This window comes from Corvus hawaiiensis, chromosome 1 (genome assembly GCF_020740725.1).
Source record: "Corvus hawaiiensis isolate bCorHaw1 chromosome 1, bCorHaw1.pri.cur, whole genome shotgun sequence".
NCBI lineage: Eukaryota > Metazoa > Chordata > Aves > Passeriformes > Corvidae > Corvus > Corvus hawaiiensis.
The window spans coordinates 29,991,859-30,136,037 of record NC_063213.1 but is presented as its reverse complement, the minus strand read 5'-3'; the positions used below and the strand labels follow the sequence as shown (position 1 = coordinate 30,136,037).

At 39.0% G+C, this 144,179-nt stretch overlaps 2 protein-coding genes across 7 annotated transcripts; one reads left to right on the top strand and one right to left on the bottom strand.

The window, feature by feature from the left end:
• The first annotated feature begins 26,857 nt into the window (after positions 1 to 26,857).
• Positions 26,858 to 75,244, top strand: EZH2 (enhancer of zeste 2 polycomb repressive complex 2 subunit). 5 transcript variants are annotated; one of them, XM_048297899.1, is made up of 20 exons: positions 26,858 to 26,923; positions 46,154 to 46,277; positions 46,780 to 46,881; positions 49,869 to 49,985; positions 51,330 to 51,450; positions 53,623 to 53,766; positions 54,332 to 54,434; positions 54,999 to 55,162; positions 61,729 to 61,820; positions 62,777 to 63,017; positions 63,445 to 63,614; positions 63,982 to 64,076; positions 69,673 to 69,713; positions 70,867 to 70,992; positions 71,315 to 71,493; positions 72,324 to 72,419; positions 73,041 to 73,122; positions 73,915 to 73,995; positions 74,108 to 74,192; positions 74,909 to 75,244. In XM_048297899.1, the coding sequence occupies exons 1-20, from the start codon at positions 26,886 to 26,888 to the stop codon at positions 74,967 to 74,969; spliced, it is 2,262 nt and encodes a 753-aa protein (XP_048153856.1). In that variant the 5' UTR covers positions 26,858 to 26,885; the 3' UTR covers positions 74,970 to 75,244. The 5 variants fall into 5 exon arrangements, with proteins under 5 accessions (XP_048153856.1, XP_048153846.1, XP_048153839.1 ...); XM_048297889.1 differs by having other exon boundaries at positions 51,330 to 51,468; XM_048297882.1 differs by having other exon boundaries at positions 46,780 to 46,908.
• A 1,915-nt stretch (positions 75,245 to 77,159) lies between these two features.
• On the bottom strand, positions 77,160 to 130,656 carry CUL1 (cullin 1). Of its 2 annotated transcripts, XM_048297849.1 has the most exons (22): positions 130,575 to 130,656; positions 113,647 to 113,939; positions 101,845 to 102,019; positions 100,996 to 101,163; positions 99,882 to 99,932; positions 98,826 to 98,916; positions 97,947 to 98,110; positions 94,504 to 94,666; positions 90,779 to 90,909; positions 87,967 to 88,074; positions 87,761 to 87,867; positions 86,572 to 86,620; positions 85,910 to 86,041; positions 85,263 to 85,380; positions 84,222 to 84,298; positions 83,475 to 83,606; positions 82,549 to 82,641; positions 81,333 to 81,380; positions 81,160 to 81,242; positions 79,596 to 79,701; positions 78,717 to 78,830; positions 77,160 to 77,794 (listed from the first exon to the last, which is right to left on the bottom strand). In XM_048297849.1, exons 2-22 carry the CDS (start codon positions 113,784 to 113,786, stop codon positions 77,714 to 77,716), a joined length of 2,331 nt encoding a protein of 776 aa, XP_048153806.1. In that variant the 5' UTR covers positions 113,787 to 113,939; positions 130,575 to 130,656; the 3' UTR covers positions 77,160 to 77,713. The 2 variants fall into 2 exon arrangements, with proteins under 2 accessions (XP_048153806.1, XP_048153795.1); XM_048297838.1 differs by having other exon boundaries at positions 77,726 to 78,830.
• Positions 130,657 to 144,179: the final 13,523 nt, after the last annotated feature.

The window sequence follows — 144,179 nt, the reverse complement described above, 5'->3', positions numbered from 1 at the left end:
TGTTTTCCTGCAAAGGCTTTGGCATGTTGCGTATTTGTGCTACAAGTGGAAGCCAGTCCTCCTCTTGTTGTTTTCACAGCATCCCTTCCCGGAGGATTTTTTTCCTTGCTGTTCTCACAGCATCCCTCCCCAGAGGATTTTTTTCCCTCCGCAGAACCAGAGTGTTAGGAAAGGTCCAGGCTTAGAGACACAAGAAAATTAGGATAATTTAGTCCTCAGCAAGCAGATGTTGAGTACTTCCTAAATTTTATATGCCTAAATACCTCTGCAAAAGTGGGTCCCAATGAGTTCCTGAGAGGCTGTAATGTAAACAAAACAAAAATAGCTCTTATTTCTCCTTTCCTCTTATCTCACCTGCACCTTAGGTTTATTGTTGACATCAAAATTAAGACATCTGGTATTCTAGAAACCTAAATAACAGCTACTTTCTACACTTCAAGAAAGCACTATGGAATATGAAAGCAGTGTATTTTGACGGACTGCAGTGAACTAGCAAGGAAGGATTCAAATTTTACAAAGATACTACCGTGTTTTTGTATCAGGGGAAAAATATAATCAGTATGTTACCCTTAAAATAACAGCTTCATTTAAAAAGCTTTTATTCTAAGGAGTCAGTCAAGGCTAATGAGGAAATTTAACATTAGTTGAAGGTCCTTGAGAAAGATAAAGTTATGTGATCCTCAAGAATGTACTTTAATAAGGCATTGAATAGCATTGGGCAAGCACATACACACACACATTACTGCATATATTTGAGCACAAGTAATGTTTGTGTTGCTACAACACCCAGGAAAAACCCAAGGAGGCCTCATTTGGAGTTTACTTTTTATAGTAATGTAGACTGTTGCCCAAGTTTAAGCCAGAGATTCTTATTCTGAAGGTTTTCCTTCCAGACTTTCTTTCCTTGTATTGTAAATATTATTTTTTTTCCTGATCAGTTACATTAAATTAATGAGAAATTGAAGTTCCTTCTGAGTTTCAGGATTGTGATTTCTGCTGTCTTGCACCACTGTTGCAAGGGAAAAAAAAGTCCCCAAAACTTTGAGATATTTGATACGTTTTAGACTACTAACTACAAACAATTTTCCTTTATGTGTTTGTATTTCATTTCCCCCCCTACCTAGCAAATGCTACCTGACACTCAACTGCTGTGAGGACAACCAAGTTAATTAAATAATATACTCAGCTCATTCTACTGACATTTGGAAGTTTTCATTAATTTTGCATGGTGGTCCCTGGATCTTCCTGACTTCTGGAGAACAATGTAAGGAATTCTTACATTCTTAAATTCTTACAGTTTGAGGAATTCTCCAACTAAAAATCACTGGAAAAAATCAAAATGTGTCTGAGAAAACAAAGATATTGAGAAACAAGCAAAGTTTTTCTCAGAGATCTACAGAATATTTATCTGGTATGATAACTCCTAACCCAGGCAAATAACCTAGAGACCAGTTCCTACAGAGGCAGGCAAGAATCTCTAATCAATAAAAAGATATTTTTTTCCAATCCTCAGCTTTTTGTTGTTGTATTAAAAAAAATATCTTCTGTGCAAGATAATTACCCACACAAATGCCACATCAGTATTGTACCCTTGATTCTACTTTGGTCACAAAGCCAGATTTATCATCTCTATTTTTAGGTAGTCTCCTTTATTGAGTATTATGGCTCAAGTACCTAGAGGCATGGAGTTATTACTTCTGCCGAAGAACCATAGAAACTTGGAAATTCAGTGCTCCTTACACCATATGTGGAACTACTATGCATTTTTGTCGCAGAGGCAAATGCACCACACAGTGAATTTTTGCGTTCTGTAAATATCACAGCGGGTAGCGGGACTTGACAGTGGCAGCACAGAGTTCACCTGGGAAGCTACAACCTCACTTTAACTACAGATTGATGGACGTGACCGGCAGCTGCCAACCTGTTAGGAAGAGCAGGTATGTAAAAGGCTTTAAAAAGACCAGTCGAGGTTAGCAGTGAGGTGGAATAGAGATAGGGTAGTTTAACTGACAGTAATAATTTCTGTGTACCCACTACCATCGGACCAGCCGGGGCTGACAGTGCCCTGGCGTTTATATAACTCTCTCAAATCTCTGTTCCATTCTAGTTAGGATGATCTATTCAATTCAATATATACAAGCAAAGAAGATGATTAACGGAGAGTATGTACTTTGTGTCACGAACACCGGTAAACCACGTCCCTGTCCCCTCTGCAATTTCTTTGACAGTTCAGAGAGCAGACCTCGTTCTTGGCTTGCAACAAATTTGTATGATGGGAAATACAAGCAAATGACTGAGTTGTAAACCCTCCTGTGTGTGCTGTGAAAACATCGTTTGAGTTGGGCGAGTATCGAGAGAGAGGTTTAGTTACCGAATTAAAAAGAATACAGGCTGCTTTGAAACTGCTGCGGAGAGATGGATTTGTGGGGCTCGTTCTACTTTCTGAGCTCTTCCGCATATGATTAAGAAAAAAACTCACTCCACGAGCCTGCTGATGAAATGCAGCAGATGGCAGCAATGCACAAAGGAAACATGGCCCTGGGCTTATCTCGGGATCACTCTGAGCGCACAGACTTCGCCCTTCCTCACACCGCCTGCCTGGCCCAAAAGCTACTAAATGTCTCCATTTTATTGGTCTGGATTTCAACTCGCTCTAGTCTATTTGTCAGCAAGTGTTTTAAATCAAGAATCAGACAGGAAGATTAAAAGCTGAACGCCTTTACAAATTCAAAAGAACGTCACTGAGAAGTTATCATTATAAATAAATAACCTGAAAAGGAAGAGCTGCTGACATTAAGACACACCTACTCAGAAAAAGAATGTCATCTTGACTTCATTTTAGTAATATTTTTAAAGCCCCTGTGCCAGCAAAAGGGTGAAGCAGATAAATTCCGTTTTATGGCTTTTAAGAAACAGTACCTCATGGATTCACGTTTATTTGAAAAAGAGCAGTACAGCTCTCCTCAATGCCATCAGTTACAGAATTTCGTTATATATTTGCTGCAAAAAAGTATAATAATTTTCAGCAAAATAGGGTGAGACTTATAGAGAAACATAAAGTATTATTGACACGTGTTGGGAGATTATTACATAATTTTTAGAAATATTTGACTAAAAATGGAGGGAGAAAAAGAAATCCTCCTTTTGATGCCACTTAGAAGACCTTCAGCAGGTAGGTGTCCAAAGTCATTCCCACTCCCGGTTTCCATGCTGTTCCTGCTCATTCTGTATTCTGTCAGATTGATAACTCTGGGTTCCAACGCACAGCTGGAGCAGTGCATGACCCAGCTTTATGCTGCAGACAGATTTAGAAGAACTAGCTGAATGGTGCTGCATCTGATCTTCAGCCACTGCTGAAATACACATCAAACCTGAGATCAGTGATGCTCTGCGTTTAAAGGTTGGGCTGTGGCCTGTGACAAGAGGGTTGTGGCCACCCTGGTGATTTGGCTCTGGAGTGGAGAGAGCCAGCACTGGCAGGGGTGATGAGCTGCAAGGTGGCTTTGACATGAGTTGTCAGGAATCATGAATTACGGGCTTGTATCTGCTCAGATTTCAGCCACTCTGTAGCTGCCTTTTCAACTGCCCATGATTTACACCCTGGCAAATCTTACAGCACCACTATGATCTCATTGCACATGGAGGCAATTGCTTTCAGCACAGCAGTGCCTGAATTCCCCATAGAGGGATCCACGTGGCCAGTCCCAGAAATAAAACTATCACCAATCTGTCTCCAAAAAAAGCACAAGCATGGCTTTGAGATCAGGAGCTAGGAAGGAAATGGGTTAACAGTATATACTGCAGTTTTCTGACCTCTTTGGGCTCCTGATTTTGTCTGTGTTTAGGATGGAAACAAACTGTTGTGAGTTAGCAAAGCCCAGGCAGCACCTAATGGAGGATACTGAAGGTTCCTTGCTTCTCCCCAATAAATCTGTCCTTGATTTTAACCAAGAGGTCAAGAAATGAGGTTTAAAAGAAAAGGCAGATGAGGTTCACTGTTAATCACAGCTCTCATTAAAAAGCACCCACAAGGAGTTAATTTTCTCTCCCTGCCTCTCTTCGTTCCTGTGGCCCAACTGCAGGCTTGCTTTGACTTTCCTCTCTTTCAGGAATGCCATCAGTTTCCAGTGCTTGAGTAAAGTGCCTTAACACCTGGAAATGAAACCAGTTTTGGTTACTGTATTTCTTGAGATTTTTTTTTTCCTTAAGGAACAGTGATTCTTCTTTCTCTTTTTCAGTGGCCAGGAAAGTAAATTAATAGAAAACAAACGAACACTAAATAAAAGCTTAGTTTCTTTTTCTTTCTAAAATGACATCCAGATTTTTTTTGCCTCAGACAGCCAACTCCACTGCAAAATAGACAAACTAATTAAAATCACTGGATGATAACACTCATCTCCTGCAAGCCAGTGGCAACTAAGATATGACAACAGAAACTATGCTGCAGGTAAAACTTAGGAGTATAGAGCTGATTTTCATTAGGTCTATCAAATCTAGTAGGTACAATACTTAGAATTAAGTTTAGGCAAAAATATTTTGATAAAAGGAAGCTGATCTGGAATAGTTCTGCAGAATTCAGTCCCTTTCAGAAGGGAATCAAGCAGAGCCCAGTCCCAGAAACTTCAGCGCAGAAAACCGTGTGTCTTTTCTCTCTGTCTGGCATCAGCTCAACTCACTGATAGTTCAGCTCATTGTGGAGTACGACACTTTCCTTTTCACAATAAAAAAAAAAAAAAGGTGTTCTTACAATGAGTCTTACTTTTCATATATCTACATATTGGTTGCAGTTCATCAGAAAAGCAATTTCTGGAACAAACTAGTCAATGAAAATGAAAGTAATTATTTCATGACTCTAACAATAACCTGGAGGCCAGCCTGTTGGCATCCCATCTAATTACTTCATATAACATCTTTTATTCTTCGGGGCTTATTTGCTTAAAAATTTCACTGTAATGTTATTCACACTTAGAGAGAAGCAAAGCTCTAATTTCTGCCGCTATTGTGACGGATGTAAAGCAATACTACTGGCTGTGAAATAAATTAATTGAAATTATGTACAACCCTGTCTTGTTCAGATCTGCATTCAGAATGACTATCTAAGCATTTATGTAAAATCATCTACAGGCTTCACATTGAATAAAACAACAACTCTTTAACTTTTACAAAATGTATATCAAACAGACACAGAGAAGATACAAAGATTACTCACATAACCTCAGCTATCTTGGATATGTCCTTAACATAAAATTTAATCTTCCCATTTTTCCCAGCCAGCAAGGCATATAGAGTATGATCTGCTGCTGCTGGGCAGAATGCTGAGGTACATCTCTGTTAAGAGAAAGTGCTCTTCCCATATTTTGGGGATTTTAATTTCAAGTTATGACTGTCACTTAACCTTAGTGTCCTTTTATGGCCTATTTTTTATTTTTATGAGGAGCATTACACGATGTTTTCTCAAAACCCCAAACCAGTTATATTCAAAGAGGTATCTGAGACAAATTCATAGTCCAAATACTTTCAATTTTTTTTTTTTTTAAATAAAAAATTCTTAATTTTAGCTTTCCTTTGAATACGGTAAAGCAGAAACGATTTGCCAGTGATAAGCCATACTGCAGAGTAGTTTCTCTGGGTCATTCAGTGTGTAAAAAATAAGGCAGTGCTCAATTTCCTCTGCAGATGAATCCAGAGATATTAGAAAGGATAATTACAAGAAATGATGGCTCAAAGAGGAAGAATATATTCTCTTAAATACAGCAAAATACCAAAAGAACAATAAAAACCCCCAAACAATGAAACAAAAAATGTCAAGTTAAAAAAAAAAAAATAGGATCCTAGAGTATATAGTCTTCTTGTATTTAAAATTATTTACTCCTTCTCTGCAGGAAGCAGGGAAAGAAAATAAAAAACAGGAAATGCATTGGCTTGCAGGAGTTTGTTCTGTGGATGTAAAAGGTATGCGTCATATGGAAATTCTACCTGCTTATTTGATTACTGTTTTAACTGTTTTACTTTAAATCATAGCATGTACTATTTATACAGGCTTAAACAGAATATTAATTAGAAGTGACGGTTAAGCCTGAATATAAATCAAGATGTTAAGTGAGTAGTCTCAGTGGACATCTATAATTAGCATTCGAATGTGTAAGTAGATATTAATTGCAAGCGAAGAACCGTAGATAAATCTATAGTTGTGAGTATGCAGGGGGTTAGATTTTACATGACTGCGTTCACCCACGCAACACATTGGGATAAACATGGATTCTCTCGGCTCTCAGTCTCCCCGAACCCACAGCGAGCAGCTTTTCGTCGTGTTCGTCCAGACAATGACTGGGGGTTTTTTCTCAATCAAAAAAGAATCTGGCTGGGATTCCCTTGAGCCGGGGATGCTGGGTGGCCTTTTTGCAAGCCCCGCACTGAGCGCAGCTGTGCGTGTGCCGAGTGGCATTGGAGGGACACGTTTCAGCAGCGCCCAGCTCCGTGCGCCCCGAGCAGGACGTGGCACGGGGGCCCGAGCCTCGCCTCGCAGCGCCCCTGTCACCACACGGCCTTGCCTGCTGTGGCCTGACAGTGACGCCGGCACTCTCTCTGCTTCACCTATTGCCGCTGGTAGGGAGGGAATTGGGGATTTAAATGGTTATTTCATTAGGGATTCATAAGTCTCATTAAAGCCCAGCCGACTCTCCATCAGCTCTGCAGCTCTGTAAGTGCTAACAAGTAGTTAAGGGTACAGTTTTGTCAGCAGTATAAGGATGCAAAATTCAGGGAGAGATGAGATACCTCACGATGCAAAATAGCGTTCTTTAATATTTTGAAAACAAATACTTAAAATCCTTTATGTTGTCTAAATATCGATATTATAAATACAGTATTCTAAAAATAATGTTTTAGTTATTAATAGAAACATTTAAACTGCATTTTTTGGAAACTATTATTTTTCTAAGTAGAAACCTGCTTCCCAATCAATTTTTTAACACTATGTTTTTGTCTGCACTAACAGAACTCAAACCAGAAAATAACGCTATTATTAATTTAATCCCTTGTCATTATTACCACTGCGTAACTTGCAGTAATTCACCATATATGTGAAAAATTCCACTTTTTTAGAATATACTATAGAAGGAATAGATTATAAATTTCTGCTTAATTTCCCTGCATAAACCAGTAACTGAAATTTATATGAAGCCAGTCTGAGCATTTGCATTCTGACATATATCTAAATTTTACTTTCATTAAAAAGAGATTAAAAAAAATAGAAAAAAACTTAAGTGCAGTGAGCTGTGAATTTTCATCATCATCTTTGCTATTATTACTACTACTACTACTACTACTACTACTACTACTACTACTACTATTTTTGTAGGGAATATTTGGTATTAAAAATCATGTTGGAAAATTAAAACAATTTTTTAGCTAATAGTTATGCTAATTTTTAAGCTAATTATATTTCTGATGTTCTGCCAGCCAAGGTTTATGAGGTGTTTTACAAAAGTCTGCATTTCATCTGTATTTTCTGGTAAAAAAAATAAACAAAGAGGTGTAAAAACTGAATTTCCCCAAAAGCCAAATATGTCTGGGGAAGTGAAGAACAAACCCAAAGCCTCTGGACTTGCATCCATCTCCTTTGTTGTGTCAGCAATGAAACAGAGCACCAGTGAGAAATGAAAAGGATATGTACGCTTTACATTTCTATGACTGGATTTGAACAGGAGGTGATAGTGAAAGAGTGCTGGAACTTATTTTCTTTATGCTTGGTAGATAACCTTTTAATTTTCCTAAGGCCCATCAGCACAGACGTATTATCAACTAGAGAAAATGAGACCAAAAGCAAAGAGAAAATAATCAAGCAATGCTATACCCCACAAAGTAATCCCCCAAAGACTGAAGTGCTACTAAGATGCTATATTTAGGACAGAAGTCTTCAAGGTATTTTCTAGCTCATCAGGTCTTACAGTGGCTACCACAAGCACTACATCTTGCAATTTATATTTAAACCCTAGCTGACTCCATAACTCTTTCTCCTTTTGCCTATTTACAGCCTACTCAACATCTCAATGTCTTCTGCTCCCCTTTCTGTGCATACCCCCTTTTCTCTGTTTTTCACTGATTTACACTCAGATGTTTGTATTTCCTTCTTCTTTTCCACACTGACTTCCTGACAGGGGTGCAAAGAAATCCCTCCCTTCCTCCTGCTGCTTACTTCTCTCTTTTGTCGTTAGCCCTTTTCGGTTGCATCGGGGCAGCTCCATTTCAGGGAAAGCTCTGCATAACGTTTAACACTTCATTGTATTTGAGGAACACCAGAGCCACCTAAAAATGCTGAAACAAACTGAAACGCTGGAAATGCCCAGCTACATAATTAATTCTTAAATGTGTATTTGTACTAGACAAAACTTACCTCAGGTGGCTTTCCTCGCACACCTTGCAGCTGAAGTGACATCTCAGTTATCTATGGGATCACTAAAGTAGGGGTTACTTCACATTTGACACAGAATAGAATCTTATGATTTATTAAATGCATTCATTTACTGCTAAGTAGAGTTTTATTCCACCAGTTAAAGACAGACTTTATTTAAAATTTATTTGCATTTGTACTAAATTAGAAACTGGACTGCTAGTTTATCTACTAACTATAAAAACAGGGTCTGTAACAAATGTCCTTTTCTGTTTATACCTTCACTGATATATACAGGTACACAGAAGCATGGCTTCTGCTAAAAATAGCTTCTTTCTAACATTAAGACCCAAGTTTTGATATTGTTTCCTGATCCCCTAGAAGTATGCAACTTTCCTGTCTTCTCCTGATCAGCTGGGGACTAGCAGAGCTCTGGGCAGGTCTCAGCATCTGGAGCCCAAAGTCTGGGCATGTGACTAAGGTACTGGCTGGCTCTTCCAATAAAAGAGGTGAAGGCAAACAACCTCGATTCTGTAAATTAGAAAGCAAATCAAATGGTAAATACCTCTTTCATTTTCCAACAAAATCTGGCAGTCTATAACTGTTTTAAATCTGCTGCACAGCAAATGTGTGCTTCATACTGCAAATAACCTTTACAGTTTATGCACTTTGTAAAATATCAAAGTTGACCAGCTGTACTACAAACATCTTCAACCCTTTCTGGTCTATTATACATTTTATTGCATATTTTGAATGTGCGTGCAACATATGGAAACAAGTAACAGGTGTTGGTTCCTTGTTTCAGACCACAGTGTAATCACATCATTGTGGTCCTGAAGGCGTTGTTGACTTGCTAAGCCTGACCCACAGTGCTCAAGAGCTGACTGTGAGGATACTCAGGCAAGAGAGAAAAGATAAGGTGTGGATCCATCTATGCTTGGGTAAGCTTAAGTAAAACGCACCAGAAAAAAAAATCGGGGAGAAGTAACTGGAAACCAGTGATTAGAAAGGACAATAATTGAATAAAACAAGAAATCAGTGAAAAGCATGAGTAATTCTAAAACTGTATCTATCATCCTCATTTAACCATAGAACGAAATACTTCATGAGAGCACCATACAATCTGACAAAATCATAGCTTTCGACGTTTCAGACCACACTGGTTTTGTAAATTTTATCTTTAAAGATAAATGCTGTTCCTCTTGGCTCTTCTTCCAGTAGAAAACAGTGTGTGTGTGGTTTGCACAGGTGTGATAATCCTGCCAGGAAATGGGTCTAACAGTACAAAAGCACTTGAAGAGATTAGTATACAAAAAAAATTGTCAAATGGTAAATGCTACTAAAAATACTTTTATTCGTAACTTGGAAGACATTTTTGCTTGCTATCCAAAAAGCCTAAATTAGTTAATACTTATAAAACAGGTGTAGGTATTAGCACAAACCACTTAGCCAATAAAGCCACGAAACCCATGGATGAAGAGAAGTGTCATATTCTTACAAGATAAAAATTCCTATCAAATATCAAGGAAGACAAATCTTTTATATTGGACACAGTATGCTTGTAATTTTGCAAATTTTGACATTTCAGCTGGTTGATCTCATTCAAAAACTGAGGCATTTGGAAACAATCCAGAAAATTATTAGGATTGTTCCATTTACACAGCACTATGGTTTTATTGAAGCTAGGCAGATACCAATAATTAAATTAAATTTTGAAAGATGCTGAACTAAACTGCTACATCTATTACTGCTTTCCAGTAATAAGGAGATGCAAAGTCCTTTCCCGAGTTTGTCGTGATGTCTTTGGCTAACAAATATATTGCTTTCTTTTTTTTAATAGGTTCTGTAATTAGAAGTAAGCTGTCCCTTTTATTACAAAGATACTCATGATTACAGAAAATGTTATTGACCTCAAGGATAGAAAACATGCATTATTTTTGGTTATTCCCAGTGCTAACATTTTGGTCTAATCCATTTTAGATCACTGGCAGACATTATTTCTTAAATCAGGACACTAGCAGCTTATGAGGTACGATCGCATCTCACTGCCACATGTGATGCTGAAAGAATTTAAAATCAGACTGTGATTTCATGACAGCATAAACTTAAATTTAACACTTAGACCAGTGCTGTATGAACACCACAATGGCCATTGCAATTTGAAACACCAACCCAGTATAAACTCTCTCAATGTTTCAAGAATGTTGATGGCCTCGGATGAAGAAGTTTGCAGTGGCAGACTTTGGTGCCAGAGCAGGGAGTCCCTCTCTGTACTACTCTGACCTTGAGGTGTCTTATGGAGCCTCTGTTTCACCATGGCTGATGCAGAGCCTGCACAGAAAACAGTGTCAGAATAGGCACAGCTTCGCAGTAAGCCAAGAGCAATATGATCACGGGCCCTTTCACCTGGGTTGAACACGCACTCGTGGAGACAGCGCAGTGAACTGATGAGAGAGTGATGGCTGCTTTTGGGGAACCACTGCTTCACCAAAAAATATACTCAGTTCAACAGCTGCTCTTCTGAAAATAAGATTACAATCTTAAGTGGTTGCAAGTCTTTCTGCAGCCTCTGTCAAAAGATTGCAGCACTAGGGAAAAAATTAAATTGTTTAGGCTTTTTTACATAGAGGGAAAAAAATGAACGGCCAAATAACAGCAAGGTCTCCACTTGCTCCTGCAAGCTGCATTTTTTTTTAATCAGCACTCACAGCAGACTTACACAAGAAGCTTGGGACTAGCTGTTAATTTGAAACATTCACATTTTCGAGGCAGGCTTATTTGCAAGCTAGGCTGCAAATCCAGCTCTAACATACGACTTTTTCTTCTAAACAGATCAAAATGATGTGACTCTTGGCAGACTTGACCTCAACTAGAAGACAGGACTGTAAGCAGGTTTTGGGATCAGCAGAGCAGTGTTTATCCTAACGTAATTGGGGATTGTTTTACATGCTATTTCTATTGGTCCTTTCAGTCAAATGAAATATCCTCTCTCAAATTCAAAATAATAATAAATAGTAAAGGTTCAGATGTTTCCTCCCTTAAAAAAAGTAAACAAAACCAGGGACCACACTCCCCCCAGGGGCTACCCTTCCCCCAATACCTTCTTATAAACATACAATATACACTGGACTAAACCAGTTAAAGTCAAATTCTTCGTATATTTGGCATTGTAAGACATTGGTGATCAGTCACATTATAAACATGCTGTAGAAAGATTGTTAACCAGTTAACTCAGGTCTCAAACATTTATTTATACATTATTGTGTTTCAAAAATTGTTCAGATAATAAATTTCCAAATACTGTACATTTTTTAATGAAGAACATGCTAATTAATGAAGATATTTCAGCAGTCCTTAGAAGGATATATATTTTGAAGCTCCTTCAGCAGAGAGGTGCTGGAATTCCTCTCTTTGTTAGTAACTTGCTGGATGTTGTTCACTTTGGGCTAATGAGTAGAAGATAATTAAAAAACCCAAATCTGACAGCACAGAATTGTTCTCTAATTCACTAATGCAGGATGTTAGCAACCAGAAAATGCAAATATCAAGCTTCTACAACAATATTAATTTGGTCACAATATACATCTGCTTTCTTTTACAGCACACATTAAACAGCAGAAGTATAGCAATTAATGTATTAATTTTATTAGAGTTCTATTTTATTATTAAGCAAAGGCTTAATCACATTTTTCCAAACAAGTGTGGGCAGTTTACTTGGTTTGATCCAGATGTTAGTATTTTTTTCTCAAAAGCTGTGAAGTTTGTGCAGTTTGAAAGGGGCCACAATCTTGAATAAATGTAACAAGGAAAACAAGAGGAGAGAACTGCCTCCTTTCAGTGCAGCATTGCTGACACAAGAATATTAACTTTTGCATTTCCTGACTCCTTACATTTTAACTAGGTAACTGTATGTGTGTATGAATGTAGGGCTTCATTTATTTATTTTTGCATCCAATTACCTAAGTTTGATGTTTTTTTAAATAAGAAGGAAAGCGAATAAAACCACAAAGCCTTCTGTTTGTGCAGTCTAATGAAGCTGATTTAGTGTTTTTGATGTGGTATTCTCTGATTCTCTGGGTAAGGCACACAGGGATAAGTGTTTCTCAGCTGTGCAGTTTAGAAAAGCCGTCTGAACAGCCAGTATCCTTTGGATATAGCTTGAATCCCAGGATTAATAAAGCTTCTCTTTACCTGCCTTCATACAGTTTCTCAGGAAAACACTGTACATGCTATAAATAATTGAGCTGCAGCTCTGAGAACATGCAAAAAACATGGATCTGAAGCTGTTCATGCTGGACATTCCTGTAGCATTGTACAAACGGGTTTTAATGATGCAGCTTCTGTAGCAGTTTTCTTGTCCCTTGAGTCTATACACAGAGAATGGCAGCAAAAGCTGGTGAAATAAATTTGGATACTCATGTGTCAATGAGCAGCTGTCAAATGACAGCAGTTCTTTATTATTGATCCTCTCTATCTTCACAGTGATGTGAACTTCTCGACCTGTGAGAGGCACTTTGTGAAAGAGGGGCTGGGAGAGAGTATGTGACGTGCAAAGCCTACGCATTCAACTTCCACGCTCTGAGGGAGCACGAGGAGAATTCTGAATAGGTTACATGAAGTATGGGCTAAGAAGGTGGAAAAGTGCAGCACTTCCAGATGGTAGTCCATTATCTTTAGTAACCTCATGCACAAAAGTATTCATGAGGTTCTCCTTTTGTGCAGGAAATACTATAAGGCCAAATATAAAATACAGAATTAATAATTCAGATTTTGATTTAATTTTGTCTATTAGTCTAGTTTAAGAAACAGAGTGCAATCTGATAGCTTGTCACCAGAGGAGGAAGTAACATGTGCTGAAGAGGCCCCACCGCATAATAAATTATCAGAAAGAGAGAAGCAAAGTGCCCTGTTTACTGATGGGTCCTGTCATATTATAGGGAAGCATCAGAGATGGAAAGCAGTTGTAGAGAGTTCCCTGTGACAAGTCACAGAAACTGCTGAAGGAGAAGGCTTGCAGATGTGAAAGCTATCCAGCTGGCTTTAGGCATTGCTGAATGAGAGAAATGGCCAGCATTTTATCTCTACACTGACTCATGGATACTGAAAAATGCTCTGTGGGAGTGGTTGCAGTGATGGAAGCAGAATAACTGGCAGCACTGCCATTGTGGCATTGACACTGCTGTGGCAAGATACTGCTGCCTGGGTGGAGAACCCGGGTTTGAAAATACATCATGCAGATGCTCCAGTACCCAAGAGTAGGGTCACTGAAGAAAATCAGAATAACTAGAAGATGGATTAGGCCGCTGAGATTAAAGTGTCTGAAGTGGATCTGGGTTGCCAATGTAAGTGTGAATTATTTCTAACTCAGTGGGCCCATGACACCTTGGGCCATAAAGGAAGGGACGTTACACACAGATGGGCTCATCACAGAGGGGTGGAACTTATCCATGGACCCTCTCACAAAGGTTATCCATGGATGTGAAACATGAGCTGCAATGAAGCAGGACAAGCTTGTGTGGAGGATGGTGTCTGTGGTAAAACCTGGGAGGGCCTGGCAGATTGGCCATAACACACTCCTAAAACCCACCAGGGCCAGGGCCATGTGTTTGCAGTGATGGAAGCAGCCACTGGGTGGCCAGATAGAGATCCTGTGTCCCATGCCACTGCCCAGAACACTATCCTGGGCCTTGAAAAGCAAGGCTTATGGTGACATGATACCCCAGAAAAAAAAGTGAGACAGTGGGACTCGTTTCTGAAACAACTTCATAGACACCAAGCCTAAAGAACGTGGCATGGAGTAGGTGTGTCACATCCCCTATAATGCACCAGCCTTCAGGAAAATCTACTGATACAATGGACTGTTAAAGATGAAACAGAACAATGGGTGGTGGGACCTTCAAACGTTGGGGGACACTGATCCCTGCTGGGAGATGGGCTGGGCATCAAGCAACAGGAGGTGAGCAAATATGTTGTGCATCATTTGTTTCTCTTGGGCTTTATTCCCCACTCTCTCTCTCTCCTTTTCATCATCATCATTATTATTATTATTATTGTCATCACCATTATTATCAACTTTATTTCAATTATTTAATTGCTATTAGTTCATGGAGTTTATCCTTTTTTCCACTTCTCCTCCCCATCCCACCAGAGAGGCAGGGGAGAGTGAGCAAGCAGCTGTGTGGTATTTAGCTGCTGGCTGAGGTTAAACCATGACATAACTTCAAGAAGCAAATGCTCCTCAGTTAACCTCCATGATCCATGGTAGATGTCAAGCCACAGCCCAACTGTGACCTTTTGAAGATCTGCAAGAATTACATGCAGACAAGCATTTGCTTGCTCTATGGTGCAACATTGCCCTTTCTTATCTGAAAAGTTGACCCAGCTGTGGGCAGGGTTTCTCTCTCCATGTATTTGGTCACCCAAAATAAATATGGCATGATTTAACTCCTACTAACCTTCCAATACTGTATTTCAATATTGCATTCAAATTGTCCAATACAGAATTTATTTTGAAAATAATTTAAATGTAATTTTCCACTCTAACAATCAGATCCTGAGATCTAAAGCATCCCTTCCTCTTGGCATGAAAAGCACTTTATAAACATTCATTAATCCCATCCTCATCTTGAAAATGTGAGAAGTAGCACATGCAAATGTAGTTGCAAAAAAAACCACAAAGTAAACTAAAGGAAGAGTAAATCACATCTGTTCCCTGGACCATCTACTCCTCATACCTCAAGCTCCCAGCAATTAATCCTCAACTGAAGAACTAGACTGAAATAACCCACAAACCTTCTCCTTTGAAACACAGTACATTTCACAGAAATGTTGTTCAGCCTTCTCTATTCAGTAGCACTGTTTGGAATTGGTAGAAGGAGACTCAGAGTCTCAGAAGAACATCAGCCAATTTTCAGTTTTTAATAAAGTGGCTGCTAATGGTAGCCTTAGATAGCAATACATGTTTTGATTGAAGAAGATTTTCACCCTTTATTGCTCAGTTTAAAACATAGACTGATAATTCACTGTTTTCTATAAGACAGTTTTGCCATTTAAAACTTTTTCAATAATTTTAACCTTTGTTTGTTCCTGAGTTTGATCATTTTTGTCATGAGACCTGAATGAAATCCTACCCTCGTTTTACCATGGCCTGGAAAACCAGGACACTCTGCTTCCATCAGAGCGTAAGTCACAAATTTTTACCTTTGGCATTGGGCTTAAACACACATCAGTGACAACTTTGTTTGTAAAGTCAGGTAACTCTTTTGGCTAGGAAAACCCAAGAGAATCTGAAAACTGCTACTCTCTGTAAAGCTGGCCACATAGTCTAAGGCATTCAAATCAAGACCAAACACACTTGGAAAAAATGGCAGTATATGCAGATCATCAGCATTTTGCTTAATCACTTTGTTTGCCAAATCATGTCCATCTCTGGAGGACTGCCATCTGAACCTGGAGGATGAAAAAGCAAAGGATTCGTGCTTTTTAAAGAATGGCAAAATGTTGTCAGATCATAAGATATATGAAAAAATACTGCCAGATGCTCAGTTTACTGAAACATTCTGAGAGAGTGTAGTGCAGATGAGAGTGCAGAAATTGGCTTAGGATCAGGAAATATCTTGTACTAGAACAATCAGCCAACATACAAGAAAGACCCTGAAAAAACTGTAGGATTAATTACGTAATATACATATGTTTCCCATAAACTTGACTTTCAAATTCAGAATAATTTACAACAATTAAAAGCATTCTCCAACTCAGGTCAAGACATCAGAGTTGTTGAATTGCTGGTAACAACTAATGCTTGATATATTTTCTTTGACCGTTTCTACTACTGGAAGTTATGTTTCTTTTACTTTTTTTTCTTTTTTATTTTTTCTTTTTTTTCCTAATCTTTTTTTATCTTTTTTTTTTTTTTTTTTTGAGAGAAAAGGAAAGATAAGCAAGTCTTCAGAAAGAAAAAAAAACCTATAGGGGTAAAAAACTGTAAGTTTTTTCAAAATCCTAGACCATTTCTTTATATCCCCGCATCATACCTATGATTTGATTGGATTTTAGCATAGTGTTGACTCCTGTTTTCTTAATTGTATGCAGCTATTGAATGAGAAGTGACAACAGAATATGATTTATATGTGACATAATAGAACAAGGTTTTATTCTGCTTCTGTTTGTGCTATTTGAAGGAATAAGTTTTTAGGGTGCCAAAATTATTGCTAGCCTTGTTAACTACTTTGGAAGCAAAATAGTTGACATAAGGACAGCCAAATCTGTTCTTTTATGAAAGTGTAATAAGACAGAAAATCATTTCATTGTCAGATAATGCTTCGGTTTATATGACACAATTAGATTTGCAATAAACTACAAACAGATTTGATAATGTCACTTGCAACAACAATCCTGGAAGAAGCAATAGTGTAGCATTCAGCTCCCTGACGCAAATGAGCTGGAAGCAACCTGCCAAGGAGCAGCTGATTACCCAATCGAGAGTTACACATATGAAACCGAAAACAGACTTTGACAGGCTATAGATCATATTTTTTAAATTTGTCTCCCAACTACATAACAAGCTTAGCTCCAGTCTACATGCATTAATATTCCAAACACTCGGCTCATTAGTCTAATCAAGGGATGGGAAGACCACACAAATGTATGGATTGTTCAGCAACTCTGACCCCACTCATTCACACACATGTAATAGCCCTGCCATTCACTCATGCATAGAAATGATCACAAAAGCAAACAATGCCGTGCTCACTCATTCACTTAATTAGTTAGTCACTGTTTCACTCACTTGGTTGACTCAGTCCTTCATACTCACAGCCTTAGAATCTCATCTCACTTTCCCAGTGAGTAATGTCAATTAAAATTCACTTAAGGCCCACATAGATTGAGAAAATCAGAATGACACCCTCAGTCTGACAGATACTAAACTTCATGAAGCAATCCTTCAATGTGACTTGGAGTATTTTAAGATCTTAAGTAGAAATTTAGTGCTTCACAGGCCTTGCATAGCCTTCTCTTTTTCTCCTCTTTAACACTCCTGCTTTGAAAGCAAAAGATGGGTTTCTGCCCTCAGTATTATTTAAGCAAGCACTATTGAGAGCTAAATCAGACTTTTTGTATGCAAATTATAGACAAGGTTTCAACACTTATGCAATTGTCAGCCATCTATCCTTCAAAAAACATTTCCCAGCGTCAGTTTGCGCAGACATTCAGTTATTTCATAATTTACTTGGCTAAGGTCCAGCTCCCTTAATTTCTCTTAGCTGTGTGTTTTGTACCCAGCATGAAGACTTCAGAGAGAAAAGTGATATGTAACATTTTTAAATTGTTAAACCAATGACTTTTTTTTATTCTATGATACAAGTTGGATATAAATTCAGATTGGTCATTTTTTCCATTACATATCTGACCAGCATATTCAGCTGACACTTAAAATGTAATGTCTGTCAGTCTCTTGACCAAGTCTTGCATCCCTGCATAACAGAGTTTAATGTACAGGTCTGTCTGTATTTGTACATACACATAAATCACTGCAGCAGTGATCCTTTCATAAAGCATGGTCATAAAGCATGAAAAGCTTACCAACTTCTGGTTTTAGAAATAGATTATTTTCCCAGTAAAAGCTTTCTCAGACCAGCAGAAGAGTGTACTTTTTTTTACCATTTTGATCTTCAGAGGTGTGTATATTACAAAGACCTGCATATTTGGCAAAAAATAATTAGAAATAACTAGAAATCCTTTTACCTAGGAAGTAAACTCACTGACACAATGTCACACTAGTGAATGGGTCTGTGTAATCCCTTTTCTAAACCTGCATTGATTTGGATGTTTTTATTGGGGGCTAAGACTGGAAAAGAAAAAGTCTGGGGTGCAAAAGGGATAGACATTTTGTACTTTGTACATCTCCATAAACTTTTGTGAACATTTTATTTTCATGACTTGCATTAGACAGTTTATTTAATGGGTGGATGAGTATCATTATCCTTTTACTTTCACTGTGAAGTCTTTACTGTACATCTTCTTAAACTGATTTTTGATGATATCACTTATGAATCCTGGCTAGATATAACAGTTTATCAAATCCACTTTCAAATTATAGGTATTTCTAGTCTTATCCCATAAAGGCAAGAAGACTGGGTATTTTTCTTTCAGTTTAATCAAGTTTATGTTGATAAACATTATTTTCATTTTTACATTTATGAATTTACCAACCTTGAATATGTCAGATCTCATGTGTATATATATAACATAATATGCATTATTGTAAAACAGGCATGTAGGGTTGGCATAAGTGCAAATACCTCCTACTATTTTAGATGTCAGGATTAGGTGACTCTAGGACAGGACAGGACAGGACAGTACCTTTACAAAGTAGGATCTGAAAGTAGACATGACATAAACATCAAAGAGAGAATGGGGCGGGGGGTAAATGATGCTAAAAATGGAGGCATATGAATGGCAAATTCACACAGAGATGAAAGGGTGGTTACATTTGGAGGTAATCCTTTGGAGGCGAAATGATGAACAGAGGAAAGATTTCACGACTGCATTTGCTTTTGCAAACAGTCTGACTTATCCCCCCATGCATGTTGCATGTGGCTGTCTGAAGAAGTACCTTCTGCAGCCAAACATGATGATTTGATTCTAGTCCGTGAACCCTGTCCCTCTGCTAGGGTAATTTAGCCACTGCCACCAGAGAACTTTGACACATCAGAAACACAATATTCAAATAGAGATCAGGCTTTTAATCTTGGATGTGGTCTGATGGGAGACCATTATCCATCAACACTCATTGAATACCCACTCGAACCTTTAAATTTGCAGCAAAATTCTCACCTGTGAGTGGCACACTCAGCAGTATCATACAGCTACACTGCCAAAACCACCTGGAAATGAGGCCAGGGCTTTGCAATTTAAGTTCTCAGGCATATATCTTTGTGGCAATTTTGTGATATGATACCATTTAGACCTTTAAGTGGTTTGAATATAAGAGTAAATGCAGGTCAGGTAAGGAATAAAAAGAAAAGGAAAATGCAAGCAGACAAGGATGAGAAAGTACTTTTCTCACACAACTTAAGCAGCTTCTGTGACCGCTAAAAAATCAGAAGTAGATTCTTTGAGGTGGAAGAATTTCCTATAGATAGTCTTAAAGACAAGTTCATTCCCAGTTGAAGGCAGGGGAAGCCAATTAATCCCTTTCACAAATTGAAATGGATGATCACATGCAATAAGGTTCATCTCTGCGTGTTAAAGAAAATTAATGGAAAATCACTTACATTGCTTCAGTTGTTGTATAAAAACAGCACTGGAGCTTTTCTTCAGCAACATTTCTGCTTAGCCAAAAGGATACTGTCCTGCATTTAATATATAACCATAGTTTGTGTCAGTTGTTTGCATCACTCTTGCTCCCACCTTTATTTGTCTTGCATCCCCAGTAAACTCTCCTTGAACACAGTATGACAGAGCTGAGGTGGCCCAGCATACTGAAAACACTTAAACCCGGTATAAAATATATTACATACCTTTATCACAACGCACGAGGCAAACATTCAGTGAAAGGTCAGGTAGTTTTCTGTTACTTGGGGGTGAGTGTGAGGTGTAGGTGTGTGACTGATGCGTTTGCAGAGCTAGGAACCAGCTGCATGTTGTTACCATTCACAGCATCAAATGAGGGCAGCCCGTAAATGGCACAGAAATCTATGCATTTTCCTGTAACAGCACTGCATCAAATCCTGGCTAGGTTTAGCAACATACTCCCCATTAAACCTTTTTTTCATGCATGCAGTCTGTCTAACTGTCATGGTGCTCTGGTGTTAGACAATACACCCACACTTGCCGCTGAACACATTTTGCACCTAGACTGAGAACATCTCCTTTGGCTGGGTGAGTTTCCAGGTACTGGCTCTTGTGACAAGTGCATCAAGTGAATTGGCAGCGACTCCTTTAGTTGCACAGCAGGCAGAGAGTCCACAGCAGGAGTAACTTCTGCTAGCAGGGACCCTTAGAGCATGGCGTGGTGCTTCTTTTGGGGGCACACCTTTGGTGGTGGCTCTGCGCTGCGGTCCTTTCCAGGCCCCAGGCCCTGTGTCTTCAAGCCACAGCACTCTACTTTCAAATGTGAGGGAAGACAGAAAGGACAATGCAGGACCCTCAAGCACCATTCCTGAGACGTGGCAGGTCTGACAGACACTGGCGTATGTGTTTGCAGTGTTTGCATGTTTGCAGTGACTCGTGTCCTCCTCATTTACCCTAATGAGCACCATGCCCAAAGTTACGTTGGCCTATTTTCTGATTATTAAATTCAATTCTGCAGAGAAGCATATGGCAAACTGGGAAAAAAAAAGAGGTCAGAAAGGGTGTGCGAAACAGTTCATAAGGCTGCATTTCTTTCAGGGAAATTGGTCCATAAGTACCATTAAGATACTAACGGAAAAACCTTTTAAAACATAGCTGATCTCAAAGTGGCTAGTTACAAAACGTAGTCCTTAATTGCTTGTTAGAAAGTTAACACAAACCCCCTGCTTTTTTATAATAATGTTACAAGAGGTCAATTCTTAAAGAAGGATAGGGTAGACTGATTTCTGTGTAATCATTGCTGTGCATAAAAGATACATGTTATTACAGATTTAGACCGTACTTACTTCAGATTTTAGATTGTACTTACATTTCCATGTATGTAAACATTTTGTAAAATCTCATCAAATTCACATGGACCAAAATGCAGAATTTCAGACACACAACAAGCTGGGGTATCAGGAAAAGTACAGAGTTAGGAAATGAATGATTAGTGTATGGATGGCACTTTTGGAATAAATAAGATATATTAAAAAAACCCCGAAACACAAAGAAACAAAGATCATGCTCCTTAAACGTACTGCTGGATGAAATATTACTTGCAGTGCTATCGGCTTTGATTGTAGGGGTAGGTGTAGCCAGGACAGGTTGTGCATCCTCCTTCCCTCCCCTCCAACGGGAAGAGAGCTCAAACACAAGCAGACGGAACCTCTCGTGGCTGTGTGACTAACCCGTGGAGCCCACCAGCCCGCGCCACAGAGGAGACCCAGCTCAAAGCTGCACACAGCTTTGTTACGCTGCCATTCCGGAGCACAAAGAAAAGCGACGCTGCCATCAGCAAGTCACCAGCTTATCTACAAGAATTACGGATGCAGCTACCGGCGTGCCTGCTCCGGGCTGCTGGTGCTGGGGGCAGCCTTGCTGTGCCTCTCTTGAATGAAACCGGGTGGGCAAGGGCAAAACTGGCCAACATCTCTTGTTATTCCAGGCCAAGGTAGTTCCCAGACAGGTCTTGCTTGGTTCCCCCAGCCAGCTATATGAAAAAATACCATATGATTCTGACTACAAGGAAGTATTAGGATAATAGTGCATGAAGAATAACCTATGCTTAGGAAATACTGCCTTATTTGAGATATAAAAAATACCTAAAAGAAACCAGTTAACTGTTAATTTTGCTTTGCAGCAAAATTTTGTTCGTACCTTTTTTTGCCTGGACTCGAATTGCACTCTTTTAAAGGGTGAAAAGAGGCACATAAGTATCCCCCCATGGAAGCAATCATAGTTAGGAACATTCTCTGATGCTGTCAAACAATAATTTTTATGTCTAATTGATGCTGGTGATCTAGCACTGACAAATCCTTATTCTACTATTTAGTCATACATACAATATGAATGTACAGGTTACATTCATGAGTTGGGAATGTGGAAAAAGCTCTTCTACAGTGTGTTAGCTATAAAAAAAGGGCAAATGCTTTCAACAGTTCCAGAAGGGTCTAAAACTGATATTTTTTTCTTGAGCCTGATTTGATTTCATTGTCATGTAACACGTGTATATTTCTTCAATGTTAGTCACTTTTCTCAAAAGCACTGTCACCAGAATTCACTCCTTTCAGAAGGGCTCCTCAAAATACCAGGTTTTGTAATTCTTTCAAAAATTGTTGCACTATTTTTTCCTAAAGATCCAATCTGAATGTCTCTGCATAACACAGATCCTTGTTCAAATAGTCGTTCTTTAATCACAAAAATACAGCAGGAACAGAAAACCACTTGGGCGGTTTACTCTGTGAAAACAGAAAGTCTGTATGGAGCTCGTTGCAGCATTAAACCCCTGTGTAGAGAATCAAACAGTTGCTAAAATTCTCCTGGATTTTTGAGACAGCCTGAGCTATGGATCAGGAAACCAGCACCTCATGGAGTTTCTCGACTGGAGTGCATCAGTTTTAGCACCTAGATTGGAGCCTTGGTGGAGAGGTTGTTTTGCTACAGTGGAAGGGAGAAAGAGTAACTCAGTTCAAAACATGTTAAGTTTTCTAGTTTCGGGTATAGCAGATGAATAACCTTTTGTGCAGGAGAGGAAAAGGACGTGATCAGTGCTGAGGTCTAGTTCACAGGGTAGGTTCTACAACGCAGATTTTTCCACCTTATGACTGAGTGTACCTGTTACATTGTTACCTCATGCTTATTTAACAATTGTTATTTTTCTTGCTGACTACAACCAGATCACTTGAAGTGCAACTTGAAGGACCAAAATAAATTACAAAACCTAAGTTGTGAAGGTTGTGAATGACTGGGTAGCCATTTTGGTGGTGGCAGCCATCTTGGTGCAGAATAGATTCAAAATAGCTGAATTTCCAGAAATGACTAATATTTTTCAAATGTAATATTTTAAAGACAATCTTCCCAATTGTCAGCCACTCCACTAGAATTAGAGGAAGGATATAGCTATCTACTACACTATGACATGTAACAGTAACAGGAAATAATTTCTGCTGCATGGTTTTTTGCTCATAAGTCATGAAACCCCAGAGATTAAAAAAAAAAAAAAAAAAAAAGAAAAATGAGCTATTATTAGAAACCCTTTTCAAGGCCATGAGGTAAATCAAGAATGTACAGTGTAGGAATGCCCACACTTGAGATCTCACTCCAAGTTTAATACACAATGAAGTCTGGAAATCTTAAGTATTTACACTTAGAGATTACAAAAACACACGAGCACATTGCCTTTAAGCAGAGCACCAAGCCTCACTTGACATGTAAGCCAACTGCATTATTTGGGAATGAAGGTGCATTTGTGATTTATTTCCCCCGCAAGAGACTTTTATCACTCAGGACCTCATTACCGTGGCCGCTGCTCATTTTTGGAGCTTTGACCCTGTAGAAGCACTAAGGTATTCACACGAAAAAGGGGAGCTGATATTTGGTGAGGGGGCATGACGGAAGTAAGGATGTGTCCATTGCTCCAGAGCACATCGGAAGTGGCACTTGATGTGAGGACGCATCTGAAAGGGATCTAGTGACAAGGGAGGTGCAAGCACCCATTAGAAAATGTATCTTGGCATTTTTATTTTTCGCTGCTGAAGAGGAGTAAAGGCTGGAGCGACCAGAGAGCAGGACCTCACCAGAGTAAAGGTGCACGAATCCTCCAGGTTTAAATACAACCTCGGCAACAAGATTGATGAGCATGGTTCGCGGACTAGAAACGAGGGAAAACGACAGCAACCTTAGAGGCTGGAGACAGCACGTAGCGAGCAACAGGATCCGAGCCTGATGCGGAGCGAGCACTTCGCTGCTGCGATTTATGACATCCCCCCACGACAGGGGCAAACCGCGCTGGATGCGGAGCAGCGAGGGACAGGAAGCTGCCGGTGCGACCCACGAAAGGAGGGCTGGTGGCGGTAAAGTTTGGGCAGGCAAAGGTCAAACACGCGGACACGAGGCAGCAGAGCTGCAAAGTGACTCAGCCGGCCGAGACATCCGCCGGGGAGCGGCGGGGCTGCCCCGCAGGCGTGTGCGCGGGCTGTCCCCTGCCTCCAAGGCTGATACATCCTCGTTCTTCCTCGTTTCTAATCTGTGAGCCACGCTCGCAGATCTGACACGTAAGCCTACGGCGTGGTTTGGAAATGAGGGCGCGTTGGTGATTTATTTCCCCCGCAAGAGACTTTTACCAGTCAGAACCTCCTTACAGTGGCCGCTGCTCATTTCTGACCCTGAAGATGCTCTGAGGTAGCCACAAGGAAGCGGGGAGGCGATATTTGGTGAGGAAGGATGACGGCACTTGTGGAGGCATGGATGCGGCGATTACTCCAGGGCATCTCGGAAGTAGCAGTCGATGCAGGACGCATCGGAAAGGGATGCGGTCACAAGGGAAGGGCTAAGTACCCGCTAGGAAAACTTATCTTGGCAATTTTATTTCTCCCTGCTGAAGATGGAGAAAGGCTGGAGTGACCTCCAGGGGCTGAGCTCCCGCGCCAGGGGAGCAACAGGCGGAGCGGCGGCGGGGACGGAGGGCCCGCTCCGGGCATTCCCGCCCCCCGGGACCGTTACGGCCGTTACGCCTCTCCCGCTCTCGGACCGATTCAAACTCGGCAGCGGCGCCGAGCGGGAGCGGCAGCGCGGCCCCTCCCGGTGCCCGCCAATCCTCTCGCCTGCCTCCCTCCCCTTTCCCCTCCCTCTGCCCCCTTCTCCACGTGAGGCGGCCGGAGAGTTTCAAGCCTCCCCGGCGCAGCGCAGCCCCGGGCCCGGCCCCGCCGCGCGGCGCGGGGGGAGCGGGCGCGCGGGGGGCGGGGGGCCGCGGGAGCGGGGGGAGCGCGAGCCCCCCGTCCCCCCGCGCGGGCAGCGCGAGAACAAAGAGTTCTCCCCACCCCTCCCTGCCCCCCCCGCACGTGGGGAGCGAGGCCACGCCCCTCACCCCGCCCCTGCCGCGCCCGATTGGCTCGGCGGGGCCCCGGCCGCGTCCGTCCGTCCAATGGGGGCGGCGCTCGGCGCTCGCCAATGAGCGCGATGGCGATTGGGCCGGCGCGTTTGGCGCTCGGTCCGGGAGGGTGAATCCGGCAGCCGGAGGCGGAGGGAGGCAGAGCGGGAGCGCCGAGCGGAGCTGGCGGCGGCACCGGCGGGAGTGGCGGCGGCGCGGAGCCGGGGCGGCGGGGGGGCGGGTGAGTGAGCGGGCGAGCGAGCGACACCTCGCGGGCTTGAGGCGGCGGCGGTGGTGCCGGGAGCGGCTATTTATACCCGGGTCCTTTGTCATGGGGGAGGGGAGGAGGGGAGGGGGTGGCAGGGAAGGAGGGAGGATGGGGGCGGCGGCGGCGGCTCCCGAGGAGCAGCCGCCCCCCGCGTCCGCTTCCCGCGGGGCGCCGGCGGGGAGACACGCGCGCTCCCGGCCGGTGACAGCTGGAGGGGGGAGACATGGAGTCTGGAGTGCCCTTTGTCTAAGTTGGCTCCGTCCAGCCCGGCCGGCGGCTCCGATCCCCGCCTGGCGGGGCGCAGACCCGGGCTGGGGGCGAGCTCGCCGCCACTCCTCCGAAGGGCGGGGGGCGGCGGGCGGGTGGGGAGAGGGAGAACGGGGGGGAGACCCGGCGATTCCCCTTCCCCTCCTCTCCGCTCCAGCCGGCGGCACGCGGCGGCAGCTCCGGCGCGGGCAGAGGGAGGTGTGTGTGTGAGCCCGGCGCACGCCGGGCAGGGGAAATCCGTGCGCCCGCCGTGGGCAGCGCGGCACACAGTTCGTCCCTCTCCTCCCGGGAGGCTGGGACAGGTCCGCCCGGGCTCCCGGAAGCCGGGGCGAGCCGGGCGGGGAGGCTGAGCGCGCCCCGGGCCGCCCTCCCGCACCCGCGGGACGGCGGGGCTGGGCTGGGGGCTCCCGCCCCTGCCTTTGAGCTCCAGGCTCAGCAAGGGAGCTCAGGAGGGGCCAGGGGGTAACTCAGTCTGGCGGCTGCTCCGGCGAAGTTCCTAATCGTGAAGGACACCGTACGATCCCGATCTTCCAGAGCGCCGCAAGAAAGTTAATAAATAGCTGAAAATTTGGGGGGTTTGGGTCTAATGTCGCCAAGCATGGCGATACGGAGCGCTGTCTAAAACTAGGGTGTCTGAGGAGGTGCGAAGGAGGGCACTGGGCTGAGCCGTCCCTGAGCAACAAATGGTTGGCTAAAGAAATTGGTGTGTTGTGGCATCACGCACATGTATTTAACATTACCAGGTCTTCATGGTGATTCAAAAATTCTTACTCATACACAAAAGAAAAGGAGTGCGTGCATAGATGTGTGGCAGGAATGGGATAACAAACTTGTATATTACTCGAGATACTTATTTCTAACTTACAAAGCACCACACTGATTTTATTGGAGCAAGAGAAAAGTTTTTTTGCATTTTTAAAGCTGGAAATTCAGATTCTTGGTCTCTCTGATAAGAAGCATTTAACAGTTTGGAAAATGTAGTTTAATTCTAGCAGGATAGGTTTGTTTTTGCTTAAGTCTAGCAACTCTAGTTTCAGCTATTATGAGTTTGGTTCTTACTAACACAGATTTGAGTGGAGAGTTTTTACCAGCACATTTAGTGTAATCTTCACTTCTAAGTGGGGATTTTTCTCATAGATAGGTTAATATTTTTTTAGGGGTTGGCACATTCAGATTCTTTATGCAATTTATCAAAATTTAAAGGTCGTTCTTTGTTTGTCCCCAGTGTCTATATCAAATTGAGAGTCCGGGGAATGTTTATTTGTGGTAACAATAAAGCATCTTCAGAAGGGTGAGTATTACTTGTACATAGTGTACTACAACTAGTCTCACTAGTGACTATTAAAATGTGAATATTTGAAAGCTACAAAATCTTTCAGCAAACACGTGGAATTCCAGTATTTTAGGAGATGTGACTCAAAAGTTTTCTGTGATGTGTTGAATGTTTTTAAGAGCTAGTACTTTATGAAGTACTGGGTAAAAAACCATTACATTTATTGTTCTGGGGTTTCCTTTACAAGAAAAAAAAAAGGCAGAAAAAGAAAAATATTTTTTTCTTTCCTCCATCTCCATGAGAAATGAAAGTAACAATTAAAGTTAAAAAACCTGTGGAGAAATCTGTGACAGTATAATATTCCATGAGATGCCAACTGCTATTTTCGTTTGGAACTCTGGAAGGATTCAAGACTTTAATTTAAGAGAAAAACTGGGAAAAACTTTCAGGTTCTTTCATAGATTTTTTTGATATGTAATTTCACCTTGAAAAGTGGCAGACACTGGAAATCTGCACCTTCAAAAAGTCATAAAATGTCACTGCTCAGTTTAAAATGAGCTAAAGTGGTGGTGTGTAAACTTAGGCCAGAGATTTGAAATTCAAGCTCAATCTTTTTGCCCCCTGCTGTGTTTTTTTCCTTTCTTGCTAAAATTGCCAACAAGCTGAAATATGGTGATTTCTTTGAAGATATGCTTTCAAATTGGTTTTTGTTTGCTCTGTAACATTGCAACCTTTATAGGTGAAATGTAAATATTCCTGCACTACTTCTTACCTGCAAAGAAACTTTGGCTTTGGGAGAAGGGAATTTTTGTAGTGCATTATTAAATGCATGAGCTGTATTAGATATAGAGAGAATGCAAGCCCCTTTCTGTAAAGCAGCTTATGTCAGAATAACCTACATCTAGTATCCAGTGCAGGCCAACAGTGCTCCCAGGAAAGTTGGTGCACTCTAAAATTCCTCTTGCTATTAGTCAAAAGAAGTGTTCTGTCACCATTCACGAGACAGTTCAGCTTCCTTACCAGTATAGATCATTGATGCGTTTTAATAAGTTCACAGCTGTAATGTTAAAACTGAAGAACAATTTTAGATGACAGTTCTATATTTATGTGATTGAACAGTGAGAGTTATTTTTAAAAATGGCTGCAATACTGAGAGAAGGCACATTTAATAAATGTCTGCTTTATGTTGTGTTTGAGCAAAAGTGCTGTGGAAAAACTTTAGTGTTGGCTGTAATCTGGAAGTTCTGTAATTCTACTGTTAGTACTTACAGATGGATCTTAGCTGACTTGAGGAAAAATATCTGTGAAGCTTTAGGGGGAATAACATTTTCCCCAGCAGGGATGCTGAAGATCTCAGGAACAAAACCTGGCCTTTGCTAAGCAAGGAAGTTCACCGAGTCGAGAAAGTAATTTTGGCAGTATTACTTATCCAAGCAAAATTCACTTTACCAGATTTTTTAAAGAGTGAAGGAAATGGGCTGCATGCTGTAAATACAATTCTTAATGATTTGATGGAGGCGTTTGCGTAATACTTACATTAACAAACAAGACCACTGTTAACAGAAGCTGTAGGACAGTAACAGGAGGTTTATTTTAGTGTTAAAGCTGCTTCCAACCTTCTGTTCCTTCTGTCAGCAAGGACCATGGAGAGCTGTGCTGGGCCTGTTGAAGTGTTGTCTGATTGAAGACAGCATCTGTAAATGTATCTATCTATAAATGTATCTACACATTTAACACCTAAGTATATGACTTGTACAACTGCTCTGGAGTGGCTAAGTTAGTCTTTAAATGGATGAGTTAATCCTGCCCTGACATAGTTTAAGGAATAGTTTTAGTTAAAGTAGCTGTGTCCGTGAGGAGAACAGTGAGGCAAACTAAAATCTTGTATAAAATGTACCCAAATCAACAAAATCTTGTATAAAAGGTATGCAGAAGTGAGAAGGGTGCTTCACAGGGAGATGATGAAAATACTTGTTACAAGTTAGTCAAATGCTCAGGTTTGTTTTTTAGCTCTGAGTATATGCCCAAGGGTTTTGTTGAGCTAAAGATTAAAAGGAAAACAATGTACAGAATTACTAAGTAGCTATCCTATCTGTTCTCACAGAGATCAGTTAAAGACTTTGGGATAATGTTGTGTATGTCTATTTATGGATGAGGTGAAACTAAAAATGATGGTTCTATTGAGCTCCAAGCAAGAAACAGGGAAGTTTTCTAAAACATGCTGCTTTCTCTAACTGATAGTAGTAGGCAGTTTGGTTGTCACAGTCTTTTTCTAATTGTACACCTAGATTTCCACTAAGATGGGTCAGACTGTGGACTTGGTTCTGAATTAAGAGGTATAATAACACTAGTAAACTTGAGTAGAGGCAACTCTTAAGAAGAAGAGTGAAAAGTATAATTTGCATATAAATTTGGCAAATTAAGCTTCTCTTAAAAATACTAAAAAAAAAGGAATTTTTAAATATATAATGAATTATTTAGCCACAGGTTTGTAAATTGATTATAATTTAAAAATATTGAGAGAGAAGAGGATGTCCATTAATGCCCCTGCTGTGTCCAAAAAAAAAGTAAACAAACAGTGCTCACCCCCAAACACTCTTATTTAAAAAACTATTTGGCTACCTGGCTGAAGCTTGGATTTGGATTTTTCATCTATTGTGCCTCTGCTTTGTTTGTGAAAACTACTGTTGACTTGGAATGGTTTATAATGCATTCCTATCTAGTGCTAAAATCAGTGGTACTCTTAAGGTAAGAAGGCCATTTGGACATTTAGATAGATACTGCATGTGATCTGAATGCTGTGGATAAAAATAACAGTGTAATGATGTGAGTGGATCAGCACAGTGTTGTCATTTACTTGAAAATGTGATGTAGTACTTCCAAGGCTTCTAATTGGGATATATATGATTTCATTAGCAAATGAGGTAAAACTGGTGTCTTACTGTGTGCAAATAAAGACTTCCTTGATACACAATCACAGAATACTCCAGAATTGCTATTAGTTTTCTTTTTTTGTATATACATATGGTGCCTGCTTGAATAACATTGTATGTGTAATTATGCAAGCAAAGTAGTACAAATTGCAGTCCATGTCCTAGGTTTTTTTAGATATGAACTGAAAACAAATCTTTACAGCAGGGTATGATTTCTTTGTATTTTTAAATTGTTTTTTGATCTAGAACCAGGCCTATTTCCCTTGTCAGTTTTTTGTTGTATCTGGCTCCTTTCCATTCTGCCTTTAACATGGTTAGTTCAGTTTTTCCTGCCATGCATTCTCTTTTCACAGCCTGCATGTTCGGTTTAAATCCCAAAGACATCAGATGTAATTTAAAGAGACAAAGTATTTGAAAGGAAGGAAACTGAAATCTTACAACTCGCATATAATTTCAATTTTTTTTAATGTGTGCTGGTTTCCTTTCCATGTTTCTTAGCATGAGTGGATCTGGCAAGCTTTGTATTTTTGGTGTGTAGTCTGATTTCGTTTTTACTAATAAGATAAAAAATTCTAGAGCTGGAATTCATTTTGCTGCTTCTTCCGGAAGTCTTATGGATATGGGTTACAGATACTTGATTTACCCATGGAACTGTACCGTGGCAAATGGATTAAAGTCATTATTATCATCTCTGTTTTAGTGTTGGAGTATAAAACAAGGACAGTGTAAATTCTGTCCTTTGTGATGACTTCTTCCTGTTGTGTGTCCACTAGTTTGTGCCATGTTTCTAGTGAGTATTTATTGCCAATATGTTTGGTGCAAAGCTAAATTCAGTAATTATTGGAAGAAGAGATTGATATATGTTGTGTTATTCTTAACATAGTTTAACCGTTACTGGTGTTCAGTACATGGTTGCTTTGAAACTGGGAGACATAAGGTTCCAAGACCTTACTTAGTATTTGCAGTTCTCTTCCACAGCCTAAGGGAGATGTTTTCTTTTTCACTGGAGAATGGTGGATTTTTTTGTGTTTGCATGCTGGGTTTTTTTCATTTTGGCTTTTTGTTTTCAAGAATAAACTGTTTTTTTCAAGATAAACTGTTTCTAATTAGTTTTCTGCATTAAGTCAAGCTTCTGGAAAAGTAGTATCTGTGGTTTTTTTCCTTTATAAGCAACATCTAATGTAACGTGCAGGTGGGTTAATTGCCGTATTCCTTACATAATAGGGATGATGTACAGTAGACCCAGTTATTTCGTGAAATTTAAAATGATCATTTTTAAAATAACTCTTATGGTTACTTTTATCATTTGAAGCTCATTTTGGAGTTATTCAGGCAAATGGCAAGAACCAGTTCAGCTTCAAATTTGCCAGACTGCTCTGCAGTAAATTCTGCATACATGAAAGCGTAACATCTTTCAAAGTTTAGGCTGTTTGCCTATGCAGGGAAAGAGTATGGAATAACTATTGAACCTGAATTGTTGTGCATCAGGGTTTTTCCTGTATGGACCGTGTGTTGCTTTTGCAACTATGGTTTGAACAGAAGAACCTGTGGCTATTTTAGTTTTAGAGTATAAAAGGTGTGTCCACAAAACAAGTTCAGGTGGAATAGTCTGTGCTCTTCAAATTCACATCATAAATTATTTTGCCTGTGGAGACATGTCTTAAGTGTTCCCAGCAAGTGTTACTTTTTCTGCCAGATTCATCCAGGATATCAAAAAACTAAATTTTTAAGAGATGGAGGTGTTAGGCAACAGAGGTTAATTGCAATGTATGTGGGAGTCATGTAACTCCTCTGGGTGTCTGTGAGTGAGTGTGAAGAGAGAAATTCCGGAGGTACGCATTTGAGCGACTCAAAGGTGAAGCTCAAGTTTTATGCATAAAACTCTGCTTTCTCCTGACAAATAGCCAGGCTTGGTCTGCTGTGAGGAACGTGGGATGGTTTTAATTGTGACTTGTAAAAAGTATGATCAAATTTGGGCTTGAAACTTTTTGTTGCTGTGGTGCTGCTTGGAGTTTTAAAATGTTTTATTTGTTTTTTGAGCCAAATAGTCTTACTCATGCAAGCAAATGTTAGAAGTATTTATAGATGCAGATATCCAAGTGAAAAGCAAATAGTTGCATTACCTGCTGCATGGTGTTCGGCTCACGTTGCCCGAAGTGAAGTGAGATGTCAGTCAGTTTCAGTTACTGCCAGTTTGGTTTAGCCTTTAATATAAAATAATTGGTTATGGTCTCCCTGTTCCCTCTTCCCCCTCCCCCCACCCAAGTGGATAAGTACTTGAGCTTCTTATTTTTATTTCCAAACTGGTATTTTTCTAAAAGTATCAAATGTTGAAATGTGCTGGAAGAAAGTGGTAATGTAGGGAATTTAGAATTTTTTTTCTTTGAAATAGGTTACTCTTATTCCTTAAGTGGTATTCAGTAATGATTTCATGTCTGTTTTTGTTTCTCTAAATGCTGAAGTAGGGACACAGAAAGATTTTTTTTTTTTGAAGGGAAGAATAGCTTTGAAAGTTGCAGGCTTGCTTATACAGATAGACAGAACACTCCAGTACGGATTTATCTTTTTCTTTTAAGGGCTGTCTGAAAACAAATTATGCTGTGTTACTTTTTGTATTCTGCTGTTGTATTTGTTTAAGGAAATATATGGAAACACTAATTATTTGTATTGAAATCTTGTTTTCTTATAAACAGACATAACATTTTTATTTTTCTCTACTGAAGAGAATGAAGCATCCATACCACTTTCTTGATGAGTAAATGTTCTAAATGAAGAACTCCCACAAAATGAGATAATGTCAAAATAAATCCAAAGGCAGTGTGCTATTAGGAAAAAAGAAGTCATCAAACTGATGCCCTCCTTCTTTGTCTCATAGAAAATCTGAAATAAGCTTGATTTCTAGAACAGTGCTGTTGTGGGATCTTGCTCAGGTACTTCATGCTTAATCCACCTATAATTAGTTCCAAAAACTTAAAATTATTGGGGGTTTTTTGTCGTGACCAGGTGAGTTCTTGTGGGGTTTTAAAATTATTACTATTATTTAAACTTCTGATTAAAATTATTTTAGAAGTTAAGGAACACAAATTTGACTGTATTTTCTGAAGTGCTTCTGGAAGATCAAGTGTTACTTATAAACTGTGAACTGCAAAGTTTTTGACATGCTGGCAGATAGAGTAAAGGGTGTTGAATACTGGCAGTTGCTTTGCTTTGAATTAGTTTTCTAATGCAGAAAAATAAAATATTCTCATTTAAAAAGAGCAAGAAGATAAATTAAGATAGCTCATGTTTTTCCAGGAAGCAAAAGGGAGTGAAGCACCATTCCTTTCTATTTAGTATCCAAGAGCTGCTTGACTTCTCATTCTTTCCTTTCTTTCTTCCTTGTCCATGGGAGTTTTTAATATCTGCCTGGTCAGTATATAATAACGGTAGAAACTCCTGAGAAGGATTTTAATGCAACATAATGTTAAACTATGTATTGTGAATGAACTGTTAGGGGAGAAAGCAAGAAATAAAATGCTGGAGGAGGCAAACTAATATTTATATTAAAAAAAAAAAATCAGACAGGGTTCATGATTGAAGAAAATGTGAGTTCTGTGAGCCCTCGAGCTGACATGTTTCCCTCCTGCCTTGTGTGTCAGTAAACTGAACTGCTCTGACTTACTAAGTGAGGAGAGTATTTCAGAAAATAAGTGGTATGAACTGCGTACATCCAGAAACTGATCTGCAGACGCAGGCATTTAGTACTGAAACAAGGAGCTGAAAATGGAATGCCTAAGGCCATGGGTCAGTGTCTTTAGGTGGGGCCAGAGTGGCTGGATGCTCACTTTCTTCAGTCAAAAGCAGCAAGGTGTTTTCAGCCAGAGATCTTCTTTGCTTCTGTCAATGGCTGCAGAAATGCTCCTTCTGTCAGGAGGGAAATGATAGCACGGGTGCAAGTAAAAGTGCTTCTTTTTGTAGCAATGCCAGCATAAAGTAGGGGTGATGCTTGAAAGTCAAAGCTGGCAGTTTTTGTCTGGTATGTTTGGGCAGTAATGAGGAACTGTGATTGGAGAGATTACTTTCACTGTTAAAAACAGACTGGAAACAGTAATTGATGAAGGAAAGTATGTGTTGTGATCAGGGCGAGCCAAAGTCAAGAGTTAAATATGCGGAGGGGAAACAGGTGCTCCTACCAAATCTGGACCGAAGGTGAGAATTCCTAATAGCTCAGATAGGAGCATTCCCTAGCAACATCTAGGCATACAGTGCAGGATTGTAGCGGCTGTAGAATACTGTATGTAATTATGTTACATACTGGAGCAGAGAGCAGTGACAGTGAGCCTTTGGAATGGTGACTGGCTGCGATGGCATTGCTTGGGGAGGGGCTGCTCTCTGTTGACACATCAGTGTCTGCAGCCCTAAGTGGTGTTTCTCCCTACTAATTTTCTTTTTAATGCCTCCCCCAATCTTTAAGTGTTTTATTTTTTTATGGAATATATGTTCATGCTGGAGCTTTTCATAATAGTAGAGCACTTGTAGTCCTTCATGAAACTGTTGCAGAATGTATGTGTAACTTAGTGAACAGTAAACCATGTCACATTTGGCTTATGTTTGCCACTTGCATCAGCAGTTCCTGTAGATGATGTATGCAGAAGGGTGCATCAGCCTTGTTATCACAGGAAGGCTAAAAATCAGCCGTGTTTAGAGGAAATTCTGACACACTGCTTAGCTCAGATTCAAGGTATTGCCTATGTTATAATAATTTAATAACCCCTCCAGTGGTAACTAGTTTTAGTTTGGGGAATAATACTGCAAATAAAAATATAGTCATTACAGTTAATAAGTTAGTTTCATAGTAGTACTACTACAAAATAAGCAGTTTAATTGGATTAAATATGTTGTGAGACTGTCCTCTTAGTTGACTGATAGCCACTCGTACATAGCTGTAAGAGAAAAGGCTGTGCATAGTCATTTTGTATATGACAAATCAGGTAGTATGTGATGACCAGGTGTGAATTTGCCACAAAATGGGGATTTTTTTTTTTAAGCCTGTTTTGAAATTAGCTGAGATTTTTACTCAAAAGACACAGGGAAGCATGTCATTAGTCTTGAATATCTTGAAGTATGAATTGAGAGCTATTAACTTAAAGAGCTATTGGGGTAGTAACAAGGCCCAAAAAACCATAGTGTTTGGGAAGAAATAATTGAGGTGGCACATCTTTCAAGGTTTGGGGAAGCAAATCGCAGACTAGTTGTTTATTGTGAACACGTGTACCTCTTGACTCGCTTAGTGATTTCTTCTAGAATATGTTTAAATTTAAAAATTAAAAAAAAAAAAAGGTGGAAAAAAGCCAAAACAAGCCCCAAACCAAAAGACTATCAACCATTTAATGTTCCAGGGTAGAGATCAGGCTTCTGATCTTAAGTATGACAAGTGCAAGCTGAGGCTGTAGTCGCTTAAATGGCAGAAAGTAAAAGGTCTGAAAAGAGTGACACTTCAAAGACACAAAGGTTGGGCTGTAAGAGAAGCAGAAACCCGTTAGGATAAGAAGACAACTAATTTGAAAATAACAGCCTGTATATGTGGTCTTTTATTTATGTTATACATAATGTTAAGTTTAGGCACTCTAGTTAGACTGCTTTCTTAATTAGTGAAGAGCTTTCCAATCTGTCTTTTTTAATTACAGTTTTTAAGAGAGAGAGTTGAAAGTTCCAACTGTACTGTTAACCAGACAAGGCATCTTTCAAGTGAACCAACACATGGAATAGTAGTGGGAAGGAGTATGTGAACTAGCTAGTTGATGGAGATGTTAAAGGAGACTAATGCTTCTACTGATTATAAGAATTGGTGATTGCACACCAAACTGAAGAGTTTAGTCTGATTAAGCTCTTAAGCATTTTAATTCACAAATTATTGTTCCTTTAATGGTAGTGTTTTTCACAGTGTGTCTGTAGCAGATTGAAATACTAAGAGTGTTAGCGCTGATTGTTTTCATCTTTTGAATATTAACTGAAATTTAAAAGGCAAACAAACTCCCTAGCATGAGCTTTAGAAGTAGCGTGGTCCTTGTTTTTGAGATGGTGGGCCCAGCTGAGAGATGTGTTGACTTGTAGAATAGTTTTAGCTCTAGAAGTCATCTGATCCAGTCTCCCACTTGGGTTGGGCCAACACTGAAATCATTTTCTCCAGACCACTTTTAAAATGTTTTCAAGAGTGGAGATTCTAACACCTCTGCTTAATACATTTCTATGCTGGACCATACTCACTGGAGAGAATTTTCTTCCAGTAATGAAATGAAATCCCTTGCTGAGTCTTGTCTGTTGCCTCTTGTATTTTCCTTTTAGCATAGATTAGAATGTTTCAGTAGAAGAGCTAGAACAGAGCTCCAATTCTGTGTTTGTCTGGGTTTAGCTCTGATTTGTGTAGGAAAGCAGGCTATTCAGGGAGTTAATTCCATTGTGTAGTGGTTGAAATTCTCGGAGGGACTCGTCCAATTTTGATAAGGCCCAGAAACAGACAAAAGTATGACACATTCCTAAGAATGTGTTCAGGAGTTTGGGGAGCTTACATGTGGTATTCTAAAGAATATTGTGAAGAATAAATAGAACATGCCTTGAAGCCTTTGACTTGTGCTAATACTCGTTTAGTGGCTGTGGTGGGATGTGGGACATAGGTATGAGGCAGAAGGAAATTGAAGGAACCTACACTAGCTTTTCATTTGTCTTGCACTGGCAAGTAATCTAGACAAGCTTGCTGCTATTGTCTGCCACTGACTACATCTTTTCAGAGCAATCTTTAGTTGATCAAGAGATAGCAGGAAACAGCTTCCTGAAAGCTACTCCTGCAGAAGTAGTTAACACATTAACTGCATTGATTGTGCAAAGTGCTGTAAAGAACAAAAAACTACACGGTGTGAATGTTTTACATGGTGTGGAAGATAAATGTTCTAGTTTAAGACAAGTGGATGGTATGCTGTAATGGTTTGCTTGCATTGAAGAGGAGAGGTTTTTTTTGCTTTCCCTTGACTCTGGTTTCATGGTTCCGCTTCCTCCTTGCCAGTTTGGATATTTATGATACCAGTATGAACAGCTTTGGTCCAGTTAGAAAGCTCTGCTTCTTTTGAGTGCAGAAAAGATATGAAGTAACTGATCAGCACAATCAAACGTACCATATTTGCTATGTAAAGTCCCTCTGAGATGCTAAAGCAGTGTAGACAAAGAAGAGAGGAAATGAATGCCATTTTAAGATCCCACTTCCTTTCCCGGGTCCAGCTGAGAAGTACACTAGGATGTATTTGTCATCAGCTTCCAAAAGCAAACAGGTAAGTGAATGTGCTGTTTAGTTTTGGGTGAGATGTTCTTCTTAGCACAATTCTGTTAGGTAATTGCTAATAAGCTAGTAACCGTTGATTGCATCAGAAAGGAGAAAGTACACTGGCCTTGGATTTAACAGCAGTTCCAGTGGAGGCAAAATCTTCAAGTTGTTGGTAAATAAACAGCCCCCCAATATTGTAGTGACAGAGTATTGTAAAAGGGATTCTACTAATTGAAATGTATTTTAGTGTTGCAAATAGTAATTGCAAATAAATAGCTGTCACAATAATAGGAGCTTACTTGTAATAAGACTGCTCATAATAAGAGCATGCCTGTTTATAGCAGCAGACCTTCTGCTTTGGGAGCTGCCATATTACCTGGGAAGCCTATAGCCACCATCAGTCTGTGTTGGTGTTAGGGCCGACACTAAAATGTCTTGGATGTGGTTGTTACCCACACTGCAGAAGAGGTTTTTAATTCTACTTGCAAGCCATTGTTTTCTGCTAACTCGAGGAGGAAAAACAGGAAATATTCTGAATTTTCACACACAGTCATTGCTCTTCAGTTTGGGGTTGGCATTGGTACATCTGAGGCTGTTGATGGTTCTCCTCCTTCCATCAGATTAGTTAAAGTTAATAGTTTTGTCTTTAATAATAGCTTATAAAAGCTTCCATCTCTTGAGTGATCAAGAACATTCCTGCAAAGCATGTAATCTTGTCAGAGTTGATAATGAGTGTTTAGTTAACCTACATCATCCACAACCACTGATGACTGGCAGAGTGAGGAAAGACAGATGAATTGTTTGGAGTTACCTGCTTAGATCAGTTAACAAACGGATCCTTTTCTTTCAGATACTACCAAAGAGAACCCAATCCTAGTTAAGCCTTTGTAGGCAAGTACAAGCTGCTGGCCTTTATCTGCCCAAAGAGTGGTACAGCTGGCATGGATGGCTTAGTAAATGTTTCCTGTTTCTGGTTTTTAAGAATTATTTTTCTTTTCTCAGTAAAACTGAGTGTCAGAGGGATGGCATGGTTTGACAAACACTTACGTTGAAGCCTGAACTGTTGCCCTCTCCAGTTTTAGTTCTTTGCCTCTTGTTTCTACCCCAGTGTCGCCCCTCTGTCCCTTGTGTGGATTCAAGAATTCATGACTTGAGCAAACTTGAACAAATCTGTGGCTGCCGAACAAACCGGCATGTGGAGCTGATTTTGTTGAAAAAAATGTATTTAAAAACTAAGTATGTTCATTTTCTGGGCTGTTCAGACAGAATTTTTTTTTCCTCCTGACCTAGTTTGATTACAGAATCATAAGCACTTAAGCACTCACAGTAGAGAAGGCTGTGTGGAAGTGGAAATGAGTGATCACTGATACAGTGGACAGATGATGTCTTTTCCAGGTCAAACTGACACCAAATAGCATTTGAGGAAGGTAGTTGAACTGATGTAAGTTCTTTCTCAAAATTTAAACTGCCTTTAATGATACAGTAGTTCAGCATATGGAATAACAACGTGATACAAATATATAAATATTTTTAGGTATTTCTTGTTTAAAAATAGGTTGAACTGTACTACAAACTTAAAATACCACATTTCTGTGATATAAAATAATAAAAACATACCACAGTTTACTCCCATCTATTTCTCTGATTATTTCTGTAAAAGATCAAATGTGCTGTAGGGTTTTTTTTGTGTGAAATATTAATAATAAACTATATTAATCCTTCCTATGTTGTATCTCAGAGATAGAGATTTTTGTTAGTTGGACTGGTTTGGGAAATACCCAAGGTGACAGTGGGAATTCCCAAGTTGGCCTTGGAAATATTTTTCTTCCGATAGAAATGAGAATGTGGTATTTTACATAGACAAGTTTGAAAGAAAACCATGGTGGTTTTTTGCTTTAGAAAATCCTGAAAGCAGAGTGGCAACTATAAAACTTGTAGCCATATCTTTTTGTGTGTTTTCTGTAACAGTACAGGTAAAAAGCCCTTTGAGATTCTGTGAGCGTCATTTTTGCCCCCACACCTACAACTTGCATAACTTTATGTGGAAAGACTTAGTAGCTCTGAAATCGTAGCAGTGAACAATTTTTCTTAATCCAAAAGAAGAATATCGGGTTTTGACCATTTTTTCCCCCCAAGAATCCCAAGTTTGGTATAAATGTAGAAGACAGATCTGGTAGATTAGAGCATTAATTTATAATTAATTTTTAAGTCAGCTCTTTTAAAGTCTGGCAATATGTATGTGTTTTATTGGCTTGATTGCTTTTTTCAGGTGCTTGATAGTTGTAGTAAGAGTGCTAGAAACTGCTTACTCTGGAAAGGTTTAGGATAGGTTCGTAGACTGTATTATCTTGTTTGCATTTAGGATGCACAAAGCAGAATACTAAAAGGAAATTTCTAAGAGTTTCTAAGCAGTAAAGTTTAGTTTAACATATCTGAAAAATAGGTAGCTGCAGTTGAACAATCATTTTGTTGTATTGTGCTGTGTAAAATCCTGTAATGAAAAGATGATATGAGTCCTTTGTGAGGTAGTTGGGTAAAACTAACAACTTCAGCTCTAAGCTTAACACACTGGATTTGATACCTGAAATGCATTCTTTTTGGGGGTGTTTGGTTTTTTTCTGTTTTCTAGCAAGTATTTTTGCAGGCTTGTGGAAAAATCTTGTTAATCCTTTCGTTACTGAAATTCTGCTTTTTTGGTTGAATGTGAAAGTTGTCCTAAATTCTGCTGCCCAAGTAAAAGTTTTGTTTTAGTTTGTGAAAAAATGTAGAAGAGTGTGTTGGGGCGTGGCTGGTTTTCTTTGGGGTTTTTTTTTTTTTTCTTCTCTTTAAGTTTTGTAGATGCTTGAAGGAGTTCTGTGTTGACTTAGGATAGGGTTTATTATATAATAATTTATCCATTAATAAGATTGCATAAGCTCAGGCTGGAAGACTTGTATGCTGTCTGGATCTGATAACAGCTTACAGCTAAAGAGCATGCATGCCACTCCAGAGCACATTGATGTATGAAACCAGTGCCTGTTTGTGGTTTCATTGCCTGCACTAGTTTTTCTCTAGTGTTGGTCTGATTTTTTATAAAATTCCTCCTGCTTTTTAGTTGTGCAGAGGAAGCCACCACTATGGATGGGATCGTGAAACTCATCTGTATTTCAGGAAACAATTGCAAAAGTGAGCTTTTATTTATCATTGCTCAGTTAAATACAGTTAATGAGCTGTACTGGGGTGAAAATAAAGAGTTGGGAAGGGTGGGATGATGGTAAGGTGCCATCCCTGCTGAGCAAGTTACTTTGGTGAGTACCTTCATGATGTAGTATTGTCTCTTGATCAGTAAGTGTATAGTGTTTGAAATGACAGCTCCTGAAGCCAGCGCAGGTGCAGGCTTTGAGCTTTGCAGTCAGTGGCAGTAGGCCACTGTAGACAGGGCTGTGGGCATGCTGAAGGTGAGCTGGAAGAGAGATCAAGCAGTGCTGTGGTATCGTCATTGAGCAGGGTTCTGCAGTAAACACATTCCTTTGGACCTACAGCTTCTGAGAAGCACATGTAAAAGCATTTGGGCTTTGTGGGAGGTGGAAGCAGTACTTCTCCCCTACATGCCCCATGCCCCAGCTGAATTTTTTCATACCTTCATTACTCTTCCATTACTCTAGGCATCAAAAAAACATGATTACTTATTTCATTATTCTATATGCATCAGATTTCAAATTCAGTTTCTCCACTGGGTTTTATATTCTCCAACCTCACTGTCCCCCCACCCCCTGCACTGAAACTGGTGGTTAAGAGTGCTCTGAAGTGCTGTATTATTAGTAGCATATATTTAAAGTATGTGAATAACCTTATGAGTGTAGATAAATTCACAAAAAAGAACTTGTAAATTATACTATACTGTACAAAATATGTTTTAATTCATAAATATCTCCAAACAGGAATCCTGAGTAGTGGGAAGATAATGTAATGTTTCTGCAGTTTAAAATGTTGTGTAATATTAAGCACAATTACAAACTAATAGTGTTCTTTCAAAAGGGCAGGCCCCCTCATTTGTTCTCCCATGCTTCTCAGTTGAAAATTTTCATTAATTTATCTTTTTTCCTGAAATTTGGCATGGTAGCCAGAGGAGCTTAAATATAGTTTTTGACAGCCGTATGACTGTTTGAATAGGCTGCCTAATTTAGAAAATTATCTGTGTGCTTGTCTGTCACTGATGGATATTGCCAAAATGATCAAAGAAAAATAGGAGGTTGTCTTTAAATAAGGCTGTTTCTATGTTCTGTAGGCAAAACAGGAGCAATTTGAGCTGAAATTGTTCTACACTTCTTTGTCTCATTGTGAATCCTAGATGTATTGTACACAATTTGTCTGCTGAAAGTGAATGTTGCCTGATTTAAGCTTATAGGCAGGAATTTTCTTAAAAACTTACTGTGAAGAATGTGGGTCTTGTAGAGAATTAGGAAATGCTAAGCATGGTTTCTTTAAAAAACACCTGTATATGGTTTAGGACACTGCCATTTTTTGTTTTTCATTTCCAGCTATGCAAGTATGAGTAGAAACTGAAAAGAATAGTCATGTCTTTTTTTCTATATTCTTGTAGGTTTTTCTTTTAAATTGGTGCTTAGGAGGCTTTAGTATGTCTCATTCCTAGTACCCTCTTATTGTTCTCCTTAAGAGAGGTTAGTTTTCTTATTTTTCTTGTACTTGGTGGGGGTCTGGAATAACATTGTTAGTATAATTATCTTCTTTTTGCTGTGGCATTGGGGTGATTGCCCAGTGTGGATTGAGACAGTCCACAGTGTACTCTCATCTGCAAACAGGATGTGAGGAGGTATGGCAAGGTTTCTCTCCTTACTATGATGCCAGGCGAGATCTGTGGAGGTTAGCTCAGGTTTTGCGTGGAAGTCATTGTGCACTCTGGGAGAAGAGCTTTCTCTAGAAACAGTATCGCCGCTTTGGAGATAGGATTGCTTTCTTTGTTCTGGAGATGCATAACTGAGTTGGCTGCTACACAGTTTCTTTTTTTTTTTTTTTTTCCTTTTTTTCGGATAGAACTTTGCAGGACTTGGCTCTTTGGCAGTTAGATGGTTTCTCTGGACCATTTTAATCAAAAGGATTTTTAAAAAAGGGAAAGAATAAGATTTTAAAACAATACAAATGCTAGCAGGATTCAGAAGGGGAAATGGGGACAGAGAAGAGGGACAAGGCCTAGGGGCTCTCGGAATCAGACCATTGCACTAAGACAGTCAGTATCATGTTTTATTTATTACATGGAAACTGTTTCAAACTGTGCTGTCTTAAGACAGGCTTAACTATTCTCAGACAGATGGGATTTAGCTTGTGCCACTTCAGCTGCTATAGGGAATATTCTGAAACTATATGAAAAGTTGACGAGTTCTGACAAATTGATCTTAACATTCACTAGTTTCTCTGCTCTGCAGTCCTAGCTGTGGCTCCCATACAATGTAGTTTAATGATAATGTACAGGTTTTTTGTCTTGTCTAGCCAAGTGGGAACTATGTAGTCTGTTACAGTTCAGAGTACTTTCACCATTTCTACTGTTAATGTGCATGAGAAAGTGATTTGGGAGAGGTTTGTCTTGCACAGAAATACTAGGCAAGTAGACCACTAGTAGGCTTGAGACAGCATCTACACCCCTGAACCTGCCCCAGAGATTATGTTGATGTTTCCCTGAAGCCTTTTAATTCTCCAAATTACTTTTGCTTTCAGGGATGGAAGTAGTGTCCGGCACCCTACTTTCATAGTTCTGTTTCATTTTTTGCTTCCCAATGCTGGCTGTCCTTGCCTGCGAAACTTCTTATCCCAGTTTTTCAGGTCTAGCTTCTTAAATTTATAGTTTTGGGGACAACCTTTGAACTGACATGAAAAATCATCAGTGGCATTTGTCTGTAGTTCTAATGAGAGGATGATAGATCAATTGCACTGTGAGAATCAACTCTATGAATATTCTCTTCCTGCCCTGCCCCTGCCTTGGTTTATTTTTATTCTGTACTTTCTTCTGAGATTTGTGACACAAAACCGATTGTCTCCTACCACAGTACATATGTTAGCAACACTGCAATTCTACTTTGGTTATGTTAGACTGCCCAAAAACATACAAATGTGGTTCACTTGGCTCTGCTGCTGAGAGACCATTAATATATTAATTTTGACTATCCCTGAAAATTTTTTACAAACATGCATCCAGGACACTTTTTTTTCCTTAGATATAATTTTTCTATACTCTCTTTTTGCATATGCTTCCTTTCCACTCAGTGCTTTTTCTCTTAATATGGACTTGCCATTTAAGAAGTAGTTTCTAATTTGTTTGTACATATTGGACTTATTGTATGATGTATATCCCACTGACTCTTGCACATTAACATTATGGCTTTATGTAGGAGAACTTTTTCTTGCCGTAACTTGGCATAAACAACAGTACATTTTTTTTTATTTTCCATCATGTGTTACTTGGTGCCTTGACCATTAAGTTGTCTGTGCTGTACCCCAGATAGCAACTTGAAACCAATGCAAGGGGAGAGTGTTCTTATAAGCTGTGTTTGTTTTCAGATGAATAACCTGAGTGTGTTTAAGTTATGCTGTTTTAAAAGGAAGTATTGATATTCTTATAAAGTATTATTTTGTTACTATTTTAATACAACAGGTAACAATGATGTTCATGACTGGAAAATTGAATAGATTGGATTTTTTTGGGGGGGGGGATGTATTTCTCTCAGGTCTTAAATCCTTGTTTGTGGGGCCTTCATGGGGCTGTATTTAAGTTGTATGAAAGAAAGAGGGAAATTCTGTTGGGTTTGTCTGTTTGTTTTGTTGTTGTTTTTAATCCAATTATATGTGATTTCTATATAGATCTGCTTCTGATGAGCAGGGCTTATCCGGCAATTTAATTTCAGTTAAGAAAGCTTTTTTTTAAGCTGGAGTAATTTGTTATTATCCAGGAAACTAGAATAAGAAGGGCTGTGGTTGGTGCAGTATTAGAGTAAGTAAATGTAATCTGTGTTTCAGTTGTATGGGCTATGTTACTTCCGTATTGTCAGCTGAGCTTTCATTTATCTTTTGAGTTCATTGATGCTTTTTCCATGTCTTTCAGCTGAATCATAACTGAAGCAATTTCGATGTTCTGTATTGCTTAAAAAATGAGATTGTCTGTTATTTAATGGTACTTTTTCTATGTCTAATTTATTTCCAGTTAATGGGTTGATTTTCAATATTTTTACTTTGCTTAGTTTAGCATGTAATACAGTGTGTTTTCTATACTTCATAATGCTTTTATGCTGCTCCTTAATCAATATCATTGTGCACTTTGAATCACTGAATGTCTTGTCTGTGTTCTAACAATGAATGGTCCAGGATTATTTTTTTATTTATAGTTTTATTTTTTTATCTTTTGTAACCACTGGTGTTGTGGCAGATGAGATGCAGGTGGATTCTACTTGCTGTCTTGTACATGGAAGCAGGGTAACTGTGTTTGATGCTTTGTTCTAGATTTACCTCCGTATGTTGGTTCTCTGTCCTCCCCCTCTGTCTAGTCAGGTGCATTATGTAGTTATTTGTATCCTGTATCTTTTTTCCTCGAAGGATATTTCCCATGATCTGGGTTGGCATTTATGCTATTTGCTTGTAGATTATTTTTCATTCTAAATCTAAAACCCCAACATTTTTTCTTACAAAATGTTATTATTAAATCTTATTAAGTCTTGCATGAAAATGGGTTCAGGCTCTTATAGGCTTACTACCTTTTTGTTCACTGTAAATGAATGCATAGTCTTGAGAGTAAGCAGGTTCTGTATTGATTTCTCCCTCTCATCATCATCATAAAGTCTGATAGAACTCAAATCTGACCTGTACAGAACTGCTGAAAATAGAACAGTAAGCTTCCAGTAACTTGGATAAAGCTGTACCTGTGACTGTCAGGGGAACCGTAGTGTGGGGCAGTGGAGGTAGCACTGGGCATTGGATTTGAGCCCAAAGATGACACCTCTGTTCATGTTGACCTGCCTTGATAATTAGAAGGGCTGGAATTGTTTGCGCTCGAACTGGTTATGCTCGTTTGATAATGTATTAAGCTTGAGCAACTGGATGTTTCAGCCTTTCAGTCCATCATGGCTATTGAGAATGATATTTTGAGCTATTGAGTGAAATATTGTAGGTTTTACAGTGCAGCTCTTAAGAAGAAGACAGTCTTTGATGTAGTGGTTTAGTTTCAGGATGCTGTCAAAATAGTCGTTGCCAGCATCGTTGTAGCATACGGTCCTTGATTTTGAAAAATACGGAGCAGATTGGCATATTCTAGCAAGGCATTTGGATTATAACATAAAAATACAACTTCATTGCCAACAGTTCTGTAACATAAAAATGAACCACTTGGCACTAGGAGGGTGATCCGTAAAGTGGAATCAGTGGGCAGTTTGTGGTCTTATAGAATACTTGACAAAAGAGCAAAGTCTCTTATTCTAGCTGTTTCAAAATTCATTGTCTGAATTTCTACAATTTTTTCACGCTAGAGTGGCTTGGTGGGAGAGCTGGGTACTCCTTGGGGTACCTCTTTGTACTTGAGGTCACCTTCAGAAGTCTATTGTAGGAGTTGGTGTCTTAGTGAAGACAACCCCTCCTGCAAGGAGGGAAAGGTTTTTCTGCCATGAATGTAGATCTCCAGAAGTTAATTTACAAGGCTACTTGCAAGAATTCCAGCATGTATCTTTGCAGTGGGAATCTTGATTTCTTCCTCTTCACCCCTTTAAATCCATCAGATACCTTTTTGTATAGAGGTATTAGAAGTGCAAATGTGAAGGGTCCACTGATTTGCAATCAAAATTACTCTTTTCTGGTGCCTATCACTTAAATATGTTTTCCTTTTTTTTTTCTCTTGGATTGGGATGGTATTGCAAGTGTGTGATTGAAAGGAATTAAAGGAATTGGATATGGAAGATATTAAAGGAATGTTGCTCTCCTGTCTAACTTCTTCTGTAGGCAGTGGTGTCAGATTTGGTAATACTAACATGGCATTGTCTCTTGTAGGATAATCATGGGTCAAACCGGAAAAAAATCTGAGAAGGGACCAATTTGCTGGAGAAAACGTGTAAAATCAGAATATATGAGACTGAGGCAGCTCAAGAGGTTCCGACGTGCTGATGAAGTAAAGGTACTTTATCTTTTGGTTCTATTGCTTGTAAAATTGTACAAGTATTGATATTTGCTGAAGTATGTGTCCGATGGTTAACACCTGCTATAACAATTTCATTGAATACTTTGTCAACCTACTGAAAACTTGTTTTAACTCTATGGTCTTATAAACAGGTATAATACATTTATATGTATCATATGGGTCGAGAATGTTAAGTATCAGAAGAGGTTGTGGAGAGCTAATGTGGCAACTTCTTTAGCTGCACACTCTTCCAAATTCCATTTAGAATTTAGTTCCATGCTAAAAGTGTGACTCTCTAAATGTGAGAAAATGGTATGAATTGAAGAAAGGGATAATGAAGTATATTGAACCTCACTGGCATTTAAACTAAATTTGTACGTTTGAGTTTTGAGCAGTTTTTTTGTTATAACATGTCTGGTTAAATGTTATAATGCCTTAAGATGCTAACAGATAAACTTAGAGTCTTTCATTTATTTGTAATGTTGTGGTTAATTTTTAGAGTATGTTTAATTCTAATCGTCAGAAGATACTGGAAAGAACTGAAATCTTAAATCAAGAATGGAAACAACGTAGGATACAGCCTGTTCACATCATGACTTCTGTGAGCTCATTGCGCGGGACCAGGGAGGTTGGTTAACATGTGTTGTGGTAATTCCACTTACAAGGTTGTTAGCACGTTTTCGTTTTATTACTGGAAAGTTGGCTGTTCTTTATATTTTTTTTTCAGCGTGATATGACTTGGCAGCTCAATGAGTTTTGTATGAGTGTCTTAAAGAATTTATTTATTATGTACTTTGATCATATGACTTCTGTAAAGCAACAAATAAATAAATATGTAGCAGGCTACCTAGCTTTGAATGACACACAAAAGTGAAACTTCTTTATTTCTGATAATGCTTGGATCATACCTCAGCATCCTTTAATCAAGCTGTTCTGTCTCCATGGTACTGGGAGTTTACTCTTGTTCCTGTTGGAGTTTCCCCCAGTTGTACAAATGAGTTGCTACTTTGGTTCTTCCTGAGTTAAAGTGCATAAAAGCTGTGAACATACCCACTTGACAAAGTCTTCTTTATATTAATTAAAGTCATTTAACCACAGAGGTCCTAACAGGAGTTAGTTAGATTGACGAATCCTTGTGTTGCACAAGCAGACTGGATGCTAAATGTTGAAAAACACTTCCATTGTTGTGGCATAATTTGAACACCTAAACTGGTTTCCACAGAATTGGTAGGGTTGGAAGGGACCACTGGATATCCTCTAGTGCAACTTTACTGCTCAAGCAGGGTCGTCCTAGAGCATGTTACTCAGGATTGTGTCCTGTGTCACAGTAGCCTCTACAGTTATTTAAGCCCACTCCAGATTTCAATATTCATCCCAGATTGATTTACCTTCTTTCTTAGTTGTTCTTTAGGCACTTCTTCAAACTAAACAAGTTTGGAGATGTTTTATCTGTAAAAATCTGAAAAGCTAACTCTTTTTAGTAGGGTGAGAATGAAAAGACTTTACTGTGAATAGGTTAAAAAAGGCAAACCAAAGTACTTTAGCTTCAAGGAAATTTGCAGAGTTTCTTTTCCTAAAATTTTAGTGGAGAACTGGGGAGTGGGAGTGTGTCACAGAGGTGCATTTGTGTACATGCACGTTCAAATGCAAGGAGGTGAGGACCTTCGGGTGTTCTCTTTTAAACATTCTTGAATATGCAATTACTCATGTACAGCTCTATAGCTATTGTGTGGGATCAGAACTGATAATAATTGACACAGTACACATCCAGTTTTCACTTTTTTTTTGTTACTAGAAGAGCGTTCTTCACCATTCCTCTTTTTTCTTTTCTTTCAAGTGTGGTGTTCACTATTCTGTATGTTAATTTCCTGCCTGTATTGATAGAACACACTAATTACTGCATTCAATCCAGTCTCTGTCTCATGAATCAGAACTTTAATGCTTGATTTAAGGTTGCCATAATTTGTAGTGAGAGAAGCGAGATGAAAAAATGGTGGGGACTTTAAAAGATTACTTTAAAATCTTCTTTTCTCAATATGCTGAATTTCTTCAGAGTTGCATAAGACACTGGCTAGAAATAGAAGGGTTGTGTGAGAGCCTTCCTGTGCTTGGTGAAGACTGCAGGGCATTGCTGGTGACAGAGGTTTTCTCCAGTCGGCATCAACTGGAGACCATAACATGTTCTGTGCAGGCCTACCAGACATTAACCTGAGTTCCATACCAGAGCAACAGAGCTGCATAACTGAGGCTTAGTACTGAACAGAGTCATTTTGACGTAGCCCATTTGTCAGCCTGAGACTTCTAGTTCCAAAGATAAAAGTAATTAATTCTTTTACTTTTGTTTTTTTCTTTAAAAATACATGAAATATATGCTTGATGGCTGCTAGATAGAAAATTAAACATTAACCTGAAATGGGAATAAAGCAGTAGCATAGGACAGTGTCTAGAATATTAATATACACAGCAGAAATCTAATTTCATTTGCTGCAGATTAAAAAGGAAAGGAATAAATCTGGCTTGTGTCATTCTGCCAGGGTACTGTCTCTGTATATTGTTTGTTACATTACTTTGTGTATTTCTTTAGAAATGTGAAGCTCTGTTCATCTTTCCCTTCTGGAAAGGAGAAAGATCTTTTGTCTCCACTTCCTTTTTTCCTTTCAGGTAGCTATGATAGCTGTTCTAAACTTTGTTTGACCTACCTCCAAATCTTCTCTGTTGTACTTCCCCTAGCTTTGTATGTTCCTGTCTGCTTTTGCTTGTAACTTTTTTCCCAGAGCTCTGCATACTGCAGTCCAAGTATTTGAGAAAAGTTGATCTGTGTTTGTTAACTGTTGATTATTAGATGCAAGAATAACCTAATTGTTGTCTGTGTTTCTATGGATTGTTTATCCTTTGGAGGCAGCATTAATCTCTGAATCTCCAAAACAGAAGTCCTGTAGCTGAAAAATACATTGATGTATCCATAATTTAATATTAAGAGTTAGCTTTCATTTCTCCTTTGCAAGCAGTGAGCATAATAAAAGACTTGAGGATAGGATAAACAGACAATAATGGGGAAACAAGGCAGGAATTAAAAAGACATATGGAGGTTTTATTTATATAAGGTGTCTTGCTGGTATTAAAGTAAAATTTTATTTGTTTTTATGACATAAATAATACATGATTTCTGCAGTGTATTGATCTGAAGCCAGGGGAATTCACTTGCCTCTTAGATGGCCTGAGTAAATACACTAACATCAATGTAGCAGCAGCAACAGGTACTAAAACTGGTTTGAGATACCAAACTTAATTTGTATCGTAGGTTGAATAGTTGGAGTAAAATACTATCACAGCCACTTAATAATAAGTGTAAAAAACCCATCATGATCTATTAGCAAAGCTATTGACATAGAAATAATTCTTGAGGTTCTTTTCTTGCTAAAACTATTTTCTATTATGCCTTAAAAAACTGATGCATTTTTCAAAGGTTGATACGGCTAATTCTGAGGAACTTTGAATTTTGTACATTGTAGAGTGTTCTGTGATTTAGTTTTGTTTGGGTTTTTTTTTCTGACATTGCTATGTAAGTGTAACTTCAATTTTTTTCAGTGCTCTGTTACGAGTGACATTGATTTTCCAAAACAAGTCATCCCACTGAAGACTCTCAATGCTGTTGCGTCTGTGCCTATAATGTATTCTTGGTCTCCCCTTCAACAGAATTTTATGGTAAGTTTAAACAAGTGTAGGGAGGAGAAAGGAATGGAGAAAAGGGAGGTGTTAAGTTTAGAAGCACGCCAGCAAAAATCTATTGCCAATTGCCCTCCGTATCTTAGGTATTGGTAATAGGGCAGTCATAATCAGAAATAAGCTCCCCCAAATAAAATAAAGAGAAAGGTAACTTTACAAACCAAATCTCTGTCCTCAATGTACCTAAGTATCTCTAAAATCTTGCTGTAAAGTTTATTTAATTCAGGAGATCTATTGTCTTGTGAGGCTGTTAACAAATGTAGTTGTATTTGGAAGTATCCAATTAGAGTAGTGAGAAAGGTTTTTCTGAGGAATATGAATGCTTTTATGTAAGGTAATCAACCAACATATCTGTGGCAGAATATGTGGGACAAAGGGAACTTAATCCTGAAATAGTCTCCCCCTGTAATGATCATTCTCATATTTGAGTATAGCTTTTTTTTCCAGATTAGCTTCACTCTATGCAGAAGCCATAACATTAGATTTCTGATGTAGGTATTTGACTTTTTGAAAAGCTTAGCTTATTGCAAATCTTTGTCACATCATTTTGTATATGACCACCTGTGCTGACTGGCTATTTTGATAATAATTGTTACAAAGTGGTTTAAACAGCCATTTTTTATCACTATACGTACAGAGTTCTTCCAAACATTTTTCTTCTTGCTTTCAGTACATCAGTGTTTGGATATTTTGGACTGCTGCAGAATCATGATCAGTAGGAAAGTTTATTTTCTTAACAATAGAAGGTTCTTTTGTAGTATTGGAAGATACAGCTGAGTATCAAGGTCCATAAATTCCACTGATAAAACATGGGAGTATTAATGCATTTAGTTCTTATGCAGTCAAAAAAAAAGAGACAGTGGAGTTCAGATTAAATTATCAGGCATGTTTTTCTGTTTGCTCTTTAGACAACTTTAATTTAGAGTCTTTTTGTAAAATATTTTCTTATCTCTGGCCAAACAGTGGAAAGGTGGTTCCCATTGTGGTTTCCTACATTACTGTAGGAGAGAACCAAGGGAGGATGAATGAATTTACCAAATGCAAGCTTCCCAAAGCCAGGTAACTTAATGAGTTTCCATAGTAGAGGCTTTGTGGAAACTTTCTGCTAACCTTAAGAATAGGAGCTAATGTTAGTATTTTGAGCCAGCCACCGAGAATGCAAAACATTGTTGAAAGTCACTGAGGGTTTTGTTTTTAATTAATGGTAGTGAAGCCAGTTAGTTTACTATTATAGCTAGACTCCTGTTGATTGTGAAAGACAGTGCAGAAATGGTCACTTAGCAACACAATTTAAAATTGTTTGATCATAACTGTTGTTCCTAGGTAGAGGATGAAACAGTTTTACATAACATTCCGTATATGGGAGATGAGGTGCTTGACCAGGATGGTACATTTATTGAAGAACTGATCAAGAACTATGATGGGAAAGTGCATGGAGACAGAGGTGAGCCCAAACACTCAGGTATACTAATCACTTCTTCCTATATAAATTATTGTTGTAGTGTTGCTTAAGGCCTGATGCTTGATTGTTACAGTTAAATATCTAGAATCTCTGCATTGTGTAAACATTAGGTATAACAGACTTTCTTATTTAAATGTATTGTTCTGCATTTTCATAAGGCTGCAGAGTTTTAAAGCAGTAGTCTGCAGAAATAAAGCACATTAACTTTTTCCCTATACCATACAGTGATTCTTGGTATTCAATTTTGTGCTCAGAGCTTTGGAATATGATATTGTAGTGTGTCCTGCCTAGCATAAAGTGGCAGGAGAATTATGCAAAACTCTGATAATGACAACATTTGCAAATGTGATTCAACAGAATAATCCCTTGTAGGTTTGTGGGGGTTTTTTTACTTTCCTTTCTTTAAGGAACTTGCTAGCTATTAAAAAACCCTCTCTCTGTAAATCAGCTTATAGAGCAAAGTTGCATCCTTCTGTTGGTACATTATATATATTTATTCTTAGATGTAGTTTACCTGTTCTCTTGTGTGGGATCTACAGGCAGTGTAATCTGTCTCTTACTTTGTTAAAGTCTCCGTGAAATGGTGACCTTTCACTTGCTCTGTGCTCCCTCAGAACTGGCTTGTTTGAGCCTCAACTTCGGAGTTGTAAAGGTTTCTCTTGACTAATGTAATTCCCTCTTCACAGAAATATTACCCACACTCTCCACCCCTTCACTCAAACAGAGAATAGCTTCTTAAAATTAATTATATACCTGTTAAAGCTGAGTGAAAAAGTGACTGAGAGAGAACCACATTTTTTGAGTTCATCGTGTACCATTCATGAAGGTTAAGCCTGTGATTCAATAATAAATGCTACTCAGCCCTACACTAGACTTGTTAATGTCCTCAGGATAGATGGTGCCTTTGTTTCATAAGGAACATGGAATGTTTCATGAGCTTTGGATATTTTTACAGATTTACGGGTTGCTGATATCCCTGTCAGAAAACTGGTTATGTCAAAATGATGACATTACTAGTAAATATCTTCTATTATTGATTAATTTATTATCAAAGGAGTTTAGCTTTAAAATTAATCCTGTTTGAGTATCTTGAGACTCACGTTTATGATGGCAATTAGTGTTATTATGGGTTCTTTATATTGTAAGTAGAAAGACTTTTTTTAGTCTCCCAATGACTAGTATTGTGTGACTGTAATTAAATGTAAATACTGTGGGAATCTGTAATCCAGAGGCATTCCCATGTAAGAGTCAGAATTCTAAACTAGCTCTGTAATTGCACTTTTGGGAGATAATTTGTACTAACCTGTGTGTGTATATTAAGAGTCTGTTTAAAACATCCAAGTGGTGTCTTCATTGTCTACATAGTAATAAATCTATTATTTTCCGTCAAGGTGTTTTGACATCCAAACCCAGTCCAGGTTCAAAAGGATGGTGATAAGCACTACAGTTCCCACACAGTTCATGGTTATTTTGTTTTTTTTGGAAAAATAGTCTCTGTCAGCACTAACTATGATTTTTCCCTTGTGCAGAAACGCCTTGTTATTTAATCCGTTCTGCCATCTGAATGTCACAGCAGAATATAATCTAATAAATAGATATATGCAGCATTGTATCTTTCAGTTTTCTCTTGAATTTTTTGTATATAACTGTATTATTTTTTTAGCACACAGCTGGTGGGGTCTATTGTGGGAAGTGGATGCTAAGGAACTACCAACCAAAAATCTCTCTGGAGATTCCTTAGCTGTCTAAGGATTAGTTTATAGACTGCTAGCATGCATTTTCAGACTGGCTTAACCTAACCATGTTGGAACTGGGATTCTGGCATAAAATCTCTTAAATGATCTAGCTGGTAGTCTTTTTTATCTTGCAAGGAAGAGAGATTTTTATATATGTACTGGTATGTAGCACAGGGAGTTGGGAACAAAATTGTTGAAATTTTTCTTCTTCCCTTCCCAGTTGTCAGTCTAAGAAATGAATAATAAGCACTTTTAACTTGTCTTGGTTCATACACTGCAATTTAAGAGGGGAAAATGACAAAATTGCTTTTCATAAATGACAGCATTTCCCTAATTTAATTAAAATGTAGGGAGGATTAAAAATATTTCATATACACCTTGTGCTTTTTTGTTCACTCCTAATTTTGCTGAATTTCAGAATGTGGATTTATCAATGATGAAATATTTGTTGAGTTGGTCAATGCCCTTGGTCAATATAGTGATGATGAAGATGATGATGATGGAGATGACAATCCTGATGAAAGAGATGACAAGCAAAAAGATCGGGAAGGTAACAGGATGGGTATGTCTGTCTGCAGACTTTATAAATTAAACCCAAAACTTTTTGTTTAACCACTCAATAAATTTGTTCAAACCCATCCTCCTATGTGATAGTTTTCAGGTCTAAAGTAGCATAATTTTCATAATTTCCTTTGTCATTCAGTTAAAGATTTGTATTGAGAACACCATGAAAGGCACTTTTGCCAATTTTTGTTTATTGGCATACTGAGGCAGTCAAATGCACCAAAAATCTGTCAGGTATCTGTCTAATAAATGCTTTGGTACTCCTCAGAAAATGATGTATCATTATTCTAAAGCAGGCATAGTTCTGAATTTCCATCTCCATCTGCTGGTGAAATAATGGTTTCTCCAAATTTTACCAGTAGATTTTTCTCATCAGGAAAGATCACTGAACACAGTAAAATTAAACACACTTAAAATTGTAAGGAATTTATAAATAAAAACCTTTACTTCTTTTTTACATTAGAGTTTTGGCAAACTCCCCCTTTCTCTGAACATCTTCTTGAGGTAGCAAAGGAGCAGAAATATATTTCTTTTGTTGTCCAAATTTTTCTCTTCCTTCACAGAGAAAGAAACCCACCCACCTCGGAGATTTCCTTCTGACAAGATATTTGAAGCCATTTCCTCAATGTTTCCAGACAAGGGTACAGCAGAAGAATTGAAAGAGAAGTAAGAATGTATTTCTTAGGGTATATTGCTGTGTTGCTTTATGAAACAAAGATTTCTCTATGAAGTAAATCCTTCATTAAGTATTTGTCGATTAGGAATGGTCTCCTTTGCAGCTAGTTCTGTAGCAGTTGTGTAACTTCTGCAAGTGACACTGGAAGGGATTTGGCTCTTTCCCCCAAGTCAAACAATACAGAAGTGTTTATTAGCCTTCCTTTTAAACTATTGAAAAGTGGGTGTGTTTGTGTCTCTTATAATCTGTTATTTTTTGAGGTGGTAAAATAAAAGCTACTGCTAAAAAAAAAAAATCTTATCTCCTTTTCGGAGTTAGTGATACTATGTATGAGGTGATGTAGGTCTTGAAAACAAATGCATTCTTTCCTAGCCAATTTGTATTAATGAGTATGGAATTAATGACTTGTATGTCACTAACAGGTTGACCTTTTTGCTGGCACATATTTCTTAGGGTTTTTTTTAAGTTGTCATTGAAAATGCAGAGTGGTACTGGAATAAAAAATACTTTTATAAAAAAACTATACTTAATAAATAACTTCTTTTTGTTTAAAGATACAAAGAACTCACCGAGCAGCAGCTTCCTGGAGCTCTTCCTCCTGAGTGCACACCGAACATAGATGGACCAAATGCTAAATCTGTTCAGAGGGAGCAAAGCCTGCACTCTTTTCACACACTCTTCTGTAGACGCTGTTTTAAATACGATTGCTTCTTGCATCGTAAGTACAATTAAAGTGTGCTTGTATATATCTTACTTATTTTTGTAAGGAAACTTAAAAATACCGTAAGATGCAATGTAGAAGGAAGGAAAGAGAAGAAAAAATAAAAGCAGGGATATCTCTAAAGTTTATGAAAACAGCTTGCACACGTTGATACTATTTTGCAGTGAAAACTATGCCTTAGAAAAACGAAGGCACCTGTGTGGATAGTTTGTTATCCTTTTTGCATTTAGGACTTTGTATAGAATTCCTGACTTGGATGAAACTGAAATGTCACTTCTCTTTATATAGTCTGCAAGAAAATGACATTATTTTCTGCTACTGTTTCTGTGTTACACTTTCTCAGTTTGTGCATGGAGAATGGGATGTATTTTTCCATTAAAAATCCTGGTTATTCATCAGACTTGTTTCATTTTCTAGTAGGGAGAATGAACACTCATGAACAGTTTTATCTTTTAGTTTCCCATGTTACTTTCTAGCCACTTTACTTGTAGGTGGTTATTTCAAAAATTGTTTCAGAGTTGTTTTAGAAATTGTGTTGTCCTTTCCACAGAATTGCTTTCATGTTGCCCCATTGTTTTGGGCCAACAAGCTAACAAGAGCTTAGCAGTGATGTTGGCTTTCACTTGCAAAGTGTGAAGAGATTCTGAAGTGCTACTTGAGACAATTATTCTTCTGGACAGAGAGTTAAATGTAAAGGGGAAACTAACAGTCAAATATGAAGTGGTTTCAACTTGTAGCAGTATACTATGATGCCCTCTATATCAAATTAGTTTTCTCTTTTGACTTAGCTGTTCATTTGCATGTTCCACTGTGAGTGTGCGTGCATGTTCATTGGAAATCCTTGTGCTTTGTCAGCAGCTCCTCATCCAGCACACATGCAATCTGCCTGTATTTGTACTCCACACTGAAGGCTTTGCACGGTGCTGCTGCTTTTTTGTATCCCTTGGTTGCCTTTCAGTTTGAGGAGGAATTGGAGTTGTTCTCAGATGGTGGGGAGGGGGAAGCTTTTCATGTTCCTAGTTCCTTTAGTACTTGTGCGTTTTGGAGTTAGGTCTGTTAGTTTCACTTTCTCCTTATATTCTCTTGACAGGCCTTGCTTGAAAATACAAAATAAAAAATAAAAGAAAACTTGTTACTTCTGCATAACACTTAGGAACAGTTTCTGGAGTAAGCTGCTGCCTTGTCCAGCCAGCTTCAACACAGTGTGTTCTGTGAAGCTGTAGGTCTCTTAGTGTCTTGGTTGCCTGGAGAACTCATTCCAAGAAGTGCTGTGTGCAGCCTTATTCTGTAGGACAGGGAGGTGAAGCTGTATGCTGATTCTTGGCAATCCGTTTGTCTGGCAGGGGTTTTAGGCGTTCTTGACACTCTCAATAGTCTAGCAGAGAGATTGGGTGCCATTTTAAAAGGATTTTGATTATTAAGTCAACAAAAAAACATTGTCTGGACATAGTGAGAACAGTCTTGTTCTAGTGGCACCTCTGAAGACTTAAAGGTATTTCTGCTGCAGTGATTTTAGACATTTTTCTCAATGATTTTATAAACTTTTAGGAGTTCTTCAATGAAGGTGGGGGCTCCTCTAAAACACACATATATTTCACGACTCTATTTCATTAATGTATATAGATTTGCCTTTCATGGTCATTTTTGCAGACTGCTAGTAGTAGAACTGAAAGGTTTTGTTGATCCTGTTTGGTACCTGCTACCTGGGGAACCTGGTATTACTGGACCACAGTTTTGAGGCACCAGCTCTGGGACCCTTTTTTTTTTGTAAGTGCTGTGAAAAATGGGTTCACAGTCCTGTACTTTTCGTCATGTTGTTGGGTGCCAGGTTCAGCCAGTGAGAATGTCCGGAGCCATGTCACTGGCTGGCTGAAGGACCTCAGTTCTCACACCAGCAGCATCCCTTAAACCAAAAGCACTGTGCCTCCTTTCTCTGTGTTCATAACCTTGAGATGGAAGACAAAGTGTTTATACTAAAAGATTGCCTAAGTTCTTGTTGCTGGTGATGTTCTTGATGCAAGTTGGTGTTCTTTCCAAAGTGGTGTATGTGCAAGGCTTTATTGAAACTGTGCCTCGTACTTAAAAGTGCCCAATCTTTAAATCATCCTTTCAGGATGTCAGGGCCATAGCAGAAAGAGGGATGAATAGCACTTGCACTGTGGAGGCATTCAAGATGTACCTTTGTGTCAGATGGAGGGTGAAATTACTGGTTATGACAATGCTCTTTGTGGCAGCTTATGCAGCATATGCATTGTCACTGATAACAATGTATTTGATACGTGATCACTGCAAAGAGATCGCTCAATGTTCTCTTGGACTGGACTGTGAATGTAGTAAACTGACTCTTCAGTTGCCATTCCCTGAAAACATACCCAAATTCCACCGCAACAATGACTGCTCACTGCTTTGGATGCATTGCTTCCTTTTGCTTTTTTCTGTAGTTACATCAAGGAAAGAGGATTGTTTTCTGTCTTTGTCTCTGTCTGTCTGTATGTCTGTCTAGAGCACGGAATTTTTTTGTTAAAAACTGAGAGAGTCAGTTGTTTGGCCTCTTTGTTTTCTGTGAAATTTTAAGACTTGGTCAAAATTCACCAGGCTCATTGTTGGGAATAAGTAACTCATCAAAAAAAAAAAAAAAAAAAAAAAAAAAGACTGCTTTGGTTATTGGAAGGCTGCAGTAGCAATTTTCAGTGTCTCTGCAACAATTTGACAATTTAACTTTTATTACATTTCTACAGTTGCCTCTATGTTCTGTTTCATGCACATGCCAAGTGCTATGGGATGATGTCCTGGCTTCTGCAGATGACATTTTTGATGAATTACTTTGGTAATGTGGTGGGCTACAGCGATCGGATTTGTACTTTGAAAGGTGTAAATCTCTGGAGAAGGCATAGAGAATTAATAAAATCCAGGAATTCTATTAGGTCTGGTTTTGCTTTTTGTATTTCCCCCTCTTAGATCCCATTTTTGTTAAGATTAGCCTTATTTTGTGGAGTTTCCAATCTTTGTTCTAGAACATTTGAGTTAAATATAGGAAAAGTTATCATTAGATTTTTAACGTGTCAAGTCCCCTTGACGACCTGGCAATCCCTTTATGTGCAGGTGATGACATAACTGAAAAAACTTGTGTACCGACTTCATTTGCTGACAGCAAGGAATTATGCCTAAATGTCTGGACTAACAAAGAATTTAGAAGAAGGAAAAATATCAGGTAGGGAGAATTTCCCAAATAGCTTGACTGTGAAGCAAATGTACATTTCAGGCTAAACTGTTGCCTGTGTACTTTCCACATTATGGAAAATGAGAGCTGAGCCCATTGGGGATGAGACAGATAATAAATCTCGAAGACAGAAAACATGGTCAGTGAAGCCATTTTAGAATGATTTCTCTTAAGGAAATTGTTAAAGAAATGAAGACTTCAGGTGTTTAGGAAATTCTATGAAGTCTTCTGTGATTTTTTTGAAAAAAATTACTACTGATATTTTAAAAATTCGTAATACAGCTATACAAATAGTTTTGTTCTTGTCCTGGGTCCTTTCTTTATAACAAGCCTCACAAAAAAATACCTCACAACAGAGGTGGTAGATTTTGACTGTAGTTGTCTTTACCACGTTGGGTGTTTTTTAAATAGTCAAACACAAGATATGATTCTAATTTTAAGTATCAGATGTAGCCTATTATTGAAGTCTCACAGGTTTAAAAATATCAAAGGTTGGTTTGCTTCATTATATTACAAGTTAAGCATTTCTTCATTTTCTAAAGGAAAACAAGTTTTAAAAAAATACTCATTTCAGGACCTTGCAGAAATGAATTTTTGAGAGAAATGATTGCATCTGCAAGTGACATATAAAAAGAATAGCTTTGATTTCTGTACATTGCAGCAGTCTGGTATAGATCATGACTTGCAAATGTTTTACTGATCTTTTGCATTGCTGAAAAATTATTTTCCTTGTAGTATGAAGAAGAGGTAAAACAGTTAAATGGAAAAAACCCCTGAATGAAATGATACACTGTGCAAATTTAAAGATGCAGTGTTGAAAAATGTGGGGGTTTCCCCCGTACTTTTGGGTAAAGGGCTCCCATCATCTCATTGTTTTTTAAAAGATGAAAAAAGGTGGAATAACTGCATTAAATTGCATGGTTTCTTTGTTATTGTAACAAAGTGTAACATATTTTACCTACAGAATATATGAACACTTGAGGGATATGTGAAACATGAGAAGTGGTGTAGCAATAAAAGCTTTTAACTGGAATCTGGGGGAAGAAAGAGCACTAATGGCAAAGATACACATAAATTACATTCGTATACTTGCTTGTAAATAATTTTTATATATCTATATGCCCATATATAGAAGAGGGAAGCTTTTTTTGTGTTTCCAGATTTATAAAATATAACATATTTGTCTGGAGAAAGGGATGTAATGTTTAATTAGTGATACTTTTATATTGTTTATACCATTTTAAGAAAGCCTTGGAAGAGTACATTGCTTTCCTGGGGGGGTTCCCATGTGCTGCTATCATTAATACAGGCACAATATTGCAGAATTTATGATCTGATTTTTCAACCCACCCTCCTTTATGGGAGGGAAATGTGAAGTGATGGTTCTAAGATGGAGCTGGTCACCCTCCCCACTGGTGCCAAAACAAGTGTTTGCAGAGCTATGCTGCAAACTAGACCACTGAAATTAAATTTGCTTTTAAAAGCTTTGTCTGGGAAGACATGTGGGCTCTGCCCCCCTGCTTTAAAAGGGAAGGAACTGTATTTAAAAAGTTGAGTCTTTAAAGCATAGTGGCCATACAGAGAGAAGCCTTGAGCATGATCTGGAAATAAGATGAATAGGAAAGCCTATGGTGGTGGCTTAATGAAGGAGGTGTGTGAGGTGTTGGTGTGGAACAGCAGTTTTAGATTAATATGGGTAAGAGGGGAGGGATTTCTTCTTTAATTTTGAATATTAGCGCTTTTTATTCACTGAATGTTTAAAACCTTCACTGTAAGTTACAGTTGCCCAACTGCAGCTGTAGTAAAACTGCAGCATGAGTGTTTCTACATAGCTTGGAAATTGTACATTTTCAGTTAAGCATCTTTTCTGGGCCTTCATGGAGCATTAGCAAACAGACAGCTAGCACTGAGTAGTCTCTTCTTTTTTTAATTTTAAATTTCGGTCCACTCTTCATTTTTGTTCCTTGCAGTTCTGTATGCCACTGTTAACACATTTAGAGGGAAAAAATATTGATTGATACCTGTTTCTCTCTCTAAAAAACAATTTTTCCTTGAGCACAGATGAGTCGTTTTTAAAAGAGAATTGCAGAAAACTTATAGCAGTATCTCAAAAAGCTCCTAATATAATGTGGGAGCCTGAATGTATGAGTTTTGGTGAGCTTCTAGTGGCAGGTTTTCCAGGCTTCAGAAAAGCTGTCTAAGGGGTACAGAGGAGTTCCCAAGATTTCCAGCAAAACTGTGAAAAGTCAGTCTCTCTGAAAACATCCTCCTGGGAGACAGGGCTTGGCCAGGAGGAGAGCTGGCTCTGGCAGAGAGAATGGGTAGGAAACTCTGCCCTCTTGTTAATGAGGTGCTTGTGTTGCACGTGTAACATAGCCAGTCCTGCTCCTTTCTGAGTCACCATTCTGCAGCTTTTACAGAGCTGTACAGAGTCCATCAGATACAGGACCAGACACTTCTCTGCAAGGTGCAGGCTTAGCTCACTTATCCATAGTGACTGTGCAATGCTAACTCATTTTTACCCTGCAGCTGGGATACAGGAACTGAATTCTTATATCCTGTCAGCTTAGCTGTGGTGTTGATAAACTAATAGAGCAAAAATGCTTATGTGTCCTTCTCACTATGTGAGAAATGCAAAGTGGCTTCTATTACCTTTCCAAAGTGTGCATGGGGTTGGATTTTTTGACAAGATAGAAATTTAACAACCGAATCTTACACATTGAAGAGATGATCATTAATAGGAGAAGCCCTGAATGATTCCGTTTAACATGACAACAAAGTCAGGTCTGTTCTTTTGCTGGAAAGGGTGATACACCAGATCTTCCTTGATACATGAAACAAATGTGATGATTGTCTTTGCTGATGTAAATGGGCATAATGGCTTTCAGCTGGAAGAGGATAGGTTTACATTTGATGTAAGGAAAACATTCTTCACTATGAAGGAAGCGAGGCACTGGAACTGGTTGCCCAGAGAAGCTGTGGCTGCCTCATCCCTGGTAGTGTTCAAAGCCAGGTTGGATGGGGCTTTGAGCAACCTGGTCTAGTGGAAGGTGTCCCTGCCCATGGCAGGGAGGGGTTGGATCTAGATGATCTTTAAGGTCCCTTCCAACCCAAACCATTCCGTGATATGTGAAGCTTACCTATGTGCTGTCTCTGTGTATTTAAGTGGTAAGTCATATGTCACTACATGGGGTTTATTTTGTGGGTTTTTTACTATTTGTTAATATTTTTACTCTGGCTTTAGTGATGTCTTGGTAATATTGTGTTTTTGATACTGTTTCAGGTTAGATATTGAATGTATTTTTATTTGAAAACTTAAAAATGTGATGTTTTGATTCAACAGCATTCCATGCAACTCCTAATACTTATAAACGAAAGAATACAGAAACAGCATTAGATAATAAGCCTTGTGGACCTCACTGTTATCAACATTTGGTAAGATAATTTTATATATCACAATTCACTGAGTGCTAGTGCTAGCTGCAGTATAGCAGGATACGCTTAATTTAAGGACATGCTGGATCTAGGATAGTGCATCTGCTTGTGGGCCACTTGCAGTCAAGTATATTACCTTCAGCTGGTGTGAAAGAAAAAATTTAACTTCCAGTCATCTTGAGTAGGAATACTTGTAGATGTAGCCTGAGATATTTGTAGGGAAGAAATACTACTATCCCCTAATGATGATGTTTCTGCTATTGTGTCCAATCTAGTCAAGGAACTTCAGATTTAGCTCTCTTGTAAATTATATCACAACTAAAAATTATAAAGCTTTTTTAGTTTGTTAAAGGCACAGTCCATCCAGGACTTGTGCTCTTAAGAAAAATCAGGATGGAAATTAATAAAGTGAAATCTTCAGTAATGTAATTTTAAATCTCTCTCATAATTCCCCTAAATTTTTTAGTATGAGGAGCTATGCAATTTTCCCATCTAAAAACTTGCTACAATGTCATACCCCTTTCCACTAGAAAACAAATTACCAATGCTTGCATTTTAAAAAAATGCAGAAAACATATTGTTTAAGTACAATGTGCAAGAAGAGTTCTTGTATTTTTACAGGTATTTTCTGTGGGAAATTCTAATTTTTTTCTGTCATTTGAGAAAATAGAAATTTACACTGAATTATTTTTCACTTGGCAGCCAAAGTAAAAGGTGAACTGAAATAATGACATAAGTACTTAGTAAGTGTAGATTTTTTTCATGGTATTATCAAAAGTGCTTGTGTTCATGGTTGGAGGGCCTTTCACTGGAATTTCTGTGCGCGTGATTATTTTGTAGAACAATGGGAAGTTACTCAGTATGCAAGTAGAAGGTGTTCTCCCACGAGCCCTGACCACAAGTGAAAGAAGCACTTCTCGCTTCTTTTCCTGTAAACTGTGATGTTTTGTGTCCAGGAAGGCGCAAAGGAGTTTGCAGCTGCCCTGACCGCCGAGCGCATCAAGACCCCGCCGAAGCGCCCCGGCGGCCGCCGCAGGGGGAGGCTCCCAAACAACACCAGCAGGCCCAGCACGCCCACCATAAACGTGCTGGAGTCAAAGGACACGGACAGCGATCGGGAGGCTGGCACTGAGACCGGCGGAGAAAACAATGATAAAGAGGAAGAGGAAAAGAAAGATGAAACATCCAGCTCCTCTGGTAAGACTGGGCAGTGCTGCTTCATTCAATGAGCTGCAGTGCTTGAGAGGATGAAACAAAACCAAAACAACAGAAACCCCAACCCAAAAAACCTCAACAAAAAAAAAATAAAAAGTTGAGCCATGCAATCCTAGAAAACATGTGTTTGGAATGTATGGAACTGAGTGAAAAGACAGAGTAATAATAATATGAGTTTAATCCAACTGAAAGAAAATGTCTGTATTGTCTCAATTTATGTACAGGCCATGTAATTTGAGTAGCTGCTATTAGCTTCTGTAAGAGGCATGTGAAAAGTGCTGTTTTTCCTGGCACTTAGGAAACAACAACAAAAAACCTGGGGTAGTTTTTAACTGCAGTTAATGATTTGACATTTTTGAGGGCAACGTAAATTTTGAAACGTAGCCTTACTCTCGATTATTTATTACAGAAGCAAATTCTAGGTGTCAAACACCTATAAAGATGAAGCCAAATATTGAGCCTCCAGAGAATGTGGAATGGAGTGGTGCAGAAGCTTCAATGTTTAGAGTTCTTATTGGCACCTACTATGACAACTTCTGTGCAATTGCCAGACTGATTGGGACCAAAACATGCAGACAGGTAAGAAGGGAAGCTACTTGCTAAGAGTGATAGCAATTTGCTTTTAAAACTAAACTATACAAATACTAGTATTGATTACTAAAAGGGAAAAGTAATTAATATTCTTGGTTTTCCCAAGAATGCTATGGTCCAGAATTCATACCACAATAGTTTTAAAACTGTTTTAAAATGAAATTTACAGGAGGTTTAAATTGGACTATCAGTTCTTAAATGACAAAAATAATCAACTTTAAATGTATTGAAAAGAGACTATGACTGGATATAATCTGTAAGTTTTTGGTTGGAGGAAATCATACTAACTTAGAATATGAGCAACTTTGTACTAGTGAGAGATTTATCGTGGATGTGTTATGGTATCTCTTGTTAGGTGTATGAGTTTAGAGTAAAGGAATCTAGTATTATTGCACCAGTCCCTGCTGAAGATGTTGATACTCCTCCCAGAAAGAAGAAAAGGAAACACAGGTAAATCTGTTACTAAATACCCTTAGCATAACAATAAATTGGAGATACAGGGGATCAGAACAGAAAGTTTTTTGGAGGAAAAGTTGTGCAACTCTTCTGCTTTTGCTTCCAAAACCAAAAGCTGCAGCAATAAAACAACATGGTGTTTTAGTTTCAGACAAAAGTCTTACTGCCTTGGCAAGTATAACCTTCCTCTTCTCTTTCCCTCTCCCTTATTTTTAAGCTCTTTAACAGCCAGGTTCTTGTAGGTGTATTACTGCAAGTAGTCAAAACTCTGTTTAGATTAGAAATCACCTATGCAGCTTGTTGCAACATTCAAGATAGTGTGGTATAATTATTTTTTACAGCAATAAACATAAAATTTGGAAGCGTTTCAATGGGATTGAGTAATGATTATATGGTATTTTAAGATTAAACCTTTTTTTTTAATGATGAAGTGTATTCTAGCAAGCTAGTATGATTGCCTTTTTTTTTCTTTAGGAGAGACTATTCCTTTGTAGCACCCCAGTTTCATTAGCACTTAGAACACCAACTAAAGAACCAGGTTAACAAGTTATTATTTGAAGTGAAGCTGCAATGAAGAACAAAATAAAGCTTTTTCTGGAGCCACGAAGACCATATGACATAATTTCTGTTGAAATTGCAGACTTGGTGGCTACTGTCTGTCTGTGAAGTGCATTTTTCTTTGAGAATTTCGAGGTTTGGAAAATGCAGCTCTGCATTGATTATTTTTATTTCCAGAGATAAGAATATAGGAGATAAAAAGCTGACTGAAAATTAGCAAAAACATTTCTTTAGCAAGCAATAAGTACACTTTTTTCCATATAATTTCCTATTTCTCCCTTTAACTTTCCTTATTTTTCCCCAAGTTTGTCCTTCCAGTTCTTCTCCCATCAATTCTTGCTTCTGTCTTAGCTTGTCTATTTATTATTTCCAGGCCTAGTGAAATTCCTGAACTGGTTCAAAGATCCTGTTGATGTGGAGTAGAATATTTCTGCTTTGTAGCATAGAGGCAGGCAACATCAGCTGGGAAAAGATTCAGTGAGCATCTGGAAGAGATTTTGTTCTCAGCAAAAGCTATTGATTTTAATGCTCTTGGGACAGTTTTCAAGTGTCTGGGCATTTGGTAGGCTTGGCTGTTTTAAATTTAGGTTATTAGCCATGGTGCAAGTTTGGAATATGCAGCTGAGAATTAGCTTGCTGTCGGATTCACACAAGTTGCTATAAAAATGGTGCCACTACATCTATTTGAAAAGAGTAGCTAAAATGCTCAAATGTATTTTTGCTGCTGAAATGTTTTGTATGATTACCAGGCTGACATTGTTGGAGGAGTTTTCAAACTTTTTTTAGTTTATGGTATTTTTTTCCCAAGTAAATAAAAGCACACACTATTGCATGGGGTTTCTTGACTTTATTTTGTTTTTATTAGTTGCCCATATAAAACCTGTCATGGTAGCAATTTAGTTTTGAAATGCCCTTTAATTCTTTAAACTCTCATTGAAGGAAGGAGATAATTTTACAAATGTCATGTCCCAGAATACGTGTCAATCAAGCTGTCTCCATTCTTCTATGGGCAGTAGCCTTTTCAAAAAGGAAAGCAGTTTAGCCCACCTACATCCTGCTGTAACCTTAGCACTCTGAAGGTCTCCCACAACCAGCAATTGGGACAACCATTTAGAAGTCTTCCCCTGTTTCTTACCTTTCTTTTACTTGAGTTTGCTCACTCTTAGAGTAAATCCAGTCCTAGAGCCGGGGAAGCCCTTCCCTTCCTTTTGCCTTTTTCCATTGCAAGGGTCTTACCTGTTGGCAGGTTCCTCGTGTGTGTGTGGCTTTGAGCTAAAGCAGAGTTACCAAAGAGAAAAGCAGCAGCAAAAGGCTGCCTTTGCTGGCCTCTTGTAACTGATTTGAGAGCAGATAAAATCTTTTCTTGCAAGACTTTGCCTATTTCCCAAGTCACCTTGGTGCCCATATGGGCATACTGAACAACTAGCTGGCAAGACTGCACCCCTCTTGGATAATGAAATATCTTGTCTCCCTCCTTCCTGTGTCATTTTTGCTAAGATAGCTGTAATAAGGGTGATCAGTGGGAGAAGATGACTTTTAATATAGTTGCTTTTTGGAGAACCAGTAAGTGTCAGAGCCTCGCCTATGTACCAGATTAATATGTTATTTTGAGAAGACTCTGCCTTGATGAGAAGTGAGTACTTTGCATGGAAGCCAGTCAAAAATCTGAATGAAGAAAGAATTCTGAAAAGCATGGGTGTATGCTGGAGGGAGAGTGTGCTTCAGTAGTGTTCATTGTTTCATCTGTATGTTTTTCTTCCATTGTTGGGAGCTGAGTTGCATTTGCTTTAACTAATTAGCACTCATTCCTCTATTTTGGAACTGATTTTAAGGCCATGTAAAACTCTGCTTCTTTATTATTTTGGTTTTCCTCTTCTCCCTCATCCCCTATTCAGAGGCCACTTAGTAAATTTTATTTGAAAGTATTTTCTTTTTTTCCCACCAGTTTCTCATTTTCCTTCTCCTGTCCTTACCTTCTGCTGGACTGCTGTTCACTGCATGTGTTTGAATAGCTTATGCAGTTCTGCCAAGAGTTCAGGATGCCTTTTTGTAGGGATTTAAAGTCTCACTGTTATCAGGCAAAAGGTGCTGCTGAGGTGTTGGCGCAGATGTTCTTATGTGCCCCCTGGTCGGAAGGCTGAGTCTTCAGTGGTGGGGAGGCTGTGGATAAGATGATCTAGGAGACTGAAGTCTTTTGAGTGATGCCAGAACATCAAACACTGCAAAGATGTATTGGACATAATTGGCATGTATTTTGAACTTTCAGTGCTCTTTCTGATAGCAGAGCATCCCTGTGTGGGGCAAGAAATGCTGGAGTAGCTTCTTCCAAAGAGTGTTGTTAGTGTTGGGTTGGCTGACACCGCTGCTGCTTAGAACCCCTGGCAAAGTCTAGTAGGATGTTAGGAGAGAAGAACAAGATCTTTGACTTCTGTCACGATGCTTCTGCAAACACTTGTTTTCTAAGCTGGCTCTCCTGCAGATGTCAGCAACCAGATGTACAAATCCACCAGCTTGCTTGGAAACCTGCCACGAAGTTTCCAGTTGGCTTTTTTTTAATGAAGCTTCAAGTTGTGAGTGATTTTTCAACTTTGTCTTTTCCTTGCCTCTGCTTCCTGCTGCATGGGAACAGGTCTTGCCTTTTGTTTCCGTTTAAGATGGCAGATTATAGGGCAGATACGAAAATGGTTACCTTTAGTATGGTGCTTACTCAGGCTTCAGCTTTGTGCACTAACCAGGGGAACTTGCAGTGCTTTGTGGCAGTTTTTGGAAGTTACAAGGCAGTGAATGCACTATTGGATTGTCGCAGTCAAAGCTCCTGTCGGGTTGGTCAGTGTTGGCAGCCTGCTGCCTGTTGTCTTGTGTCATTCCCCACAATTCCTGCTGCCACTGCGTGTCTCCAGCCCTTCTCTCACTGGCCTCTCTCCCTCCTGTGACACCAGTCTCTCCAGAAGAGGGGCAGAGCAGATGGATGCCTTTCCCATTGTGACTGCCACCTGTAGTTTTCTTTCTGCTTTGATTTGTTACTATTAATGCTTTGTTGATGTGTGTGTACATTTAAAGTATTAGGATAGTGCTTACTTCAGGAGAAAAAGTAAAGCTGCTAATTGCTAATGAAAGGGTATTTTAAGAAGTCTGGCCACAGAATGCTTTTAAGGGTTTGGTGTGCTAGTAGGTCCTTATTATCTGGGGGTGACAGACAAGTTTCTGTGAAAGACTTGTTCAAAAATATGGTATGTTACATTTTCCAAATACCAGGCAGACAAGAAAGAAAGTAGTTTGATGTGCATTAGAGTAATTTAAGTCAAAATTGCACTCCTTTCAGGTATATGGGAAGTGTCTTCTTGCAGAATCAGTCTCAGAATTCATAAATGTATGTTGGTAGCCTTTTCTTCTAGAGTAAATCACTCTTAATAGGAGTGTCATCTATTTATTACAGTACCCTGTGATGCTGGGCTTCTTCCTTCCCCTCAGCCTTAGTTACTTGGACAAATCTGCCTTTGTTGGTTTCTAACTTGTATGGGCTCCTTCAGTGCTTGTAAGAAAGTTGGTTGTCGAGTTAAAAGCTCACAGTAAAGCTTTAAAAGGGCAATTTATATTATAGAGAATCTTATTTATCTGAAGCTGTTGGAGGGCACAGCACACCATTTGGTTGAAGTAGAAGCTGCTGTGGTTTTATGAAAGAAGTAGCAGCTAAAAAGTCCTATTTAAGTAGTTACAGTGGGAGATATTTTTTCGGAGTGCAAACTTCTGAGGAGTGTTGCGGTCACTGAAAGGCAGAACAGCTTTCTAGGTGTTCTGTGCTGGGGATCTTTTAGTACCTGTGTTCATGAGTGTTTTGGGCTGCTCAGTAAATCTGCAGAGGAAGTGAGGTTGCTCGATGCAGCTGGCAATGTATTATTTGGCCAGGGAATGAGGCTTCTCCCATATTGGTGTCATGTTGTTATATGATATACTAAGGAAGTATAAAATAAAGTAAGAAAAAATAAAACAACTGCTTTCTCCTTTAATTTTAGGGCTACTGAAATTAAAAGTCTGGTTTTCCTTTTGGTACCAAAGGTCCAGACAGGTGTTTTTACTTGATTGTATCTGACATTGTTTGTGGAATAGGTGACACTCCCTGGCCAAAGAGCTTGCAATATGAAATGGATACAAAATAAAGGAGGAATTGTAACTTGCAAGAACTTTCAAGTATAGTGAGTTATGTTACGATAACCAAGAGCATGTTGTTCTTAAAAAAACATGGCAAAGCAACAAACGCAAACAATAAAATCCACCACACAACAAAACCACCACTTCTGGCAAGGGGCGTGCTTGGCTGAGCTACCTGAGAAGGGGGATGCTGAAGGAAAACTGTAAGGACATGAGAGAAAGGAGTGTAGACTTTAAAGTAGAAGGGAAAAGGCTCAGTGCAGCACCACCAGCCAGGACAACTGGGGAAATGTATCCAGCCAGAAAGAGTACTGAGGTCCCAGCAGTGTGGCTGTGCCAGGCAGACATTGTCTCCTGTGCTCAAGTACTTGGAGCTCCTCAGGTGAAGGGTAGGACCTGGCTGTGGTCTGAGGTGACAACCAGAGTGGTGCTGGGGCCAAGTCCTGTGAAGCAAACAGCTGTCCCACTTTCACCCCCCTGTTTAGCCATGACCCTGCAGATCTGCACCTTCATATCCTTCCTTCGCTGCTGCTCCTGCCTGCCAGAAGCAGCTCTTGGCAGGGTTTCCTTCAAGGCCATCTGAATTTAAGCATCTCTAGCCTGGGCTGGGTGGGGACTGCTCGTCTGTACGATCCTGGGACTAGAGGAATGATGTGGGGAATGGGGGGAGCAGCCTGCAGGGCTCTGATCTTGTCAAGCCCGAGAGACTGGGACAGGGTGGTTCTGCTGCAGCCCCTCTGACTTGTGTGCAGTTAGCAGGTGTTCATGTCTCCAGAAGCTTTCCCATCTTAAGTCAAGTGTGAGTACAAGATGCAGCTGCCTTTCCCAGCCCACTGCAGGAGGAGTTCCTGTCAACCTTCTTGTTTGTTTTGTGTTTTTGCAGGTTGTGGGCTGCTCATTGCAGAAAGATACAGCTGAAAAAGGGTTAGCATCTTTCCATTCAATTTATGTCCTGAACTTTTAAGAATCTACTATTGCTTTTTTTGGTTTTGGTTTTTTGGGGGGGGCCTGATTATTTGTTTTTTTTAATGTTAGGCCATTATATATGTTCTGTGGGGAGCTAGAAATTATACGGGAGTGAAAAGTAAAAAAAAAAAGTAAACTCTCACTACCCATATTGTAGGGACAACAGGTACTCTTCGGTTTACATAGCTGGAAGAGCTCTGTGTAATTCAATAAAAAGGGAAGGAGGCTGAGTTTACAGTCTTTCCAGTATGGCCTCATTGAAGGAGAGGTAAAAACAGAATTAAGGATAGGAGCTGCAGTAAAAAGTGCCCTTTTTTTTTTTTTTTTTTAAATTAATTTAGAAATAGTTCTCTGAAAATTTGTTGAGAGTGGTTGGGACTTCTAGCAACATAAATAATTGATCAGTTTGTCTCTCTCCTTTTTTGTTGCTGATTGCTAACTTGAGCATTTTTACGAATTTACAAATTCATGCAAACCCAAAACAAGCTCAGGAGTATTAATAGAAAATATAATTTATATAGCACCAAATTTTCCTAGCTGCTCTATAGGTAAAGCTCTAGACTTGTCCCTGGTAGTTCCTTTCTTGCTTAGAAGACTTCAGCATTGTCTGTACTGGAAAATTGATTTGGGAAAGCACAGTGGTATAATAATAATAAAGGGATTACATTGCCAGTGTTACCTGTTTGAAAGTTGACTGTTGTTCCACATTAAAAATTGCTTTGGGTATTTAAGCAAATTTACTTTGCTGAATAATATCAGTGCTATTCCAAAACATGTTCAGACAGGAAATTATACCATTGTAGTTTCGTTTTTCAGTTTTCCACAGAAACAGCTTTCAGCTCTGAATACTCAAAGCAGCTGAGCAATGGCAGAATGAGCTGCACTAGGAAGCAGCTAATGGTGTAAAACACCTCACTAATGTTACAGTTCTGGTTTGGTGTCTTTTGGTTCTTAACCCCACTTGCTGTGGGTTTGGGTTTTTTGTTCATGTTTGGGCTTTCTTAGTTAAATGACTAAAAGGGAATTTTTACCTTAGAGTGAGGGAAACTGTATATTGTATATTGTTTGTTTGCAACTTTCAACTTTACAAAATGTTGCTATTTTTATTCAGATGGGTCATCGAATCACGTTTACAACTATCAGCCATGTGATCACCCACGTCAGCCTTGTGATAGCTCATGCCCATGTGTAATTGCTCAAAACTTCTGTGAGAAGTTTTGTCAGTGCAGCTCAGAATGTAAGTAAAACATTTTAAAGTTATCTGTAAACTTCTCTCACTGTCTACCAGTGAGCTCTGTCCTACCAGTCTGTCCATACTGCAGACAGTGTTACAGGAGCAGCAAATTGTGTCCAACAGTGCGAGCATGTGTAATTAAAGTAATTAAGTGCGAGGAAGAGTAATTAAAATCGGGAAAGAATTTACAGTACTTCTGAATGTCCTCTGCAGATATCAATGGCTTTGTTGCCAGTATTCTGATATGCTATAAACTGCACAGTCTTAATTTTATGCTGTACTTTTTCATATGTGCTCTCTTCCTTTCCCACTCATTCCTTTGTAGGCCAAAATCGTTTTCCTGGGTGTCGTTGTAAAGCACAATGCAACACCAAGCAGTGCCCCTGTTACCTGGCTGTCCGTGAGTGTGATCCTGACCTCTGTCTGACTTGTGGAGCAGCTGACCACTGGGACAGCAAAAATGTTTCTTGCAAGAACTGCAGCATTCAGAGAGGATCCAAAAAAGTATGTCCAGAGTTATGCAACTGCATGCCTGTTGCCTGGGTTTTGAGGTGTTCTGATATTTTCAAGCCAGAGAACTTGAAAATATTTGCCTTCATGCTGTCAAACAGGAAAAGAAAACACAAAAACCCAAACCAAACCAAACAGCAAGGAAGTTGTCACTTGTTAGCTTGCTCGTGTGCTGCTGTTAAGCTCTTTCTACATTTTGTCATGTAACAGTGTTTTCTGTGCAGCACTGCAGCAGAATATCTCCTTTTTCCCATTCAGGCTTTGCTTCTTAGTTGCAAATAGGCTGCTGTTCTAAAGTGATCCCTCAGCAGTCTTTCCCCAGATCAGCATAAAGAAGTTTATCCCAGAGTCTGGAACCTGTTCCTTTCTTCTAAGGCATAAACTTGTATACAGTCTACCGAGGATATCTTGAAAGCCCATTCAGTTCTGACAAATAAATAAATCAATAAGCCAAAGTTTATTTCTGCTCTGGAACATCTTCTCACAAAACAGTTGATGACTGAGCTGAGTAGTGGGCTCCTATCTGCAGACCTTTTGAGGCTGAAGCCTTTAGTAAATAAGTTTTTATGTAACACCCTCACTTTAAGGTTAAACTAAAATTTTTAGTAGTTTTCAAATACTTGGTCATTTTTCTTTTACATACATCTTCTGATCCACAAACTGTAATTTTAGTGTGTGCTTGATTATTGGAAGACTGGATTTGTCTGCTCTCCTGGAGTCCCAACATACACATTTCACTAAGTGATACAAAACAAAATGGAAAAAAACCTGAACTCAAATCTAAGCTAGGCATGTCTAAACTTTTTGGTTTTTCTGCTCCACAGCACTTACTATTGGCACCTTCAGATGTGGCAGGCTGGGGAATTTTTATCAAAGATCCTGTACAGAAGAATGAATTCATCTCTGAATACTGTGGTGAGGTAAGGATGGAGAACACTGGTTATGAGCTTAATTGAAGTTCTGCATTGACAGGGACCAGCCATGGGATACCACTGTCTGTGACCTGGTATCACGTTTAGACAGAGCCGACTAAGCATCACAGGCTGTAGCTGCTGTCACAGGCTCAGACCCCAGGAGCTACACAGCTGAAATGTCACAAACATTTTAAAATAGGTCCTTGTGAGAAGGAGAGGCTGGAATGTCATTTTTATCTTGGATGGAATTTCAGTTCAAGCATGCTTGGAATTTGGTGGCAAATCATTTAGTGTAGTACTGAAAGTCAGTAGGTGCTTTAGCTAAGCTATATTCTGTAGCACTAAAACCCAGAATCAGGTATGCAGTCCCGATTTTGAGATGAGAAGCAATTCTTCCTTTTCTTCTGCTCTGAAAGAGTTAATTTATGCTAAGAGCAAAGCATGGATGTTTGGTAAATGCAGAATGCTTGCTGAAAACAACACTGCTTGGGAATACTTTGAATCCCAGAGAATAAAAAGAACTCCCACCTGTCTTTCAGAACGCTGTGGGGGGGGGGTTGACATTAAGCTGCTATGGTTACAAAACGGAGGAGTGCTTCTCTTTTTTACAAGTACTGTTTCTTTCAGATTATTTCTCAGGATGAGGCAGACAGAAGAGGAAAAGTGTATGACAAATACATGTGCAGCTTTCTGTTTAACTTGAATAATGGTATGTATGCATTAGTTGCAACCCTTGGCAGCATACGCGAAGTATGTATGCTCAGCATTTCACTCAGCCCTGTTTTTCTGCAGACAGCAGGTGACAATGAGAATTTTTTTCCACACATCTTTCCCTGTCAGTGTGTGGATTCATCCTAGTGATGGCTAGTGTTTGGGGTTTTCTCTCAGTGCTAGTCAGCTAGATGTAGTGATGGAGCCTATTACACAAGCAACTACACAAAAAGAGTAGAACTTCATGGAGTAAAATTACGTGCAGACATTAAGTAGACTAAAGAATTTAAAAGGCTTGCCAGGTATTGTCTGAAATAATTTTACTGAATTAAATCAGCAGTAAGTTATGATGGTAATTGTGTTGGGGGGAAAACAGCCACATACAGATTATGTGGCTGCTGCCACTAGAAGAGAAAAATACAGGTTGCACTGTGTCAAGCATAAAATACTAAAAAATAGTTGAAATGAAGAAAAGACCTGCTGCTTTATGTCAGTGTTGACTTAGCATATTTATGGAGCTTGTCCTTGTGGAATAAAGGTAGAGAAGCTTCAATGAGAAGTTAAGGTGCTGGTGCCACTATGGCAGGAGATAAAGGGGAAGCACAGTGCGGAGCAGCAGAGTTCAGCTATTGTAGGGTGATGGGCCAGCTCTTCTCTGTGGGAAGCTGTGCAGTTGTCTTCTCCAGCTGCTAAGATCCAAACACACTAGGTATTTCACTCAAAAATGTGTTTTTAGCTGACCCATCCATCATTTGTGGGTTTTGTTGTTTTTTTCTGCCCCCCCCCGTAGATTTTGTGGTTGATGCAACACGCAAGGGCAACAAAATTAGATTTGCAAACCATTCAGTAAATCCCAACTGCTATGCAAAAGGTAAGTTTCACATTTACTTTCTTTTCATCAATGTATGAAATACTATGAGCTACTTCTTTAGCATGCATTTTATCAGTATTTGTACTAACACACTTAATTTCTTTTAAAACAGTTATGATGGTTAATGGTGATCACAGAATAGGAATATTTGCTAAAAGAGCCATTCAGACTGGTGAAGAACTGTTCTTTGACTACAGGTGGGTAGATGGATTTCACAGGTGGGATTAACTTTCAGTATCGCCACACAGCTCATGGTTAATTCCTGTGCCTGCCTGATCCTTGCAAGCTCAGGTCTCAGCAGCTCAGAAGCAGCACTCCCCACACTGGTTTTGTTAAGCCAGATGCCATAGCAAGACTCATTTAAGCAAAGCAGCTGGTTAAGAGCCTGCAAACTTGGAACAGCAGCTCGTGTAGAGCGAAGTGTAATGACAAATGGAGACAGACTTTCTCTGGTAGGGTTCCCTTGGTACCAGTACAGGTTAACTCCCCCATCATTCAGAAATAGGCAAGAATTTCAGAGAGTGAAATTTCAGAATTACAACAGAGAAGGGCTTGCTAAGAATGTGTTCTTACTTTCCTCTACAATCATCTCACCTGACAAAAACTAAGCTGTCCAGTGGCAATACTATGTAGGTCAACCTTGAGAAATGCAGTGCTTTCCAGTACTGAAAATGACTGACATTCAAGGTGAAAAAGCATGGAATTTTAGTGATTTGTCTCTTGATCAAACACCTCTAAAAGTAGTTTCTTGAGTGGTCAGCAGTGTTATGCACCTGCAAATTCACACAAGGAGGAAACACCCCAGCTGGTGAGGAAACTATGGAAAATCTGAGAGGATTCTGGGCTGTGGTGCTGAAATGTTCCATGATACTGTTTTTTCATTTGTGATTTTGGTTTTTTTTTGTAATTTCAGATATAGCCAAGCCGATGCCCTTAAGTATGTGGGCATTGAAAGAGAAATGGAAATCCCTTGACACCAGCTACCTCTTCTTTTAAACAAACAGCTGCCTTATCTTCAGGAATTTCTAGTACTGTGGGCAATTTTAGAAAAATAAAAATGATGCAATTTGAAATTCTGTATTTGCAAAGTACTGTAACAGTAATTTATAGTAACAAATTTAAAAAAAACCAACTTTTTATTGCCTTCTCACCAGCTGCAAAGTGTTTTGTACCTATGAACTTTTGCAATAATGTGGTGTGGTACATTTTTCAACCTTGAATAAAGGATACTTGAACTTCTTCATTTTTACTGGAACTGAGTTGGAATTTTGTGTCAGCCCCTTGAGGAAGCAATGTGAATTTAACTTGTAACTTCTGTGCAAAGGCAGCTCCATGCTTGTCTCCTTCTGTTCCTGTTACTCTGGGTCACATTTACAATAGTGTGAAGATGGAAACAGTGTAGATGTCAGGTGCTTGTGGTGCTGCAGTGCCTGAGGCAGGTGTGGTCTTGCAGCTTCTCCGCTCCCTTCGCATGCAGCTACATCCATGTTCTCTGGAGTAAGTGCCAGAAGAGCTGTAATTTCTGTGACACTGCTTTCAAGATAAAGCTGTAGTACAAGGTGCCCTCATTGTGGCTTCTCTGAAGCACCAAACTGAATGATGAATACAACAATAATTACAGAGACATTAAAAAATTAAGAGATGCAGAAGAGAAATGTATAGTTTATATCCAGAATCATTTTAGATAGCAGCTAAATGTCTGTTTGGGTCTCGTACAGGGCTACCATATTTATTTCTTACTTGCCAGTGGATTGTGAACTCTGCAGCCTCTTGTAAGGTAGAACACAATGCTCTGGAGTGGGAGGGCAGGCACAGGCTGGCATTATTGCCAAAGTGATTCCAAGAAATCTTGTCCATGGTGACCATTTAATTTTGCACTGAAGGGGCTCCAAGTCTGGGGCTGAGTTCAGCTCTTCCTGCTTCCACACTCCATATACAACAGGCAGCTGCCACATGCCCTCTGCCTTGGTGGTAGCCCAAGTAAGAACTAAGAGTTCATGAGGAAAAGAACAGTAAAAACCTGATTTTCTCCCTGCTTGGGTAGAGCACAGCTCCTGGTCTGAAGCTGGATGCACTGCTTTAACCAGCCCAGGGCTTTGAAAGGCAGCTCAGAGTAGGTGATTTCTGGCCTTCCACCTAAGAGAGGAATTCAGGCTGCTTCTTTGTCATCATATCACATCCTCCTACAACAATCTATTAGCCCTGAGCTTTCTGCAAGAAGGGTTTACAAAAACAAAGCAGCATCTTAAAAAAAAAGAAAAACTAAAGAGGCAGCACAAGCTCCACTCTTCTAAATTTCCAGAAGCAATTTTAAAACTGAGCAGCAAGATGCTTCTATTGCCCATTATGGCAGTCTTCAGCTCTTTCAGAACAGAAATAGCAAACATACAAAATCTCAAGCGCAGATAACCCCCCTCCCTTTTTCCAAGTCAGTCTGGATCACATCGAGTACTGCTCCATAATTGTTTTTTAAACCCAGAGTTCAACTGTAACCATTAGTTTCCCTCAACAGAAAAACATTAGCAACACAAAACCTGGCTCCCTTCCTGGGAGAAGAAACACTGAACAAATCACAAATTCTAAAGGGTAAAATGACCACAGAAGTTAAGTTCTTTTCACCATGAAGATTAGAAAATACAGATTACCAAAAATGAGACCTGTGAGGATGTCAGCATTTTGCTTGTAGCATGTGGAAAGCCAATAATTCATTTCAGAAAATGTTGTGAGAAGAACGGAATGAGGCCTGGTCAATCAAGATAGGTGTAGTAACACTCAAAAATATTTTAATTCCCATCACAGGTTGCATTTAATGGGAATTAATCTTTAGGAACACACTCAATTTTCTGTTCTAGTCAAAGAAATGGGCAGCCTAAACCTCCTTTATTCCAGGCAGCATTTATGCAAGAGTGATGCATTTTATAGCACAATGAGCAATATAAAACCAGCTCCAATTTCAGATGACCAAGCATTGCCACATATATTCTGAGTATTTTCTGTTCTGCATATCTTGTGAAATCATCACAGATTTCTTTTATTTTCAAAGTGCAGACATTTCCTCTTCAAAAAGAAATAACATGCACAGATAATAGATGACAATTTCTTCAGAGAACAAAATGTTCTTAAAGCACCAGAAAATGGGGAGGAAAAGCAAAACAAATTTCTAATAGCTTTCATAACCATTATACCTTTTATTTACATTTAGAAAGATAAGTCATGAAACTTAAAACAATAAAACCAAATGCAACTTGTACAGAAATCTTTTAATTTTTTTTTTATTATTTATCACACATTAAAAAATGAAACACACTATACAAATGGTTTTTCATAGCAGATTACACATGGGTCCATTCAGACTCGCTCTCCAAGTGCTGCCAACATGTATAAGTGCTGCCTGTGATGGCAGCTGTTTATCATATAGCCAATGTATTGATTTAAATGCAGTAGCATGCAACCCTCAAACGAGAAGGGTCTGATTCCTTTCTGTTCTTAAATTAGGTTAAATGGCATTGGTGTCCATATTTACATACTTGAAATGTATCAATCCTGAGCAGTTCTGATGTAAATCTGAGACTGGCTGGTGGAGTCCTGGTCTCAGTCATTAAAAAGGGAGGTCCAAATGGCAGCAGGGTGGCTGCTATGAAGTTCTGTTGCTTTCATTCTTTCCATCACATACCTACTTGCCGAGTGTCACACAGTCAGGTAATTGCTAATAAAAATGTTAAGCCAAGTAACTGTAGGTGTCCTTCTCACCATCTACACGTTCCAAGTACTCCTTCTCAATGAGGATGTCGATGCATTTCTGTGGGAGGAACAGAGGTAAGTGGTGGCACACGGGAACAAAAGCCCTCTCTGGGGGTTGCTACAAACTTTGATTTTGACCCCCGAGGGAGTTCCCTGCCAAGCAGAGGAAGGGACTAGGCAAAGGACACAAACCACAGCAGTTCGCTCTCCTCTTTCTGACCACATCCAAGCAGAGGGCTTTGCTAATCCACTAAACTGAATTACACTTCCTGGATGCCATTCCAGGGGTGTGACTGGGAGATCATCAGTATGCTGAGCAACTTCATAGTAAGACAGCAAATGAAGAATTACACCAAGATGCAGAGAGCTTATGTAAGGTCACTAAAGACAGCAGCTGCAGTGAAGAGCTGCCTGTGTCACTGCCCAGGACCAGTGCCAGTTTATGCAAGTGCTCTCACTGCCTGTTCTTTGCCCCACCTACCCTTGGTTGTGGATATAAAAACCGCTGCTGAGCTCACTTAGACAAACTGATGAAGAAATTAATATACATAAATGAATAATTAATGTAATTATGAGTAAATAATTAAATACAATGCCCCCCTCCCCATTTTTATTGTAAAAGAAAGCAGGAAACTGTTTTATTGAGCCAACCCTGTGGCTGGCTGTAGTCCCACAACTGGGAGAGCAGGAACAAAAGGTAAGCATGGATCAAGGGCTATGGTAAACTGACAGTGATGTGAAAAGATGCAATCCTGCTACTATTTTACCACCACTGCCAACAATGTGAAACATGGATGTTACCCTAAGAGAAATAAAATATTTCTCGTTAAAGTATTTCCTGCTTACAACTCAAAAATATGTCCTTGCCCCTCCCACCTCATCACCTTAACTTTCCTTTAATTCAGAAGCATGTGTTTTGTCTGTACGTATATCCTCTTCACCTCCTGGAATCCAGGTTCAGAGATGTGGTTCTCACATACCTTAATTACAGGAACTCGTGGCTTGAACCTTGAGGACAGCTGTGTTAGCACTTCTCCAAGCAGTTGCTGGTGTTTTAGAACCTTCCTCATTTTCATGATTCTCACAATAGCAGCCTGCACAGCGAAGTCAGGAAGGCATGTTTAGGAGCAAACTACTTGTCCCTCTGCATAAAGCCACTTCCCTAGGAGATCATGTCTGCTCGTACAGAAGCACCACCACAACCAACTCGAGCACCAGATGGGGAGAGGCTTGCCCACGAGTGTCAGCTACTCACACAGACTTCAAGAGCTCAGACTCTACCCAGCACACAGTCATCAAAAGTGGTTTTGACACATGAATTTTTAGAACTGTGCTTACAGTCAGTCAGTTGTAACAATAGCACCAACTGGTACCAAGAGCCACACAACACCACTTGTGTAGCAAAGAGACTTCTTTATGTATTTAACCTTACTGTGACACTCTCTTAGTGGTACATCTGTATTTCCTTCGCCTGCCTCTCGAGTGGATTCCAAATGAACTGATATAAAACTGCTGTTAATTTCATACTACCTGGGTATTACTGTTTTTTTATTATTCAGTTTTCACCCAGGACAAGGTCTGGTGAGTGTGTGCATCCAAGGAACCCAAACACTCATCAACATCAGGTTAGAACAAACGTGAAGAACACATCCTATCTGTAGAAATGCTTCCTCCACTTTCTATTACAGACTCCAATCACCTTTAAGAACATTTTAAACACATTTTTTGAACTCTAACATAGTGCACTGTAATGGCATGTTGTCTTCTAATAAAAATTAAGAAACCCCTACAGTAACTTCATTAAACGATCACAAAGTTGTGATTCTGAGTTCATGGCAGCATTCTGCAATAAAACTCACCTGAATCAGTAGTTTCCTATCTTCCTCTATATTTTTGTGTGTAGTTTCTTGCTCCTGCTTCTGTTCAGTCTTCATTGGCACATTGATGTTTACCCTTAATTTTTTGCTGTAAAGAAAAGCAGAAATTAATAAACAATTAGACTGCTTAAAAACTGAAGAAACACAGAAAATACTGCAAACAAAACCCAGCTCCAAAATAAAAGCCACATCACCATAATTACTTAACAACAAAAGAGGACTTTGGCTCTTCTGAAAACTTTAGACACTCTAATGTTCAAAAAAAAAAAAAAAAAAAAAAAGAGAATGCCCACAACCAACCAAAGAAACAAAATACCTTTCTGGTGAGTGTCTGTCTATTTCACAACTTACTGCATCCATCCTAGTGATCTGTGAGGTCTAACTAGCACTGTACAGTTACACTGTATTCAGAACATTTCTGTGTGTAGTAAAAAGCTTGGAGTCAGTGAAGGGGACAAGGGAAGTCAATGGAAAGAGAATCCCCTTTCTGATCTACAGACTGGATTCTCACAATAACATGGAGAGATCTGTTCTGTAGAACTGAGTTCTGCCCTTCTTTCACATGCTCCCAGCACTGATGGCTGTGCTGAGGTGAGCCCCCTACCACACGCGGCCACTCTCAAGACAAGGTCCTGTGGCACAAGTGGCGAGCAAGCCTCAGCATCAGAGCACCAGGGAGCCAGGGCTCTGCTCAGCCTGTTGGCTGCACTGGGGAAAGGATCTGTTATTTATTTAGCACAGTGTTCTCTATCATAAATTGGGAACCAGCAGCTGCACAATGCAGCAACACTGAGCTGTTTCCATCACTGCATTAATGTAACTGACCATGAATTCTCAAACCTTTAATTATTGGTAAAGGGGGATAGAAAGCAGATAAAGAGTGAGGTACAAGGAAAGGTTTTAAAATGTTTCTTTCACTTGAGATTTTATCTTCAGGAAGTACTGAACTCCTCACTGAATTTATGTGTGTTTATATCTATGCTCAGGTAAGCATGATAAAACGTACCACAGTGCTGTAAACAGCTTAAAATATACAACTGTTTAAAGTAAGTAATAAAACCTACTGAAAATTGTGTTTATTAAGTCTTCAAATCACTGTATATTCTGTGGTTATAAAATGAGCCTGATCTTCTCGTGTTAGCAGTAGTGGATGAACATTTATGCTTTTGACTTTGCTGGTCACTAGACACTACTGTAACCTTACAAAATATCATGGATTTTGCTGAGTGCATGCGAGTCATGCGCCTTGACGAAACAGCAGCACTTGAACCAGTTAGTCAAGAATTAGACAAGAATCAAGGAACAAAAAGGACATATGAAAATATGTCAGGCCTTGACAGACTTTATGACAGAGTCAAAGAGCTGAAATCATACCCATCCCCCACCACTTGCCAGCCCTCTCCCTTAACGCTGGCACACATTGGATCTACATTTGAATTGGCACTTGAACCCTGAAGCTTTCATCCCAAGTATATTAGGTTCCACCCAGATTTTGAAAGCAGAGGAGGATGCTACCCATTACATCTAAGTGATGTATGCTGCTTACTTTTTGTAACCAAGATAGAGTTTTATTAAAGTATCTGGTTTTAACTCCACTTCATCAACATTTGCATTTTCATCTTCCAAAACCTGCAATAAATAAACAAACAAACAAATGAATAAATAGTCTTTAGCATATTTCACTGTATGTTAAGCAGGTTGTAAGAAAGGAGTACTTACAAGCAATTTTGATTTCAACAGTATCTGTAGAACTTGTGCCAAGATATCCTACAAAATTATAGAAAATATCAGCGCAGATAGACAGCACCTTTGTCTAACTTAAAAACTTGAACAAGAACACATATATTTAGACTAAGAACTATTGAGTGCAGAACACTGCAAAATGAGGGGGGAAAAAAAGCAGTAAAAACATAGTTCACAGAAATAAAACATAATGTCCTTTTTGGATGTTAGGACATATCCCCCTTGTGGTCGGTCAAATAACATAAAATTCTTAAGAAAGACTAATTCCAAGCAAGAGATCTTTCCAGTTGCTGCTTTAGGAACTATTTTGCAAGCAGATTTATTGCCTAAGAAATCATTTTTCCCAAACCATGCAAATATATATACACCACGGCAAGCTTAACCTTCAGAAAGCAGGCACACTCTGCTTTCGGATTAACATCTTTTTCTTTTAACAGGGATCTGTTCTGGTTGCTGTTGCTGGTTGGTCAGCCAGAAGGCTACTGGCAATATTCTGTGCAGGCCTGCAAAGCTGCTATTTTACCACAGTCTATAATAAAAGGCAATCCCTAAGACTTCTGGGTTTGCTGTAAATCATGAGCAACAATAACTTTCTAGATACGTGTTTCTAGAAGTAAAGATCCTGCTGAATAGGAACACCTAACTTTTCAGAAGGCAGAGCAGACCTCATTCAAACCTATTACTAAAGGCCAAATAAATGCCAAATTGTGGGCCATAAAGCCTGCTTGGAAAGAAAAGGAGGGAACCTTTTCCACACGAGAGAGTTAGCCAGTGAACTGCAGATTTTACTATGTTCATGTAAAAAAGTCTTGAGATATAAAAGAATGACAGATGCATGCATCAATCATTTAGTGAAAACACTGTTTTTGCTAGAATGTTGTCTTGTAACATTAAAATGTATGCATTGAAACACTGAATACTTCCAAGCAGAGCTCAGCAGGAAGCTAGACAATTCACTCCAGTCATGAACAGGAATGCACTAAGATTCATCTGAAGACCAGGCAGTTACGATTACAGGAAAGTAAACCAGGAAAGTGAATTGACCAAGAACAGAGCACATCTGTCTCCTTCAGGACAGAAACTGATTCTGGTTCCAAGCAGGTGTAATCCAAATTTCTTATGATAGCAGAAAGAGCCCTGAAGACCAAAACACTTGTTCGCAAGAGTGTGGTAAAATGTGCAAAGTCACTACCATTTTTATTTGAGTACTGTCTGTCAGCTGCTGCACGGTGTAGGCATCTTCTGTGTTGTACTGAAGTAAAATCGCCATCTGGAATGTGGATGCCTGACAGAACCAAAAACAGAGAACAGAGGGGAGAGAGGGGAAATCAGAAAGTGAGAATGAACAAACACTTTCTGAATTTGAACAGCCTGAAATCCACCAGTTAAACACATACACTGGAATATTTGGGCAACAGAGAATACCCAACTGGTACTAATAAAAAAAAAAAAATCTAATGCTGCTTATACAGCCAGAACTCCCCCCCTACCAGCATTATCTAAACATAAACCCCAGGATTAGGATCATTTAGTTTGCTCACAGACACTTCATCAAATCATCTACTATGGTATCAAAGCATTATCCTTCTACTTGCTAATATAGTTTTAAATTGTTTTGCTCTGTCACTCCGACTCTTACCCATTTAATCTTCGTTAAACCCAACACAAACCACTGAATTCATCCTCACAACCCTCCCAACTCCAGCAGAACAATAAAACCAAATTTATAAACAAAGCAGGTATCAGTGGCTTATCCATGTCTACCACCACAGGGTTAACATATGTTGATGACAAGGTCAAAGTCTGACATTATCTTGTTTCTTCTCACTGTTGTGAACTCCCCATCCCATCTACTTTTTGAGAAAAAGCAGACAGAAAACTGTAAGCAGCATGAGATCCTAGGCAAAGAGGTTGTAGTTGTCTCACAAAATGCAGTTCAACACCTCTTTAAACCACAGGCAATGTGTTCCATTCCATAAACCAATTTTCTTTTAAACACAGACCTTTAGTATCAATACAGTAAATAAAATAAACATACAATAAATGTTCTACCAGCTGCATCCAGTCCTCTGAATACAACCATCACCAAGTGTTTCTACTGGCATGACTTGTCCTTACCTGTAATGTGTATCTGTTTTTGAAACAGTTGGTAACCAATTCCCCTTTGGACAGCTGATACAACCACGTTAATTTTCTTCCACTATGACGACTGGCATAAAATGCAGTAAATCTCTGATAGCTCCGTTCTAACTGTATAAAAACATCAATAATAAATAAATAAATAAATAATACTACTTACCTTCATTTACCATTACTAGAACATGCTATGGAAGCAACAGAGGATCATCAAATCTTATCACCCTCAACCACTACGTTGTCTGAACAACACAAACAGAAACGAAGTATTCAAATTTGGCAGACTGGATGAAAATTTCCCTCTGTTACAAGTTTCCCCTTTAAAGTATCATTAACAGTACAAATGTAAACAAGCATTCAAGTTTCATTCTTCCTTTTAGGATACATTAGGCATGGCTAGAAAAGCGGATTTGTTTTAACCACCTTCATTCTCCGGGTAACAGCAGTAAACTTATTTCTCATGTTAAATATTCACGTTCTGTCTCTTCTGAATAAATCACTCAGCAGAAAACTAGTGATTATAATATCTAAAGATTTTACTGGGCAGAGCTGAAGTACTACCTTACTCAATTATCTTGTTCCAAATATTCTCAGGCTAAATAGGCAAATAGCAGAGACACTTGTAGTCCTCTCTGATACCCAAAAGAACAGAAGGAGACACCAGCCTTGTAAAAAATATTTCTCTCATGATCATTCCATGCTCAGATGAACGAAGTAGGAGTGCCTCACCTCAGATGGCAGAGCAAATGTGCAGGACTGCTGGAACGGCCACGATCCGGAACTCAGCACTTGGATGCTGAAATCCACTGAAAGAGAGGTGAACAGGATGAGCTGCATTATCCCACTTTCTCCTAACCCCTCTTCAAACACAGTCCCAGCTCCAACACAGAAACGGTTCTGGCCTTGTGGTCAAACTAACATGGTAAAAAACCATTAAGCACTATTTTATTTTTGTCAGACCATAAACCAAAGCTATTCATGAGAGATGTCACTGCAGTTGGAGAGCTTTAGATTTACTGTTACAGGCACTCAATTTTCTCTCACTTGGAGACGTTATTACCCTGTTTCTATCCCCACAATGGATTTCTCTTTTAACACACAAGTGTGAAAATTTTAAGTGTTCATCATCACTCCACAGTATACAACTGCAAGAACAGACCTTTCACACCCGAACTTGTAAGGCATTTTGGTCAAGTCAAGAATAATAATATAAAAACTAAGTAAAATTTAAGCCTGACAATACACTTCTAGAAACTCTAATTGTAATCCAAGAAATAATTATCAATTCTTGACAGAATTTGGTTCAACATGCTTGAATTTAAAAAAAAAAAAAAAAAAAAAAGTAAATAGGGACATCTAAAAACCTGGAACACAACATACCTTTTCCCTTAATACTTTCACATAAGTGTGAACTTAGGCCACATTGTGTTCAAAATCAAAACTGTTCAAAGAAAAATGTCTCTCCAATCAAACATTAAAAAAAAAAAAAAAAAAGAAAAAAAGAAAAGACAGGATTCAACTTAATTTAGTTATATACCTAAACATGAGATGCAAAATCAGGAGGAAGCTACTCACAAAAGATATAAAGAGCTACTAGAAGACAAAGAACAGACTTAGAAGACCAATTTAAATATGCCAGCTATCTTGGTCAGAAGAACACTAACTTGTGGCAGTATGAGTAAGTCAAATATTTCCCTCACACATTCAGTTCTGTAGAAGTAAGGGGACGCTAAACTATGCAACAGTAACTTAGGTAAAGGTATTACTTACAATCTAATGGTTCTGAATTGGTCAGGTGCTTTTTAAATTGCTCATTCAAATCCTTGCTTACACCAATATCTTGGAACATCCGCTGCAGCTTGGAGGTATACTCAAAACCACAAGCTTGCTGTATTTTAAAAGCACAGAGACATCAGCAAGACACATTTTTGACATTGGATAATGAGAATAACAAAGTGTTGGAACTTATTTTCTTAACAGAAGATGTACAAAGTTCCATATTACCCTTACTCAAAGTGCCGATTCCCACTGGAATATGAGCTTTAAGTGCCACTGACAACTGAAGAAAATTTTGTTTAAAAATCAGGCAAAACACAATAAAACAGAACCCAAAGGGGAGGAGATTGTATTTTGCTTAACTCTGAATAAATATGGGTTAATGAAATTAAGCAAATTTCAGTAGTCATTCCTTTGAATAATTAAATCCATGTCATTCATTTGGTTAAGAATAATTAAGCTTAGATCCAACAGACAGACATGCACTAGAAGTTCCTATGATTAATAAAAAATACAGAACAAAAGATTGCATATTTTTCTGTGCATAAAATAAACAAATGAAAGGACATATATCAATGCTTTCCAAAACAGTCTGAAGACCTGCAAGGCAGTAGATGATGGGGCAGTCATGGAATACTCACTTTTAGTTTGGAGATCATGCTTGCCTCAGCATCATCACTAGCACTGTTCTGATGCACAAGTCTCTTTGCCAGCATTTTAGCATAGAATTTTTGAAACACATCTTTATCCTCAATGTACTTGAAGACAACCATCTGGAAAAGCCAAGATAATTTGTAAGGGAAAAACTATTTAAACATTTGTCTTGAAAAAGCTGTAGCAGGAGCTACTTCATTTGCACTGAAATTTTTAAGATTGGGGGTTTTGTTTGGCTTTTTTGGGGGAGGGTAGAGGGTCTGGTAGTAGTTGTTTGCTTTACATATGGATACTATTTTAAAACAAGAACTGTATATTCCACATGTACAGCATTTTATATATACATGGATATATAATGATACAAAAAGATGTTGTAAAAGTTATACATATTTTGTATGTATATACAGATTAAGTAAAAGCATTGCTTCAATACAGCCACTTTAAATCTCCTGTAAAGGGGTTTTTAATAAACAAAACAAAATCATTTAAAAAAAGCCGCACAGAGATTATTACTGAAAAGCTGAAATACTAAGCAATGAAATAAAATATACCAAAAATTTTTTTTCTCTTATCTGCCTTGTGTGACAATTGAATATTATTAACTTGCCAAACCTTACACAGAAGAGAACTGTATTTATAGACATCTTACCACTTGATTGAGTGTATCTTCCAATTCTGCTTCTTCTGGATTCTTTGAGCTGCAATTAAAGAAGAGCATTTTTAATCAGTCCCAAACCAGCAGAATGAAACCAACATATGGATATATATGGAAACTTCAGAAATAAAGGAATGCAGATTTGAGTAGTTCTGGGATCAAAGGCTCTTTAAAGAGGAAACAGTGTAATGAAGTGATCACTTCACTGCTCCACCTGTCAGCAATTCCGCAGTTCCCGACTGTCACAGGTTGAAGTCCTGGACCATGACTTGCTTGGGACTTCTTGGTAGCTTGATACTTCTCAGGATTTATGGGCTTAAACATGGACTTCTCTCTTCCCACTGCTAAATGCTATCTTTATTTCTTAGATAGCACAGTGAGAAGAAACCAGCCCACAGCGCTGAGACTTGACTGGGTGAAAGCTCGGGTGGCACCACGTTGTGCTCCTCCATCTCATGCTTATCCACCAGGCAAACCCCAAACCTACCCTGCACACAGTCAGTAATTGTAAAGGAGAAAATTAATCCTTTGCTGAAGGAAGGAGGGGGTGGGAAAGGGAAAAGCGAACAAGTTCTCACATTTTTGGGTTGTTTGATGGTGGCTTTTTTCCCTCTCCCAAAACAATTAGAAATGTTGCCAGGGGCGAAACTGACACCAATCCAGTATGAATTGAGCTGATACCAACTCAGTGTATGAGCTGCTAAATCATTTAAAGCCAAATACCTTGAATTAAAATATGAACCATGAGAGGTTAGAAAGCAGTTTTTGTCCTCCTCAATTTCTGCCCAGATGGAAGAAGGTGTAGAAAAAACAACAGGAGGAAAGCAGCAGTTTTAAGGGAAAAAGGGAATGTGCATATCTTTACAACATATGACCCAATTTAAATTTTTCAGTGTAAAAAACCCTACCTAAAACCCTTCCTTCAATTTTACTGAAAGCCCAAAACTTAAGATTCCTATAAGGCAAGAAAGGTTTGCTTATTTCCTCCACTCTTCCTTAAAAAGAAAAGTAAACAACAGAACCTTCAGGAATGGTCCCACTGAAATTTTCATATCCAGAATTTGGTACAATTAATTTCTTGCAAAGTGAAGTTCTGTTTCTGAAGACAGTATAAAACTTCATAGGCTAAAACATTTTAAAACAAAAGCCAACATGAAACAATCATTCGTCTTTGAGGACATACCTTTTCTTTAGTAAAGAGTCACAGTATCGTGCCAGTAGCTCTGGGGATTTACTGGATGATTGAGCCATTTTTGTCACTGCATTATTATTTATAAATCGACCACAAGCCTATAAATCAAAAAAGATAGTGAAATTTTGGGAGACAATTTTTTTTATTTTGCATAGAAATAAAAAATAAGTCCAGCATCTGCCACTACATGCACTTACTTTGTCTAGCGCAGCCACGAAGCCAGCATCATTGTTGAATGCAGACATGACTAAAGCATTGTACTTCTTATGGACATCCAACACTGTCTGTACATACATTTTTGGATCCTGCAATAAGGAGAGACTGGATTTTGCAAGCTGTTGACTTTCTGCTTCCTACTTCCCCCAAAATGGAGCTATTCACTGGCCCAAGAAAATTTGTTTGGGGAAGGTCCATGAAGTATTAGAAATAACCAGACTGGTTCAGGTCCTGTGTCCAGGACTGACTGATGTTACTGCAAGCTTTGATTTACAGCAACCAGAGTGCAGAGTGTACCACATCACACAGTACAAAATACAACAAAATATTTACTCAACCACTGCAAACATTTTCCAAGACTTAAACTTATTTCAAGTCACACCTGAGAGAGCTGGACAATCATAAAATGGCAGCTGCTATAGAGGAAAATCTCTGTAGTAAGAATGCAACTGGTGTATATCCAATAGGTCCAACTTAGTACGGAAACCTCAGCCACTGGCAGTTCTTAAAAATTATCTGCACAACACCCAGTGGCAGCCAAATGTCAATAAACATCAAGTTTATTGCACTCATACTGAGTTCTATGTGCAGTTACTGATCTTTGTTTCTGAATAAAGATGGAGTGGAGTGAGTGTAGGGACAATGATGGGCAAGTCAATCATCAGGCACACAGGACAGCTACTACACAACAGACTAAAAAAGGCTGGAAGTCTTCAACTCGGAGATCATAAGGTCTTGTTGGCAAGACATGGTGGAATACAGGCAGGGTTTTATGAGGATCCTGAAAAACATTTCCTGTTGCACTGAAGACAGACATAGACGACATGGACCACCAATCTAATGCCATGCTTAAGATAAAGAACTGAGATTATTGAGAACTTCTGAGATAAGGAATGCAAGCGGATTTGAAAGACATTCAGAAAAGTACTGATTACAAAGACTAAAAAAAAACCAAACCAAAGGCATAAAAAGCAGCAAATCTTCTCACTGAAGAGCAGTCTTGTTAATACAGTAAACAGAGACTAGAGTGCAACTCCTTCTGCAGTAAAAATCTAAAATAGGTGAGATGAGTCAGGCTGGTATGACTATTTCTTTGCACTGACTACAGAGAAACTGAGAAGCATTTGTTCAGCTGATTGTCTGTTTAGACACAGTACAGGTAAATGAAGTTGGGCAGAATCAACCCTACCTAAGTGTGACAGAGGGCTAACAAGGCAACGATGAACAGCAATACAGTGGTGTGAGGGATACTAGAAGAAAAGGCAGGATGGTTCCCAAGGGAAACAGCCAGAGATACTGCTATAAAAATGAAGAACAAATGTGTGGAATAAGAAAAGGAACAAAAAAGAAAGATGAGGAAACAAGAAAAAGTGTCAGAGGCAGGAAGAGTTCTGTAAATGGTTGGACACAAAAGAACTAATACATACAAATTCTGGGCCTCCCGTCTCTGAAAGATGAAATAATACCTGGAGAAAGAGCTTTCATTTTTTTCTGGTAAATTCTTCAAGGCCTAAACAGAAAAAAACCTCAAGAGTGACGACCACTAGGGGGATGTGTCAAGCATGGAGCAGATCTGATTTCAAAATGTAAGGTGACGTCTGCAAATGAAGCTGAAGATGCCTGAACTTGCTTCATGATTACTTTATGATTCATAGAAGATCAACACTGCTAAAAAGATACGCACTTAAAACAATAGAAGTGAACAGCATCCTTCAATACAGATTACTGCTTCAGTATGAAGCTATATCAAGAATTTCTCAGGACAGCAACAGGTTAAAATGAACTTTGTCAAAAATTGAAATTAATCATAGAATCATAGAGTATCCTGAGTTGGAAGGAACCAACAAGGATCATCAAAGTCCAACCCCTGACCCTGAACAGGACCACCCTAAGAATCATGCTGATGATGTATTCATCAGTGACAGTGCCTGAGAACATTGTCCAAGCGCTTCTTGAATTCCACTTTAAATAAAATTTACCAGAATCTATATTCTACCCTGATCTTGCTTTGTGCTTTGTGCAGTGTTTAATTCTTTTTTTTCCCCTGGAAAACATCATATTGTCTACAGAGAAGAAGGCCAGCAAAGGATTTTAACACCTTCATGCTGCCAAGATGCAACCCTGATCAATACAAAACTAGGTTTGAAATTACAGTTATGGGATAAAAATTGAAAAAGTAGCCTTTCCAAAGACCTGACCTCCTCTTATATTGTGACCTTTCCAACCATTTCAGTTCCTTCTTCTTCTTCTATTTCGCATGCTTTTCCAAACAGAAAAAAGACATTATCAAAAAACTCAAACCAACAGAAACTTTCTCTAGTCCCATCTAAGTCAGAATTCCTTAAGATGATGAAATAAAATACAGTTGACTGGAGATAATGCTTCTTGAAACAGTGAACTGTTAGGTGTATTTGTATTATAAGTGCTGGGTGTTGTATTTGCACAGCCAGCTTTCCAAGCAGCATGACATCCTGACAGAGAGCAAAAACTCAGAAGGAAACTCACTCTTCCCCCCAAACAAAACAAAAACCCCCACACAATTCCCCCCTGCCCCAAACCAAAGAAAACAAAAAAAACACACCTAAAACCCCTCAAAATTCAAAGAACAGTAAGAAAGTGATCTAGGTTTTATTTTAAGCCTACTGTCAACATTTGAGAATCGCCTAGTCCTTCCAAATTAAATTAGTGAGAGGGAAAACAAGCAAACTGGAAGTTTTATCAGGAAGCATTCATTGTCCCCTAATGTAGAAGTGTCAGCAACCACACACAGACTTGTTTTGAGGGGATACTTGCATTTAGTGCAGCTTCTCCACATTTCTCAATTGCAGCTAGACCCTGATTATGAATGTGGGTTTCCAAAAGTTTTTTCAGCTCTCCAAGGCCATCCTGGATTCGAGATACAAGGTTATACATGCGACCCAAGTCTGTAAAAGACAAAAAATGGAAAGCTAGCATCTCCCATCTGTACTGGCTATTACTTAAATTTCTCATTTACAAGTTGTCAATAGGAGCTAAACATCCATTGTCAACAAAAAACCACATGCAATTGTTCCTGCAAAAAGCCAGAAAAAATGACAGTAAACAATTATACAGTACAGCAACCTTTGCACTCACCTGGAAAGCTAACACTAGTTAAAGAGAAAACAATTTGTTATACTGAGATCTGTTTTTTACCTTCACAATGCAACAAATCTCAATTATAAAAAAGTCACCATTTGAATGGTAGAAAATCTACTTCTGATTTTTAGTTTTCACAGCAATGAATTAAAAATGGTGTTAAACCTCCCTTATTTAAATAACATTTTGAAGTGCTGCCATGAATTCGAGATTGTTATTAATATTATTGCTGGCTGTGCTACAAGTACTACATTTTCCAGCTGACCCCTGTCCTTTAAATTGTATTCTTAACAGGACAGTTCTCAGAGATCTAACACTACTTGTAGCCCTTTGCATATAAACACTTTTACTTTGGGCAGCATCAATGCTAACAGTTGGAAATTTAAGGCAAAATGTTATGTATTGGTATGACTTTAGCAGATAAATTGAAACATTATAAATCAAATTTCCTTCAATATGTCTTTTATTGTCAGTAAAAGACATATCTTAAAAAAAAGAAGTTTAAGTAACTGATTACCAGCAGAAATAACTGTATCTGTAAGAAAAAAGAGGTTCTGAAAAGCATTACAATAGAACAAATGAAGGTAAAAATAAACTGCATGTCATTTCACATATCTTAAGGCTAAATCTCATCATTTTTCAGCCAAAACTTTCCACATCAATTAGCAATTTTGGAAAGTCCAATACTGAAGAGGGTTTTGGTTTTTATTATTTAGTTTCAACAGGATAGAGGCTTTGTATTTTCTGAGTGCAGAACTCTTTAAAAAAAGAGCAAACTTTGAATTGGCCATAAACCAGGTACACAAACGTACCAGTCACCTCTTGCAATCTTGCCCTCACTGAACAGGCACTCCAGTGAAACAGTAAACAATCAGATTATTTACTGTAAACTAAGGAGGATATTTTACCTTGTGGAACCCATCTTAAGGCTGACAGATGCATTTAACTCTTCTGAAGTGCAAGGATTTCTCTGAAGGGCTTGTGAGCAATTTATTACCACCAGAGGATTATCAGATTAAACAAAACAGAGCAATCAATGAGCTGGTGCTCTACCTAACTCTGAAATACAACACACAGAGTTTGATGCCTTCTAATACTGAAGGGAAGACATTTCAGTTCAGTTAGGTTTCTGTGTAACACTTTCCTCTCCTTAAAACTTTGTCAATCTTAAACTTGCAGATCCGAAAATGAAACTTTTTTCTCCCTGTGAAAACCACAATTGCAACCTGATGTTAACTTTTATAAGAATAGAAGAATACCCTACAGAACTTTAGAAAAAAGGTAGGGAAATAATGCCATACATAGATACAATAAGCTGCTGCTAGATTTACCCACAAACAAGGGTTCACAGGTTGGTTGGTCTATGAGGATGTCTGTGTTAGGTGAAATAAGGAAAAGATGCTACAAAGTTTCATGGAAGATTTGCATGGTAACTCCACCTACATCATTACAACCTTCTCCTAGTAAACCGAATTGTTTCCTACATGTATCAAACTGATGTGAGTAGGCAACACATGAGGAATGTGTCCCACAACCTTTATAACCAGCTTATACATTAGTTGCACAATGTGATTAAAAAGTTACAGAACACCAACAGGAGCAGCCTGTAATACCATATGCTCAAACATAGTGTGCATGGGAGGACCTCAAAACCACTGTACTTTCAAGAGCAAAGCAGTAAGTATTTTAATCAAGAGCAACCTTTTATTGTAAGTTTAGGTTAGTCTACCAAAGGCTGTGTTATTATATCGCAAATTTGAGAATGAACTGATTACAGTGATTAAAGAGTGAATTATCAGACTATTATTCAAAATAAATTTTCTAGTCTTGAAATTTCATGGATCTTAAAAAGGGCAAGGGAACTGCTACAATTTCCATAAGTGAAGCCCAATAACAGAAGAGAAAATATTTTGAAAAAGAAGAAAAAAAAATCAAGCGTTTTAAAAAAAGTCCAGTTAATCTTAGAAATAACCCACATGAAAGTAAACCCATACATAACTAGACAGTGCCCAAGACACAAGACACATCTTTTCTTTTTTACCCTGACAAACTCACGGAATTCCATCACTATGGTACTAAGGGCTGACATAACCCATGAGCTTGATAAAGTAGGAGGAAAAAAGAAAGTCTGCAAAGGCGTCCTGAGTCCAGAAAAAACTCTGTTTGTTCTATTGCTATTTCAATTTCCAGAACTATTTAAAAAGTCATTTCACAAATCAACACCCATCAAAATCTCTTCCAATTACGGAGTAAATATTTACAAACATAAACAACATCTGACTCAAGGACTAGTACAGATTATTTACATTTGAATCAGCTAACTTCTGACCTACTAATCACGCTGAATTGCCCTTTTTGATTCTGAAGCATCTCTTAGTTATCAACATGACTATTACAGTAATAATTCATAGTTTCTATTTTAAGACTGATCTACAATGAGACAGAGTCATAGTTACAACTTAAAACTCTCAAATAAACAGTAGCATCATTAGTAACTTAACCACAGCATCTCTTACATTCTGCCACTTTCTTAAGAGCAGTATTTCAGCTATATACAGCCTTACTCTAACTTGAAATGCAGATTTAATTAATTCCCCAACTGGGAAATCAGAATCATCATTCATCCTTATCACCTGTATGATCCACAGGAATTAGTTCTGGCTGTTATTTTGTGCTCTGTATTAACTCCTGAAGAAACTCATACAAATCAACACAACTGACAATTCCTTAAAAGATACCTAAACTCTGATAATCTTCACTTATTTTAGAGGAAGTGCTGAAGAAGTCTTTATTCCACGTATTCTCTATGACAATATAAACTTGATCCATTAGCAACACTTAAGAATCATTTTCACAGCTAAAATTAACTCATCAATTAATAATTTCCACCCTTTTCTTGTGCTCTATATGCAGTATTACATATTTTATATACTCTATTTTAAAAGCTACTTACTTGCTTGCATTCCTCTTTTAACATTTCCTATACACACTTCTAAATACTTTGGATTTTAAAATTCTCAGTGCTGACTCAGGAAGATCCATGGATTAAACTGAAATAGCTGGAAAGAGTACTGGTCTGTTTTTCACCTCCCATCTCTCCCACAAGCTTCAGCTTCTGCTGGAAGGGTGGCTCAAGTGCTCTTGAAACTCTCTCAGCCACATTAAGAGAAATCAAACTAGTGCTGTTCTGCCTTAATAGCAGGGATTGGGGTAGGGTCCTTGAAGCAGTATTACCAGCTATCCCAATTTCATCAAAACCTGCTTGTCCATCAGTTTAGTGATTATCTTCTCTCTTAATCTAATTCCTGAACAAATGACATTTAGCTAGCAGAAGCTTTTACATTCACAAATCATCAAGGAGGAGAGCTCTAAGCCTAATGCCAGTGTTTGAACCTCCTTACCTTCATTTTTGTCAGCATCCAACAAATTCTGAAACTCTGTATGAAATATCTCCAGGTGTTTTTCAATAAGTACTTGCTCACACTTTCGTGCTAACTCATCTTGTGTGCTCTCATGAAGATACACCTGAACTCTACGCTGCTCCTCAAGAAGGCGAGCTTCGGCCTACAGAAACACAGAGATAAACATGAAACCTACATGGAAGGCAGAATGCGAATCTTACAGAAAACAGATGACTGTTCAGTAAATTCTAGAAAACAACAAACAAGCCTCTCTAGTTTGGTGTTATGGACCACCTACCTAAGCAGTTATTTTTTCTGGGAATCATAATATACATTGGGAATTGATGTTTAAGTTGATGAAAATATTATATACTGTTTAAACGGTGGGGGAGATTCACAGCAAGACTGTTTTCCTGTTGCTTCTGAATAAGAAGTTTACAGATGGAAATCTGCTGTCAGAAAAAGAGAAAGCTGCTGACATGAAATGCTGGCAGTTTTAGAATCAGCAAGCTCTCCAGCTACAGACTAGTTTCATTTAAGACAAACATGAATGTATTTCATGGCTCCACAAAACTAAAAGGCAGGAAACTGCAATTTAACACTATGCCCATGACAAATTTATTTGAATATTCTCATTTACATTCTTACACAGAAAAGCTTTCCAATAAACTACAATCATTTAAATTATACTAGCATTTAATTTGGCATATGAAATGCTACATATGCGTTTCTCCCTGGCAAACTAAAATTCTAAATGTCACTCAAAGAATAGAACTTATGCCAAAATGTAAAATGGAAATTGTTTATGTAACAATTACCTCAATTTTGTTAGCAAAAGTGTTAAGGATTCGCATTACAAATCATTTGTAACTGCAGCACATTATTAGGGATAAAGTGTGTATGTCCTCTTATCAGACCAAATTATTTAAATTAACAACGTCACCAAGAAAATGAAATTAGGTTAATTTGTTTTCCTAATATGCCAGAATATCAAGTAAGCATGAAAGATCATATTCTGGACAATAAAAAGGGAAGAGTTACACTGCAAGTGCACTGCATCATACGTAGACAGCTTTAAATCATCTCAGCCACTGTTAGCTTCACTCATTCTGTAATGATTTTGCACTTAGCTCTTGTGAAACGGTCCTGGATTACTGTCTCCTAGAGCTAAACCAGTACTGATAAAAATATAGGAAATGAAATCAGTAGGTTGAGAAGGGATATAAGCTCCAGCTCCAGAGTACTTGCCAGTTTCTTACCAGTAAGGAATAACAACCAACTTCCTTACTGACAGCAAATAGCAGCAAATCTTTCTTATGAACATTGGAAACTGGCATCAAGACGGGCAGGACTGTTTATCCTATATTTAACCAATTCTGTATTTCTGTAGTTCAGAAAATTCTGCCGCTTCTAATGCTGCTTCTTAAAATATCCTTAGACCTTGCTTTTAATGCTAACAGTTAACTCTTACTGTGAGCTCTTGTATGAAAAGAAATATTTACTCTGACGCCATGTTTCCTTATACTCTCACTTTTTTTTTGTGTTCTTACAACTTTATTTTCCTTTAAAAGTCACATTTCAGAAACAAGGGAAAAATAATTAGTTCACACCACAGTATCTTCACTTGTTTCAACTATAAATATCAAAAGTTCAGTTTGAGACTATATTTCAAGGGACAGTCTTAAGAAATACTGACCTTTTTTCCCTACAGCACATCAGGCTATGCCAGCTTTACTCATGAATTCTGGCCTGAGAAGAAAAATTCACAATCCTTCTAAACTCAGTAAGTCCGCCTATATAACTACATACACAAATCCTAGTTCTAGTACAGATTTCATTGAGTATTTTACAAGACACTACCACAATTCTACTGTAACATGGTAACAGTGATGCTATGCTGGTGTGCACTAGGGTACTCCAAGGTTTCTTTTTATTTGGCAATGCTATTTATCGCAAGACAGAACATAAAGTACAGTGCTCCAGTGAGAACGTCAAGTAAGCGCACAAACAGCAGGTTACTCTGTTCACAGTTCATGCTTCCAACAGATTACTTGTAAGATCTTATAGCCACTAGTCTGTAAGGAGATGCCAAGAGTCCCCAAATGGCTTGTACACATCTCTAATATCTTAATCTGAGCAGAGACATAAGGCGACACACTTTCTTGCTGAACATTTTCCCTGCTGTCTGCTAACTTTGTACGTGCTTTGATCTTCAACATCAGCTTCAAGCAAAGCGACTTGCTGTTTTGTGGATTTCTGAAGCCTTGAGGATTGTTTGGGGGTACTAATAAGTTATTTCTACTTGCCAGTAGTCTCTAGTTCTTGAAATAGCAATGACCTTCAGACAGCTTTTTACTGTCCTGTACCAAGGAAGTCTGGATGAGCCAGTCATTCAGGTTCTGAATGACTGAAATTTCCTTACTCTCTCTTCTTTATACATGTATTAGGATCAAAGTTAAAACAAGAACTTGAAAGGGAAGTAGCAAAAATAATTAATTCAACAACAGAAAAGTAAACATAGGTTGGTCTGGTAATTATTGGGAAACTACTAAAAGGCACAATTCCTTTTACTGTGTTATTTCTAGGACTTCCCCTCCCACTTTTTCTTTTTGGGTAATTCATTGACTTTAATGACAAGGGTTAAGAAAGGATGTGTTCTGTGGTAAAAAGCATTACACAAAGAATACTGCAGGAAGGGATGTGTATCTGCATATTACATAGTCAAAAAGCCCTCTTATTTTTTAACTAAGCTGAAAGGGAATAAACAAGCAGCAATTCAGAAAGTGAAGAAATGTGCTGAGAAAAAATATATAAAGCAGCACTTGTCCAAGATGGAAGATGACCTATTACTGGGTCAGTAAAACTGACCCAGTAACCAGGCTAGAAATAGTCAATGTTTATCCTGCTTGCTCTTAGTTGCTCTGTCTGGCATCCCCAAAACGAGAGACTAGTTAAGAATTTAAATCTGACCTCTGTTGATCAGAGGTACTGTGTAGGCGTTCACAACACTAAAATATTCTGAGAGAATTAAAGCTAATTAATTATGTATTTCCTTAGACAGCTTGCTCAGGAAGGTATTTCAATAAATGTGTTGACACACTGTTCCTTGTACAGGAATGGTAAACTTGCGGGATTAAAGCAGACACTAAAACAGTAATTCTTGAAGTCTAACAAAATCTGAATTTATTTTAACTTAATCTTCTGTTTTGCCTGTTTAGAAAGTTTCAAACTTCCACTGTACTCACTGAAATGCAGTAAGGAGACAAACTTCAGACCAGATAAACACAGAAGCAAATTACTACAGGGAAAAACAGCTAGCTGTTTCTGTAAAATAACCATCATTTTAAGAAACTGATAATAAAAGCCTAGAATTCATATACCTTTACCTCTAAAATATCTGTATCCAGAAAAACAAAAATCACAAAGCAGATTAACTAATTTACCTTCTTCATGTACTCTGTGACTGGGTTCTGTTGCAAGAATTCAGTACTTTCTCGTGTATAAAATCTCTCTGTGTCAGCAAGAAACTGAGATTCAAAGGATTCTTTATAGACAGTTAGTGTAGGTCCTTTTGCAAATGCATCATCTTCATTCAGCCCCAGCTCCACTACAGGAAAAAACCACAACCAAACAAAAAAGACCAAGAAATGACAAAATTGTTTTTTATGAAGTGGTATCCTGCAAATAAACAAGTACACTCCTTCTAACTTAGATGAAAGCAATCAACTGGGACTGTATCAGCACCACTTTTAAAAACGTACATTGATTTTGCACTTAAAAATTTATCAGTACAAGACACTACTAATGTAAACTACACTTTTAGATACATTTCTTAAATGTATTATAGGATTTGGAGAACTTCACCATCTCATAAACTAGTTCAGATTCTCCTTTCATTTTTCCCTCTTAAGAGTTCCAGATTATATGCTGTGTCTGGTTTTATTAATGAAACTGGTCAGTAATTTGGATGGCAATGCTCTCAGTATTATGCAAAATGGAAAAAAATACCCCACTCCGCTTTGTAAACTACCAGCCTTCCCCACTTCCAGATTTAGGTCCTTAATAACCGATTTGTAAACAATGAACACTCTTGTCTATCAGTTGCACTCTCAAGTTTTACAAACATGGTATAATCAACTGTAATTTTATCAAGTGTCAGTTCAAATATGAAGTTAAACAATACATAACTGCATTCATGTTACTGTAAAAAAAATATTTACTGGACATCCGAGGAGGTGGGATGTTACTTCTTGGCTCTGATAGGGTACACAAATTTATTTATTTTTAAGAAAGTAATAGAATCTTAAAGAAATCACATTTACCATAGGATTGTACAACTCCACTGATCAGCCTTGTATTGATAGTTTCACCATTTCTTTCCTTTTCAATCAATTTCAACACTGCATTTGTTACCTTAGGAAACAGGGATTAAAAGTTAAGTCAAGCACAGAGAAAGCAGCTGGTAGATCAAGCACCATACTAAATTAGGAGTGTATTTCTATATTCAAGAAAAGTCAGGCCCCTTGAGAACAACATTTACGGAGCTCTGAACATATAAAGTTCCTACAGAGAATGATACACCTTTAAGTTATACAATATAGTTACAGTCTGATTAGTGGCAAGGTGTATATGGGTATTAAAGTGAATGGTATTTTTTTTTTCTTTAATTTCAAAAAAACATCTTCTGAGCCAAGCTTCTCTTTGTTTTATACCTGAAATACAAAAAAACTTTGTAGCAAGAGCTGAGCTAGCCACCTGTTCTTGGGACAAATAATCTGCTGCAACTACTTCATTAGGAAGTACTGGTAACAAGCGAAATCCACATACATGTACCTAAAAATTGTGATGGAATGTCTTGTTTTATATTGTGCTGATTCACTAATTTTAAACATTTGGCTGACCTGAATCTCCCAGGCATCAGCATATATGTAACAATTCACAGCAACATTAGGAGAGACCAAAATACCAGCCAGTCACTCTCTGCTCTCATCCAATCTCAACTCCCAAACCTTAAGACATGACTGCCATCAGCCTGTAGTCCTGCCTAGCTTAGAAACCACTGAACTTGCTACTTCATTTGAGTCCCCTTAGCTTTCTAAAAAAATAAGAAGCCAAGTGTCCTCTCAGCAGAGAGATAACAGAACAGTCTTGGTATCAAGGTTCAATCACACACACAAAGGCCTATTCCTTCAAATACTTTTTTTTTTTTTTTTAATATCACAAAGGAGAAGTAGAGGGCTCAATTTTGTTTTCTGGGTCTGTGTTCACCCCCCGCCCCCCAGCTCCCCCCTCCGCAAACTCCTTGAAGCAGTTACTAACGATATATGAAATGAACCCTATAAAATAACACTATAGTTTTAATATATTTATGTATATACCTGCTTATTTAATGGCCTGAATAAGCAGTCTCTCCAGGTCACCAAGGCAAGCTAGAAGCAAAAGAAGGGAGAAGAAAGATGGAATAAAGAAAATATTTACATATACACATATACATGCAGGGTAACTCCCTATTTAAGGAAAGCTGATGTAGTATGCTAACTAATCAGAACTTTCAAAATTATATTTTGGCACACACATTTCTCAAGCAATGAGATTGTCTCACACTAAAATTACAACCTGCTTTACTACTAACTTTACTAAGTTGTTCCTTTTTCTACCAGAGGACCCACTGCCAACTCTGGAAACTAACAAAACCCCCTTTGAGTTACTTTGAGAACATACAGCTTTTTTTGTTGGCAGTTTCCAAGCTGATACAGTCCCTTATAGCATTAGGCTAGTAAAGTGAAGAGGAAGGGAAGTAAGGATACCAACTGTTTTTCTACCATATGCAAAGTTATTTTAGTGAAGCAGGAGAATAGCATAGCACTTTCCTAATGCTTCACCAGTAAGGACAGTAATTACCCTTTATTTTAAAAAAACCCTTTTAGTTATCTGAGATACAGAAGCTCTGTTAAGTTCTTCTCTTATTTATATTACTTTACATTAAAAAAAAAATTATCAAGATCACATATCAATCTTGCAGAACTGTACCAAAATAAATTACACTAAAAACCAAATGTTGTCTGAATCTTAGCAGCTTGGCTGCTAACAAATTTGTAGAGATGTATTAAAGTCATCAGAAAAAAAATACTATTTCCTTCTTCATTTGGTGATTGAAATGCTTGGCTGAATTCTAAGTGGGATGACAAGGCCATGCTGAGGCACACAGATAACACTCTAAGCAGTAAATATTCAGAAACAGACAACCCTCAACAATCTACTACTGGAAGTCCCAAAACGTACAAGGCAGACTGAACATCCCACAGGCTTAGACCCTTGGAATTTTTACGAATATACTGGGGTAGGAGTAGGGGAAGGAAGGAGAATGCCTCTTTGACCACTTCTTCAAAACTTCTATGGACCTCCTACAAGATTCAAGGAGTGATCTGCAGGATGATAACGCAAACATGGCAGATGGAATGGACAAATCACTCACTTCAAAAAGCTACTTACTGAATAAATTTCATATATTCCTTTACGACCTTCATCGCACTCACGACGAACCCAATGTCGATTGAGGTAGGCACATATCCCATTCAATACTTTGCTTGAAAACCTATAATCTTCCCACTGTTGAGTGTAGAATTTCAGCACACTCTCATCCATCAAATCTTCACCATCCTGAAATTACAAGTTTGCCAATACTGTAGCGCAATTTTAAGGTACAACCAAGATACATAAGGGTATACAAATTGACTGTATAATAAATCTGCACCATGCAATGTATTTACAGGAAACACACTGCCAATACATTTAGTTCTACATTATTAAAGCACAAAGCCAGTAGGAGATTTTGAAATTAAAAGGCTGGGAAAAAAAAAAAGGCACAGCACAGATAAAGCTCCAGAAGACATCCCTGTCCCTATGGATGCAAGACAACATCCAGTTCTATTAGTGGTTTATTTATTAAACTAAAATAAAGGCTATCATCAGGCATTTTCAACATGATAGGCATCCATTTTTTTGGCATTCCTAATATGCTGGTTAATTGCTTGTAAAGTCTAGCTATTCTTGCTCAAGCACAGGACAGCTTAAGATGTCATGTAACATTAATTCTATAAAACACAGGAATGTTGTTTTGGCTTGAAGAGGAAAAGCAGCTCAAAGGTACAAACATAGGAACTGATCTATGTCTGAGGTAAAGCCAACAAAACATTCTAATGGCTATGGAGACAAAAGTACATTTTAAGATCATTCAATTTACTTCCAGTAGCTGCATACACCTCTAGGTTTGCTGATACAGCTTTTCTCACCCCAGTTTATGTTACTACAAGTGCAGATCGATCTCATACCCCATCTTACCTTAAGGAGATTTGTCAAGTAGTTCTTCAGAAATTCTTTTAGCCGTTTGTACAATTCCAAGCCAACAAACTGAGCGCCTCCAGGCGTCTGGCCCTTTTTTGATTTAGAAGGAGGTACTCCAGCTCCCCGTGCTTGATTAGACTGGTGTACACTGGTACAGTAGTTATAAACATGACTGACAGGAAAGTTAAGGAATACATTTGTACCACCTTAAGACATTAAAAAAACAATGAAAAATGTTAATTTCAGTAGGCTATTATTTATACAACTGTGAACGACTTAAACATAATGCATTACAAGATGCACTAGCCCACATCAAATCAAACCAAAGCTAAGAAAATTAAGTAATTTTCAGCAGAATTATCTGCAGCAAAACTGTGTCAGACTGCTGAGGGCACTGCAAGTACCGATCCCAACATTAAATTCATTTAATGCTTACTTAACAAGACCACCAAGAAAACAAATCAGTGGAATTTGCTGATAAGATTATTTAAATGGAATTTATTTTATCTATTATACTTCTCTTCTACAAATACATAAGCTTCCATTTGAACTGAAAGAAATTTCAATACTAGCCTCAAGCAACACCGAGTAGTTGAAAACACAAGAGAATAAATATTTTTGCTCTCTTTCAAACACCATCTCCTATAAAAGATTTGGCCACTGAAGATTGGCACATGGGACAAACCTGGAAAGCAGTAATGGTGAGACACACACATATTTAAATGTACATTATAAGATGAGATTCACTAAAAACCAATTTTAGGCTACAAGTTAATCCCAAAATTTCAGTGTAAAAATTACAGTCAGAGAATTGTTTCAATTAGAAAAGACTTCCAAGATGAATCCAACCATTATTATAGCACTGCCAAGTCCACCACTAAACCATCTCCCTAATCACCATGTCTAAGGGTCTTTTAAATAGTCCAGAGACAGTGATTCCACCACCTATCTGGGCATATCATTCCAATGCATGACAACGCTTACAGTAAAGAAAGCTTTCCTAATATCCCATCTTCATCTCCTCTGATGCAACTTAGGGCCATTTCCTCTTGTCCTGCAGCTTATTCCATGGGAGAAGGTGCTGACCCCCACCTGGCTATGACCTCCTTTCAGGCAGTTGTAGAGGGCAATGAGGTCCCCCATGAGCCTCCTTTTCTCCAGCCACAGCTCCCCCAGCCCCTCCTAATCAGCCTTGTGCTCCAGACCCTTCACCAGCTCCTTTGCCCTTCTCTGGACACAATCCAGCCTCTCAGTGTCTTTCCTGTTGTGAGAAGCCCAGAACTGGACACAGGATTCGAGGTGCAGCCTCATCAGTGCTGAGTATAGCAGGACCATCACTTCTCTGGTCCTGCTGGCCACATTATTGCTGATACAGCCCAGGATGCCATTGGCCTTCTTGGCCACCTGGGCACACACTGGCTCACGTTCAGACAGCTGTCAAACAGCACTCCCAGGTCCATGGGAAAGCACCCTTTTCCACTGGGAAGGTTTCCAGCCACTCTTCCCCCAACCTGCAGCACTGCCTGGGGTTTTTGTGGTTGAAGTGCAGGATGCAGCATGTCACCTTGCTGAACCTCATACCACGAGCCTCAGCTCACTGGTCCTGCCTCTTTGGATGCCTCTGCAGAGCCTTCCCACACTCCAGCAGATCAGTACTCTCCCCCAACTTGGTGTCCTCTGTGAACTCACTGAGGGTGCACTTGATCCTCTTGTCTCAGTCATCGATGAAGAGATTTAACAGAAGTGGCTCCAGCACTGAGCCCTGGGGAAGGCGGCCTGTGACTGGCTGCCTGCTTGCTGCCTGTGCTGCATGCATTCATATAGATGCCCTTGGCTGGGCTCTTGATCCCACCACCTTCTTCTTGGGCTAGAAGCCCTAATTCCTGTGTGACCAGACAATTCTATGGTTTCTAACACATCAGTGACCCCTTTGCTGCCACGTGGATCTCCATCCCCTGCCTCCACTGAGATGTGAGATCAAAGGACCTCGCTAGCACACCATCCCCCAAACATCAGCATGCTGCCCCCTGGTTTTATCCTTTTCCCTTTTCAAATCTAGTTTAAGGCTCTCTCTAGGTGACCTCTAGGTAACTCCTCTGCAAAAATACTTTTCCCTTTTTTAGATAGGTGCACCCTGTCTGTCACCAAGCAGGTCTGGTGTCATATAAACCAAACCCTGATCAAAAAAAAAAAAATTCTGTTAGTGATGCCAGGCTCAGAGCCAAGTATTGATCTGTCAGCTCTTCCTGTTTCTTCCCTCATCATTCCTTGCAACTGGAAAGAGAAAGGAGAAAACTTTTGCTTCTGACTTCTTAACCAGTCATCCCAAGTCCCTGAAGTGCCTCTTGATTACCTTTTGATTTCTTGTTGCAACTTCACTACTGTCTACCTGAAAAATCTGAGAACCGTCCTAGGGTAGGAAGTTTGCTTTTTACATCTTTAAGCCAGGTACCAGAGAGGCAGCAGATGACCCTAGCAAGTAGCAGCAATATTCTTTCCTCTTATACTAATAAGGGGAAATATACTAATAATATATATATAGTAATATAACTAACATATATACACTAATATAACTAATACATATACTACTAATATATATATATATACTAATAATACTAACAGCCTGGAAGACTCACTGTAACTATCAATGTAGCATTTCAAGAACACTTTCCATTTTCTGATCCAAAAAATTCAAATATTCAGAAATTCTTCCAAAGTAATAAGTGGAAGTCACATTGTCCCAAACACTTCAAATAAGGCAGCATCCTTAAAGAAGCTGCATTCCACAAGCATGAAAAATAAACTAGTTAAGTACCACCCAAACTGAACTTGATGAGGACTCAGATCTGACAACAAAAATCACCCTGACACACAGACAACAATCAGCCAACAGGAATGAAACTACTGAGCACTCACTCTTCTACTGGCAGTCCAAGGACAGGCTATTGAGTCACATCCCTCACTAGAAAACACTGTATTAACCAATCCAGAAAGTTTAATTTGGTTTTAACTTGTGTTTTAACACAAGTGGACCCAGCTTTAACCACTAGACAGGTTTCCTGCACAGCACACCATAAATTAGAAAATTAATACGTTGCAGAGACTTAACTTTTATCTTTCCCTTCACAAAGTCCAGCACAGTAAAATGGGAAGATATCAGCACAAATACATACCAAGGAAACTATAAACCACAAATATATGATGCATTACAGTCATTATAAACAGACTTGCTTCTAAATAGTAAAGCTCAAGAAGAAAAATGTCTCAAAATATCCAGTTAAATTCCTTGTAATCAACTTTATAAAATGCTTCATAGACGAATCATACCCTTAAACAGGGTTTAACAATCAGAGCATCCTGCATGCCACCAGCAGCAAGGCTTAGGGTCTTCACGTCAAACTGAAGGGAAAGCCTTCTCACAGTCTATATTTATATGCTTGTTCAGAAAGTCATTGCATAGTGTGCAAAGAAGTAATGCCCTTTGCCTAAGATTAACCCTTTTGGAAAATACACAGTGTACATTTATTTCTTATCTGTTACCTCATCCAGGTGCCTAATAACTGTATTTCCCACAATGTCAACCAATAACATAAAGCCTTCATTTGTATTGAATTGAAGCAATTGACCTTCTAATCAGCCTCTTATCTCTATCAGCCACTGATTTCCTGGACATGAATGATTTTTTCCATCTCCTAGTAATTTGTTCAAATTCCCTGGCACTGTTGCTACTTTTACCATCTACACTTCGATTTCAGAATTCCCTGTTCAAGTGAAGAACACCACACAGCGCAGCAATTTTCCTCTAGATATGTAACTTACTTTCTTGTCACAGACAAGAAAAGCAGGGTTTACCTCACAGATTAATTTTAAAATAGCTAATATAGAAATTTTTCTAAATTGTTTATGGAAAACTTCTCCATCATGATACTAAGAATTTAGGGCTGATTCACAAATACCCAGTTGACACCCCTGCCTCCTTCTTCCCCTAGCTCTCCTATCCCAAGTGGCTTTGAGCAAGCCTGAAAATATGAAGACTGTCCAGACGAAAGGCAATTCTTGCAGTTTTGAGAGTACTGCCGGACAAAAACATTCTATTAATCTCTACAAAATATCACAACAGCCTTCAGAAAAATAAAAAGCAAAGATTAGAAGACATAAGCCTTTTTCTAACACCATACATTTTATTACTAAACCCACAATTCCTTGTGAAGTAAACACAGAGACAGAGACCTTTTGTCCACGCATGACAGTAATCACCTCAGAGCTGCAACAAAAGTAATTCCAGTAACGCCCATCTTTACCTTTTACTCTGGCTTGAGATCTGCTAGCCAAAGGGTCCAACACAGCACTTCTGAAGTGCTCTAGTTTCATTGTTCCATACAAGTCAAACTGAAGTTAGTTTCCCCATGCAGAAGGCAGTTTGCAAGTGTAAGTAACTCGTTGACATATTCTACATAAAAGCATGCTCTCTCACACTTTGTTTACAATCTGTGTCCCCATCTGCTAGAGCCAGCCACTGACAGAAAGACGGACATATTCAAAACAAAATCAGATTTGCGCTGCTTACAACAAAGTGTATGACAGTCCATCTGAGAATCACAAGGGGAATGCTATGAAAAGAATTCTTAGTTGCAGAAAGCAAAATAAATCCCTCAATGCTTTGTATGCTGGAAGCTATATACATATTCAAGCAGCTACCAGGAAACATTTTTGGGAGCATTTGCACAATTCTGTATAGCAATTTGCATACCATAACAAGCAAAGAAGTTAATTCATCCATAGAAAAGTTTGAACCACAGTGAAGCTGTGCTGGTCCCCAGGCTTCTGGCTGCTGAACTTCAGATTTGGCCTAGAAGACAAACCATCTACAGGAGGAACTGATCAAGATCAATCTCCTCTAAACCTTCCATACAGTGAAGGAGAAATTAAATTTACTTGTCTAAATTAAAATTTGAGGTAGAAGACTGCAAGGAAGTTTATAAAATAATTCAGCATTGCGCTGTTCAAGATGAAAAATCTTTTCAGAACTTTATTCTCCTTCAAAAGTCTTCAGAACAAAAAACAGCTAAAGACAAATTAATTTTACCACCTCTGTCATCAATATAATTTAGACTTCTTTCTACAGCCTTGACTCAGTTTCTAAAGGTGGGCAATGGAAAGAAAAATCCTGTGCTGCCACACCGTAATAAATTTAAGGCTTTGTGTAAGATCACTTCCACCGAAGGCAATGGTCCTAACATACAACCCAGCTGGAGAGCTTACTTGCCACCTGGTTTCCAGTAGCATGGGAGCTCATGCAGTCAGTCAGTCAGTCATGTGGCCTGGGGAAGTAACTGGCACTACAACTGTTGTCCCTGTCCCCAGGGCCTTGGTGACCAGATACGAACTTCTGTGTGCACACAGGGGAAGTGAAACAGGCTCTTTCAGCAGCACTGCATAAATTTTTTCAGCAAGTATGCCAACAAAACACAAGCTTGTGCATACTATGGTCAACTCTAATCTGCCCTCTGCCCTCAAAAAGTACCCAACTACTCCACACAGGTGTTTTTTCCTCTTGGAGCAACTGCAAACCAAAGTCACATAAGAAAAATGATCAGTTTTGTAATTCAACACCCAAGAAAGCACTCAGACTTTACACTAACGAGTACAAATTACTCAGTTTTGCACAAGTCTAAGTTTTTAAAAGAAAACAGTTCTGCTGAGGTAATAACTGCTTCACCTTTCACCAGCACAGCTGGGTCCCCACAGTTCTTCCATATTGCTATGAAAAATTAACGTAACTGGAAGAAGTCTGTGTGAGGAACAGATACGTAAAATTAAAGGAACTGAAAGGGAAGCAGAATTAACACAACACAGCAGAAAACTATAGTGCAGAGATGCCCACAACAACACAAGCTGAACAACTCTCCAACCACAATTTCTCTCATTACTTCTAGTCTCTTTATTATAAAGATCAGTTTTAGGCATAAATTTGCTATTTCACAGACCTTAAGCAGTAATTAACTTTATGCTCAGTGCTTGACAGCTGGCCTAGAGGACTAAACTGAGATTAGCTCCACTTTTGTCAAAAATCTGTATTTTCCCAGATTACACTAAAGGCATGCAAGAACATCATATAGAGAGTTACTGAAAATACTGATGGGAAAATGGCTAGGGAAGATTACAGAAGCTTTGTATTATTGTAGACCCTCTTCTAATACAAACAATACAGCTTATTATATTTACTAAAGAACTGCTATACCAATTTTCTTCAAACTTAAAGCCATTCAACTCCTGTTGAAATCCCGAAGATTAGATTGGATTTCCCCAAACATAAGAGAAGTTGCAAAGAGAAGTGGACATGTCCATATGACTTTAATGTTTTGTGAGTCAAATGACGAAGGAATTTTGCATGAGTTTTTGAAATTATAAGGTTGTCAAAAAACAATCACTTTTTAGAAAAAGTGCTTTGAACACTCACTTTAACTTTGTGAGGAGCAGCAGTAAAACAAAAACCCCAGAAACCGTCATTCTTTTCAGGGAGGTATCAGCAAGAGATTTTATGCATGTTCAGTTCATCATCCAGTAAAGAAGGGCCACCCCCACAAAGCAATTCAGAGAAAACAAACAAACAAAATTAAGATCCTGTACCCAGCCCCACACACCACTTGTGCTAAAAAACTACTAAATTTTAATTGATACATTTAAGTCTTTTGATTTGATAAAACTACTCTGCTAAATCACTCCATTTTAGACAAACTTTTAGTCAGGGAAGGGCTGAGGCAGAGATTGAGGAGCTATTACAGCATCAGCCATGCAGCTGCTATGAAAATCCAGGCATACCTCAGCTCAAACACATTTCTACAAGTCTGAGATCAGAGACACTTTCAGCAAAAGCCATCTGAAGACTAATAGATAACTTCTTGTTTCCCTCTTCATGGCATAAACTCAGCAGAATCATAGAGAAGCACTGAGTTACAAGGAAAACACAAAATTTCAAAGCCAAATGCATAAACAAAGTGTACAGTCTTTATGCCAGGGAGTGTAAGAACCTCCGAGTTGTGTAAGAACCTCTGAGGTTGCTTTTAAATTTAGCTTTCTTTGCATTGACAGAGGTTGGTTTTGAACAGAATATTATTGGTTACTATAAAAAGCAAGTGGAACAGCAAGCAATCATTGTGGAAGAGTGCATAAAGAAAGGAAATGATTGCACAAATATAAACATATTCTGCCCTTCTTTCAAACTGAAGATGCAATCTTTGTAAAAACACACAAATGCATACAATTATATGTACTTTCCACACAAGAAAAAGTGTATTATGCACCCTTCAAACATGTCAACAAATAAATTTACTTCTACCTTCATGTTTCACACAAGCACTAACTGGAATATGAGAAGTGCTATGAAATAGGATATTGAATATAAGCAGGACTAATACTAGCAGACAGAAGAGGCTGCCTTGATGTATCCAAAGTGACCTTAAACAATTTGACACTGAAGTGAAAGGATGGCTTAGAGTGACAGAATCTTAAGAGAAAGTGGAACAGTGTCTGAAATGTAAATAAAAAGTGCATGCTTTAACACCTCAGTATCTTTTCTGTACAGAAAGAGCATAATAATCTGTTCAGAAAGAAAAAACAAGAGCATACCATGCTGCCTGGTAACAACTGATTCATGTGATTAGAAAATAAAATATTTTCACAGTTTTAATATGCATCTGCTGATCTGAAATCCTACTAAAATACAGGAATTCAAGTGAAAGCCACAAGGAAGAAGACTGTATTAGAAGCAACTACAAAAGACCTTGGCAAATGGACGCCAGGAAAAGGGCTTCATGGTTTTGCTTTGTCAACATGTACTGCTGGTGCTGAATCTACTCACAGGAAAAAAAAATTAAATATATTTATACTTTCTATTTTATGAACAGATTATCCTGAGTCATCTGGTATTTTTAAAGTGTAAGCATACTACACAATTATTTAATGTTCAACACAGTATTTCCCTATATCACTTGCTAATATGTGAGAAAAAAAAATTATAAAATTATTACAGTAACCTTTTGTGATGTACAATTACTTATATTTAATCCAATGGATAATCAGTAGCTACCGCTTTGTTAAAATAAGTAAACAAAACTGAATCACAATAAGCAAGGACTTTTCATAAAATATTGAAACGTGACAGAACAGCCTAGCCTTTACCTAACCGGGACAAACTTCAAGCAATTATTTTGAAAATATTTACTAATGATGGCTAATAATGGAATAATATACGAAACACATTTGTAAAATCCAATTTACTGATGTAAGACTTAAGCAAATTTTAAGTAATAGTAAATTCAGTAATTTTCTTCAAATTTCCACATAAAACACACACGATAACGATGCCAACCAACTACTGAAACGTATTCTAGGAACTTGCTGAAATCAACAGTGTAATTTTTATGTACATAACATCTGAAAGACTTTGAAAGCCAATCTGAACACTGCAATCTGGACATTGCAATTTATATCTTTGTTAAACAACCACACCACGCCTTCCACAGTATTATAAACTCTTCTTATCAATGAAAACATTTTAAGATATCCTCATGCAGATATAAATCTTATTTGTTATAAATTAATAGCACTTGGAATCTTTAAACTTGTCTTATTTTTCTCAAATTTTCTTTAAACATTAAACTTGGACGAAAAGATTCATCTGTTCTGTATGGGCATAAATTAACTACATTGTTTAAAAGAATCCCTAAAAATGCTTCTCAGATTATGTGTTGTAAATCAGGGCAGTGAAAGCATGAGTTTATGTCAAAATGTTGCCATTTCAAATAAACACTGCACACATACAAAAGAGAAGCACACCACTAATCTTTCCATTCATCAATGCTATCTGAAAGTTGTTGATGTGTGTTTTGACAAAAAAATAATATTTTAGAAAGCTACTCAGTTCTTTGTCTAAGTCACTGTGAAAAATTACACAACTTTGATACAGTGCAGGAAAGTTCTCTGACATTTCAGTACCTGGCCTGAGAATCTTAAGATATATAAAAGAAGAAAGAAAAGTCACAAAATTCTTTTGTTCTCCCCATTGCTGAGTTTAAATACAAATGTTAAGTAAATCCCTATTCATCCTCTCATACCATGAGGCCTGAGGAAAATAAATTGCAGGCTCACCATACAATTAGTTTGAAAAATGGACATCACCACCTTCCAAAAGAGAAGAAAATAGTACAAGATGTATGAATATCTTATCACTGCTGAACGGAGTTAAGAAGAGGTGGCTATAAAGACAAGCGGATTACATCAATATAAATAAGTTGAGTAAGAATAATTCTAGTAAACCAAGTAATAGGTTTTCAATCAACAATTCAAAACAAACTCAGAACTTGCTACACAAAAGTACAGTTCTCTCTTGGACAGACTAACTGGAAGTTTCCTCCAAACAGACTGAATGCCATCAGGAGACGTTCTGTATACATATACCACTAATGCTGACTTTTACAAGTGAGTCCTGTGGCTCACAGCCTCCAAACTAACTGTTACTAAATGGAAAACAGGGTAAACAGGCCCATCCCCCACAATATTAGTAGTGCTATCAGGTCTACTGTTCCTAGAAATCTAGTTAATTTTATTGCCTATTTCTCTCTTTAGCATAAAGTCAATGCTTGGCATGTAATTCTGAACTAGCTTGTAATACTGGTTGTCAGATAATGTTAACTACTGTTGTAGAAACGACTAGGCTCTTCAGTACCAGATATTACATAATAAGTTGGTAAGGAACAGCACAACATCCAGATTTCATTTTCTGAGACTCTCACGTGTGGGGAAAAAAAAAATGAAACACCAAAAAAACAAACCACACAAGGAAACACATAATCATCTGATCTCACAGAAAAAGGTACCTTGCAACTAAAAGCACAAATAAATCTAAGTTCCAAAAAGTACGGATGAGGAACTTGGTAACCACCACTCAGAAACAAAATTTTTCGTTCACCTCTTCAATATTCTCAGATCTAGAAAACTCCTGGAACAATCAACTTCTTTCTGCTCTCACTGAAATGAAGGGGAAAAAACCCACCTTAAGTACAAGCTCCAGCCTGTACTCATAGATTGAATTTAGTGTTTCACAAAAAGAGATGCTCTGAACAAAGAAAATGAGTGCAGGTGTGAGAGGTCTGAACTGCTTTAATTATGTAACTATTCTAATTCTTTTCCAGAGGGACTTGACCAAGGCACAACAAAATCTTCTACATCTCCAATCAATTGTGATTGGAGATATAGGACTGAAGGTAGGTTTGCTGGTATGTATGGTTCTCCTCTTATAAATTAAGAGGGATGAAATGAAATCCACTTCAGGAGTGAGATCATGAAAAGAAAAAAAAAAGGGGGGGGGGGAAGAGAGAAAGAGGGCAAAAGAGAATGAGGAGAAACTAAACTGTCCATTGGGCAAGACACTCTTGTAAGTAGGGCTGATCTTCAGATCAGTTACAGCTACTGCTGAAACTCATCTGCAGCTGTTCTGCTTTCCAAACTAAGCTGGTTGATAAGCAAAGCTTCCTGAAATAAAAGTCCACCAAACTACTAGACTTGCTGTACACAAAGACTGAGAAAACATGTTACAGTTACTGCTTTGAAAGGGGTGTAATCTTTTAAGCACAACTTCTGAACATGTGTACTTGGTATAAGGATGCAAAATGCATTGCTATCTTCATAGTAGATTAAATACTCAGCCTAACCAGTATCAAATATTCTGAGTTATCAAACTATTATATTAATCCAAGTCGACCACCAAAACTACCCCCTAAATTAATTAACTTATGAAATTAACAAAAACAGTCCTTCGTTTCGAACCAACAACTCCTTGAAGCAGCAGCAAGGAGGAAATGAGTAACTAACAGACAGCATATCCCTTTTACAGCTTCATTCTGAGCATCGTTGAGAACATCAGGAGAGGGGAAAAGTCAGTGCTTTACCATTACCATTACAATCAGTCTTCAGCTGCCCTGCTTAATAGACCTCACAAACAAGAATATATTAAAGGCACTCAGAAGAAAAAACTCTCAGAGGTTCTACTATGTGTCAAATTTCTATCAGACATTCAACTTTTGCAGATTTGTTTCACGGAGTCAGAACAAACATTGAACCTAGTGCTGCAAGAAATCACTAATTTTAGGTCTTAGGAAAAGTTCTGACCCTAAACAAATGTTATTTCATCTTCCCATCACTATTGAATAAGTATCCTAGAAACATACAGCAGGCTGCTCAGGGTTTCTCCCACCACACCCTGGAGCATGGATTCTGCAGGCACAGATAGAAAAGATTATATGTTGATGCTGAGATTACATGTACAGAAAAACTCTTCTACCTCCTTAGAAAGTCCAGGGAAAGTATTACTTAGAGAATGACAACTGAAAAATTTTCCAAGTAGATAGACATGATTATCTGTAAGATCTGAAGCATAATGTGAGAGACTAACAGAAAAAAGAAAAAGAATTTCTGTTTTCTTTGTGTGCATTGTAGACTCAAAATTTGACTATTAATAGAATCTCTTTAAACATGTGCTCTATTAAAGATAATAGTGAGCAAACCTGAAATACAGAGATAGCCTTAATAATTATCGAAGTCAGTTTTCCAGACAACAGAATGTTCCTGCTACTTGCCAGTAATATTAAACAGAAAAGGCCAATCCTCAAAATAAAACCATGTATTCTTAAAAAACATTAAGTGAAATAGCTATGAAGCAATTTTGTGTCTAAAAAAAGTAAAAAGCCATCTCTAATCTACTAGCAGTGAAAGTACTAACTGCCATAGGCACTAGGATACGTGTAGAGTTCCATGTATCTGGATTTCGCCATACTTTGTCTGGTGTAAACCTGTTGAATTCCAGCTCTTAGGTCATCCCATATCTGGTCAAGACCAATCTGTTTAAGTCCATGCGGGTTCTGACTCCTATTTGATGACATTTTGTATTTCCTGTAAAGTCTTCCAGTGCAACAGCCTGAGATCTTGTTATTCCTCCATTAGAATCACAAGTCAAGTAACATTCTAAACTCAGCTGCAGCAACTCAGCAAGATATTCTTTACACACAGAAAGTGATGTCTCCCAGGAAGATAACCTGCAATAGGAAAAGAAAATATACATGTTATATGACAGTCCAAATTAATCCACATGAAAGATAATTATTTCATTATTATTTCATTGAAATATTGTCATTTACACAGATGAGAAATACCAAAACCAAGGAACATAATTTTGCAATTCAGCACAAAATGAGACAATTAGTACCCAGAGCTATCCAAAGGCTGTAGATACTCAGATCAATGCAGTTGACAATAAAACCCTAATGGCTAACAACAAAACATAACAGTAAAAAGATTTCCAAGCAGCAGACACCATTTACCAACAAATGTTTTCTTCCCATTCAACAGTAAAACCCCAGTACTTGTGAGCAACTCTGGGTTCTGTGGTAGCTCATTGTTTAACAAACATCCTGATGGATACCAAATAACCAGAAGGTACTACAAATAACTTTTTCTTCAGTTATCAGTAACTCTTCCAGACTTGAGATTCTATTACAGGTAACCTGAAAGGCCAAGGCATTTTGGAAGCAGAGAATTTTTCTATCTGGCAAGCATATGATTACATTAATTTGTTTGCTAAGTAGAACACCACTTCCTTCAATGTCATTTCACCAGCAAGAGAACATGCAGTCAATAATGGTGGGAAGAAAGAACTACTAATAGGAGTACATAGAATAAATATTGAATGAATTGTGAATGAAACAATCAGAAAGTAAGAAAATGCACTACTCCCATGAGTTTTAAGTGCACAAAATTCGGGACATAGTGAAAAGATGGCTACCAATTCATCAGCCTCGTGATATGATGGAGAAGAAACAGTCACCTGGAAAGGTCTACTGAAAACATCAAGCAGAGAAGATCCATTTTTACACAGGTCCATAAAAATATTTTTGCAATTTTAACATGTCTTATTGTCCATAGCAACAAAGTTAAGAATATATCAAAAAAAGTCAATGTAAAAAATTAGCCCACAAATAAGAGAGTTGTACTAAGTCAGGACCAACTTAATCTTACTGCAGTCTCCCCATATAGGGAGCTTATAAGAAAGATGGAGAAAGACTTTTACTAGCAACTGTAGTTACAGGAGAATGGTTTTAAACTAAAACAGGGTAGCTTTACAGTGGATATAAGGAAGAAATTCTTTACTGTGAGGGTGGTGGTGAGACATTGGAACAGGTTGCCCAGAGAAGTTGTGGATGCCTGATGCTGGCAGTGTTTAAAGTGATGCTGGAAGGAGCTTTGAGCAACCTGATCTAGTGGAAGGTGTCCCTGGTCAAGACAAGGAGACTGGACTAGATAGTGCCTTCCAGCCCAAACCGCTCTGTCATTCTGCATACTAGAGCTCATTGACTGGAATATTCAAACCACCGTGAAACATTAGGGTTTTCCATTTTTCTACAGACAATATAGTTTTATGATAAATCTGTCATCCAAGGCTCATATGAATCCCTCCATAATTTCAAGAACAGTATTGGCTGAGACCAGATAAATCCTATTATTTGTTCTTGACCTCTGAGCAGCAGAAAATAAAATATATTCCTTCGGGATCTATAGTAAAGTCATAGGTGCTTTGTCACAGCCACTTCTAGGCTTCTCCATGTTCCACTCCAGGCTTCACAGAGTTTTGAAGATTAAGTATTCTGTTATACCCTCCCTGACACCCATCCAATTATTTGAAGTTTCCTTCTGCCTTTTCTCCTGGACACTAAAAAGAGCTGAGATAGAGACATTTTTTCATTCTTTTCAGTCAATGACTGTCTTACTACAGTAACACAGAAATTACGACTCCTCATAGTCCTTTGCTTTCCCATCACCCATACGCATTTAAATATCAAGCTCTAAGTAAAAACACCAAGAAGTATTTTCATTATGTCAGTCTCAGCAACAAGTACTGTCTCATTTTAGTCTGACATACAACTGCTTATGCAGGTAATTTTCTTTTTTACAGGGGTAACAGTTACTCAGAGGATTAGGTGGAAAAACAAGAATTCAATCAATATACATCTTAGAAAACACACACCTAAAATTCTACCCTGCTGTTTTTGTTTCTCTAATTACAGCAAGCTACTTACTAAAGACACATGACAATCATGCATCATAATGCTGAAATGCAATCTCGATCATACCTTGCTTGTACTTAACTTCTTAAATTTCTGGAAATTGAACCTTCTGAGGTACTACTCATGATGGACTTTCAGGACTGAGCAACAAAAGCCAGGAAGAACAAAGGTCCACGAGTGGCCATTCACCTCCACTGCGGGAAATACTCTGTGCATGTTACACACCCATAGTCTTGGACTACGATCCTAAGTCAGCATTGCAATAAAAGCAGGAAAATTAATCCAATGTCTACAATCCAGGAGAGCAGAAACTCTTTGATTCCTTAAATCTGGTACTGTCTGAACTCTCTGCAGAGCAAAAAAAGACACGGTTCTGAATCTGCAACCCCACAACTGCAGTATATGTAAGAACTAGCTGTCACTCTCTTATTAATCTGCCAATAACAAGCAGCCTGGGTTTAGAGTGCATTTGTGTAAAAACATTTTGGTGTACCTAATACAAAATACTTCACTGCTCTACAAGAGTTTCTAACAAAAGGCCAACCCTTTGCTAGCTAGCAGAAAGCATAACCAGCAGATGTTGAGTTTCCCTCGCTATGATGACGGAACTATTTCAGTCTCTTCTCTAATTAAGCATCTCCTAGTTTTTATGTACCCTGGAGCATCTACGAATACTACCTTTTCCCAAAGTCTTTTCAACTCAAGGTGTTCCTCATTCACACTGTATTAATTTTCCCTCCCCTTCCCCAAAAGTAAACCTCTGTATTTAGGTCAGGATGTAGCTACAACACTATGAAAAAGAACTGAATTTTGGTTTTTATTTTCTCATAAAATATGTGAATATATATATTTTATATAGTCCACTATATAAAGATATTTATAAGTCTTAATTCCACTGCATTTGACACTACCTCACTATTGGTAGGCTTCCAATTTGAATTTTGCAATTAAACACACGAATACAGAATGACAATACCATCTCACTAACTTCCTAAACTCAAACAATTTACTTCTTCCAGTTAAATACTAGTTAACAATCAGAAAATAGAGTAATAGATGAATAATTCTATAAGCTACTATGAATTTTTTTCAGATTTATTCATGGCAGAAAAATAGAAAGGTAATTATTAATATATAGAAGTAAAGTTTCAATACTTAAGAGTACTTTAACTACAAAAACGTATTTATGAAAACAACTATTCGTACTTAGTGGTTAAACTAAACTATGGGATTAAATTTATAGAAAGAGCAGTGGTAACACAAAGCCATGTTACTTGGCACAGTTGTTGTCACACACAAACACATGAAATTCTATTTCATGTGAAAAGTGCTATTATTGTGATTCGCACGCAAAAAAACCTTTCCCAGGCAAACAATTCTCAAGGGTCAAATCGAGTCCACAGTAGTTGCACTGCATCTCTTCACCCAACATTTCAACTGCTAAAAAGAGGGAGAAAGAGCTCCTAAGCCAGATTTCTCAGTGCCCAGGCTGTGTGCAACTGCCTGAATTAAAACCTCACCTTTAAGTAGTGACCTTTAAATCAGTGAGATCTCTTCCTTGCAAAGTGCTCTTGGCAGGACTACGCACAAGCTGGTCTTGAGCTGACCATCACCATGCTTTCTCGCCCAAACAGATCAGACTTGCTGCTGACCTGCCTCAAGGATAAAACCAGCTGCCTGAGTTGCAACATCCACTCTGTAGCTTTGGACCAGAGAACCCAGACTTCATTATAGCTTCAGCACCAGCTATATTTGCATGAGAAATATTACCCCTGCTGTTTCCAGACAATATATGCACAATTTGATGCAGCAGTATGATAAGTACTCAGTGACACCCGATCTTTCAACCCTACACTCAAGAACTGCGATTAAAACAGTACCAAACAAAAGGAGTTAACACTTCTGCCAAAACTTTAAAACAGCCTTGAAGGACTTAAAAGAAATGTTACTCCCTCTTTTTCATCACTTAGGGACATATCATGATAGATAAACCTCATATACAAAGAAACACATTGCATTAGAAAACACTGGGTTTGTTTGTTGATAATCTAATAATCCAGACTATTTTCTTAGATAGCCCCCCTCTGTGGAAAACAATGTGTAGGCCAGAAGAAGCCTTCAGGAAAATGTGAAAGTTAACCCTGCTTTTATCTAAAAAACACAATAATCCCCACCAGATTTTCAGCATCCCAAGCCATCTGCTGGAGCGAGTACCTAATTTTTACATCCTAACACAATACAACTTTCAACTTTACAGCTCCAAGGCCTGTGCATCACCTGCTGTTCTCCCACAACCCCTTATTTCTAAATTACATATTTCAAGATAGTTTACTTCAGTAATTACAGATAGAATTTGAACTTGTCAGCTTCTTGCACAGTAAGAACTTAAAGGTTCAGAGCAAGGTTTCCCAGCTGATGCAAGAGCTCAGACAACGTTGTTTTAAAGGCACAATAAAGAGGCATAATCTCTAGATTTATTTTCTCTCTTGTCTAATTTCAAATATGAGGAGAACATTCTCATCATGTCCAATAGCATGAGTTTAAGTGACCGGTTTTAATCATACTAAGCCCAAACACCTTTGGGAAGAGAAGCAAGTTTCACTAATAAGCTGTGGTAGAATGAATGTCACGAAAAATAAGTTCAAAGACCTTCAGCATTATGAAGTTTCCAAAGTTTACAAGTCTGCGTATTAAAAGTCAGAATTTCACCTCTTTATATTATGCAGAATTTACACTGCCTCAAGTCCATTTTCTAAAACTGAATGCAAGTTCTCCAGTAACAAGAGTACAGTACTAGTTCATTTGGACAGTGGCTGCAGGTATCTTTTGTAAAAATGATGCAGTGACCATGCTCACTTTAACGGCCACTAAAAGCAAAATATCAGCCCTCTGTGCTGAAAGAACAAAGCATAACAGAAGTTAAGTCTTTGACTTTAAAAGTCAAGAATTTAGTACAGTCACTCCCTAAAAAATGCAGTATGAAATTCCTCTTGCTGAACTCTTTTCTCCCCATTTTTCCAGCCCAACTCCTGTAACTTACTTTGTTCTGCTCCCCTGTTGCTGTATTCCAAGCAAGTCTGATCCAGAAATTCAACAGATGCTCTTGTGTTCAACAAACAGCAGCAAGCAATAAGATTTCTGACCAGTTTTATTCCCCCTAAGTCTCTGCACTGAGCCAAGGCAACTTCTCAGGTTACCCAAGACATTCAATACTGATTGAACACTATATGACACAAGCACACAAGTGCTTTCAAAAAACTGAAACAGAAGCACACTAAACACTACCCTTCGTCTAGCACAAGCTGTGTGCTTGTTCTTATACTATTTTAAAAACAACTCAAAACATTGCATGCTACTTTATACTCTAGCTGACATAAATTTCAAAATGGCTATAATTGAAGTGATACTTAGGTATCACCATATCAAAATATTTGGCAAGGTTTTGCCTTACAATATGCATCCAAAGGTACACCTATTTCTTCAGTATTAGGCTTGATAGAAAACATACCAAAAAATAAACCAAACCCCTAGTACAACTGAAGTTGTCAATTCAGTATTCATATATCCTCTCTTACAAAACATACACTGTTTCAGAGACACGACACTGCCAACAATCCATCCTACAAACCAGGTTTAAGATTCTTCTTGAAGTCATGCAAACATCTTTTGAAAAAGGCATGCAAATGATAAGCACAGAGCTAAGAACAATATACTTCCCTCCACTGCTGTGGAGTTAGCCTGTAAGATACAATCTACATGATTAATTAGATGTAAGTGCTGGGAGCCTTACATAAGTATATACTTGTACACTTACATAGGTATATACTTATATAAGTATTTAAGTATAAGGTAGGGACAGATTCAAAAATTGTTTGTTTTTTCACCTTTTACTTCTTTGCCTTTACAATTTATAAGCTACTTCTTTGAAATTTTTTCCAGGTTAAAAAATGCCTCTTGACTCCTAAAGGAGGCAACCTCCATTCCAGCACATATTTGTCTGATGGAATGGAAAGAGACAAGAGAAATAATTCTATTTTGTCCCTATAATCACTTGCACTCACAATTTATGATTTCAAAGACACCTTTCATATCCATGTACCCGCAAATTAATTTTGTCTTTACTTGACTTCAGTTGAGGTTAGCATTATGAGCTCTAAACTGTAACACTGCTTAGTTGAGCCATGGTCCTGCATGCAACATTATATAGCACTCACATTTCTGTCCAGAATTATTTTAGGTCACTAAATATAAAGGCTATAAGCTAGGTAGAGAGTTTATGCATTTCGTATGACACAATCCTTAAAGCAAGACTAGGAACAAGCATAGTGTCCTTAGCACTTCATATACTACAAATGTGTAATTAATCAACATCTGGAAAATCTGCCTATACCAGTCATTTTCCCTGTACCTCAGCAAAATGACACAACTATTGTAAAAAATGGTTATTCCAGAAATCAGTACCAGAAGAGTAATACTAGAAGTTTTTCTCCCTTGTTCAATAAAGATTTTTAAGAGAAAAATTACAAAATTTACAATGTTCAGTTCCTCTGTATTATTACAAAACACTGAGTTACATGTAGTATGAAAAGCTTTAAATCATCTTATTTTCAAGGGAGTTAAATTCAGTTCATCATGAGAAAATTCATTCATTATGAGAAAAGGCAGAGATGTATGCATGCATTCCTCCCTTCCGAAAGTTGTCTTTGGGTGGTAAAAAATTCTGTGCAGCATAAAAAAAAACCAGAAAGAGCAGAAGCAAGTGTGTGTAATTTGGCAGTAATTTAAGACCAAGTTGTGTAAATCTGGTGTAAATTTTGGGTGATTAATACTGTACCTCCCTAACGATGACTTCATTTAGGGCTTCAATGTTCTCCCCACACCCTCTCCTCCATGTTTTACAGCTCTGATCAGTGATATCTCAAGCACTGTAATTAATACACTCCTACATTACTTCATGTGCCAACGATACAGTTGCCAGCTGAAAAAATAAAACAAAGCCTGGACACGTTCTTCACAGCTAGAAAGATTCTAAAATTCACTTGTACGTTCAAATTTAAACACAATATACGGAAGTAACTTGGAATTGCGGTTTTCACACTTTTCTCATTTACTTAAATTATCCATGATTGTGCTCACTAAAAGCCTTTTTAACTGGCATGGTTTATCCGCATGCCTGAGAACAAGGATTTTTCCAAAATACCAATAACTATTCCTCAGAAGAACACCAAGAAACTTGGAGCGTGCTGCTTTGTCCCTTCTTTTTGCCTATTCTTTTACCAGCTCTTTAACATTCATTCTTTATTTCTTCCTTTCAGCTTTACCTTTGTCTTCCTTGACCAAACAATCCCAGCAGCTTTTGACAGGTATTTTCCTACAATAATGCTATAGCTAATACAAAAAAAACCCAAACAACCCACACCAAACCCCAACATACACATGCTGCCTCATAAACAAAAGGCTAGATCGAGACTCAACAAGGTTTGCTGTTGTATTCTACACAAGCAAACTCTCCCTTTTGCAATTTCAGTCAAAGTAAAGTTTGGTCAATATTTAGAATCCCACCAACAACAAAAGTTTCATGGTCGTTTTACTGCATCAACATCAAGTTGGAAAACAGTGCAAGGGACTACATCCTTAAGTACTATACAGGTAAAACTTTTCAAGTTTTGCTTGGCCATCTTCAGAGAGAGTTCACTTTGCTGTTGATGAAGTAATCCTTATGTACGAAGTTTGTAGATTGCTCCCAAACTGAAATGTCCTTTCTAACCTAAGGTCTTGCATCCTTGTCACAAACAGGATGCAGACCCTACAGTATTTTTTTAACTGAGCCTGCAGTAACATGCTTCATAGCCTCTTAAAACACTGATTATGCTTAGCTTTTACACCTTGGAAAAAAGACAGCTGCTGATTATGAAAAGAACAAAGAGAATCAAGTCAAGATATGAGTGCACTGAAAAGAAGGAAGAAAGTTTTACAGAAGTGAAGTGGGTTTGTGTGACCAGGTTTTGGTAGTGGCAGGGGGGCTACAGGGGTGACTTCTGTGAGAAGCTGGCAGTAGCTTCCCCCAGGTCCAACAGAGCCAACGCCAGCCAGCTCCAGGACGGAACCATCGCTGGCCAAGGCTGCACCAACCAGAGATGGCAGTAACATCTCTGTGAGTACATATTTAAGAAGGAAAAGAAGTTATTGCACAGATATAGTTGTGCTCAGAGAAGAGAGAAATGAGAGTATGTGAGAAGAACAACTCTGCAGACACTAAGGTCAGTGGAAGAAGAGGTACTGGAGTGGAGATTCCCCTGCAGCCTGTGTGAAGACCACAGTGAAACAGCTGTGCCCCTGCAGCCTGTGAAGGACCACAGGGATGCAGAGACCCACTCACAGCCCATGGAAGTCCACAGGGGTGCAAATTTCCACCTGCAGCCCATGGAGGAGACCCATGTCAGAGCAGGTGGATGCCTGAAAGGAGGCCATGAGCCCATGGGAATCCCACGCTGGAGCAGGCTCCTGGCAGGGACCTGCGGACCCGTGCAGAGAGGAGCCCGTGCTGGAGGATATTTCCTGGCAGGACTTGTGACCCCGTAGGGAGCCCACATTGGAGCAGGCTATGCCTGAAGGACAGCACCCCATGGAAAGAGACCCACATTGAAGCAGTCCATGAACAGCTGCAGCCCATGGGAAGGACTGATGCAAGATAAATTTATGGAGAACTATCTCCCATGGGAGGATCCCACACCAGAGCAGGGGAAGGACACTTCTCCCTGAGCTGTGGGAGAAACAGCCTGTGGTAAAATCACCATACCTCAGCCCCTGTCTCCCTGTGCTGCTGGTGGGGAGGAAATAGAGCCCGAGAAGGAGGGAGAGGTGGGGGGAAGGTGTTTTTAAAATTTGTTTTAACTTTTCATTAACCTGCTCTTATTTTGATTACTAATAAATTCAATTAATTTGCCCAAGTCCCATCTGTTTTGCCCATGATGGCAATCAGTGAGAGATCTGTACCTGTCCTTGTCTCAACTCATGAGCCTTTCATTGTATTTTTCCTCCCCGGTCTGCTTGAGGGGAGTGATGGAGTGGCTTTGGTGGCTACCTGGCATCCAGCCAGGGTCAAACCATCACAATAAGTCAAAGAGCCTTGACTATTCCCATTTTGTGTCTGGCTTAAATCATCTATATGATACAACCTGCATAAAAAACCCAAACAAAAATAAAAACAAACAAGAAAGCAAAAGACTAAACAAAGCCCAATGAAACCCAAATAAACATAAACCATGAAGGACAATGCATGTGAAGATGCACTTCTTGAACCAGTCAAGATGCAGAAAAGGAAAATGAAGGAGGACAAGCCATGATGTTAGATACCCAATATGCCAAGCAGACAGAGTAACATACCTTGTTTCCCTGGAAAGGGAAAAAGGAAAAAAAAAGGAAAAAAGGAAAAAGAAGCAACAGCAGCAGGGAGTTAAATCCCATGCAATTTAGAAAGAACAAGCACAGAAGACTGGAAACTCTGAAATACCTTGGGCCAGTTTAGAGACCTCAGTGATCCTGCAAGGACAATTCTTACCCATAACTGCTTTCCCAAAAGATCTTACCAGACAAAACTTCAACTAAATCCAACTTAATAAGCTAAAACATCATAATCCGACTGATCTCCGCCAAGAAAATGTTGGTATTGTCTTACAGTTTGCTTCAGACACAGCGTGACCTCCACCAGAACACACAGGGCAAGCCTCTGAACCCTAACACAAATCCCCCAAAATTATAACAGCACTCAATGCACTGCAACAAATACTTTCATATTGCCCTGTTAAAGACACAAACAGGAATTTTTCACCTGCAATGATATTTCCATACAGAGTTTTTCCATGCTCTTGGAAGGCAGCAGTTCTTACCAATAACTTTAAAACTACCATTAACAGATTGTTAACAAGCGAAAAACAATTCTGGCTGGAATCTTTTCCCAAGTGCTTGCTAATTTTACAGCTTCTTCCCTCTTGTTACTTGTGCAAGAACTCAACTGATTAAGGCAATCCAGTTTGCCACTTCGATTTATAAATAAAGATGATGGTCACACCGATTCATCTTGCAAGCAGTCTGGTATTTTCAGACATTCAAATGTACCACAAGAACACAGCTTAAATACTGAAGAGCTTCCTCCCATATTCACCTTCATACTAATATTTCAGTCTGAAGTGACAAATAATGGACAAATCAAGGACTGCTGCAGTTACTTACATTCATTTCCTGCATGTGACAAAATCATGACCTGTGAAAGCCGCTCCCTCTTTATTTTCTTATTTTCCTTTTAAATCGTGTCTACATTAAGTGCACAGATACATGTGCTAGTGATCTTGATTCCTACTGTGGTGTAATGCTGCAAACACTGTTAGCAATGAACAGTACAACTCTCATATGTTTCATTCCAGATGCCTAAATACAGCCAGCCCAAAAAAGAATGGGCTTTCTAAAGCTTAGAAAGAGATTCACATGTAGTTTTTCTGGTTCAACTACTAAATCTGAATTCTAACAGCCTTAACTTACAGCAAAGAATTTACACCTCACAAGAAGGTAGTTCTGCTTAAATTCAGTATCATTTTCAGCACATTTTAAATCAGTTTTGACCTCTAATGACTGCAGCAGGCACCCTTGCTATAGAAGTGAAACAATTTAACTAATTTTGCAAAAGTTAAAATTGCCACACATCCTTAACACCCACATTTAAATCCTCCTTCTTGTTGATAAAGCTTACACCATTAAGGTCTAAACCCAACCCTGCATTAGAATCTAACAAAATCAATTTAATTACTTAAGGATATCAATTTTGATTTTATACAACTCCTATTAATGATGGCATCCTAGCATAGGCATACTTTCAGAAATAATAAAAGTAAACTTTTCTGAAGTTATCTCTGGGAAAAAAGAGAGTAAGAGAAGAGCCTATTTCCTTAAGAAAATGCAAAACATTCTAAAAAAGCATTTTCAATTGTACAGTGAAAAGTTTATCCTTTGGCTACCCAGAAGCAAGCAGAGCATTCGCCCACGAAATTATTACCATGAAAAGCAAGATGAAAAGACTAACAGCTAACAAAACAAGAACTATTTCCTATAACTCTATTTTTCCCCTAATTCAGTCCTCCAAACTTCAGATAAAACTTCCAAGTGAGTCTCCACTGTTTGTGAGACCAGATGAGCTTGCAAATTTTCATATGAAATTAAGTTTAAGTTACAGAGCAAAACAGGGTGAACTAAGGTCACACCAGCAGCCTGAGTTCTGAACTCTAATCCACATTAAGATATTGTCCAAGCTGAAATACAGAGCAACAAAAAGTCAAGTGACATCAAATGCATATTAAAAATACAAACAAGAAGTTTCTGAGTTCAGTTATGGCTGAAATTGCGTTACTAATAACCCAAATTCTTGTAGGTACCTGCTTTAAGGTCAAAAACTTCACTTCTACCTTGTATATTAATGAATCAAATACATCTGGGTCCCAGTAGCAAAGCCACCAGTCTCCAATAAAACGGGAAAAGCATGTGCATGTGTTCAAAAGATAAGTACGTTACCAGAGCAGAGTGAGAAGCCCCCTGCACTGCAAAAATTTTCCAGCATCATGATCCTCACCATCCTACATGTAAATCCATTTCTTCTTCACAATAACACCAAGCTTGAGCCATACAGCAACATAAACTACAGCAAATCTAATGAAATCCAAAGACAATGAGAATTTTATATCACCTTCAGGTACTTCTAATCGAAAAAAACCCCAGAAGTCAATGGTATCAAACTGATACTCAAATCCAGTGCATAACTACAAAGATGTTGGAGAAAATATATTTTCTTAGTCCTTTATTCTTAGTCCTGCTGTCAAGCAATACCTTGTACCTACTAGACCAAGCTAAAACAGGGAACCTTTTGACTCCAAAACCAGAACAATCCAAAGGGGAAGAAAAGGAGACAACATAAATTTTTTTTCTGAGATTTTGGAAGAACATCACATCGAAGTTACAGTGCTTATTCAAGAACCATAAACTGGTTTGGGTTGAAAGGGACCTTTAAACATCACCTAATAACCACCCCTCTGCCACAGACAAACATCTTCTACTAGATCAGGTTGCTCAAAGTCCCATCCAACCTGGCTTGAACACTGCCAGAAATGGGGCATTCACTTCTCTGGCTAATCTGTTCCAATGCCTCACCACCCTCCACAGTAAAGAATTCCCTCCTTATATCCAAACTAAATCCACACTCTTTCCATTTAAAACTTAAATCCTTTGTCCTGTCACTACAGGCGTTGGTAAAACGTCTCTCTCCATCTTTCTCATAATCCCCCTTTATAAACTGAATGAAAAGCCTCAGTAAGGTCTCCCTGGAACCTTCTCTTTTCCAGGCTGAACAAGCCTAACCCTTTCAGCTATAGGAGAGGTGTTCCATCACTGATCACTTTTGTGGCCCTCCGCTGGATCTGCTCCAATAGGTGCATGTCTTTCTTGTGCTGTGTGCCACAGAGTGCTCCAGGTAGGGTCACTTGAGAGCAGAACAGAGGGCGATAATCACCTGTTCCTTTTGACAAGTTCAGGATACAACTGGCAAAGAAAGTAGTGCAATTCTGGAGAGAAAGAGATCCCAACTCTGGCAATAATTTACATATGAGTCTATACCCATTTCCTGAAATGCAAAATTGAATTATTATTTTCCTATTTTCACTGTAACCTATATGCATTTTTCTAACGTTCATAGATGGAGAAGGATTTGAAAAACACTACATTAAATAAAGTGGAATGTAATCAATGTTTGGTTTAGTTAAAAAAAAAATGTATTTGATTTTGACTTGTATCATTTATGAGAAGAGGTAAGCCAGCAACAGGAAGAGGTTCTATGGGTAAAAAGCAAACTGACAGAAAACTACCCACTGGGCCACATTATTTCCTAAACCAGTGCTCTTTCCAGAAGCTGGGATACTGCAACGAGCGTTTAAATCTGACAAGGTTCTATCTGTGTGGTTACAGTAAAGGCTTCAAGTTACAGCACTACAGCAGGGCACATGAGCTCAGAACAATTTTATTACCAAGTCATTTAGTCATGTCTGTAACAGGTCTGGACTGCAGTGCTGTAGAAACATGAACAGTCAATCTGTTCTTGTTCTAGTAGTTCTTCTATTGAAAAACCTACAACTCTTATTATAAAACAGCAAGTTACTCATGTAGACAAGCTCAACATGTCTCTATAATTTTCCAATCATTACATTTTCTTACTGAAAATTCTCCTTCATCAAGCAAGGGAAAGTCAGTGGTCTTCATAACAAATCAAAAAAAATAGTAGTTTAAGTTTGCATGCTGTACAGATTATAATTTGTACCCAGACCTCAAAATGTTGGTTCCAAGAACCACTTCTTTACATGGAGATAAGCTTGAAAAACACAGTAACTAAAATTTTTCTATTAGTGTACCTAAAAAACCTAAAAAACATGCTAGCACCTAAGTAGTCTGTTCAAAATGAGATCATGCATTCCTAAAGCACATGCAGAACTTCCAAGGCCAAGTTTTCCATACTCTTCTTTCTTCCAGGTCTGTGCAGCAGGATTGTATCAACCTGCAGGCTGCTAAGACTGCCTGTACACATACTCCTGATATCCCATCCAAGTGGGACATCTGCACTGTTTTCCTTCTGACGCAGACCCTGTTGGACAGCATGGGAAGTACAACAGCAGAGTTGGTAACACACTGACAACCTCTTACAAGGAAATCCCTCACTTCATGTTCATAATACAAATTTTTGATGTTGAGAGTGGTGTAAGTGCAAGTGGAACATCTTTAAAGCTGTTTCATTCACTAAAATTTCGTAGGGTTTTTGATTAATTTAAAAAAAAAAAAAATCAAACTTCAGTGGCAAGAGAGAAGATTCTAGGTATTCCCAATTCATGCAACCACTGGCACCTGGGATATGACTCATCATTAAGCTGGGCCCGACTGAAATAATTGTAACTACACAAAACTAGGCGCTACCTAAGAAACACAACAGATGAAAAGCAGTACTCAGCGATCTTAACATGTAAGTTGTAGGACGACACTTTTTAAGCTGAGTATCTGAGAACCTTCTCAAAGGACTCAGTATTGTTTTCATAATAATACATCTAAAATCCAGGAGCTTGCACCAAGACTAAGAATAAGCTAAACCAAAAAAACAGGCACCCCCAAAGCAGTATCCAAATAAGGGTGTGCATCCATTTAGCTGAAATGAATTTAAGTTATTTAAATTAAAGCAATGTGATTTTCTCATGCTGACAGTTCAAGTAACAGGCCCAAGTTTTAAGGCCAGTTCAAACCAGTGTATAAAGGAGTAAGGTGGAAGAAGAATCATTTTGCTAAACCAGCACCACTATTTCATCAGCCAAGGAGCAGAATGCATATGCCTAATTTAGGTGCCCAAACTAAGACACTGTTTTCTACATGATCTCTGGATAGGTAGTGGAAAGTTTCCTCCAGGGACATTGTTAACGCAAGGCACTGAACTGGGATTCTAGAGTTAGGTGTACAAATTACTCACGAGATCAAATGTGTTCACCATGCCTCCCTGGGACAACTATGCCCAGTGTTTCACCTGCACCTCAAATACGTGGTCAAGAGGTGACTGTGAAATGTATCCAATTTTAAGAACCAAAACAACTAAGAAAGACACAAAATAAGAAGTTGGACAACAAATACTGAAAACAAGAAGTTACAAAGCAGAGGGAAAAGACTTCTTTCTAGTTAAGTCACCATCAGAGACACAAAGTGCCGATGCCACATGGACACCTAACCATCAACACACAACATTACAGCAGTTCACTGTAAGTAAAGACTACATACCATGGTACCTATATAGTATCTTAGTACTTCCCCAAAGAGGAGGCATCCCAAATACACTCCATATCAACTAAGTACCAATTCACAGTATGGTATTACAAACATTATTTGGCCTAATTCAAGTCATGTAGCCACTAGGTATTTCTGGCCCTTGTGGACCATTCCTCCCAGTCCTGCCGAAAGGATTTCCAATACAGAGTTTTCTCTCCCTGAGTAGCATCAGGGTATGTGTGCCTATAAGGGCTGAGGTATATGATTATATATGAACACATATACCAAGGGAAAGGTTGCTGAGGAAGTCAATAAAAGACCAAAACAAAGTAAGGTAAAACAAGTAAGTCATCTCTGCCCTTTCAGTGTTTAACTCTACCCCAGGTGAAACCAGAACACAAGTATACAGATAACCTCGGGTACAATTCCTTTCTCCTCAAAGGCATAGATTTAAATACAAAGTGGGGGAGATAGCACATGACTCTACAAAGGAAAGGAGTATGTGGAAAGAAAATAGTATTAGGTGAGATCACAAGGAAGGTTTTAATGACAGGAAAGTAAGATCAGAAGGGCAAAAAAAACACAAAGAAGGAAATGGTTACTGGGAAGAAGAAAACTGGAAGGGGAAAGATAACAGAGGGATAATGACGGTGCTGGAATATAACTTCAAGAGGAAACAAGAAGGATGGAGAAAGGATCCCAATCAGGACACAGTTAGCTCTCAGTGGCAAAGTTACTGGGAAACAAATGAGCTGGTTATTTGAAACAACAAATAATGCAGGACTAGTCATCTTGATAGAGACAAGAAATACACCAACAGACAAACAAAAGGTTACAGAGGGCACCTTCTCTGGTAAGGCCACAACAGTAGGTGGCAACAAGGGGAAGCCTGGTGCACAGTCCTTGAGAGTGAGAGAAACCTAGAGAAGGTGACAAAGATGAACTGTGGCAAATATCCCCCAGCCACGATGGTACTGAGGGCACTAGGGAATTTCTCTAGGTACAATTAAAAAGCTCCAAGACAGACCTGAGTATCACTAGGGCTATGGGGATGGATACAACAGGGTGAAAGGAAGCAGCACAGAAAAGGACAGGGGGGACAGAGAGCAGGTGAACACCCCAAAACAGAGCCCGCTGAGGTTACGGACAAAAGCTCATAGGGAAAAAAGGGAGCAGAGGCGTGGGACGACCAGGGCCTGGAAGGCTGGGGTGGGCAGTCCCGGGGCCGAGGGGAGCACAGGGAGGGCTGTGGGGCTGCGGGAGGTCGGGCCCGAGGTCTGAGAGCCGTCGGGGCGGGACGGAAAGGCTGGGGCAGCCACAGAGGCGCCCTGGCCATGCGGGGGCCGCGGTCACGGGGGAGAGCCGGGGAAGGACGGACGGAGGGAGGGAGGGAGCGGGCAGCCCCCCGGCGGCCGGGCAGATCCTGCGGGGCCGGGGCAGCCAGCGGGGCGCTCCCGCACCCCGACGGGGGCGATGCGTTCTGAGTGCGCAGTTCGCGGCCTCCCCGCTTCGGCGCGGCCCGGGGCTCCGGGGCCGGATCCACGAGCGGGCCGGGCAGCCACCACCGCCGCCCCCGCGCTCCGGGGCCGGGAGCGCGCCCGGGAGAAGAAAGGCGGGCAGGCAGGCGGACGGGCGGGCCGGGCCCGACCGCCCCTTCCCCCGCTCCCCGCGGCGTGACTCAGTGCCGGGCCCCGCGCCGCCGCCTTCGCCGCCTGCCGGGCCAAGCCAGGCCGGGCCGGGCCTCGCTGCGACACAACGCCGCGGCCTCCCCGCACTCACCAGCATCGCGCGTCCCGCAGAGTCAGGGCCGCGTCCGCCCGCCCCTTCCGCCTCCGCCGGGCCCGGATCCGCCGCCGCCGCCGCCGCCTCCCCCCGGCGCGGCCCGGGGATCGCGGAGGCGCCGCCCCTCGCACCCGCCCCGCCCCGGCTCACAGCGGGCGGGGGACCCGGGGCTGCGGCTGCCCGCGCCGACAGGGCCTGGTGGGGCTGGGGTTCGGCCTCTTGGCGGAGCCTGCGCCCCCGCATGAGCTGCTCGGCAGGGGAGGCCGGCCGACCGCCCGCCATCTCCTTGGCTGCCAGGCCCTGCCCTGCCCTGCCCTGCCCGAGGGGTCGTTGCTCCGACCCCTCCCCAGGTTAGTCCCGTGCCAGAAGAGCTGACGGATGAGCTGAAAGACTTGGGAGTGATGGTTGATGACAAACTCAACGTGAGCTGGCAGTGTGCGCTCGCAGGCCAGAAAGCCAGTCGAACCTGGGCTGCATCAAAAGCAGCATCGGGGCCAGCAGGGCGAGGGAGATAATTCTGCCCTTCTCTGGTGAGACCCCAGCTGGAGTGCTGTGTACAGTTCTGGTGTCCCCACCATAAGAAGGAAATGGAGCTGTTGGAGCGAGAGGAGGCCACGAAGTTGATAAAAGGACTGGAGTACTTCCCCTATGAAGACAGGCTGAGAAAGCTGGGGCTATTCAACCTGGAGAAGAGAAGGTTGCGTGGAGACCTTATAGCAACCTTCCAGTATCTGAAGGGTCCTACAGGGACGCTGGAGAGGGGCTCTTTGTCAGGAACTGTAGTGAAAGGACAGGTAGTAATGGTACAAATTCAACGAAGGGAATTTTAAGTTAGATATTTGGAAGAACTTTACTGTGAGGGTGGTGAGATGCTGGAACAAGGGAATAAGTTGTGCAGGGAGGATGTGGATGCCCCAACTTTGGCAGTGTTCAAGGCCAGGTTGGATAAGGCCTTGAGCAGCCTGGTCTAGTGGGAGGTATCCCTCCACATGGCAGGGGGGTTTGGAGCTAGATGATCTTTAAGGTCCATTCCAAATCCTTAACGTTCTATGATTCCATGTGTTTCAGGATGACATCATTAGACATGATAAGACTTTCCTTCATCCATAGCTAAGCAGCTGCTTTTTTGTTTATGAGAAACATGGGTTTCTAAAGTCCCCTCGACATAGTGAATGGCACCACACTGAGTCTGGGAGCCTGAGTGGATGGTACAGCTGTGTGTTAACAGTATGTCTTTGTCAAGCAAGTGTTAAACCAAACTGTGAAGCTCCTCTTGAGTTATTCACATCAGGAATTATTGCCTTGAGGTGCATGAACATTGCCTTGAAAACTTTGATTAAAGTGTGGCTTTTGTAAGAACATAGAAATCTTTCTGTAATTGTGAGTTTCAAGAGTAATAACAAAACAACTTGGAAACAACACTGCAGAGAGAAGAAGAGGGTAGAAATTGAAAGAAAGGAAATTTTATTGTTTAGATGTGAGCTGCTTGGAAGATGTGTGAAGGTATTTGGTCTGACTTATTGAGGGATAAGAAGTTACATGGACCTGTTTGCAATCTGCAAATAAATTTAAGCAAAACTACCTAGTGTAGATAACTTTAATGTATGATGATAAAACAAACTGCTTAGCATATTTGCATCACTTATATGTGGATTGAAAGTGGGGCAGTTAATTTTTCTTTCTAAGAGTATGAAATTGATGATACAAAATCATACCAAAATTAGGGCAGATTTCAGAAAAGTAGTATTTTGGAGCGAGTTCTGTCTTATTTATTCTTGAAGACAGGAATTGAATTGCTGGAGCAGTGTTGCGAAGGAAAAGGTTTGTAAAAGATGTCATAAAAAGTTCTTATCCTTTGTATTAGTATAAGAGTTAAACCCATGAAATTCAGTAGCCTCATGGGAAAGGAAAGAGAAATGGGGAAGCAACAGGAAGAAACAGAAGATTTCTTTTCTTTGCAAAATGCTTCACTTGCATTCTGGTTCTACCAGCTGTTCACCTTTTCTGAAAATTTGCCTTCTCAAAGCTAATGGTCCTTAGTCATGTAAGTGCTGGAAAAATTATTTCCCTGTATAATAATGCCTTACCGTGGCACATCCTACTGAAGTGGACGCAAGCAAAGTCAGTGACACAGCTCTTCCAGTGAAACAGTGCTGACTAAGGAGCACTGTCTGAGGAACTGGTTTAATGTGTAGCAGGGACACTGTCTCAGTTGGCTGGCTGGCATCATGACGCTTATATTAATTTTGCCTGTGTAGATATACTTTGCAAATACCATTCTTGGGCATGACTAAATTTCTGGTTTGCTGACATTCACGAGTTGTACTAGAGGAGAGTTTGTGTTGGTTGGCATCAGCATGGCTGGTTTTGCATGACTGGGGACAGTGAGGGCAAACAAAATAGTCTGTGGGAGACAGGAACCAAATCCAAAGGAGGGTGGACTGATCATGAAAAATAAGGACTGATTTTTCAGTCTTGGAAAGTTAAGTTTTGGTGCTCTATTTTACAGCAGTTGTCTATGCAAGAGGTAAAGGCTCTAAATGGTTTTAAAGCCTACACCAAGGAGACAATAGAGCTATGGATAGCAAGGAAAGTGGAAGAGAAATGACAGGAAGGGAACAAAATAAGGGGAGAAGGAAGGCCTGAATTGGCATCATTTTGCACTAAACTGTTTTTTTTTTTTTTTTTTTTTTTAGCTTTTGTGATTAACTGCAGATGAAGCTTGAGATCTGACGGTTTGGAGTGTTAAAATTTGTTTTTTTCCCCTAGGGTTGCATTATGATTTGTGTTCACTTTATAGAGGCAAGACACAGTTTTCTGATTTCATTCATGGTAGTGGTAGCTGAGTTGACACTCTGGAAAGGTAGGCCATAAAGAAAGCCTTGATAGATGATTCAGACATGGTGCATAAACATGGCTCCTTCACACATCCATTGAAAGAATTCCAATAGCAGGGTAAGTGGTCCCAGAGAGAAAAATGAATTGAATGCAGGGATTTGAATGCCAAAATACGTATTACCAAATTACTCATAGCAGGATGGCTAATGCATTTTAAATTGTCCAATGGAATTTATGTACTTTGCATGAAAGGAGAGAAGCTTCCCCTAGGGACTGAGGCAGCCAGAATTTCAAAGACAGAGTTCATGAGAGAAATCCACTTTTTTTTTTTTTTTTTTTTTTTTTTTTACTAAAATGAGTTGGCAGCGCTGCTGAGAGGGGCCTGCTTTCAAAATAACTTGCAGGTCTCACACTTGTTGCATCAGCAGTGAATCAGCACACACTAAGCAAGAAAATTATCATGACAATGCTTGCTGTCAGTTTAAGTAGGTAGCTCCCTCAGCAAGGAAGAAAAGCCTGAGTCATTCAAAGACACAGAGTTGCAGCGCTGCTAGTTTATGACTACTGTCAGGAGTCTGGGCTGATTTGGAGGGATACTTTCCCTGCTAGTTACATCTGCAGTGATGGTCTGAAAACAGTAATTATATCACCCCCCTCCATACAGCCCTGAGGACAGGCTTGGTTTAGGCAAGGTAGATGACAACCAGATTTGGTAAAGGTTGCATGGCTGCATTGAATATCTCTTTTTCTGGCAGATCTATTTTCCTCTGTGTTTTGGTCAAGAATGTTTGCCTAAGCTTGTAAGTGGTGGTTCCCCATTTAAATGTTTTATTCCTGCTTTTTGAGCTGAGCACAGTTTGCTCCCTAGCTCTGAGAGCCTCTTTTTTGGAGCTAGTGAGAGGCTGCAGGCGTGTTTTTCCCTTTACTGTTCCTTCTTGGGGGGGTTGCAGGCTAAGATACAGGAAATAAAAAACAACATGTTTGGGAAAGGGGTATGTGGTTGTGTACAGTATGTGAGCATACTAGCAATTTCTTCAGCTTTTTCGAGTAGAAAATTTGGGTTTCAGGATTTTCCATGATTGCTTGTAACTCAGCCTTGGGCTCAGTCTGTCATGCACATTTGTATAAAGTAACTGAGAAGAAACATCACCTGTGCTTCCAAATTCAAAGGTGCCCAAAAGAATCTGAGTGACAGATGATACTCCACTGCTCTGCTGCTTCTTGTGCTGTGAACCTTTGCAGGAAGGTAAAAAATCATTTTGCTGTGATCAAATTGTTCTTCACAAAGGCCAGTCTCTGCATGTGTCAGACAGGTAGTGCCAGACTCCTGTAAGGAATAAAAAGGCAGCCCAGGAATGCTGCACAAACACCGTAACCTTTGGTTCATCTGCTTCTTTTAAAAGCACAGGCCAGTGTATTTATTGTGAAGCACTCTGGCTGTATCTCCAGCAGGAATGATACGATGTGTATACAGATGTATAGAAGGCACAGGACAGCAGATCTCCTCAAGCCTTCTGGTTTTTCTCTTCTCTGACTAGCGTCACCTGGACAATTGATTGTTTTAGAGGTTTGCAGCAGACTGAATTCCAGCATTATAGTAGAGAAGAGGAACAGAGAAAAGAAAAGTTGAGTTAGAAGGGAGCTACAACCATATTTTGGTCCATGAGCATTTTGGTCTAATCACTTCTAACAGTTCTGACCTCAGGGGGGGATGTGAAGATATTATGCAGAGTAGGATCACAAGAAGTGGAGCATCATTGCCCATCCAGAGAAAAGACAATTTATGTCTCTTTGGGTGGAAGAGCAAATATCTACCTTGTTCTCAACTTCAGGATATTTAAATTTCCAAAATGGAAATTTGGCTACATTATTTGTTCACACATCTAAAGGCACACATGTGCTCTGGGAATTCATAATAGAAAGAAGATGGTGGTAGTTTTTTTGTTTGGTTGGTTGGGTTTTTGTTGTTTTTTCCTTTGTTCTGTTGTTTTGTTTTTTTCTTTGCAATAATTTTGAGATTAAAAGCTTTTCATCATAAATGGTCTCCTTCTGCTAATGCCTCTGCTGTCTACTGTGGCAAATAATGCACTGATCCACTGCCTTTTCTTTTTCCATCTTTTCCTTCACTGGGCTGAAGGTTTCTCTTGGGCCTGAGATCCAAGACTTGGCAATGGTTTAACTCATTATAGCTCTTTCTTTGTAGGAGTTTTTGCAGACTGAAAGACAACCTTGGTTATGCTTCTCTCTTTTTTTTTTTTGAAATTTTGAATAGCAGCTAATCTGCTGCTAATGTAGCAGAACTCTTAAGTTTCATTTATCTTTAGTAAAGTTAGTATTCCTTTTGTTTGTTTTCTGTAGTCGTTTGATATTTTGTGATGATGAACGGGCAGCTGTTCACAGACACAACGTTTGTAATGAAGGAAATTGACGTTGCGTATGAACATTGTTCATAGAAGACCACTGCTTTTTGGGCTTAACTTGTTTCTCACAATATTTTTACCTGAGGAGAGGAGAACAAAGAAGAGCAGTGTCACAGGAGCAAGCCACAGCTCAACTTTTCACACTCAGCAGATTCAAAACAAGAGTTTATCCTTACACATTCTTCTTCAGGCTGAAACTTCAGACCTTCCAAAGCTTGCTTTCCTTAGTTTGAGCCCACTAAGACACTTCACAGGACACATTCTCTTGTAGGGTAATTAGCTTCTCTCTGATCAGTGTTAGGTTTAGCACTGTACACAGAATTCCTACAAGCAGGAAGGTCTAGTAGGGAGCATGACAGGAGATTTTTCGTAGTGTATTTAAATACTGATAAGCTTCTGATTTTTCCTTCCCTGCCATGATACTTCAGAGTTTATGTGCTTAAACCATATGGTTTAGGTCTTGTAGAGGTTTTTAGTGGAAGAAAATAGGTGGAGGAAACATTTGTATCCTAGCTCGACCGGTAAACCCAGTGAATTGTAATATATTAAATATATGGGTACAAATTGCAAGAGGAGAAATTTAAGTCAGATATTAGGAAGAAATTCTGTACTGTGAGGGAGGTAAGACACTGGAACAGGTTGCCCAGGGTGCTTGGGGATGTCCCAACCCTGGCAGTGTTAAGGCCAGGATGGATAAGGCCTGGAGCAGCCTAGTCTAGTGGGAGGTGCCTGTGTCCATGGCGATGGGGTTGGGATTAAATGATCTTTGCGGTCCCTTCAACTCCTTAACATTCTGATTCTGTGGCAATCACAAAGAGAATGATTTGTAGTAAGTTGATGTGTTATCTGCATATGTCAGTGCATGGCATCAATGTAAGATGGATGTTGGCAGGAATGGTAAGAAGACAGGTGGTTTGTGTGGTCAGGAAATCAGATGATGCCTGGAAAGCTGTCTGAAATGTGTCCTTTGCCACAGAAATCTCTGCAAGTCCCTGCTTTTGATATTTGTGGTGTGAGTCTGTGGGTACCTATGACAGGACAGTGACAGGAGCTCCAGCACCTCCTGGGGATCTACAGGCTGTGAAGATTGCTCTTTCCATGAAGAGACCCTTGGGGCGGCACTGAACAGTGAGGCCCGTGAACGGACATGTCAGCCAGTGCCAAAGGACACCGGTCCTTTGTCTGGCACAGCAAAACTCAGCGGTGCTGCCCTTTACTGAGCATGCAATGTTTCTCTAACACAGAAGTTTCAGTCCTTCTCCTCTTGTCCCCCATGGCCTGGCTCTCTCCCAGCTAGGGAAGTCACTGTTTCTTGAGCCTTTACTTCTAGGGTTGGCCCTTCGTTTTCAGTACCAATTCAGGACATCTCAGGAGTTGGAAACAAGCTGTTCTGTCATGGCTTCTGTTTCCTGTCTTTGCTTATGAGCAGCTCTTGCAAGAGCACTGCTGCTGCAGCTTCCTCCAGCTTGTCCCCCTTTGCCTGGATGCAGCTCTGCTGTCTCTAACTGGTGTCCTCAGCACAGGCCCTCCATTGCCCTTACCAGTGCTGCTGGGATGTGAGGTTTGTTTGCACTAACCCAGGAGCTCGTTGGAGGATAGATACAGGCATAGGTATAGATATGTGTGTGCTTGTGTGCCTGCATCATTTCTTCCTGGTTGTTTCTAAGAGATCATGATGCTTGTTTTGTACCAGGAATGGGCAGAGGCAGTAGCATTTTCTGCTGCTGTTTTCAATGTGAATAATGGTTTTTTTGCCTAAAAGAAAAGTTTGTTCAGACATACACAAACATTTCCTCATTTCAGATAGGAACTCAGCTAGGGCTGTCTTCAGTAGCCTACCCCAGCATCTCCAGTGACACACTGGCTGGCTTTCCCTTTTCCCAAACCATCCACTCAAGAGATAAGTCTTATGGGAAAGAGACCAACAGTCCTTCTGCATTCCAAGGGTGTGAACAAACTTGCTGGGGTAATATGTTCTCAAAGTCTCAATCCGTACCCTCTGTATAGGACCCTTTCCTTCAGTGATATTTAGCTGAGGTGTTTTAAACTGATCTACACAACTGAGTTGGTTATTTGTTTTCCCTGAGTATTGCAGAGAAAACCGCTTCAGTCCACATGGCTTAAAGAAAATTGGGATCCGACTGCTTTACAGATCTGTCAACAACATGAAATTAAGCAGCCATCAGTGAAGTGTTGCATTTGAGATCAGCAGTAGTAATACAACAGGTAAACTCCCAAACTAGACATACGCTAATGTTAATGAGCACCAGAAGATTTTTTAACCCACTCTGTAACAAGTGCAGAAGAGATTTCTGAACTGTTCCAAGCCATTCCATAGGAAAGACATGGATTGTGTAAAGCCCTGGTGAGAACTCATTTATACCCATGGTATAAATTCCTTTCTTTACATAGTCTGGATATTCAGATGAATTTACAGGGATGCCTTGCAGCTGTACCCAATGCATAGTCTCCAAGGACAGGGACAGCCACCTGGGCACAGGGACTTGGTCTCTGGACTTTAAAGGTCTAGTAAAGCAAAAACCTTGAATTAATTTGTTGTATTGAGGTAGTATAGTCACTAAATGTCCAAAAATAATTTGTGTGATTCCTGTCTAGATCAGATAGATTTTAGTGATTTGCATAATGAGAGCTGCCAGATTGCCTTAATGTTCCTATCCCAGAAGTCTGAGAAAAACCTAATCAATCTTTATAGCTTGGAGACCAATTCTGTTGGCTAATAGCAGCTACCTTCACACCATTGCAAGAAAAAAGTGGTAGACTTAAACTCAGTAGAGCAAGTAATCAGTTTTACCCTAATTCTCTTGTGTTTTTGCAGAGCAAAGTACACAAAACCCAGGTAGTAACAGATGATGTACATTTTTTTCTTAAAAAGTCAATTATGAAGGAATTAAAATTGCTGTTCTAAATTAAACCAAGTACATTGTGTTGTTTATGACTGATGCTCCGTTATTTGTCATTATGTTTGCTTTTTTTGTTCAACAATTCACAGTGGGTTTTTCTGCATATCATTGCAAAATTAGCCCACTTTGCTGGATAATAAATACTCTTATCTCTTTGCTGAACAAAAGACTGCATAAAATGAATAATAGTGGTATTAGTATGTGAAAAACCTGGTGCTCCAAAAAGCCAGTATAAGTACACTTGAGCAATAATTATGGGCAACAGTGCCTCCACTCCTTGAAATTTATCATAGAAATTGTGATAGCACTAAACTTGATTAAAATCTGGGACAGTTTAGAATGCCGTCTACTTAAAGACATTTAAGTAGATGGCAAACGCATCTGCCCCCATTATAAATAAACACACAGAAATCGCCCCAGAAGCTGAAAACGTGCTTATTTTCCTCTGTTTTCACATTTTGGTTTCTAGAAACAAGGTATTTCCACATAATAATAACCATCATTATTATTATGAATGCACCTATCTCTATGAGCCACTTGGACTTCAGTTATATAATATAGCAAGAGAACAAAGTGAAATGTTTTGTCAAGAGCTACATGTAGTGTTTGGGTCCAGATGCCATATCCAGCGTGTTGTGCCACTGTGCACACCCCTTGGTACCATGCAGATCAGTTTGTAACTCCTGTTAGCTTTGTTTTTTCTGCTGAAGACACAAAATAGCATGAATGTTGACCTTTTGACACAAGCTTGGCTGTATGCTTGGGAAGGATTACTTATCTTTAAAATCATGGCAATTTTGTTACATCAGAGTATGAGGCTGATGGTCAAAAAGTACACTACCCCCACCTCTGCACCAGTTAAGGCTATCAGTCAAGATCTTGCTGTGTCAGTAAGGAAAATAATGGTAAATAATACAAGTGATTCCCAAGGCAACTAATCCCCAGGGGACAACATTTGAAAACATTTGGAAATAATTCTAATGACATCAAAGTCAGTAACTCATGCAGGTTCTTTGTACACCCTCACAGTACACACTGTGAGTAGTCAATTCACAACCTGTAAAGTTGTAGGCTGATCACAGACCAGCTGCTGGATTGCAGACATCTTATTTTTCCTCTGTTCATACTAGTAAATATGATGCTGATTGTTCCCTTGTTTCCATCTGTGTAAGACAACTTGATAAAGCTAGCACTAATAATTACCAAGATGCTCTAGACAACAAGTGTTGGGCTTGCTGCTCAGGGGTTTGGGTTTTTTTTACTTTGCCATGTTCAAGAAATGTGTCCAATGGATTGTCTAAACTGGAATATTTACTTATGCTTATGCTTTAGAACAGATAAATGAATAAAATGTTAAGTGTGACTTAGTTTTCCATGTGAGTGGTTTTGGTTTTGCCAAATATTTAATGTCAAAGTTGTTGGTCGATGTCTGATAGTAACGGATGCATCATTGCAGCCAAGCTTACCACAAAAAAGGTTCTGTGTACTCAAGTGGGGCAGCTGGTATAAACATACTTGAGATGCTAAATATTACTCCTCTTTGACACAAATGTGAAAAACTTCCCATTTAATTTGAAACATCCTGAATACCATTGCTTAATATTGGAAATGCAACTGAGATTTATTTCAGTAGTGGAAGACTACCATTACAGAAGTTTCCAGAAAAGCTATTGCTGTCCAAATGAAGAAAGTACACACAGAGAGATTTTAAAGTATGAATCTACATTCTTGCACCTTATTTTACTGATGTATAGTTAGTTACTGCTCTGGTTTTCGAAATAATCAGAAACCAGCACTTAGGAGAACTATTAGTTAATATCTGTTAAACTGATCTCCAGTGAGTCAAAAATTTTCATTTGCTCGTTAAGGGACTCAACCACTATCATTAAAGCCTCCATTACTTCAGAACTGTGATCTATTCTCAGTTTACTTCTGATTAAATAAACAGTAAAATTATCCTAACTTGTAATAAAGTGATTCATATATCAGTTTTAAATTTTTTTTTCAAAGCAATACTGATCTCCCTTATAAAGATCACGTAAAGTCAAGTGTTTAATGACCTCTCAATTTTTATGGATTTAAGGAGTTTTATGAAACTATTATTACTGTAACTGTCTTATCTTAGCCTCATTCTTTCTTGTTAAGACTTTGAGAATTTACTTAAAGGTAGGAGTTACAGACTCCTACAGATTTTCCCCTATTAAATTAGGGCAGCCATTTTTACACAGCATTACAAATTAATTAGGGACACTAGAGTCCTGGCTGCTTCACATTGCTGAGGCTGGTCAGAAGGCTTGTGTGATCTTCTTCAAGGACATGTGGTGGCTGTTGTTTTTGTTTGCTGTCCTTGACATTTCTACCCTCCAAAATTCCAGGCATCAACAATCAGTCTCAATAAATTCTTGCTAAATAAAAGCTGTAAATGCAGAAATAGAAGGAGGGGAGAGGTAGGTGCTGAGCTCTGGCTCCAGCACAAAGCACAGTCCCTGTGTGCCATTAGGCAGCGAGTGATCTGCATGTGTGTGGGGACACGTGGCAAAGAAATGGGGCTCCTGCCCTCTATGTTGCTACCATGTGCTGATTATTAGGATATTTTCATCATTAATGGACCAGGTCATTAGTGGACCAGTGTTGCTCTATGTAATCAGTGGTGCCCAGAATGGATGGTGTCTGTCCTTCCAAAGATAGTCGATTGGTTGAAGGGGAGGAAGAGGAAAAGAATCTTTCAATAGTGGTTTCTTAACAATAGAAATAGCCTCTTATTTTTGCAGCCAAACTGAGTGTAGATTGACTTTTAGAGGTGCTGAGGAAATCTAAGTTTCTACGCCCACTGTTGGTATTCAGCACTGGAGGCACTTTATTGAAGTGCCTAACAATTATGGCTTCAAGTTTGAAAATGGGATCCTTTATAAAAAAGCACAGAAACTTAGCAAGATTATTCTTCCATGACTTTATGAGCGTAGTCTTTGGTTGCAGTGTGCTCCATAGAGCTGTTGTGCCTTTTCTCTTCAGCTCTGAGCATCGCTAGTGGAAAGTGTGAAATTCTATGAAGCGAGTTTTTACAGCAGCTCATGATGGATTGAAAAGACTTGATTTCTTGTAGGGGTGTGTGTCAGAGAAAAATTGATCAGTGAAGGAGTCAAATGCATAGTGCTAGTTGCAGGTGCAGTCTGAATTTCTGCAGTATAAGTGTAAAACACCAGAAGTATTTACAGAAATGTTGCCTAACAGAAAGCAATCAGCTGGTCTGATTGAAGCCATCAACATACCAGAATAAACCAACAGCAGGAACACCACAGCAACTAAAAAAGCATGTTAATATTGCTGTTTAATTTATAAGATCCTGACAAGAGAGAATCTAAGAATCTTTCAGTGATCATTTTGTGCAATTCTCTTCAAAATGCATCCATATTGTAGGGAGGCACTATTTTTGTAAGAAACTGCAAGAGGCACTGAAATTCTAAGATCCTGTTTTTCGTATCTAAAGATGAAGGCAAGTACACAGGGAGATTTCCCAAAGCACATAGATTCCAAGCCCCTCATGCATTGAAGAGAAATTAGGCGTGGACATGGTGTTAAAAATACTACCTGATTTGTAATTTGCAAGTTGAAATAAATAAATTCCTTTTCAAAAGCCTGGAGGAGCTGATTCCCTCCCTCTCATTTGTTTCTTTACTAGCTCTACAGAATTTGCTCTGGCAAAAAAAAAAAAAAAAAAAAAAAAAAAAAATAGGGAAACCTTCAGTACTGAAAGCGTTTGAAAAAATGTGTTGAGTCAGAGGAAAGATGTGTTGCAACCATTAACAAGTGATGTACTGGTAGATGGAGGCAGCACAGAGAATGGGCCATATTGAAGTAACACAGAACTGTCCCTTTGCCTGAACCATCTCACACTCCCAGCTGGGCAGAGATGGGCAGGGAGCTGGTATTTAATATCACAGGCCTTTCAGTACCTAATACAGCACCAGGATCTGTTCACTACCTCTATGTTTAAATGTTGATCAAAAGCAAATATTTATGAACTTAAACACCACAACCTGTGCAGAGATTACTAGATGCAGGAATGTATTTCAGCAAGGACTCAGCTGCTTTGTGAATTGAGGTTGTCCTCTGTTCTACAGCTGTCAATGAACTGGGCAAGTTTTCTAACCTCCATTCTAGCCAGCGATCGCTGAGAGTTTTAGGGAAACGTGCCAGTGAAAGCTGAATGTAGGTGGAGGATAGGAGAGACAAGGCACCTTACCTTCATGCTGCTAAAATAATATAAGTCCCACCGACCCTGCCCAGCAAGGAGTGTGCTTGAGTCCTGCTATTCTCCTACCCTGTTCTAGCTCTGTGAAATGTCATCAAAGCCAGGAATGGGAAGAGCAGCTCCCCACCAGAACAGGACAGATACTGTTGGCTGTGAAGCCACCCCCACTTTTCATTTTCATGGGCAATTTTAAGCCTTTGTCATTTGGTTATGAACTCTGTCTCTCGTGCTGGGTCTAGCACAGTCTGACAAGAAAACAGTGACATCTGGACAACTGTTAAAATATGCTCAGGGAAGAAATTTGTTTGAAACAGCAGAAGATAGTGTTATCTCAGAGAAATACTAAGTTTCTGCATTAATATTGTATTAAATATTAACATTAAAAGTATATAGTAATATTATTGCATTAATAAATATTAATGTCAAGTTTCTGCATTTTTAAAGATGTGTTTAAAAGTTGCTCAATTATTGTTGCACTATAATCACAGAATCTGCTGCAATTGCTTTATAATATTGTAACCTTCAGTTTAGCTATGAAAAGCTGAGGAGTCCCAAAACTATTACAGCTAAGCTGTGTAATAATCATGACTTTTAAAATAAGGGCTGATGTCTTTCATTGTAACTTTCTCAGTCTTTGCATTTCTATCGTTAGAAAAGCAATGCAAGTTACTGTAAACATTTTCTTTTTCCCTTCTGTACATTTTCTTTTGTCTTTCTTTAATAATCTTTCTATTTAATGTTTTCAATTTTTTTTTTACCATTTTAAATCCTAAACGTTTTACCAGGCTATATGACATTTTCTATTAAAAAGCAAAGCAAAACAAAACAGCAGAACAAGTTCTGGGCATTTCTCCTTGATTTTCTCGATATTTTTCATTTCTGACCATTTCTTCTCTGATATTTTGTTTCTCTTAGAAATTTGAAATTAGCCTTTTGCACTTTTGCTCATTTATCTTTTTCAGTTATCAGTGTTTTTCTTTTTACTGCCTCCTTAGTCTTCCAAACTTGTTTAACTCTGTCTTCAGTCTGGTTTACCTTTGAGAATCATGAATGATAACACTCAAAACATGACAGAAAATGTTCAGGTTGGCTTCAAAGACTGAAAGACAATCCTTGGAACAAGAAAAAGAGAAGATATCATTGGTGTGAAGGATAGGCTCAGGGGACAGTT

Excerpts from the sequence above, each read along its gene's own strand:
- CUL1 (XM_048297838.1), bottom strand. The coding sequence starts at position 113,786 with ATGTCATCAAATAGGAGTCAGAACCCGCATGGACTTAAACAGATTGGT. Across the intron at positions 98,111-98,825 it reads TGGAGTTGTACAATCCTATG|TGGAGCTGGGGCTGAATGAA; the intron begins GTAAATGTGATT and ends TTTTTCCTGTAG. Across the intron at positions 82,642-83,474 it reads AAAACAGATACACATTACAG|GCATCCACATTCCAGATGGC; the intron begins GTAAGGACAAGT and ends TGGTTCTGTCAG.
- EZH2 (XM_048297863.1), top strand. The coding sequence starts at position 26,886 with ATGTTTATTTGTGGTAACAATAAAGCATCTTCAGAAGG. Across the intron at positions 26,924-46,153 it reads AATAAAGCATCTTCAGAAGG|GATAATCATGGGTCAAACCG; the intron begins GTGAGTATTACT and ends TGTCTCTTGTAG. Across the intron at positions 73,123-73,914 it reads TCTGTTTAACTTGAATAATG|ATTTTGTGGTTGATGCAACA; the intron begins GTATGTATGCAT and ends CCCCCCCCGTAG.